This window comes from Theropithecus gelada, chromosome 20 (genome assembly GCF_003255815.1).
Source record: "Theropithecus gelada isolate Dixy chromosome 20, Tgel_1.0, whole genome shotgun sequence".
NCBI classification, from domain to species: Eukaryota; Metazoa; Chordata; class Mammalia; order Primates; family Cercopithecidae; genus Theropithecus; species Theropithecus gelada.
In genome coordinates, this window is record NC_037688.1 from 53,703,185 (window position 1) to 53,830,421 (window position 127,237).

The window sequence follows — 127,237 nt, forward strand, 5'->3', positions numbered from 1 at the left end:
CCTCTCTCCCTTGACCTGTAGCCTAAATACTTTTGGTGTCTCCACGATGCAAAGGCAAAGAGTTCAAACTCAGCCTTTTCTTTTAAGGGTTTGAGGAGGGAGAGTAGAGCCAAGTCTTGGAGAGGCTGGACTTGCCGTGACACAGTAAAATGAGATGTACGGGGTAAAGGGTGAGGATGAGGAGGAAAGGGGCCACTTGGATCTTTCTTAAGGTAGGAGAGTAGCCACAGGGAAATAGAATAAGAGTGCGGATGGAGTAAAGCAGAACGGGCGTAGGCTTCTCTGCACAGTGCCCTATTTAAGGGCACGGGAAAAGTTACAGGATGACAGAAGAGATGAGCAAGGAGGTCAGCAGGATGGCTATTTTGAATCCACCACTGGTCTAATCTGGAGGTAGTGCAGTCACTCAGATGTGGGGTGTGACAATCACACCAATCACGTGGGTTGTGACAATCACTCCAGCAACCTTTATGGTACCAGAACTCTCAAATGGGCGAATGTTCCCCACACTCATTCCCGTAACAATACCTGATTTGTTTCTGATAGAAAAGGCAGGACTGGGATGGCCAAACGACTGATGAGAAATTTTACCTCTTGTGATAAAAAAAAAAAAATCAGCATTAAGGACCCTGAAGAAGTCCTTGCCCAGAGGTCTTGGGCAGTATCGATGACCTGACATATGAAACTTTGACAAACACTAAACAGGACAATAGACACCAAACAGGACGATAAACATAAAACAAACAATAGACAGAAATCAGGTAATGGACCCTAGGGTATATAAACAATTATGGCAGTTTTTATAGACAAGGGGAGGGGGTCCCGTGATGGGATCAGTCAGATGCCCGCCTGGCCGCTCCCCCTGAGGGGACTTAGGCTCCTCTTAGCATAGGCAGGCCGTTATAAACCCCCGGCTTGGATCGAGCTATGCCTGATGCTGCCTTTAAGCCTTAGGAGGTCGTCAGGGAACCGCAGGTGTGGGCCCACTCAAACTACGTAGCTTTCGCCATGGAGCTACAAACTGGAGATTCAAGGGCATGCCCTTGAATTCCTCATTCATGTGCACTTTCACACAGAGTTTATCACAAATTTTTTATTCCCGTTCTGAACAGAAGTCTCTGGGGGACCTGAACAAGAGAAGCAGAGAGAGAGAAAGGGGGAGGAGGGGAAAGAGAGAGAGAGAGAGAAAGAAAGAGAGGGAGGGAGTGAGAGACTAGTCTTAATGGAGAGGCTGGTCTGCCAGAAACCAAGCCTCTGTCCTCCAGCGTCCTGGCCTATGGACAGAGTCAGAGAGAGACGTCCTCATCAGGAACAGTTCCCTCTCAACAAACCAGAATCAAAGTCGCCTAACGGAAAACTAAGGCTCTGTCCTCCAGCGTCCTGGACTGCGGGCAGAGTCAAAGAAAGAGGCACCCTCATCAGGGCCGCTTCTCTGTCATCAAACCAAAGCCAGATCTGACTTACCTCCTCAGGGCCAGAAGCTGAGGACTCCGAAGTTGAATTTTGTGGGCACACACCAGTAGTCGATCCGCGCTCCTCCAGAAGACTGTCGCCTTTTGGGGACCTGGAACTTTTTCAGGTGTTGCCTCCCCTGTAAGCTGGCTGTCTATCCGGGGGAGCCCGGAGCAAGCCCGGCCCTCACCCAGTGGCAAGTTATCTCGCTGGGGCCTCCAAATGTTGTACTCCAAGTGAGTTAGGGCGAAACGCCACACTTTGAGGCAAATTCAGGAGTCCTGTATTAGCCTGCGATCGAGAGATGGCTAGCGCTCGAAGTTCTTTCGACCCCGAAGAAGGGGCTAGATTTTCTTTTATACTTTGGTTTGGAGTGAGGAGGGGGATTTTAGCTGCAGCAACTTTAAAGAAGAGAAACAGAAAAAAAAAAAAAAAGTTAAAAAGACAAATGGTTACAGGAAAACAGACAGTTCCAGGTGCAGGGGCTTTAAATTCATCACAAGGTGATAGGTGAGGGGGCTCTGAGCATTATCTACCAGACAAATGCAGGGGCTTTATGGTACCATCTCTGAGTACATTGCTGGGAACTGTGGACACCAGTTTGCCTCAGCACCTTATCAGTTAATTGGACTCTTTGATAGGCTGAGACTCGGCTTACACAAGTTAGCTCCTTGAGGAAGGGGGTGGGTAAGGAGTCCTTGATGTCTTGCAAATGAAGGAGCCAAATGGAGCCTGTCAGGTTTTCTCATCTAAGGGAGAGTTTATTCATATTAAAACAAGGTTAGGTAGCTAAGGGAGAGTCTATCCATGTTCAAACAAAGTTAGATATTACAGTAGGTTAAAGCCCTCTGTTTAATACTTTTGAGAAGAATAAGATAATTTAGTCAGCTACATCTTATACATTATCACAGGCATGAATGAACTGTAGAAATGCTTCCACTTATCCTGGAAATCTCTGACTCTTGTGGAAATGATAGAACAACTAGCAGATGAATTTTCAAATTATTCTAGTAAACTTTTAAAAAATGCATTATTCCCATTTAACAGGTAAGGAGATCTTAGACAAGAAAGATCAACATAAACAGATTTTTGGGGCCAGACACTGGCTCAGGCCTGTAATCCCCAAACTACGGGAGGCCGAGGCTGGTGGATCACCTGAGATCAGGACTTTGAGACAATCTTGGCCAACATGGTGAAACCCCATCTCCATTAAAAAAAAAAAAAATTAGCCAGGCATGGTGGCAGGCACCTGTAATCCCAGCTATTCAGGAGGCTGAGGCAGAAGAATCGCTTGAACTCGGGAGGCAGAGGTTGCAGTAAGCTGAGATTGCCATTTGACTCCAGCCTGGGTAACAGTGCAAAACTCCATCTCAAACTAAAAAAGAAAAATAAAATGAAAAACATTTAAAAACAGATTTGCATCAAAAACCAACAATGACAAGCACGAGGATTTTGTTAAGTTAAATGAGCCGCACATAGTTGGGGACTGGCTCATGTTCTTAGAACTTTGCTCCCTCTTCACAATTTAGCTCATGACCCGGCAATTATTCCCTTCCCCACACGGCCTTGGCACTGGTCAGTTTCTGGCCCAGTGGAGTCCCCTTTCCACACTAGAGCATTTCCCCCACCTCCTGACACACTTCCTCCCCTGGCAGGCACTCTCTCATAGATCAACATGTAACACACCCACCAGGTGCCTCCCTGCTGTGGGGCTGTGGAACTCAGTGACTGTCAGGAAGGCCAGTGAGGGTGTGGAGGGAGGCGGCCAGGTCAGAGATATGGTCTTGGGATCCTGTGACCTCACCTCCCCACAGAACTGCAATTGTATGTTACCTGTGGCAATAATGACAGTATACACTTGGGGAACTGAAAATATTTCTGAAAAACTTTGTCCCAGTTACAATTACCTGTTTTTGGTAATTGACAACTTCCCTGCAGCACCTCCAGAGAGATGACAGTGCCTGGAGAGGCTCTGCTTTTCCATGATCCTTTGAGGCAGACAGGGGCTGTCCTGGAGGGAGCAGAAAATGCGGAGTCTGAGACAGAAGGGGATGACAATGAAGCACGGTGGGTGCTGGATTCTGTGCCTCCTGGGATGTGTTTTTGCTGAAACTCTAATTTTCTGTTACTCCCCAAATTCTTTAAATGAGCAATCATTGAATTATAAATAGAGAAATGGGATCACACAAGTAACCTGAGAAGGATTTGTCAACAGATTACAGTGCCAGGAAGAATGTGAGGTTCAACATTGACAAAATAGAGACATCTGTGTAATTCAACACAAGTTGATACGCACATGTAGATTGCATATATACGTGTGTGTGTGTGTGTGTGTGTGTGTGTGTGTTTGGAATATATGTTTTATCAAAATGTAACTCAATAGAGATAGACTCCAAACTGAGCAATATTCATAGAAGAAACAAATACATTTAATAAGGAATTTCCTCTCACACAAGCACCAAGTTTATGTAGTTGAGAGGGAAATTCTACCAATAAAGTAATCAATAAACCAATGCTACTTAAACTACTTGAGAGTTATAGAGAGGGCAGTCTTTCCTGAGATCGTTTTTAGGAAGGGTATATAAAGGTGACACCAGAACCTTGCCTAGATTTAGCCATATAGAATACTATAGACAAGGCCCAGCGCGGTGGCTCACACCTGTACTCTCAGCACTTTAGGAGTCCGAGGTGGGCGGATCACGAGGTCAGGAAATCGAGACCGTCCTGGCTAACACGGTGAAACCCCTTATCTACTAAAAATATAAAAAATTATCCAGTTGTGGTGGTGGGTGCCTGTAGTCCCAGCTATTCAGGAGGCTGAGGCAGGAGAATGGCTTAAACCTGGGAGTAGGAACTTACAGTGAGCTGAGATTGCACCACTGCACGCCAGCCTGGGTGACAGAGCGAGACACCGTCTCAAAGAAAAAAAAAAAGGAATACTCTAGACAAACAGAACATATGCATTTAAGAGTAAAAATATTAAATATTAGAGACCATTGCATCAGTATATTAATGCATATTCAATCTCCATTTATGTTTTAAAGGGAAGTATGACTCAATATTAAGAAATTCATTGATGAAATTAATTGCATTAATAGAATGAATGAGAATGTCATGTGACTATGTTCATCAATGCAAAAAAATTGGCAGAAAATTATGTTTAATAAATTTAGTAAGAAATTGGTGTAAAAGATTTCTGAAAAACATGAAAATAGATACATACAAATGAAAAATAACGACACCAAATGTTTGGGTAAGAAAATTCAATAACATTGAGAAGTCAATAATCTTTGAAAAAATGTGTATGTTGAGTTTGACCCAAATACAATACCATGGGCTTGTGTTCTGAAGATCTTAAAAATGTATTGCTATGAAAAATAAACAAAAAACTCCAGGGACAATTTGAAATTTAAAAAAAAAAAAAAAGGCCAGGCACGGTGGCTCATGCCTGTAATCCCAACCCTTTGGGAGGCTGAGGTGGACAGATCACCTGAGGTCAGGAGTTCAAGACCAGCCTGTCCAACATGGTGAAACCCCATCTCTACTAAAAATAAAAAATTAGCCAGGTATAGTGGCACATGCCTGTAGTCCCAGCTACTTGGGAGGCTGAGGCAGCAGAATCGCTTGAACCCCGGAGGCGGAGGTTGCAGTGAGCCAAGATCATACTACTGCACTCCAGCCTGGGCGACAGAGAGAAACTCTGTCTCAAAAAAAAGAAAAAAAGGAAAAAAAAGAGTGAATTCCCTCTGTTATAAATTATTAAAATAGTGTACTGACGATTCATGAATAGAAATAGAAGTGAGTGGAATAGAAAATTAAAGACAGAATGAAATATATGAAAATGTCACTGATAATAAGACAGCAGTGACAAAAGTAGAAATGTGGACTTGGGGTGTTTGAGCCTTTGTCTCCTCATGTGTTTTGTTGCACAAACAGAGATGGTGTTTCCACAAGTGGAGGGAGGATATTCAACCTTTGAATAGAGTAGCTTTGGCTATTGTCTGATGAATAACATTTTTACTGGCTCAGTACACATTGTAACCTGTCCTAAGAGCCCACAGTATGTTTGCTGGTGAGCTGAGATGTGGCCGCCTTCAGTAACACTTTATCGCCTACATCTGACCCACTTTCTCTGGGTCCCTTAAAAACAGTCACATACTGTGTTAGTAATTCCTTCAGCTGGTGATGTGTGTGGCCCGAGACTATCTGAGGACCCTTCCTATCCAGGCCCACAGGGGATAACAGTCTGTGAACAGTCCAGGGAAAGACCCAATGCTTGGAGATGCTGGAACAGGCTACCCCAACGTGTGTTACTCTTCACCTATACTCCAAATTGGCACAAGCAGAAGTTGCCACAGTCCATTAGAAGGGGGAAAAAAACAGATTTGGAAAGAATAAACGTCCTTGGTTATGAGACACAAAGATCATCTTCAGAAAATATGCTAAAATGAAATGAATAGATGTTCTATGCCTTGAGTGAAACTTTATTTGTGAGAAATTTTCTCCAAATAATGAAGACATTTATGGTACACAGCAAAAGGCAGAACCAGAAGAAAGGCTGAGGATGACCAGAAGTACCAGCATCCTTGGAATGTGCTGCCAGTTGTCAGCTAGGTAGTTAATATATGTAATTAAAACTGCTAGATATAAGAAAAACAATTCTGTATATAGAGTGTATAAAAAGCAATGTTTTGGGTGAATATAGTTGTAAAGGCATGAAATGTGTGTTTTTAGAGAAAAAGCAGTTTTGTCTAGTTTAAATGTTACTTAAAGATTGTTTCAAATTGAAGAAATAAAAAAAGATAAAACAGTGAATATGAAAAGTTGTAAAGAAAAAGAGAATACCCGGGCACGGTAGTTCATTCCTGTAACCCCAGCACTTTGGGAGGCCAAGGCGGGCGGATCACCTGAGGTCAAGAGTTGGAGACCCGCCTGACCAACATGGTGAAACCCCATATCTACTAAAAATACAAAATTAGCCAGGGGTGGTGGTGCATGCCTGTAATCCCAGCTGCTTGGGAGGCTGAGACAGGAGAATTGCTTGAACCCGGGAGGCAGAGCTTGCAGTGAGCCAAGATCTTGCCATTGCACTCCAGCCTAAGCGACAAGAGCAAAACTCCATCTCAAAAAAGAAAAAGAATAGAAAAATTGTGAGAGATTGTAAAAGGTTATGAAAAACTGTGGTCAAAAGCTGACTGAGATTGGATGAATTTGTTTATATGGCTTTATTAAAGTTAGCTTTGTATTGGTAATGCACTAATATAAAAGTAAAAGTTTTTTCTTTTGAACAAGACTTTCATGTAGCATTAGTAAGAGACAATAAACTGTTTTTGCATAGTCTTCTAATAATCTGCAAAAATAAAAAAAGGAAGAAAGAGGAGAGACAGATTCTGTCTCATGCTGTCTTGATTAGGTCTTTTGATTGTTCAGAAAACTGAGTCTCCTCTCTATTAAAAACAGGTTTCTGCTTCTTAAAACATTTTAATTACCACTTTGTCTAAATGAATGACTATTATTTTACAGTGACCTGTGATTCTATTTTGATCTAGTGTTTTAAAACTTTAATATATGTCACATCCTTCCCAAAAATCACATTTTAAATTTAAAATTAAGTCTTTTGGACCCCAAATTAACTCTGGGATGTTACAGAAGTTCCTTGAAGCATCCTTGAAGGATCCAAAAGCATCCAGACTTATCTGCTATTTTAAATTATGTGGGAAGCATTATCTAATAAGATATAATATTTAACCTTATTCTAGTTATATCTTGTGGATATGTTATTAATATAGGTCTCAAATTTGTGTGAGATTTCTAAAATTCTGATTCCTAACATATGTCTTGGTAGCTTATAAGTCATAATTGTGGTTACTATGTAAAATAATTGTAGGCCACAGAAATAATCAAATTTTCTTATCTATCGTGTTTTTATGACTATTTTAAGTCATTTCGACAGCTAATTGCTTAAGTCTTATGAACTTTCTGCAAAGTCTTCACAAGCCAGTAAAATCTTAGAACATTGTGTCTTCAAGGAGGTTCGTGGGAGGATAGAAAGGACCCTGATAAGCACTTTTGAATACAAGTTTCTGATAATTTTAGAGTCATTTCATTTGGGCCAGGCAAGAAGTCCCAGAACTCTAATGAAGAGATTTGACTATCTTATAAAACTGCTAACCCAAGCAGGACAAGAATTAATTGAATATCAAGGGAATACTCTGCCCGATTTTCATACTAAATCAGCCAGTATTGAAATCATTTACATATGCAATTTGAATGAACTTCATGATCTAAGTCAAATGGGAACCCATTTAATAAACAATGCAATATACCTGATTTGAGGAAACAAAACTGGAATTTAAGAAAATACCAATTCAGTGTTAAGTGTGGACTCATGGAGAGCGTGGACAGCTGCCTAGTCCTTCCTGAATCCTTAAAGCTTCCCTTATTATAGCTCTACACTCCAGGACTCTTCCTGGAAGAAATAAAATAATCCAAAACAAATATATATGTCCAATGTTTGGTATGTCAAACCCATAATCCTGAGAAGACAATCAAAACTTTAGATACATTTCTTCCAACTTTTGGGCCATTTGAACATTTATAGAGGAATGTCATTCAATTGTCATTTTCAGTGCATGTTTTCTGGCTGTATAAAGGGTTTTCCATGCAAGAAGGCTGATGCTACAACAGTAGCAAAAAGGTCCTTAGGAAATGTGTTTCCCTCGTGAGACATTTCTGGAGAAATCTCCAGTGATAGAAGTACTCGTTTCACTGGACAAGTTATAGAACAGATAAGCTATTACGGAGACAATAGCACTAGTCAGAGCTAACTAAATTAATTGGATTGCCTTGGTCAAAGGTATTGCAGATTAATGACAATCAGTTCCACTTCCAATGGAAAACATAAGTTGACCCCTTATGAAATAGTCACTGCAAGGCCTGTGCCCCTAATAATAGAACCCCATGTATCTTTCATTCCTAAACTCTCCTATGACTAAATGCTGCAAAACTGTAATGTATTATGCCAGAGTGTTTTCACCAGGCAAAGGAAGCTTTCATGAGCCACCAACTGAGGACAATCAAGCCCTTCACAATCTAAAACCTAGACCTTGGGTCTTCTGAAAACAACATCAGAGAAAGGCTGTCTTTGCCACCACTCTGTAACAAAACTTGGGACCTTGAATCTTGGGTCCATAATCTCACAACTCAGGAGAACACTTCCAGACTCTTGGAACTGCACACCCAGTAGAGAACTAAGGTAAAGCTAACCAGGGAAGTTTCTCTCCAAAAGCAGATGATATTGTAGATGTGGACAGCTTTCTCAAGATCACAGATCAAGACTTCTCTGCTATCAGAAGACTCTTGCCTCTCTTAATTTTTTCCTTCTTTATGCTTCTCTGAACATTAGGACTGGAAAAGGGGCTTTGTGTAAACTCATATGGCATACTATTATTTGTGGGATATTTTGCTTTTGGTTTTGCTTTCTGTTTTTTTTTTTTTTCTTAGATAGAGTCCCACTCTGTCGCCCAGGCTGGAGTACAGCAGCACGATCTCAGCTCACTGCAACCTCCACTTCCCAGTTTCAAGCGATTCTCCTGCCTCAGCCTTCCGAGTAGCTGGGATTAGAGGGGCACACCACCACACCCAGCTAATTTTTGTATTTTTAGTAGAGACGGGGTTTCACCATGTCGGTCAGGCTGGTCTCAAACTCCTGACCTTGTGATCCAACAGCCTGGGCCTCCCAAAGTGCTGGGATTACAGGTGTGAGCCACTGTGCCTGGCTTTGTTTTGTTTCTGAGACAGAGTCTCGCTCTGTCTCCCAGGCTGGAGTTGCAGTGGTGTGATCTCGGCTCACTGCAACCTCCGCCACCTGGGTTCAAGCAATTCTCCTGCCTCAACCTCCCAAGTACCTGGGATTACAGGCACCGGCCACCACACCCAGCTAATTTTTTGTATTTTTAGTAGAAACAGAGTTTCACCATGTTGGCCAGGCTGGTCTCGAACTCCTGACCTCTGGTGATCCACCCACCTCAGCCTCCCAAAGTGCTGGGATTACAGGCCTGAGCCACCGCACCCGGCCTATTTGTGGGGTATTTTGAAGCCAGTCTTCTACATGGCCAACTTTATGCCTTAAGGGATAAAAGATGAAGAGCCAATGTGGATGAGGAATTTTAATGGTAGCTTTGTTGCTCCATAACAGTCAGAGACAGAACGTTGGTTCACTCCTGTTAACCTACAGCATAGGGTGAAGAAAATATTGCCAGGAGGCCTTCACCCTTGCAGATGAGCCTCATTTCTTAGGTCTCTTTTTCTGTCGTTTAGAGTAAATATAAATGAGGCAATGATTAGACATTTGTCCCTCGTAGTGGGCTCTATAGCAGCTTCTACTGCAAAGGCTTTGGTTGTACAGCAGTCTTCAAGTTTCCTTGCTATAGTTGTGCTAGATAGAATAACTCTAGATGACCTAATGGCTGAACGGGGAAGAATCTGCACATGGTTGAATATATAGGTATTAGAGAGACTTAGTTGTAGGGAATTAACAAACAGCCTGCTGGGTTAAAACAAGTACTCTATCCAGCTCACTCCTTGATCTATTTTATTTTAGTTGGTTTGGTTTGGACTCTGGCTAAGGAGCATACTCCAAACTCTTGGTATTATCCTCCAGATATTCACAACAGTAGTCTCCCAAGTACATTGTATTCTCTCAAAACTATTAAATGTTTGTATGCAGTCATCTATGAAATGGCAAATGATCTCTTTGACTGGAATGAAAAAAAAACTCGAAGAAATGTTTGATCATTGTTTGAAATGCTTGTTCCCTGGTGCTGTAAAGAAATAGCACTTGAACATAAATTTAATTTACTCAGCAAGGCCATTTTTACTTCCTGCAGAAAGGGTACACTTGCCAGCAGTTTTGCCATGAGAGTACACCAAACAAAGGAGACAGTGTCATTTATAACCTGACGTGTCCACCCTACTGCTGTGTCCAGTTTCCATTGGCTGGAATGGGACCTCACATTCTGTATTTGTTCTGATTGGCTAGCAACTTAGAACTTTTTAAAAGAGGCAAAGGCAGAGGAGAACAAAGGAAGGAGGAAGTAACTTGTGGAATACTGAAAAAGGTAAAAACACCTTCAAATAAGGAAGAGGAATAGGCTATGACCTAATGCTTGCTTGAACCAGTATGAGCACGCCAGGGCAAATATTTAGGCTAAACTGTGGGAGTTAAGAACATAAAGTACATTGATTTCTTTATCATGGCTAGCAGATATTTAAGAATGTTAACACAGGTCTTTGAATCAATTTTGCTTCTAAGAGAAGTTACTATTTATTCCTAACTAAATGGGGAGGAAAGTCTTTGAAGAGGAACCTCTACTTTACTTTTTACAATCATGAAAGCACCACAATCTATGAATGATTTGCTGAGACCAGAAGCCCAACATGATAGTGACTCAGAGTAGCACTAAAGCCCTACGTTTTGGTCACACACAAAATTGAGAGGTTGACCAAAAGAGGAGATGGTTAAATTAAGTTTAGCCTAAAGCTGTCTCCTTATATATTTTAAGTTTGGCCTAAAAGGTTCTCTCTACCTAGTTAACTGTAACTTACCTGGATGTATAGATAGACTATGGCCTGCTCTTGTACCAATCATTGAGCTTTGGCTGATCAAAGATGGCCAATTGTTCATATCATGTTCAAATAAGATAAATGCCAAGCTATACCCAGTGCAACTTTTTCTGCACCTCACTTCTGTACTTTTTTCTGTATGTCACTTTCTTGATTCTGTCCATAAATCCTCTCCAACCACACAGCAGCATGGAGTTTTTCTGAACCATTCTGGTTAAGGGAGCTGCCTGGTTTGCAAGTCATTCTTTGCTCAATTAAATCCTGTTCAACTTAATTTGCCTAAAGGTTTTTTTAAAAACATGACCAAGATGAACAACAACTTGGAATACCTTACATGGGAGGAACATGGTAGGTGATGTTGGGAGGATGAGGTGAGGCCAGAATGGGGTTTGAGGGTCAGAGAGGGACCCGTCTGTGAGGCTGATGAGATTGCTATTAGTAACTATGCCTGTTATATGGAGACAGGGTTATTACCCCTGCCAAACATAAGAGAAGAGGAAAAGCAGGAGGTATTTCCCTCTCATTTTTTACATTTCTACAAGAGCCAAGAGCCAAGTACATGGCTTCTATCCTTCATTCTCACAGTGTCCAGAATAATCAGCAATGTCCAGTGAAGAAGGGGCTCAAGTGCACACAGCAGTCTTCTAAATACTGACCAAAACAAATTCGGTTTAAAAATCATCTACATCTTTCTCCGTCACAAAATTTTTATCAAGTTAATTTTTAAATTGTTTGATTTTTTAAAAACTTTTTAAATATATAAACATTGCTTTCAAAATTCTGGTTGGTTAAATGCCAAGACCAGCTCGGTTGGGGAGACCCTAACCCAGCGGTGTTAGAAGAATTAAAGACACACACACAGAAATATAGCGTGTGGAGTGGGAAATCAGGGGACTCACAGCCTTCAGAGCTGAGAGCCCTGAACAGAGATTTACCCATATTGTCAACATTTGTCAATATTGTCAATATTTACTGACAGCAAGCTAGTGATAAACATTGTTTCTACAGATAATAGATTAACTAAAAGTATTCCATATGGGAAACAAAGGGATGGGCTGAAACAAAGGGATGGGCTCTGGGTAGTTATCTACAGCAGGAACATGTCCTTAAGGCACAGATCGCTCATGCCATTGTTTGTGGTTTAGGAATGCCTTTAAGTAGTTTTCCGCCCTGGGCAGGCCAGGTTTTCCTTCTCCTCATTGCGGTGAACCCACAACCTTCAGCATGGGCATCATGGCCATCATAAACAAATCATAGTGCTCCAGATTTTGTTTATGGCCACTTTTGGGGCCAGTTTAGGGTGATAAATGGCCAGATTTGGGGCCTATCCCCAGCATGTCCCCCTTCTTGTTTTTGCAGGGCAATAAAAGCAAAGGTGGCTTTATCACGGTGAGCTACTTCTCACAGGAGTCAGGATCCGCATCTGCAGACTGCACAAAGACAAACAGTACAGATTAAAAGCACAATTATCTTTGAAATTACAGAGCCTCCAAGTGTCTTTATCTATTTTAACGGGTTAATAGCTGCTAATCCGTCTGCAGCTCCTTCAAGCACTCCAGTTCCTGGTATTAAGGTCAGGTGTGCCTGGAATGCTTTAAATATTTGTTCTTTTAATTTTGCAATATCCAAAGACAAGTTTGTAGAGTGTCCTTCTAGATGCTTTTTTATTCTTTTGCAAATTTTGTTCTTATTAAGAACCATTAATTGTTTCCACAAATCCTTATGTTTAACTCCTATAGCAGGCCATATCATTTGAGGTTGAGGTGCCACTATACTGCCATGTTTCCAGATAATAGGAACTCTTGCCATACTTGTTACCATTTCTACCATCTGACTGTTTTGTTTAGACCAGTTGAACATAGTGTGGCTGTGGCACACTATGCTCAACACTATGCTCCAATCCAGTGATCATAACATTGGAGTAATATTTCTAGAGTGGGGGCAACACAAAGTATATCATCCATATAATGAATAATGTAACACTGTGAAAACTTTTTACAAGTAAGTTCAATTGCTTGCCCTACATCAGTCTGGCAAATTGTTGGACTATTTAACATGCCTCGTGGCAACACTTTCCAGTGAAAACGCTTAGCAGGCTGCAGGTTGTTTACTGCAGGAACTGTAAATGCAAACGGTTCACAGTCTTGCTCAGCTAAGGGAATAGTAAAGAAACAGCCTTTTAAATCTATGACTATTAAAGGTCAATTTATTGGAATCGTAGCAGGAAAAGGCAATCCTGGCTGTAATGCTCCTATAGGCTGTATAACTGAATTAATGGCTCTTAAGTCAGTTAACATTCTCCATCTACCTGATTTTTCCTTAATTACAAAAGCTGGAGAATTCCAAGGGGAAAATGTTGGAGCTATGTGTCCTTTTTCTAATTGTTCAGCAACTAAGTCCTCTAAAGCCTCCAGTTTCTCTTTACTTAGCGGCCATTGTTCTATCCAAATTGGCTTATCTGTTAACCATTTTAAATGTATAGGCTCTGGAAGCTTAACAATGGCCACCATCAAAAATGATATCCTAAACCTTTGCGGGAACTTTGTCTTTCCACTTGAAGCGGTTCCTTTGAACCTTGCAAATTTTTTACTAGTCCTACACCAGGGACATACCCCATTTCATGCATCATATATTGACTTTGAGGGATGTATAATTGCTCTGGAATTAGAACTTGTGCTCTCAATTGTTGTAATAAATCTCTCCCTCATAAATTTATAGGATCAGAAGTTATAATTGGTTGAATAGTCCCAGGTTGTCCATCGGGCCCTTCACAATGCAAAATATAACTACTTCGATATACTTCAGGGGCTTTACCAAATCCAACTATGTTAAATTTAGTGAGTTAAATTGGCCACACGGATGGCCAGTGCTGCAGAGAAATGATTGAAGTGTCCGCTCCTGTATCTACCAAACCTTTACATTTCTTTCCCTGAATAGTTATTTCACAGGTAGGATGTTTATCAGTAATTTGATTCACCTAATAAGCTGCTTTGCCTTGTTTATTTGTGCTTCCAAATCCTCCTGTTCATTTAATTTCACTTTTCCCCATTTCTACATATGACACAATCAGGGGCTGTGCTATGAACTCTCCTGGCTCTGCTTTCCAGGGAACAGAAGTAGATGTAACAACTTGAATTTCCCCATTATAATCTGAATCAATGACTCCTATTTGTACTTGCACTCCTTTTAAATTTAAACTAGACCTGCCTAGAAGTAATCCAATTGTCCCTACTGGCAAGGGTCCACAGACCCCTGTTGCAACTTTTTTTGGGGGTTCCCCAGGCAGAAGGCTCACAGCTTTTGTGCAGCATAAATCTACTGCAGCACTCCCAGCTGTGGCAGGTGACAGACATTGTACAGGGGTTAGGGAATGGCCTGAGCCAGAAATGCCCCAGTTTGGAATGGGGCCCAGGACGGACCCCTCATGCCATTTCCTGAATTAAAAAGGAAAAGGCTCAAATGTAGCTATAATATTTCCCTGTTGATCTGGGGGGTGTATTCTAACAGGGAACTGCAAAGCCTCCAAATCACCCTCTCATCTAGCTTGCTGAATTCCTGCCTAAATAGAACTGAGAGCAGTCGCTCAAGATGCTGCTCTAACAGTCACTAGGGCAACTACTTTTCACCCAGTGTCCTCTGGAAAAGAAAGATCTGGAGGATCAGGCCACTCTTTCTCTTCAAAATAATGAGGGTGTTCAGAAGGGTAGGGATGAACCTGTCCCTCCTTTGCTGCTTTAGCTTTAGCTGGCAAACAAACCTGCTCTGTCATCTCTTCTGTTAATTTGTTACACTTTCCTTCCTCCTCATCATGAGTGTGAAAAGGTTCCAAGGTGGAACAAACCAGAGCCCACACTTGTTCCATTGTTACCCTGATGCTTCCAAGCTCCCCTTCTTACTCACCACGGGGATTGCTTAAGAGTACTCAGGTGTCCTACAGCTTAGTTCCACATTCTCCAGCCCTTGCTCCGGTGACCATTCAACCTGGGTTCAAGCCCCCACATTGGGTGCTGCTTGCCAAGACCAGCTCGGTCAGGAAGACCCTAACCCAGCAGCACTAGAGGAATTAAAGATACACACACAGAAATATAGCATGTGGAGTGGGAAATCAGGGGAGTCACAGCCTTCCGAGCTGAGAGCCCTGAACAGAGATTTACTCACATATTTATTGACAGCAAACCAGTGATAAATATTGTTTCTATAGATGATAGATTAACTAAAAATATTCCTTATGGGAAACAAAGGGATGGGCTGAAACAAAGGGATGGGCTCTGGCTAGTTATCTGCAGCAGGAGCATGTCCTTAAGGCACAGATGGCTCATGCCATTGTTTGTGGTTTAAGAACGCCTTTAAGCGGTTTTCTGCCCTGGGTGGGCCAGGTGTTCCTTCTTCTCATTCTGGTAAACCCACAACTTTCAGCATGGGCATCATGGCCATCATAAACATGTCACAGTGCTGCAGAGATTTTGTTTATGATCAGTTCTGGGGCCAGTTTATGGACAGATTTGGGGGCCTATCCCCAGCAGTTAGGCAATTATGTGAAGTTCACAAAGTATAGGAGAAGTTCCAAGAAAATGTCAGAGCTGTAACTACTCCTAGAGTGTGCTTTGAGGCTGCTGTCTCGTTCTCAGGGTGTCCCCAAATCCTCCAGCCTGGACGCTGCCTCCAGGGTCCACCCTTGTGGGAGGTCCCACTGAGACTTCCTTCACCAGAGCCCAGAAAGAGCCAAGTCAAGCTCAGCCCACAGTGGCTGCTCACCCCGGGGTGATCTGTCTGCTCTGCCGTCAGTTACACCACTGCTGTCTACTCTCAACCAAGTCCACCCTACAAAGAGACGTGGGCGGCCATGCCCTATCATGCCTTTGGTAACAATCCCCCTGCATCTCACCTGTCTCCAGCTCCCCACATTCCTTGAAGCTTGGTTTCCTTTATCAGGATTAGGGGTTTTCAGTGTGGCGGGGACTCTTGATAGTCGCAGAATGGCATCTATGAGGCCAAACCATGTCTGAATTGACACTCCATATACCTATGTACTGGCCATGTGGTTTGGCAACTTTGTGAGCCTCAATTTCCAAGTAAGTAATATTCCTCTAATTAAAAGTTTTCACAACTTCAAGTTCTTGTTAATTGTCCACGTCAAGATTACAGGCTAAAGTATGGTTCTATTCAGCTGACCATGAGACGAGGAGATCATCCTTGACTATCCTGGTAGGTGCAGCAAAATCACAAGGGTCCTTAGAAGTGAAAGGATGCAGGAGAGAGTCGGCCTGGTGTGATGTGAGAAAGACTGGACCTGGTGGTCACTGCTGGCTTTCAAGCTGGAAAGGGACCAGGAGTGAAAGAATGTGGGTTCTTCTGTAGACTAGAAGAGGAAAGAAAAAGAACTCTTTTCCAGAGACTCCAAGGGGAACACAGCCTAGAGGACAACTTAATTTTAGCCTGCTGAGTCTAATTTCAGATTTCTGACTTCTAAGTCCATAAGATCATAAATCTGTTTGTTCATTTATTTATTTTGAGACAAGATCTTGCTCTGTAGCCCAGGCTGGAGTGCATTGGTGTGATCTCGGCTAACTGCAACCTCCGCCTCCCAAGTTCAAGCAACTTTCCCACCTCTGCCTCCTGAGTAGCTGGGACTACAGGCACACACCACCACACCTAGCTAATTTTTGTATTTTTAGTAGAGATAGGGTTTCACTATGTTGGCCAGGCTGGTCTTGAACTCCTGGCCTCAGGTGATCTGCCTGCTGCGGCCTCCCAAAGTGCTGGGATTACAGGTGTGAGCCATCTGCCCAGACAGTAAGATAATAAATTGATGATGTTTTGAGCCACCAAGTTTGTGATCATTTGTAATGACAGTCATGTGAAACCACACCACAGATATGGAAAGATGTTCACCTTCACTTCCCATGAAAGTCATGGAAAAAAATAGATCATCTTTTTTTTTCTTTTTTGCCTACTAGGTTAGCATTAATTAAAGAATTTTTTAAACGAATAAAAAAAAAAAGAAAGAAAAACCTTAATATCCTTGAGCCAGTCAGTAGAAAAAATGATACCATGGTTCCTTACTGGAGAAAGAAAAAAAAAAATTAGCTCAAACACTTAAGGTGGTAATTTGGAAATATACATAGCTATTTTACATGGACTTGTCCTCTGACCCAATATACTAATGGCTAGAAATGTACAGTCCTCTATTTCCCAAAGCCTGCTAAACAACATGTACAGAATTTTTTAAAGCAGCTTTATTGAGGTAAAATGGAATATCAATAACCGCATATATTCAACGTGTAAAATGTGTGAAGTTGAATACCTGTTGAAGCCATCACCACAGTCCACAGCGTGACCTTCCCATGACCCCCAGAGGTGTGCTCAGGCTCCGGAATCGGAATCTCCTTCTCAATTTGCATCGGTGTGCGGCCCTCCCGGGAAGCGCAGCCCCGGGCACCCAGGGAGGGAGGACGGCGCGCCGAGGTCCCTGCGGGGCGGCGGTGGAGGAGCGGTGTCTGGTCGGGTCCGAGCCAGCGCGAACCCTGGGCGCGTCACAATCTGTGCGGCGCCTGTGCGCCCGGCGGCTGCTGTCGGGAGGTCGCTGTAGCCAGTTCCTCCTGCGGGAACTTGGGGGCGGCTGGGGGAGGCGTGGCTCCGCGGGCGGCTGGTCCCAGCTGAGCTGCTGCCGGAGCTCTTGGGGCACCCGGGGCTGTCCGGTGACCTGGCCCAGGCCGTGGGGACCTCATGACCTCCGCGGGGACGCGCCGGGGGCGCGGCCTGGGCCCGGCTGCTCCTGGGCTCTGGCCAGGGAGTCGCAGAGTGGAAACTCCCCAGAGGGGCAGGGCCTGGTGACAGCGTCCTGGATGCAGGACTTTGGGGCGATGGGCTCTGGGGACGCCCTGGGGCGCGGCCCGGGACATGCTGGAGTTCCCACAGGTCAGTTAAAGGGCGGCCGGGAGGCATCGAGGTTGGTGAATTGTACAGACCATCCTAAATTGTCACATAACGTCACATCTTCGCTCCTTTGCTCTCAAAGTGATACCCCCCTCCCGCCACCCGCGCCGCCGCCCATACCCTTGTTTTTCTTATTCAGGGGTGTGCTCCTGAGGTGGATGAGTTTGCAGCTTTGCTTTGGCAAACCTTTTGAACCCGACCTTCCTGGGGGGATTGGACTCACATCTAGGAACAGAAAAGGGAGCCTAGGGAGGTCGCGCTTCGATCCCAAAGCGACCCCGCAGCCCCCACCTTGCCTTGGGACAGCAGCCTTTGCGCAGCCTTAGAAGCCCGGAAAGGCCACAGCCCAAGGACAGGACCGCAGCCCAGGAATGCGCTTGTCCTGCTCTCAAATCCTGCGACTTCGCCTACCCATTGCAATCTTGACGTCGTTGTATTTTACCAACTAGATTTTTGAAACTCTTGTTTTTGGACTTCACAGGGTTTTGTTTTTTGTTTTTTGTTTTTTTTTTTAAATCAAACCAACAATTTTTAAATAGATTTGATAAAAATCTTGTGATGGAAAATGACGTGATAATTCTGAACTCTAATGGACTTTCTGGCGTGTTTAGAAGAGGATGTGGGCACCTGAGTCCCTCCCAGCCAGGCTCACTAACTGCTCAGGACCGCGGGCGACAAGGGAAGGAAGCCATACACTTGGCTCCCGGCTCCCTTTAGAAAAATGACACTGAGAAGCAAAGTCCTCCTCCCAGTAGACTTTGAGGCTCAGATACTATTATTATTATTATTGAGATGGAGCCTCACTCTGGGCTCACTGCAACCTCTGCCTCCCATGCTCAAGTGCTATTTTTGCCTCAGCCTGCTGAGTAACTGGGATTATAGACAGGAGCCACCATGCCCAGCTAATTTTTGTATTTTTAGTAGAGACAGGGTTTCACCATGTTGATCAGGCTGGTCTCAAACTCCTGACCTCAAATGATCCACATGCCTCGGCTTCCCAAAGTGCTGGGATTACAGGTGTGAGCTACCACGCCCGGCAAGGCTCAGATTTTAATAACAGAATTTCCATGGCTGGATGATGTCACACAGGACTTACTTTTAAGCTTTGTTGGGAAAAAAATTAATATGAGTCCTATAAGTAAAACAGAGCCCTAGAGAAGCAGGTCCACACTCTCAGTGTTTTGGCTCTGGAGTATGACAGTTCCTACCAATGACAGCTACACAGACATTTGAACGGTTCCTACCAATGATAGCTACACAGACATTGGAACGGTTCCTACCAATGATAGCTACACAGACATTGGAACGGTTCCTACCAATGATAGCTACACAGACATTTGAACGGTTCCTACCAATGATAGCTACACAGACATTTGAATGGTTCCTACCAATGATAGCTACACAGACATTTGGAGGTTTTGCCTTGTTTTAGGTAAATTCAAGGAACATGATCTGTAAACGATCAGTGTCACATTTCTACTTCTTTGGTGGAACTCAGGCAGATAGCGGTGGGAGCTCCAGGAGAGAATGTCACGTGATTATTTATACTCCTCTTGTCTAAATCACCCCACTACCTTCTGGAGGTACCACAGCAGCCTCTCTACTGGTTCCCTGATGCTATCTTCATCTACAATCTGTTTCCTTACTGCAGCCAGAGCGTTGTTTTTTTTTTTTAAACATGATACTTCCTTGTTTAGAACTGTTCAGCAGTTTTTGTTGATGAATAAATTCCAACATACCCTGGCATTAGAATAGCTTAACAGGAGTGGGGAGTGGAGGGCTCAGAAATCAGAGCATCTGAGCAGATCCCATGTTCACTGAGCTGTGTGAGAAGTCACATTACTTCTCATTGTTTGCCTCTTCAGTTTGTCTTAAAAAAAAAGAAAAAGAAAAAAAGACCCAGGAAAATCACAAATTTCCCATACATTTCTTTCTTTTTTCTTTTTCTTTTTCTTTCTTTCTTTTCTTTCTTTCTTTTTTTTTTTTTTTCTGAGACCCCTAAGCTGAGGTGGACTAATGCTTGCTCACCCAGGCTGCAGTGCAGTGGTGCAATCTCAGCTCACTTCTCCAACCTCCACCTCAGGGGTTCCAGCGATTCTCCTGCCTTGGTCTCCTGAGTAGCTGGGATTAAAAACGCCCACCAATACACCCAGCTAATTTTTGTATTTTTAGTAGAGATGGGGTTTCACCATGTTTGCCAGACTGGTCTTGAACTCCTGACCTCAGGTGATCTGCCCGTGTCATTCTCTCAAAGTGCTCGGATAACAGGCAGAGCAACCACACCCGGCTATTGATCCATTTCTTAATACAAGCTCCTTGTTCTGCTATTTTGATATATTAAATATCCAGCAATAAATTTCTAAGTTCACAAATCTACAGAAATAAAATTAAACCTATTGCTGAAGACAAATTTTGTATCGCAGTTTTATGAGCTTTCATTCCTTCTCCACTTGCAGGTAAATGCTATTTAGCAGCATGAAGACATTGCACTTCTGTAGAAGGTGTTAGAAACAATATAGCAGTAATAGAATTTGTAACTACAAAACTGTGCACCCTTAAGATTGAAAATTCAAGCACATCTGTCCCAAAACATTTGTGATGAATAATGTGTCAACAAAAAATATACAGTCATTATAGTCAACTCAATTTGTACACTAAAGTCTTTTTTGTTTGTTTTTGGGGATTTTTTTGAGATGGAGTTTCACTCTTGTTGCCCAGCCTGGAGTGCAATGACACAATCTCAGCTCACTGCAACCTCCACCTCCAAGGTTCAAGCGATTATCCTGCCTCAGCCTCCCAAGTAGCTGGGATTACAGGCACCTGCCACCATGCCCAGCTAATTTATTGTATTTTTTTTTTTAATAGAGACAGGGTTTCACCATGTTAGCCAGGCTGGTCTTGAACTCCTGACCTCAGATGATCCACCTGCCTCGGCCTCCCAAAGTGCTGGGATTAAGGCGTGAGCCACTGCGCCCAGTCTAATTTATACACTAAAGTCTTTTATATTTTAATTTGGGGCACTAACTCCATTATGTGACACTCCTTCTGTTTGATTTGTTTTGTTTATGGTATCAGCAAAAACTCTTAAGTTGTAAGAAGGAAGAAAGTGTAAAAAAACAATATTCATGAAAAATGTAATTATCATGAGTACACAAACTCTAGAGGTTACAATAGAAGTTTTAAATGGAAAATCCAATCGATACAGTAATTTGCAAGGTTGGGAGAGGGGATGCTCATGGACAAATGGGCCTCTGACATCTGTAGAATCTTTAATTTGGTTCATCTACCTTCAGAAAACCTTTCACAAAAACATGACATTTGCTATAGAAAGATCAAGTAGTTTATTCCCTCACACATACAAAAATAGGAAACTGAGGCTTACAGAAGCTAGATTACCTACCTTGAGATATGTATATATCTATATCTATCTCTATATATCTATGTATCTATATGTCTATGTATCATCTATATATCTATATATCATCTATATAACTATATATCTATGTCTCTATATATCTCTATATATCTATATATCTCTATATATCTATCTATCTACCTATATCTATCTATCTACCTATATCTATATAGATATAGGTAGATAGATAGATAGATTTTTTTTTTTTTTTTGAGCCAGAGTCTCGCTCTGTTTCCCAGGCTGGAGTGCAGTGGTGGGATCACTGCTCACCACAACCTCCACCTCCCAGGTTCAAGCAATTCTCCTGCCTCAGCCTCCAGAGTAGCTGGGACTACAGGTGCACGCCACCACACCCAGCTAATTTTTTTTCATATATATTTTTAACTAGAGACAGGGTTTCACTAAGTTGACCAGGATGATCTCGATCTCCTGAACTTGTGATCTGCCTGCCTAGGCCTCTCAAAGTGCTGGGATTACAGGTGTGAGCCACTGCACCCAGCCAATTTTTGTATTTTTTGTAGAGACGGGGTTTCCCTGTGTCGTCTAGGCTGGTATCTTAGAACTCCTGGACTAGTTAGCCCAGCATGGTGGTACACACCTGCAGTCCCAGCTACTTGGGAGGCTGAGGCAGGAGAATCACTTGAGCCTGGGAGGCAGAGGCTGCAGTGAACTGAGATTGCACCACTGCACTCCAGCCTGGGCAACAGAGCAAGACTCCATCAAAAAAAAAAAAAATACTCCTGGGTTCAAGTGATCCTCCCACCTCAGCCTCCCACGTTGCTGGGACCACAGGCACACACCACCACGCCTGGCTAATTTTTGTATTTTTTGTAGAGACAGGGTTTCCCTGTGTTGCCCAGGCTGGTCTTTTAGGACTTTTGGACTCAAGTGATCCTCCCGCCTTGGCCTCCCAGTGTACTGGAATTACAGGCATGAGCTGCTGCATTATTAATATATAAATGCATCAAATGTATCGGGGATTCCAGTGCATTCTAAGAGGACCTGGACGTGTTGGGATGTGCCCGGAACACTAGTGGGCATGGGCCACCCATCTGCATTTGCAGGAGGACTGAAAAATATCCAGAGGGCAAAACCCTTTAGAAGCAGCCAGAAGCAGGCCCTAGAGGCAAGTGGGGCATCCAGGGTACAACATTTAAGGAGGCCCCCCTCTCAGGAGCTGACCCTGCACTTTCACGAGCCTGAGAGAGAGGGCTTCCTTAAATTTCCCACTAACTCCTCCTTTGTCTCACCAAATTGCAGCCCTGGTAAGAAGCCAGAAGTGGCTGGGCTTGGTGGCTCACGCCTGTAATCCCAACACTTTGGGAGGCTGAGGCAGGCAGATCACCTAAGGTCAAGAGTTTGAGACCAGCCTGGCCAACATTGTGAAACTCTTTCTCTACTAAAAATACAAAAATTAGCCGGGTGTGGTGGCGGGTGCCTGTTAATCCTAGCTACTTGGGATGCTGAGGCAGGAGAATCGCTTGAACCTGGGAGGCAGAGGCTGCAGTGAGCCGAGATCACACCACTGCACTCCAGCCTAGATGACAGAGCAAGACTCCGTCTCAAAAAAAAAAAAAACAGAAGCCAGATGTGTCCAGCTTGTTCCAGTGGTCAGAACTGGGGCACAGAGTTTTATCATAAGACCACATTGCAGCTACTAACTGGAGTAAAAAGAAAGAATTTACTACAATGATGTAGCAGACATTTGTAATGCAATGTGAGTATTTTGTTGTACAGATGGGGGTTGGGTGTCTTGTTATGTTGCCCAGGCTGGTCTTGAACGCCTGGCCTCAAGTGATCCTCTCAACTCAGCCTTCCAAAGTGCTGGGACTACAGGTGTGAGCAAATTGCTGGGTCTTGATGAGGGTAAGGGTCATGTTCCAGGGTCAAAGTCCAGCTGAGAGTCATCATGAGGATCAGAGTGGGGGTCAGTGTCAGAGTGAGGATGAGGAGTGTGAGGCAAACATTCAAAGCCAGGGTCAGGGCGAGGGTCAGAGTCAGTTTCAGGGTCAGAGTTTATCACAGAGTGAGAAAGACTTAGTGCTGGGGTCAGGCTGAGTGTGTAGGTCAGGTTCAGCATAAGTTTCAGATTCACAGTAGGTTCAAGGACATGGTGAAGGTATGGATAAGGGTTCTTGTAGAGTCAGGGGGAGGTCAGGATCAGGGAGACCATAAGGGTCAAGTTAGGGTCAGTGGAAAGTAAGCAGCAGAGTCAGGGTCAGGCAAGGGTCAGATTTATGGTCATGATGAGGGTCATGGTGACATTAAGATTCCAGGCCAGGGGAGGGTCAAGTTGAGTGCCACTGTAGGGTTAGCTTCAATGTTCGGGTCGGGATTAAGGGTGAGGCTAAAATTGAAGGCAAAAATGAGGGTCAGGGTCAAGTACAGAATCAGGGTCAGGGTGAGAACGAGATAGGGTGTGTAAGTGACAGTAGGATCAGGGTCTGGTGTCATAGTCAGGTGCAAGGTGAGAGTGAGCACCAGGGTAAGGCTCAGGTGTGGAGGAAGGGGTGGTGTCAGAACGAGAGCAAGGTCAGAGTCAAGGTGAGAGTATATGCTTCAGGGTCAAGAGTCATGGTTTAAGGCCAGGTGCAGTGCCTCACATCTGTATTCCCAGTGCTTTGGGAGGCTAAGGTGGGAATCTTGCTTGAGGCCAGGGGTTCAAGACCAGCCTGGACAACATAGTGAGACCCCCATCTCTACAAAAAATACAAAAAAAGAAAATAGCCAGGCATGATGGCATGCACCTGTGGTCCCAGCTACTCGGGAAGCTGAGGTGGGAGGATCACTTGAGCTCTGGAGGTCAAAGCTGCTGTGAGCCATGCTGGCACCACTGCACTACAGCCTGGGTGACAGAGCAAGACCCTGCCTCTTAAAAAAAAAAAAAAAAAAAAAAGAGTCATAATTATTATCACTGTCTAGGTCAAGTTGAGGATCAAGGGTCAGGGTCATAGTGAGGGTCAGAGTCAACATCATGCTTAGGGAAGGGTCAGTGAAGGTCAAGTTCAGGGTAAGGGTCACGGTAGGATTCAGGTTGAGGGTCAGAGACAGGGTGAAAGTTAGGATCAGGTAAAGTTTAGGGTCCAATTCAGCATCAGGATCAATATAAGAATGAGAATGAGAGGCAATGTCAGTGTCAGAGTCAGGGTCATTGTGAAGGCAAGGTGTCCATTATGATCAGGAGCAAGGTGAGGCTACAGGTGAAGCCCAAGTTCAGGGTCAGCTCTAGGTCAGGTTCAATATCAGTGTCAGGATAAGGGCAGGGTTATGGCTATAATGCTTTACCATTTATTTACAATATTATTTCTAGTATTAATTCAGATACTGCTACCACAGCAAAGGAAGGTTATTCTTGCTAATTCTAATTTATTTTCCTTCAGGAACAGTAATGGATTTGGGGCACTCACTGCGTTAGTAATTTTATTTTTATTATTATGAACCATCAGGTTCAGATTACCATCTCTGAAAAATCAAAATATTCTCAGTTTTACTTCTTGTAGATTTACAACACTTCGTTGATAGTAATGTGAGAGCAGAAAGTGCAGGTAACAGATTTTTCTGTCTTAAAAATATTTTTTGCAGCTTCTCAATTGCACAAGCTTAGAATGTTGGAACTTCCCAGTGATAATCTTTTCTACCTTTTACCTGTAATTGGTCATTTTCCTTTGAGCACCTGAGAAGTGGTTAGCTCAGCAGCTCCCATAGCTGGATAGTTATAAAGGTATGGAAAGTTCATCTTCATGAATTGAGCCAAAGTGGCTTCTGACATTCTTTACAGCTAAGCTGAAAGACAAATACAGTGGTCGCTCCGTATCTGTGGGTTCCGCATCTGTAGATCCAACCAACCAAGGATGGTAAATATTTGGGGAGAAAAATGGATGGTTGCCTCTGTACCGAACAGGCTTTTTTTTATTGTCCTTACTCCCTAAATAATACAGTGTAACCACTATTTACATAGCATTGACGTTGTAGTCGGTATTATAAGGAATTCAGCCATGATGTGAAGTACACGAGAGGATGTGCATGGGTTACATGCAAACACTTCGCCATTCTGCATAAGGCACCGGAGCGTTGTGCTGTGTGCTCTCCTAGCGTCCCCCAGTCACCGTCTTCCACCCACGCACACCAGGCCAGGTTTCTCTTGCAAAGGTGAGGCTGCCGACTACTGCCGCCTCAGGCCCCGGTCCCCATTCACGGACTGAGATTTCCTGAGGGGTGCCGTGGAAGGCCCCAGCCTCTGCCTGGACCACCGACCCCACCCCAGAGGTGATCGCCGCCTGCTTCCCTGGGAGGCGCCACTCCCCCAAGCTGGGTCTACGGCCGACCACACCCTAGGGTTGGAAGCACCGCTGGGGACCCTGAGCTGGTTCCCTTTCCACCCTGATCCAGGCTGCAGAGACCCAAAAAACAACAGTCGGTTCACAAGTCCTAGAAGAAAACTTGCTGGAGGTTGACACTAGGAGCAATCCCTCTGGGACCCAAACTTTTCCCGCGTTAGAGAGAACACGGAAAACGTCCACGGCGGCGCCTTCCAGCTCCCCGCGCGCACCCTGAGCCGCCTCTGATTGGTGTGCGGCGCCTCCTAGCCGCGCCCCCGCCCCGCGCGCCCCCGCTCCCCGCCCCCGGTACCCCCAACCCCCATCCAGCCCCGCCCCGCCCCGGCACCCCTCCGCGCACCCCGGGCCCGGCTCCGCACCCCGGGAACCCCGTCCCCCCGCGCGCCCCCGCACCGCGCACCCTTCCTGAGCGCCCTCCCCTCTGCGCCTGGAGGCTTTTCCTGGAGACTGCCACGCGGGTCTAACAGCTTCATTTCGTTTTTAAAACGGTCTTGAGTCTGGCCGGGCCCTGGTTCCGCCCAGAGCCCTAAAATAGAGGCTTCGAGTCTGGAGGTCTGGGAGAAAGGGAGCCTAGACCGGGAATTGACCTGAGAAGCTTGGGGCGGGGGAAAGGCGGGCTCCTCTGCTTCCCAATCCTGGCATCTGCGCCCAGGGATGTTGGAGCCAAAGGGAAGGGGCTCCCCGGCTTGAAACCTAAGTGGCGCGCTGAAGGGTTCTCAAGATCCCTTACAACTCTAAATTCCTACGATGCTCGGGCCTCCGGGGAGGTATTCTGCGGTAGTCAGAGTCCGAAGATCCTAGAATGTTGTTTGAGCTGGAGCTAAGGACAGGGGATTGAAAAGTGGAGGCGGTGGACCTGGCGCAGGATGAACAAGACTGGGAGACTTCCAGCAGTTTCCTCCTCGACGAGCAGGTCACAGGACAACATCTGGAGGGCTTCTATCCCCCTTTCTTGTTTCTGCCACCCCCTCCCCCGCGCCTCCGCACTCTCTCTAGTCCCGCCTTCCTGGCCCTCATTCAGCCTGTTTTAGTTTAGAATCCCTGCCCAGTGTTCACTCAAGGCTGCTAACCTCTGCTCTAAGGAATTAAGCTTCCAAGAGCATATCTAAGAAGGAGGGCGGAAGGAGAGGGACCGACTGCCTCCACATGTCAGGTCAGACCATGAAAGAGAAGCCAGGAGGTCCAACAAAACCAGCACTGGTCTTTATTGAGGTGTCAGTGTAGAGTGGCGGGAGCACAGCCTAAGGACATGAAGGTCAGAGTTTCTCAGAGAGGAGGGGCTGGGTCCCTGGGCTAGGAGGAGGGCGGTGGGTGACTCCAGAGCTCATGAGACTTCAGGAAGTCCCTGTACTTGGCCAGGAAAGGGTTGGCCAGAGTGTTCAGCTCTTGCCGAAACTCCTGCAGAGCCCTGTCTCGTTCTTGGGGCTCCCCTGTCACCTGCTGCCTGTAATAGTTGATGTAGAAGTTCATCCAGTCCTCCACCACAGTCACCATGTCTTCTTCAGAGATGAGAGGATCATTGAAGACCTGGGGAGTTGCGGAGAGGCAGTTGGCGAGGGAGAATGTGGTCAGCAGTGGGATTCAGGAATACCCAGAATAGTGCCACGGCACCAGCTCTCACATCCTCCTTCCTCTGCATTGTATCCCGTGTCTCTCATTGTTTCCAACAATTCCACCATTACTTCATCAGCTCCAGTTATCCTCTGTTTTCTGCCCTCATCCTCCACTTCCCCAGCACCCCCCAGTCTCCAGGCCAGTCCTCTGAAACGAAAGCCTGAACTCACCTGCTGATTCAGCAGAACACTGAACTCCTGCCGTCCTGCAGAAATGAGATCCTTATTGGCCTTAAGAAGAGCCATCTGCCTGGGTAGAGAAAAGGGTAGAATTGACATATCCGTTTCCCTCCTCACTGGGTATTTCCCCCAATCTGCTCCCGCCCCTTAAAAATTCTTCCCGCCCTGCAGGGCCACCTCCTTTCCAAAACCTTTCACATCCTGCTCTGTTCTGAGGTCACGATTTTCCCAGGTTGGGCTCACCTTCAGGTCTAACAGGGTGTATATGTCTCACCCACACTCTTGAGGGTGCGTGAATCGCTCTGTGCCAAGCTATAGATGTAGGCAGTGAGTCAAATGTCAGCTTAAGATAGAAACGCCCTGCATCTAGGTCCTGAAGGAGGGTGATAGGTCATTCTGGGGAGGAGAAGAAGGGAGAGGCTTCCCTGAAGGTAGAAAGATAACAAGGCCAAAAAAAAAAAAAGATAAATGAGGAAACCCAGGAAACCAAGAATGCAAGAGTCAAACCAGGGACATGTCGTTGCCCTTGGCCCCATATTTAGTATCCAGGCTTGAAAAGCTATGGAAATTGACATTTACTGAGCCCTATTACATGACAGAGGCTTTTGTGTATTCACAACGATGTGATGGCAATTATTCTCCCAATTCAGAGATGATGTATTAATAGCAGCTTGCATTACATCTATTCATTTGCGCCAAGCACTGTTTCAAACGTATAAAATATTTATCCTATAAAATTTCTTTTTAGACACATTTTGCAGATAAGCCATCTGTAAGCATGCAGACCGAACTCCACCACGCTGCACTCCACAAGAATGGAGATGAATAGCCGGGCGTGGTGGTGGGTGCCTGTAGTTTCAGCTGCTTGGGAGTCTGAGGCACGAGAATCGCTTGAACCCAGGAGGCAAAGGTTGCAGTGAGCCAAGATCACGCCACAGCACTCCAACAAGACGAAGGAGATGCATTTGTCATCTTCACTACCCCGTCAACAGGTACCCAATAAAGCAGAAATACTCTTTTTCTTCTTTTTAAATATTTTTCCTGGCATTTTCCATTTTCAGTAGATGTTTCTCAAATTTCAAAATCACTATATGCTAATTTAAATAATTAAAACAATACAAAAACATCCACTGAAAAACGATCATTTTTGCCCCCTCCAAAGTAACCAGCATTAAACATGGTATATTTCCTGTCACTTTTTTTTTCCATTCAAAACCCAACATTCATAGGTACCTATACACTCATAAAGCTTTGTTGATTTGCCTTTTTGGTTGTAGCATTTTAAAATCAATATACAGCAAAACTGACTTCCTTTTGGTGTACAATTTATTAAATTTTTTTTTTTTTTTTTTTGAGAGGGAGTCTCCCTCTGTGGCCCAGGCTGGAGTGTAGTGACACGATCTCGGCTCACTGCAAACTTTACCTCCCAGGTTCAGGCGATTCTCCTGCCTCAGCCTCCCAAGTAGCTGGGATTACAGGCGTGCATTACCACGCCTAGCTAATTTTTGTATTTTAGTAGAGATGGGGTTTCACCATGTTGGCCAGGCTAGTCTCGAACTCCTGACCTCAAGTGATCCACCCACTTCCCAAAGTGCTGGGATTACAGGTGTGAGCCACTGCATCCGGCTTACAACCGCGGTTAAGATACAGAATGTTTCCATCACCCAAAAACCACTCCTTCATGTTACCCTTTTGTAGCCACCCCTCCCCTCACCCATAACTTCTGGCAACCACTTATCTGTTCATCACTACAGTTAAGTCTTTTTCAGGATGTCATATAAATGGAATCATACAGTCTGTAACCTTTGAGGCTGGCGTTTTTTGGTCAGCATGATGTTCTTGAACTCCATCCAAGTTATTGCAAGTGTCAGTGCACACAGTGCATTGTATGGACGCACTGTAGTTTGTTCATTCAGCCACGGAAGGACATCTAGATTGTTTGCACTTTGGGGCAAGTGTGAATAGAGTTGCTATAAACATTTGTGTACAGGTTTCCATGTGAACATGTTTTCATTTATATAGGGTGGAAAGTATGTGTTACCAGCCAGACACGGTGGCTCACATCTGTGATCCCAGCACTTTGGGAGGTCAAGGCAGGCGGATCACTTGAGGTCAGGAGTTCGAGACCATCCTAGCCAACATGGCGAAACCCCATCTCTACTAAAAATACAAAAATTAGCCAGACATGGTGGCATGCACCTGTAATCCCAGCTACTAGGGAGGCTGAGGCAGGAGAATCGCCTGAACCCAGGAGGCAGAGGCTTCAGTGAGCCAAGATCATGCCACTGAGCTCCAGCCTGGGCGACAGAGTGAGACCTTGCCTCTAAATAAATAAATAAATTTATTATCTTACAGACTTAGAGGTCAGAAATCTAAAATGAGACTCACTAGGCTAAAATTAAGTTGTCCTCTAGGTTGTGTTCCCCTTGGAGTCTCTGGAAAAGAGTTCTTTTTCTTTCCTCTTCTAGTCTATAGAAGAACCCACGTTCTTTCACTCCTGGTCCCTTTCCAGCTTGAAAGCCAGCAGTGACCATCAGGTCCAGTCTTTCTCACATCACACCAGGCCGACTCTCTCCTGCATCCTTTCACTTCTAAATAACGTTTCTTAAATATTTCTTTAAAAATAATTCGTTACCAGGTGGGAAAGATCAAGATTCCAATGCCCTTTCAAAACTCATTAAGGAAAAGTTTCATGAAGGCCTCTGGTACACTCCAGGAAACTCAGAGGAGATGGTGCTCCCTCAGATGCCTTAGAAGGCCGTGCTGCCATGAACACATCTAGCATTGAAGCCACGCACAGCGGCTCATGCCTGTAAGAGGCAGAGACGGGAAGATCGTTTGAGCCTGGGGGTTCAAGACCAGCCTGGACAACATAGTGAGACTCCATCTCTTAAAAAAAGAAAAGAAAAAACTTCTAATTTTGTTCATTCCTCAACATTTCCTGGCACAGTTGGAACTAAACAACTCCCTGGACTATAATGAATTTCAGGGTAACATTAGTGAGATATGAAGAATTGAAGTCTCTTCCCTCAACCCAGTGTCTTGAGAATAGCAGGGGAAACTGATTTCCTCCGAGCATGCTAGATGAGTCAATGAAGGAAGGGTTGAATGTGAGGTTACAAAAACACATTTGCTAAAGAATTGTAGAAAACCAGGATCACAAACTCATTCTGCAACAGAAAAATAAAGCACCGCTGATTTACAGAGGAATTCACAGCTGGTGAGGTCTCTTAAATTAAGAAACCTGATAGGAACTCCCTCATCGAGGCAGGCTCTGCTTCAGCTGAACAAGAAATTAGCCCACGGAGGAAAAGGGAACTGTTTGGACTTCCAGGAAGGCCTCTCCTTCCACTGAGAGGACTGCAATGAAGACCTCAACCATCAGGGAAAGAAGAGCCTCCTCCAGAAATCTGATTGGAATTGATGACACAAATTCCACTCTCAGTCAACACAAAAGCCTCACTTGCTCGTGGCGGTACCAGGTTAGAGTCAGGGCCAAAAGGTTGTAGATTTCGTGTTACGTCGTTTCCGCTGTGAACGTTTTGGGAGGGAGGTGAGAGCTGAACTGGTTAGGTGGAACCTTGGTCTTATTTCCTGGAGATGTGACGTTTTGGGGACCTGTTCCTGCTGTGACTGGCACAGCAATCAGGACCTGCAGCCACCAGAGTGTCCCAGGGCTGGGGAGGAGACAGGGGCCTTGCACATCTGAAGGTCAGCATCTGGGCAGTGTGGCTACTAGCAAGAGGGAGGAGCTTGCTCTGGATCCATTTGGGAGAGACTTGTCCCTTTCCCCTCTTTTGCCCCACCCCCGGGACACTTTCCTGTCCCTGACTCCCACTTGACTTTGTTTTCACTGATTGGAGCTTAGCTCAGAAAGTGGAGGGGGCTGAAGGTATGAGTTATGGGTAGGGGAATTGAAGTTTGGGAATTTAAGTTTGAGGCTCCCTTGGCACTACCAGCCACACCTGCAGCCACATGAGGGTCCCAGTGCTGGGGCAGGGGGCAGTGAGATTGGCCAGGAACCAGAGTCTCCTGGGGACTCGCAGATACCTGCCGCACGCATCCTGAGGGTGCTGAGGGAGACCCAGCCGAGATCAGCTGTACTCCTGGGTAGGCGAGAGCAGGCCCTGGGGGAACCCAGCCCACCCAGGAAGGATGCCCAGAGTGGCTTAGTGTGCACCTCCCACTTCTGCCTCTCCTTTGCCACTGCAAGCAAGACTAGGGGTCAAGAGTTACAGCTGCCAGAGTCCAGAACGGGCCCCTCCTCCCCAGCAATGTGGGTGGGGTCAGGGGCCTCAGGTCAAATTCAAGGAAAATCTTCAAGCCACGTGGTATAGAGCCAAAGCTAAAGAGGCCACCCTAATAATAGACAGCGGCAGCCCCTTACAAACATGCTCAGACTCATAGGATCTCAAAATGCAATTCTCCACAGTAGAAAGGACATCTACCCTAACAGAAGACTGCACTCCTAGAAAAACTGGGGTCATCTGGCCCATTATTTAAAGGTAGACCTGTATGTTCAAAGTATGTTCATAGAACAAAATTCATGACATGAACATTTTCTTTGGAAAGAAACATCCCGGAAATGGCTCCTGGAGCCTAAAACATCCTGTGGCACTTCCTTGAGGGCATGTACGTCATGACTGCTACAATTATGATGAGAACCGAGTCTTATTTTCCTACTGGTAAATAGAACAAATGGAGACAAGGCCTGGGCAACCCCATTGTATGTTTCAGGAGGAAAAGTAATGTCAGCTAGGGATTAGACTTTCAGATAATCTTTCCTTTAATGGTCTTCAAATTCTTTCATCCCATCCCTCTAAAGAATCTTTGTGTACACTCCCACACAAGTTTTGTAGACATTTATTTTTGCCTCATACATTTAAATCATAGCAAAGGCTTTTAACTGTGACAGGATCCAAACACATTTAAACAAACCGCACATCACTCTTGTGAATGTGTCCAACACAATGTTAATGGAGTGGTGATTTGGCCCTGACCACTATATATTTTTTTCAAAACCAAACAAGTTCTTCCTTAGCAGCTGGGAGTTTCACAACACTCCTTTTACTTCTCGAACTTGTATTTCTATTCCACTACCCCCACTTAAGTTGATCCTAAGATAACTCACATGCTTTCATGCTTGTGAGTATTTTGTTCAGTCTCATTCTACTTACTTGCAACTTCTCTCATTCGTTGTGTCTTTCTGTTGGTCTCTCTGTCTCACTCTCTCTCTGTATAGATACATGGATGGATAGCTCTGACATACATATTCAAGAGGAAATTTATTTTTATATATATATATATATAAACATATATAGACACATATTTAGTAAAATGCAGTTTGCCAAAGTGAATGTTTCAAATTTTAATAAATAGTTATGAAACAGAAATTCCAATTGTATTGGAAATAAATCCTCTGATCAGCTGGAGGCATAGAATTGAGGGAATTGTTGAAGGGTCCCCATTCTGGTGGTCTGGGACGATGCCCCTTGTAAGTCAGGCAGGTGAGGTTGGCAAGCGGGAGAAGGAAGGAAGCGTGAGAAGGGTCTGGGAGCGGGGATTCCCCTGGACACAGTTTCTGGGTCTAGTTGATTTTGAGAATGAGTGAGTATGGACTTCAAAGATCTGGAATTTGATTCTCTAAAACTTCCCAGGACAGCACACCCACTGGAAGGGTTCTTCCTGCTCATCTCAGGACCATGGTGCGCTGACTGCAGGGGTCTCTGAAATACCTGGATTACTAGGAGACAGCGGAATTCTCACTACTGCTTCTGCTTTGGGGAACTCCACCCCACACTGCAGAGCAGAGGAGAGTGAAAAGGTTAGATAACGTGGAGTGTCAATTCAGACGTGGTTTGGCCTCATAGATGCCATTCTGCGGCTATCAGGAGCCCCTGCCACACTGAAAACCCTTATCCTAATCAAGGAAACCAAGCTTCAAGGGATGTGGGGAGCTGGAGACAGGTGAGATGCAGGGGGATTGTTACCAAAGGCATAATCGGGCATGTGCCACCAACGTCTCTTGTTGTGGACTTGGTTGAGAGTAGACAGCAGTGGTGTAACTGACGGCAGAGCAGACAGATCATCCGGGGTGAGCAGCCACTGTGGACTGAGCTTGACTTGGCTCTTTCTGGGCTCTGGTGAGGGGGATCTCAGTAGGATACCCCACAAGGGTGGATCCTGGAGACAGCATCCAGGCTGGAGTATTTGGGGGTATGGGGGGCAAACTAAGCTGGGGTTCCCACAGGAGCCAGTTAAGGTGTAGGCTGGGCTGGCAGCTGGATCTGTGAATTGTACAAGGGACCCTGTTTGGTCACTGAAAAGAAAGGCCTCACCCGCTTTGATTTCAAAGTGATTCCCCACCCCTCTTATTTGTAGTATTCAGGGGCATGCTCATGAGGTTGAAGAGTTTGTAAATGTGCTTTGCAAATCATTTGAAACTGACCTTCTTATAGCAACTGTATTTAACATCTAGTATGGAAAATAGGACCTATGAGACACCTTCTTTCCAACCAGAGAAGCGGAGTTGAAGGTCCCCTATTTCGCTTACAAAGTGACAACTGCATGTTTGGAAGGTCAGCCCCATGTGTGACCTATGTAGCTTAGAAAGACTGTAGCATCCTGAGGACAGGACAGCTCGCTCTGGGAGTAACTCTGGCTCTGACACTTCATTAGAACTTCCCCTATACTTTGTGAACTTAACACAGTTGTTTTGCCAACCAGAATTTTGAAACTGATGTTTATATACTTAAAAGGTTTGTGCTTGTTTGTTTTGAGACATAGTCTCGCTCTGTCACTCAGGCTGGAGCGCACTGATGCAATCTCAGCTCATGGCGACCTCCACCTCCCAGGTTCAAGCAATTCTCCTGCCTCAGCTTTCTAAGTATCTGGGATTACAGGCACCTGCCACCATGCCCAGCTAATTTTAGTATTTTTAGTAGAGATGGGGTTTCACCATGTTGGCCAGGCTGGTCTCCAGCTCCTGACCTCAAGAGATTCACCCACCTTGGCCTCCCAAAGTGCTGGGATTACAGGCATGAGCCACTGCACCAGGCCTTAAAAAGGTTTCTTTAATCAACCAAAACTTTTAAAATTGACTTGATAAAAATTTTGTGGTGGAAAAAGATGTAGACTAGTATTTAGAAGACCGTTCTGTGCACCTAAACCCTCCTCATTGGACGTGGCTGGCTACTATGAACACTGTGAGAATGAAGGACACTATCTCTGTGGCAACAAAAATGAACATTGTGAGAATGAAGGACACTATCTCTGTGGCAACAAAACATGTGCGGAGACAAAGGCTCAGCTACATATTTATGGGCTGTGGTCTCCAATGAGACACCCCAAATCGACATTTCTACTTTTGTCCCTGCCGTCTTATTGTAATTAAAATTGTAAAATAGTTTCACACATTTTATTCTATTTTAAAATGTGTATTCCACTCATTTCTATTTCTATTCATGAATCCACAGTACACTGTTTTAATTCCCATGTTTTCTTTATTTTGTTTTATTTATAAATATTTATAAAATGTTTATAAAAATAATTTTTTTTTCCTATGGAGTCTTGCTTTGTCACCCAGGCTGGATGGCAGTGGCGTGATCTCGGCTCACTGCAACCTCTGCCTCCCGGGTGCAAGCGATTCTCCTGCCTCAGCCTTCTGAGTAGCTGGGATTACAGGTGCCCGCCGCGACCCGGCTAGTTTTTGTATTTTTGGTAGAGACAGGGTTTCACCATGTTGGTCAGGGTGGTCTCAAACTCTTGACCTCAGGTGATCTGCTTGCCTTAGCCTCCCAAAGTGCTGGAATTACAGACGTGAGCCACCGTGCTGGGTCCCCATGTTTTAATAATATATGACAGGGGAAGTCACTCTTTTTTTTTTCATTTCAAATTGTTCATGGATTTTTTTGTTTACTTTTCATAGCAATATATTTTTTAAATCTTCAGAACTCAAGTACATGATATTATATTTGGGTCAAACTGAAGATATAGATTTATTTATAGATTATTGACTTCTCAATATTGTTGAACTTTCCTACCCAAACATTTGGTGTCATTTTTTTTCATTCGTATACGTCTATTTTCATGTTTTTCAGAAATCTTTTACACCAATTTCTTACTAAATTTATTAGACATAATTTTCTGTAGAATTCTGCCAATTTTTTTGCATTGATGACCATAGTCACATGACATTCTCATTTATTCTATTAATGTGATTAATTTCATTAATGAATTTCTTAATATTGAATCATACTTCCTTTTATAACATAAAGGGCGATTGATTATGCATTAATATACTGATGCAATAGTTTCTAATACTTAATATTTTACTCTTAAATGTATATGTTACTAGGCACGGTGGTTCATGCCTGTAATCCCAGCACTTTGGGAGGCTGAGGGGGCAGATCACCTGAGGTCGAGAGTTCAAGACCAACCTGACCAACATGGATAAACACCATCTGTAATAAAAGTATAAAATTAGCTGGGCGTGGTGGCACATGCCTGTAATCCCAGCTACTCGGGAGGCTGAGGCAGGAGAATCACTCGAACCCGGGAGGCAGAGGTTGCGGTGAGCCGGGATCGTGCCATTGTACTCCAGCCTGGGCAACAAGAGCAAAACTCCGCCTCAAAAAAAGGAAAAAGTGTATGTCCTATTTGTCTACAGTATTCTATATGGCTAAATCTAGGCAAGGTTCTGGTATCACCTTTATATACTCTTCCTAAAAGCTATTTTAGGAAATATTTACTTCTCTATAACTCTTGAGTAGTTTAACTAGAATTGATTTATTGATTACTTTATCGGTAGAATTTCCCTCTCAACTACATAAACTTGGTGCTTGTGTGTGGGGGGAAATTCCTTATTAAATATCTTTGTTTCTTCTATGAATATTGTTCAGTTTAGAGTCTATCTCTATTGAGTTACATTTTGATAAAACATATATTCCAAACACACACACACACACACACACACACACACTTACGTATATATGCAATCTACATGTGCGTATCAACTTGTATTGAATTACACAGATGTCTCTATTTTGTCAATGTTGAACCTCACATTCTTCCTGGCACTGTAATCTGTTGACAAATCCTTCTCAGGTTACTTGTGTGATCCCATTTCTCTATTTATAATTCAATGATTGCTCATTTAAAGAATTTAGGGAGTAACAGAAAATTAGAGTTTCAGCAAAAACACATCCCAGGAGGCACAGAATCCAGCACCCACCGTGCTTCATTGTCATCCCCTTCTGTCTCAGACTCTGCATTTTCTGCTCCCTCCAGGACAGCCCCTGTCTGCCTCTCCAGGCATGTCATCTCTCTGGAATGCTGCAAGGAAGTGGTCATTGTTTTTGGTCATTGTAACTGGGACAAAGTTCTTCAAAAATATTTTCAATTCCTCAGGTGTGTACTGTCATTGCTGCCCCAGGTGAAAGTATAATTACAGTTCTGTGGGGAGGTGAGGTCACAGGATCCCGAGACCATATCTCTGACCTGGCCGCCTCCCTCCACACCCTCACTGGCCTTCCTGACAGTCACTGAGTTCCACAGCCCCGCAGCAGGGAGGCGCCTGGTGGGTGTGTTACATTTTGATCTATGAGAAAGCGCCTGCAAGGGGAGGAAGTGTGTCAGGAGGTGGGGGAAATGCTCTAGTGTGGAAAGGGGACTTCACTGGGCCAGAAACTGACTAGTGCCAAGGCCATGTGGGGAAAGGAAATAATTGCTGGGTCATGGGCTAAGTTGTAGAGAGGGAACAAAGTTCTAAGAACATGAGCCAGTCCCCAACTGCGGCTCATTTGTGTCATTGTTGGTTTTTGAGGCAACAGGCCAAAAATCTGTTGGTTTTTTTTTGCTTTGTTTTGTTTTATTTGAGACAGGGTGTGGCCTTGTCACCCAGGGTGCAGAGGGACCATCTCAGCTTACTGCAACCTCCACCTACCAGGTTCAAGGGGTTCTTGTGCCTAACCCGCCTGAGTAGCTGGGATTACAGGCATGCACCAACATGCCTAGCTAATTTTTTTTTGTATTTTTCATAGGTTGGTCTCGAACTCCTGACCGCCTGCCTCGGCCTCCCAAAGTGCACCATGCCTGGCCCCCAAAATCTGTTTTTGTTTATCTTTCTTGTCTAAGATCTCCTTACCCGTAAAATGGGAATAATGGGTTTTTTAAAAAGTTTTGTAGTTTAAGTTGGAAATTAATCCACTAGTTGTTCTATCAATTCCACAAGAGTCAGAAACATTTCTAGGATAAGTGGAAGCATTTCTACCATTCCTTCATGCCTGTGATAATGTATAAGATGTAGCTGATTAAATTATCTTACTCTTTTTCAAAAGTATTAAATATAGGGCTTTAACCTACTCTGGACATACAAAGTACCTAATGGAGACTGTGATGGGTGGTGACAGGAAACATCTGGTCCCTGAGAATGATGAAAAGACCATATTCTTTCATGAAGCCAGGGGAGGAGCAGTCAAGGAAACGTATCTTGATGACCTTAGGTTTTCATATGAGAACAAAACTCATGGACTTCAGTAGTTTTTGTAAGTAAGTTATTTGGTAATATTTACTCTGTCTTTAGAAATGTTCTAAAGCCATTCTTTGGCTCAATACTCAGTAACACTTAATTCAGTGAATAATTTTTGCTACCTCGAGTTTTCCTTTACATAATAGACCTATGTTTTAATATAGATAACAATTCTGACATTGAAATACCTTTTTTTTTTTTTCTTTGAGATGGAGTCTTGCTCTGTCACCCAGGCTGGAGTGCAGTGGCGTGATCTCGGCTCACTGCAGCCTCTGCCTCCCAGGTCAAGTGATTCTCCTGCCTCAGCCTTCCAAGTAGCTGGGACCACAGGCGTGCGCACCACCACGCCTAGCTAATTTTTTCATTTTTAGTACAGACGGAGATTCACCATGTTGGGCAGGCTGGTCTCGAACTCCTAACCTCAGGGGATCCACCTGCCTCGACCACCCAGAGTGCTGGGATTACAGACATGAGCCACTGTACCCAGCCTGCCCATCTCTATTTTTTAAAAAATAAAAATTTATTCTTTCCACAAATAGGTATTTGGACCCTACTTCGTGCCAGGCACTGATACAAAGCCCTGGGAATAGATTAGTGCTCCTGGATTTTATGATCATTAGGGGAAGCGACAGGATGAGTGGCAGGGGTGAGGTTCGAGAAATGGGGCAGGGACAGATCTGCAGAGCTTTGTTTGCTCTGACAAAAAGTTCGGGTTTTATTTTCAAGTATGAAGAAAAGCCATGGAAGGGTTTGGAGGAGAATGTTGCAATCTCCTTCCATAAAAGTAATGAGAAGCCACTGTGAGGTGTTTTTTTTGTTGTTTTTGAGACAGAGTCTAGTTCTGTCGCCCAGGCTAGAGTGCAGTGGGACAATTTGGCTCACAGCAACCTCTGCCCCCCAGGTTCAAGCGATTCTCCTGCCTCAGCCTCCCAAGTAGCTGGGATGACAGGCTAGTGCCACCACGCCTGGCTAATTTTTCTATTTTCAGTAGAGATGGGGTTTCACCATGTTGGCCAGGCTGGACTCAAACTCCTGACCTCAAGTGATCCACTCACCTCGGCCTCTCAAAGTGCGGGGATTACAGGCATGAGCCACTGTGCCCAGCCCACTGAGAGGTTGTAAACCAGGAAGTTGGAAGCTGTGTGGAGAGTGACTGCAGGAGGCAGGAATGGAAGAGGGGAAATCAACTAGGGGAAAGTCGAGGGGCTGAGAGCTTGGAGTATTCTGCCCTGTGCTTGATATACTGGTGATCTTTGAAAACACAGGTTTGAACTGGGCAGGTCTACTTAAAATGTAGATTTCTTTCAACCAAATACAGATCAAAAATATAATAATGGCTGGAAGTGGTAGCATGCACCTGTAATTCCAGCTACTCAGGAGGTGAGATGGTAGGATCTCTTGAGCCCAGGAGGTCAAGGCTGCAGTGAGCCGTGATCACACCCCTGCACCCAGCCTGGGTGACAGAGTGAAACTCTATCTCCAGAAAGAGGAAAGGAGGAAGGGAGGAAGGGAAGAAGGAAGGGAGGGAGGAAGGAAAGGAAGAAGGAAGGGAAGGGGGAAAGGAAGGAAGGGAGGGAGGGAGGAAAGGAAAAGAAGGGAGGGAAGGAGGGGAGAACAGAGCAAGAAGAAAAGAAAGGATACCAACATTTTTTCTTATTCAGTTAAATAACAAAAGGAAAAGGAAAGAAAGAAAATACAGCAGGCCCGATGCAGTGGCTCACGCCTATAATCTCAGGACTTTGGGAGGCCAAGGCGAGTGGATCATGTGAGGTCAGGAGTTTGAGACCAGCCTAACCAACATGGTGAAACTCGGTCTGTACTAAAAATACAAAAATTAGCCAGGCTTGGTGGTACATGCCCGTAATCCCAGCTACTTGGGAGGCTGAGGTAGGAGAATCACTTGAACTCAGGAGGCGGAGGTTGCAGTGAGCCGAGATTTTGCCACTGCTCACCAGCCTGGGCAACAAGAGCGAAACTCTGTCTTAAAAATAAAAAAAAGCAAATACAGTAACGGAGGGATGCAAAAGCCACATATATGCAGAGCCAACTGCAAGATGAGTGTGTGCAGGTTTTGGTATACTCCAGGGTCTGGGAACCAATTCCCCAACTATAACAAGAGACAACTGCACTGTCAAATGACAGGATTTAGGTGCAGGCCCTCAAGAGACCTCATGAGGTAGAGAAATGTTACAGGCCGAAAGAATGAGGGTCATGATCAACTCAGTATACCACTGGAGGCTATATGAGTAAACAACAAACTGTTTCTTGTAAATGCAGAATGTTGGCAACCTGACAAACTGCATCTGCCACCCAGAAGGAATGCTGAGGGCAGTCATGCCCCAAGCACAGTGTTTCTTGCAAATTAGGTACATCTGAAGCCTGTTAATAATAATATAAACCTGTTATCAGTTAAGCAGCCAACTGATCATTACCTCCTCCCCCCTGCTCTTGCTACCCAATAAATATGAAGGGCTGTGGAAGCTCAAGGGCTGCTCACAAGAAGCAGGGAGCTCTCTTCTTCTTCCCCTGGACCCTTCCTTTAAAACCGTTTCTTTTTCTTTAAGTTTTCATTTTCTATCTTCATCCCTTCATTCAGTCTTGTAATGAGGGTCTCAAGGAGTAGTGGCAGTAACTGCTGTAATGACGGTCTCAAATAGTAACAATAGTAACTGTCATAGTGATGTTCTCAAGTAGTAACAGTAGTACAGTAGTAACTGTCGTAACTGTCATAGTGAAGGTCTCAAGTAGTAACAGTAGTAATATCGTAGTGAAGGTCTCAAGTAGTAACAGTACTAACTGTTGTAATGATGGTCTCAAGTAGTGATGGTGGCTTTCAGCCCCAGAGAAAGGGGAACTATCACTCATCTCTTTGTCAAGCCACCTATCTGCACACTCGGGTCACAGGGAAGTGTATGATGGGGTTCTTGCCCTCAGGCACTTACAGTCCACTTGGGAAGACAGGACATCGATACCTAACAAAAGCAAATGCAAACTGGCTCCAGACAGCATAGGCTAAGGGCTAAGTAAATGCTACAACAAACAGGGCTGTCATGGTCTCTGAGTAGGGAGAGGTCAAGGTGGACAACGGTGATCAGTAGAGCTGCGGTGGGTTCATAATTAATGTGACCGTATATTCCCGTTTGCCTGAAACAGCTCCACTGCAGACCTGTTTTCCCAACACAATTATTACTAGTGCTTCCTTTAATGACCCTCTCAAAAGTCCTGGTTTGCACAATAAATTATATAGTGACACTAGTCATGAAGGCCACCTGCCTCACATGGAGCCAAGCGCCTCACATTTGAACACTTGATATTATCTCCAAATAAGAACCAACACTTAAACAGTATGTACTATGTGCTAAATACTTTAAGAGTTTTGCACATACGATATTCCTTTTTTTTTTTTTTTTTTTTTTTTTGGCGACAGAGTCTTGTTCTGTCGCCCAGGCTGCAGTGCAGTGGTGCAATCTCGGCTCACTGCAACCTCCGCCTCCCAGGTTCAAGCAATTCTCCTGCCTCAGCCTCCCGAGTAGCTGGAACTACAGGCGCCCACCACCATGCCCGGCTAAATTTTTGTACTTTTAGTAGAGATGGGGTTTCACCATGTTGGCCAAGATGGTCTTGATCTCTTGACCTCGTGATCCGCCCACCTCGGCCTCCCAAGGTGCTGGGATTACAGGTATGAGCCACTGCACCCAGCCATGACATGACTCTTAATTCTCGTTCCAACTTTATGTGGTAGGTACTAGTATTATTTCCATTTTACCATTTCCATTTCGTCTTTCAGAAGAAGAAACTGAAAGACAGAGAGATATGTAACTTGCCCAAGATCTCACAGCTACAATCCTGGACAGAACCTACATTCACAGCAAGGCCCTCTGATGGAATTCATTCAAAGATGTTTGCCCCAGAGTCCTATCCACTCACAGAAGCTAACCTTTCAAATATAACACAATGCTTGTAGCCCTTCTATCTTTCACTGTACCAGGAAACTCAAAATTATTTTGAAAAGATAATTTACTGACAGCGTTATAAGCTAAATGGAAAATAAGAATTAAACATTAAATTTCTGCCAAGCACGGTGGCTCATGCCTATAAGCCCAGCACTTTGGGAAGCTGAGGTGGGCGGATCACTTGAGCCCAGGAGTCTGAGACCAGCCTAGGCAGCATAGAAAAACACTGCCTCTACAAAAATAAAATACAAAAATTAGCTAGCCATGGTGGCACATGCCTGTGGTGCCAACTACTCTGGAGGCTAAGGTGGATCACTTGAACCCTGGAAGTTGAGGCTGTAGTGAGACTGTAGTGTGATCGCACCACTGCACTCTCTGGGTGACAGAGAACCTGTCTTTTTTTAAAAAAATTAAATTTATTCAACTACTTCTCTATAATGCCCTCCAATATATACCAGTATATTCTTTAATCTCAAGAGCTTTGGGAGGCCAAGGTAGGAGGATCGCTTGAGGCCAGGAGTTCAAGACCAGCCTGGGTAACACAGTGAGATCCCATCTCTACAGAAAATTTTAAAAGTTAGCCAGGCATGGTGGTGCATGCCTGTAGTCCCAGCTACTTGGGAGGCTGAGGCAAGAGGATCACTTGAGCCCAGGAGTTTGAGGCTGTGGTGGAGCTATTATTGTACCACTGCACTCCAGCCTGGGTGACAGAGGAAGACCCTGTCTCATTCATTCATTCATTCATTCATTCATTCATAGATAGATAGATAGATAGATAGATAGATAGATAGATAGATGGAATAAAAAATAAATTTTAACCCTAAGGATGAAGAAGAGCTTGGCCTACAATGTCCTGCAGTTTGGCCCCTAACTCCCTAGCAGCCCTTTCCCCACGCCCCTCGTGCTCTAGACTTCTGCCGCACTGGCCTTTGTTGGATGTTAGGTACCATGCTCCCTCCCCACTCAGGATGGGCTGCTCCTTCTTTCCAGAAAATTATTTTCCCATCATAATCAAGTTAACTCTTACTCTGGATCTCAGCTAAATACACGCTTCCTCAAAAAAAAAGTTTCCCAACTGGCCTCAGTGGCTTATGCCTATAATCCTAGCATTTTGGGAAACCGAGATGGGAGGCCTGGGCAACACAGAGACCCCATCTTAAATTTTTCTTAAAAAGTTTCCCTTGGCCGGGCATAGTGGCTCATGCCTGTAATCCCAGCACTTTGGGAGGCAAGGTGGGCAGATGAGTTGAGGCTGGGAGTTCAAGACCAGCCTGGCCAACATGGCAAAACCCCGTCTCTACTAAAAATACAAAAATTAGCTGGGTGTGGTGGTGCAGGCTTGTAATCCCAGCTACTCGGGAGGGTGAGGCAGGTGAATCAGTTGAACCCGGGAGGCGGAGGTTGTAGTGAGCCAAGACTGCGCCACTGCACTCCAGCCTGGGTGACAGAGGGAGACTCTGTCTCAAAAAAAAAAAAAAAGTTTCCCTTGATTCCATTGATTAGTTCAAGTCTCCTTCTAAAAGCCCTCATATTAAATAGCATGTACCCCCTACAGCAATTGAAATAGTGCCAACTTTGCATTTATTTGTATGATTTGATCAATATCCTTCCCTAATATAAGTTCCAGAAGACCAAGACCCATGTTTGTTTTTGCTCACTATCCCAATGAGCACATAATAGGTAGCAACAGATATTTGTAGAAGAAACTGGCAAACCATTGGTAAAAAAAGATAACAAACACAGAGTCAATGACAAAAATCAAGCGATTTTCTTGCCTCGGCCTCCTAGGTAGCTGGGATTATGGGCACACCAGACCCACGCCCAGCTAATTTTTGTATTTATTTTTAGTAGAGATGGGGTTTCACCATGTTGGCCAGGCTGGTCTTGAACTCCTGACCTCAAGTGATCCACCTGCCTCGGCCTCCAAAAGTGCTGGAATTACAGGTGTGAACCACCATGCCCAGCCCGAGGATCACTTTTGAGGCCAGGAGTGTGACAGCAGCCTGGGGAAAATAGGGAGGCCCTATCTCTATTTAAATAAATATGTTTTTAAAGAGTACTTAGTCTTCAAACCTTGTTTGTACCTGAATTTAGACAACGTTACAGAAATGTTGTGACTAGGCCATTTGTATTTTGAAACCCGAAATTTAAAAAAAAGAAAAGAAGTGTTCATCTCAGTCTGAGAGAGACTGTGTTAGTGTGAGACAATGCGAAGTGGGGTAGAAGGGCCCTCCAGGGTTAAGTCCACGAGGAATGTGACAGTTTGGGAGAATCTGAAGTTTCAAGTAAGGAGTTGTCGTTGGGATCAAACTGTGCAGGTCCAAGAATGCCAGGCTAAGAAACCAGGATATTTTATTTTCTGATAAAAAGAGGATGCTTTGTTGGCAAATTTATGCTTTGAAATGAATATGCTGCGCTAGATGGGAAGGAGAAGAAGAGAAATGCAAAGAAGAAAAGGTGAGTTCAAGGACAGAAACACTCCCTCTTTGGACTCCCCCCAATTTCATGGACTCTCCCTCCCCAAAAACACACAGGAACTTCCCGCCTTGTTTCCGTGTTTTGTGACATCATTGCAATCCCTTGATTTTTTTCATCCCTCGAATTCCTTAGCATCCTTCAAAAGTAATGTTCCTGCAGTCTCACAGAAGGCCGAAGGATGGATAATTTCTAGTTCAGGCCAGGGACACTCAGAAGAGAGAGAGAAAAAAAAAAGAGAACAACAACAACAACAACAAAAACCCAAGCAGCTTCACAGGGCCTCATCTGGTCCAATTTCTTCTCATGATGCATTCATTCACTTATAAATATCTTTTAAGAACCTACTATGTGTTGGGTAGATCTAGGGATAAAATCAGGGTTAAAAATACAGTCGCCGGCCTCACAGCAAAAAAGGCACCTAAGGCCCAGAGAGGGCCACTGACTTGCCCAAAGTCAAACAGCTAAAACTTCTGTGGACGAACCGCGTCTCCAACACAACTAGCGGAGGCCCACGTCGCCTGCGGCCCAGCTGCAGAATGCTACAAAGCAACGGGGCCGGGCCGGTGCCGGGGTGTCGGAAGCGGCGCGTAGTCCAGTAAGAGCAACCGTCAGTTTCCTAACTAAGCTGGGGACTCCCGCGCGGCGCCTGTTCGTGAATGATGTCCCTCCGCAGCCGCCGTAGCCCAGCCGGAAGTGCCACCTGCCACGTCCACCGTGCGGCAGGGGAGGGACTGGGAGCCAGAAGCTCGGCATGGCTGACGACGTGGGCCTAGAGATCCAACTGTGTTCCGAGCAGTTCGGGTCCGGGGAGGCACGGGGCTGCCGCGCCGCCGCGGACGGGAGCCTGCAGTGGGAGGTCGGGGGCTGGCGCTGGTGGGGGCTCTCCAGGGCCTTCACGGTCAAACCCGAAGGACGAGATGCGGGCGAAGTGGGGGCTCCCAGGGCCGCCTCACCACCCCTCTCCGGGCTCCAGGCCGTGTTCCTGCCGCAGGGCTTCCCTGATAGCGTCAGCCCGGACTATTTGCCCTACCAACTGTGGGATTCTGTGCAGGTCAGCTCGGTCGTCTGGGGCAGGGGACAGTGCAGGCCACCCCTCCCTCCCCAGTTATGGACGGGTGACTGAGGCCCGGAGCCGAGCGGGCGGGATCCGACATGCCCCGTACAACAAGAACAAGAACAGATGACGGCACTTAGACCGCCACGCTCCTGCGCCCGCTTCTCACCCTACTTGTTTTCTTCTCCAGGCCTTTGCTTCCAGCCTCTCCGGCTCCCTGGCCACCCAGGCAGTCTTGCTGGGCATAGGGGTGGGGAACGCAAAAGCCACTGTTTCAGCTGCCACGGCCACCTGGCTCGTGAAAGGTGAGCTGCACCCCCGGAGCCTCACGTATTGCTGCTCTCAGCCCTGCCTTCGCTGGGCTCTTATGTGTATATATGTATGGACTCGTGCCCCATTAGGTAGAATTCAGGCAGGTCTCCCCATTGATTAGAGCGGTGCTTTGTAACCGAGTCTTACTGCCGACATCTGGAAGACCCTCATCCCACTCACCAGCTTGGCAGCCACACTCCATTCCCCACACAGACTTCTGAGTCTAAATCATCTGGATCCCAAATCCCGTCCCCTCCCCTTTATCCCTATTCTCTTTGTGGAAGATTGCATGAGAATGCGATTGATTGAATAAAACTGCCCGCTGCCCAGGATAGGGGAAATTGGTGAGCTCCAAAAAAAAAAAATATTTGATTGGTCCTGAGTAGAAGGGAGGAGAGCCTGGAAAGAATGGAAGGTATTGTGTATGCTCTGGGATACCAGATGATGCTGTAAATAATAGAGTGACTATCTGCTGAGTGTGTACAGCTTTTAAAAAATTGTTTAAGGAAAGAAAAAAAAGATACAGTTGGGTACCATGCCACCCAGAGAGGGAAATAGAACAGAAAAGGGAAATTGTTACATGTTCTACAGGAGGAGGCCCCATGGCTTTTGCCACTGTCCTTTGTCTTTCACTACTGCTCCCAGGGGATATTAGGCTGGTGTAAAAGTAATTGCGGGATTTCTTTGTTGTTGTTGCCATTAAAGGTAATGGAAAACCCGCAATTACGTTTGCACCAACCTGATACATCAGCTCTAAGGGAAAGCTCATTCCGTTAGTAGAATCAGTCTGGCCACATCCCTTGTGAGACTCTCTGGATTTTTTTTGAGAAACAGGAGCCTCTTGTTTACACCTTTACCATTAAGACTGAGAAAACTGGGCCGGGCGCGGTGGCTCACAACGGTTTTAATCCTAGCGCTTTGGGAGGCCGAGGCAGCCGGGGCAACATAGGGAGACCCCCATCTCTATTTTTTTTTTAGACTCGTAGTTTCACTGTCTGGAATGCAGAAGTGCAGTGGCACAATCTCAGCTCACTGCAGCCTCTGCCTCCCAGGTTCAAGCGATTCTCCTGCCTCAGCCTGGCAAGTAGCTGGAATTACAGGCATGTGGCACCCTGCCCCGCTAATTTTTTGTATTTTTAATACAGAGTTTCACCATGTTGGCCAGGCTGGTCTCGAACTCCTGACCTTGGGTGATCCATACACCTCAACTTCCCAAAGTGCTGGGATTATAGGCGTGAGCCACTGCACCCGGCTTATTGGCCGTATTTTTGGAATGCATTTGGAGCTTGGGTCAGTAGTTGCTGTTTTCATGTGATATTACCAGCGTGTTGCCTATACAGATTGAATATCCCTTATCCAAAATGCTTGCAACCAGAAGTGTTTTGGATTTCAGGATTTTTTTTGGATTTTGGAATATTTTCATGTATATAATGAGATTTGTTGGGGATGAGACTCAAGTCTAAACATGAAATTCGTTTATGTTTCATATATACTTTATACACATACCTTAAAGGCAGTTTTATACAATATTTTCAATAGTGTGATTGAAACAAAGTTTGTGTTCATTGATCCATCAGAAAGCAAAGATGTCACTGTCTCAGCCACACATGTGGACAATCTGGTTGGTTGACGTCCCCATCATTCCTGACTCTGAATGCATATGCTATCAAGAAGCAGTCATTTTCTTGGCCGGGCGCGGTGGCTCAAGCCTGTAATCCCAGCACTTTGGGAGGCCGAGACGGGCGGATCACGAGGTCGGGAGATCGAGACCATCCTGGCTAACACGGTGAAACCCCGTCTCTACTAAAAAAATACAAAAAACTAGCCAGGCGAGGTGGCGGGCGCCTGTAGTCCCAGCTACTCGGGAGGCTGAGGCAGGAGAATGGCGTGAACCCGGGAGGCGGAGCTTGCAGTGAGCTGAGATCCGGCCACTGCACTCCAGCCTGGGCGACAGAGCGAGACTCTGTCTCAACAAAAAAAAAAAAAAAAAAAAAGCAGTCATTTTCTTATACCTATTCACACATAAGTACTTAACAGTATAAAACATGATACACCACTAATACAGTGAGAAATTGTGTGTTCAGGGTAACTAAGCAGCACAGCAGGTCACCAGAACACCTGTGTCAGCTTCTGAACCACAGCAGCAGCAACAAAAATGGCAGGCTGTCAGTCTTCAGCTGTTTTGATGAAAAGGTTACTGGACACCATATTTTATTTTTTTAAGGTGAGAAGAAACAGAAGCGGTTGAAGGACAGGAAGCGGATCTTCTAGGGATGAGGAAGTGTTCTGCTGGGTGGCTTTTTAAAATGTTTCCTCCAGAGTCATTTGCCTCATTAACTGTGGTTTCTATCTTAGAAGTCTTTCTTGGATTCTATTATGAATGTATGCTGCTCTAGTGCCTCAATAATCCCCTCCCACATCCTCACCATACTGTCTATAGGCACTTTTTCTGCAGTGTTAACAACGTCCTCTTAATTGTCACTGTTACCACGATTGCCTTGATTCAGAACTGAAGGGGGCCAGCCCCTCCACACCTGTGGGTATTTCTTGTCAGGACGAGAGACAGAAAAGAAATAAGACTCAGAGACAAAGTATAGAGAAAGAACAGTGGGCCCAGGGGACCGGCACTTAGCATGCGGAGGACCCGCACTGGCACCGGTCTCTGAGTTCCCTCAGTATTTATTGATTACTATTTTCACTATCTCAGCAAGGGGAATGCGGCAGGAGAACAGGCTGATAGTGGGGACAAGGTCAGCAGGAAAACATGTGAGCAAAGGAATCTGTCACAAATAAGTTCAAGGGTACTGTGCCCAGATGTGCACGTAGGCCAGATTTACGCTTCTCTCCACCCAAACATCTCAGTGTAACAGAGTAGCAGAGCAGCATTGCCGCCAGCATATCTTGCCTCCAGCCACAGGGCAGTTTTCTCCTATCTCAGAATAGAACGAATGTACAATCGGGTTTTACACCGAGACATTCTGTCCCCAGGGACATGCAGGAGACGGAGGCCTTCCTCTTACCTCAGCAACAAGAGGCCTTCCTCTTTTACTAATCCTCCTCAGCACAGACCCTTTACAGGGTGTTGGACTCGGGGACAGTCAGGTCTTTCCCTTCCTATGAGGCCACATCTCAGACTGTCTCAGTAGGAGAAACCTTGGACAATATCCAGGCTTTCTTGGGCAGAGGTCCCTGCAGCTTTCCACAGTATATTGTGCCCCTGGTTAATCGAGACTGGAGAATGGTGATGACTTTTACCAAGCATACTGCCTGTAAACATATTGTTAACAAGGCACATCCTGCACAGCCCTAGATCCCTTAAACCTTGATTGCATACAGCACATTTCTGTGAGCACAGGATTGGGGCTAAAGTTACAGATTAAGAGCATCTCAAGGCAAAACAATTTTCTTAGTACAGATCAAAATGGAGTTTCTTATGTCTTCCTTTTCTACACAGACACAGTAACAGTCTGATCTCTCTTTTCCCTACAAGAACAGTTTGTGCTGTTTCACCATTGGCTGTTTCTACTGTTGGCATCGTGTCTGCACTCCCAAAAGCTGTGGATTTTGGAGCATTTCAGATTTTAGGTTTTTTTGATTAGGAATGCTTAACCTTGGCCAGGCATGGTGGCTCATCCCTGTAATCCCAGCACTTTGGGATTAGGGGGCCAAGGTGGGCAGATCAGTTGAGGTCAGGAGCTCAAGACCAACCTAACCAATATGGTAAAACCCCATCTGTACTAAAAATACAAAGATTAACCAGGCATGGTGGCACATGCCTGTAGTCCCAGCTACTCGGGAAGCAGAGGCAGGAAAATCACTTGAACCCAGGAGGTGGAGGTTGCACTGAAGCAAGATAGTGCCACTGCACTCCAGCCTGAGCAACAGAGCAGTATCCTGTCTGAAACAAAAAAGGAACGTTCAACCTTTAACTCAGACAAGTTATTAATAAAAATTAAAATCATTTTAAGATACGAAAAAAAAGGGGGGGCCAGGTGTGGTGGCTCACGCCTATAATCCCAGTACTTTAGGAGGCCAAGGCAGGTGGATCGCTTGAGGTCAGGAGTTGGACACCACCCTGGCCCACATGGTTTAACCCCATCTCTAACAAAAAACACAAAAATTGGCCTGGCGTGGTGGTAGGCACCTGTAGTCCAGCCTGGACGACAGACTGAGACTCTGTCTCAAAGAAAAAGGATGAAAAATCTACTTTAAAGGCTTCTTGTTATTGGCTGGGTGCGGTAGCTCATGCCTATGATCCCAGCACTTTGGGAGGCTGAGGCAGGCGGATCACCTGCGGTCGGGAGTTCGAGACCAGCCTGACCAACATGGAGAAACCCCGTCTCTACTAAAAATACAAAATTAGCTGGGCGTAGTGGTGCACGCCTGTAATCTCAGCTGCTCAGGAGGCTGAGGTGGGAGAATCGCTTGAACCTGGGAGGCGGAGGTTGTGGTGAGCCGAGATCGTGTCATTGCACTCCAGCCTGGGCAACAAGAGTGAAACTCCATCTAAAAAATAAATAAATAAATAAGGCTTGTTATCAATAGTAAAAGAAGTTATCAGGATATTACAAGCTCATTTTCATCAGACATGGGAAATTTCTGTGCAGAGCTTCATATGAGAAAATTACTTGGAATTTTTTGATGTGATCATTTTCAGTTACATGTCTCTCAGTGGAACGTGATGCTAAATTGTCATGAGTAGCAGTAGTAATAAAACTTGTTGCTAATATTTTGGCAACCTACCTTAAGCCACACATTTTGTATCATTATATGTATCTCTGCAGCAGCCATATTAGTTAGCTACCATTATTCATTTTTTAGATGGAAAAACAGACAAATTTTTTTGTGTGGTTATGTAACTTATCCAGGGTCACTCAGGGCCATGATTTTGACCCAGGCAGACTTATTCCTGTGTTCCACTCTTAACTACCACACTCTTTTGCCAGCTAAGATTTTCAAGTGGAGGGAAGTACAATTGTGGTCATTCCTTACTAGGACTCAGATGTTTCTAGATCTTACAACTTGGCTAATTGTAAATGAGGAGGGAAAAAAAGCAAGTGGGAGTTAAGTTTTCTATTCTAGTGGACAGTATTGACTCAGATGATAGGGAGTATATATATCATTTGTCCTGTGAATGCCTCTAATGATCTATGGAAAGGTAGCATAGGCTCCCTTTCTGTCAGGTGACCCAAGGAGGACATATACCTGAGTGGATACAAGTGTGTAGCCAAAGGGAAGAAAAATAGAGTCTGGGTTGGGCATAGTGGTTCATGCCTATAATCCAAACACTTTGGGAGGCCGAGGCAGGCAGATCACCTGAGGTCAGGAGTTTGAGACTGGCCTGGCCAACATGGTAAAACCTCGTCTCTACTAAAAATACAAAAATTAGCCAGGTGTGGTAGCGCATGCCTGTAATCCCAGCTACACAGGAGGCAGAGGGAGGAGAAGATCTTGAACCCAGGAGATGGAGGTTGCAGTGAGCCAAGATCACACTACTGCACTCCAGCCTGGGCGACAGAGCGAGACTCCATCTCAAAAAAAAAGAAAAATAGAGTCTGCCCCACTGGACTCCTTCTCAACAGGTAAAAGTAATCCTGCCATGTTCACAGTCACTAAGTTGATCCAGCACCAGAATCTTGAATGGCACAATGATGATTTTGCCAAGAATATAATGTACTTGAAGGGAAGAGGTTAAAGTGAGTGATGGGAGGCCTGTAAAACCACTTTGTTGCATATTACTTCCAGGGTCAGACAGGACAGAAATGGAGAAACAAAGCAGACCAGATGGCAGTAGCTTGGACCCATGCTCTCGTTCAGTGAGGTAGCACCAGCTGATGGTGGCCGTGAGAGAGGACAGCCCCAGTGTGGCCATGTCTTCAGGTTCTTCCAGAGAAGCTGGAAATCCATATTTTCTTGTAAAATGCCCCAATTTTATTCATCAATCTAATGGGAGTCTCAGTGAAAGGGAATGATCCCTCCCAAGGTCTCAGGATCGTTGTGAAGATGAAAAGGCACAGGTATTTCAGGTGCGCACGTGCGCACCGGAGCGCTTACTGATTTCCCTCAAGTCCAGGGTGGGCAAGCATGACTCAGTGCCCAAGAAGGCTCTGGAAAGGAGAGAATGCATCTGCTCTCAGTGGAGAATGGGAGGGCTGGCCCAGGTCATCGCATTTATGTTTTGTGGAAGCTCCCAGCCCTCGTTCCTATAACGTAGTGTCCTTTCTCCTACATCCCCACCTCAGGGTCAGTGCCCTCAAGCTCAGACAAGTCCAAATCCTCTCCCCATGGTATCTGTCCTCTCGCATGTCCACTGTATGAGTCTCTCCCAGGTGTCTCATTCTAAAATATTCCTGCCAGGCTTAATGGGTGCTACTCTCTGTATAATGGATGGTCCAAATTGACAAATTTTTTCTGTAAAGGGCCAGATCTTAAGGCTTTGCAGACTTTGTAATCTTAGTTGCAGTAACTCAGTTCTGCCATTGTCTTGCAAAACCAGCCATAGACAATCTATAAACAAATGGGCATGGCTGCATTCCAGTAATACTTTATTTCCAAAACCAGGGAGTAGTAACAGTTTACTGATCCCTGGTCTAAATCAGTGTTTTCTATATTGATTGCTGTCTGCTCTTTGGCTGGATTTTGATTGTGGAATCATCTCGGTCACTGTGGTCATGAAGTACTTGGCAGAGAGAGTTAGGTAGCCAGAAAGCATTGGTTGTGCAAACGAAGGTCCCACTGATTCCAGAGACTTCTCTTACTCTGCCCAGCCTACGGAGGCCTGTCCCTCTGCCGTGTAACCCCAGCTGCAGTTCAAATCTTTTTTTTTTTTTTCCCTGAGACTGGGTCTTGCTCTGTCACCCAGGCTGGAGTGCAGTGACATGATCATAGCTCACCGCAGCATTGATATCCTGAGTTCAAACCATCCTTCCACCTCGGCCTCCCAAGTAGCTGGGTCTACAGGCATGCCACCATGCCTGGCTAATTTCTTTCGCACTTTTTGTAGAGATGGGGTCTTGCTGTGTTGCCCAGGCTGGTCTTGAATTCCTGGCCTCAAGCGATCCCTGGGCCCAAACCCCCTGTAATCCCAAAGTGCTGGGATTATATGCCTGAGCCACCATACCCGGCCCAAATCCTTTTATTTATTTATCCTATAATAACCATCTGTGAGCCACCTGCCCAGCCTAACAGCTAGAATAGGTTAGCAATAACCTTTGAATTTCCACTTAAGATTTCCTGCTTTTTTGAATAGTTTTACCAAATAGGTAAATATTCCTAAGTGCTATGTTGTTTAGTTTTAAGTTTAGAGCTTTACGAACTGTGCTGTATGTGGTCTTCATGAGTTATTTTCATGCAAGAGTTTAATAGTAGTGTTCATCTATGAATGAATGCCTCTGGGTGAATATACTAGAATGTATGTATTCTGTCAGTCAACATTTGCATTATTCCCAGGTTTTTTGCTGTTGTGAACAATTCTGCAAAGAACGTTTCTTGTCCGTGTCTCCTAGGGGACATATTGAGGAACTGCTATGTGTAGGCACTTCTGACCCCGTCATGCAGCTATGACTGTCCGCAACTTCTAGTACCAGATTGAGTTCTCAAGGGCAGTGACTCAGGGTGAACTGGCCAATTCAGTGCCAGGGTCTGCCAGGCCCCACAGCTCCCACACCTCTTCCTTGCTCCTTACCCATGCCTTCTCTCCCCAGATTCAACCGGCATGCTGGGCCGCATCGTCTTTGCCTGGTGGAAAGGGTGAGTTTGTCTTCCCAGCCAGCAACTCTGGCAACTCTTCCTAGTGGGGGTAGTAATGATAGTAATAGTATTGCCATTAATTTTGATTGTAAGGGTTCCATGAGATGGTCTATGCAAAGTGCTTAATGCCCGTGGCATCGTACATAATAGGGCTCAGTTAACACTAGCCACCATTAACAGCTGTAACGGTGCCCCCTGAGCCTCTGTATGTTGTCTCTAATCCTTACAGCAACTCTGTAGGATGGGGTTGGATATGTACATTTCATAAATGTGAATGAGGGAAGTTACTTGCCCAGACCATACAGCTTATAACTAGCGAGATGGGATTTGAACCTGAAGCCTGTGCTTTCCATGGTATTGGGCAGTTCACTGGGCAGAACCCTCAACCAGGCCGTGTGTTCAGGATCTCTTTATGTGTGTCTGATACCCCTCCCAAGAATGTTCCCATTCCCTCCAGGAGATCTCACACTGAGACTTGGGCCTAATGCTGCAAATCCTGAGCTGGCCTGGGGCTGCAGTATCCTCCTGACCCTAGAGAAGTTGTTTCCAAGTGTTTGTGCACAGGGCAGGGAGTCACTGTCTGACGAAAAGGGCAGGTGAGGTAGTCATCCACGGTGTTATGTAACAGAAGTACCCTAGGCCTGGATGTCGGAGCCCGGCTCTCTTAGCCTTTTCCCCCACTGTTCATGTGATCCAGGGAAATCATATCCCCTATCAGGGCTAGTTGTCTGTAACATGCAGGGTTACACACTCAATGTGATGTTTACTAGTCCAAAATACACTCGCTGGGTACCCTCACTCTAAAGCAAGAAGAACGGGGAGAGGCAGAGGAACCCGGGAAGAGCCTCCCTCTAAGGACGGACAGAGGTTGGGGAGCAGCCACAAGACAATCAGGGTTTTCCTTGGTAAATCATGAGTTCATAAGCGGGAGACACTAGGCAATCAGTCAGTCACTGAAGATCCTCCCAGCTAATGGTGGCATTTTAGGTAGCAGTGACCGGGTGTGGGGACAGATGTCTGTCTGGGGGTGTGGATTTTCCTGAGCTCTTCAGACTTTACTGTGGTCCAGGACTCCCCCCACTGCCCATACGATGTGTTTCTTCTTAAATCCACATTACAACAACCTCTCCTCCCCAACAGGAGCAAACTGGACTGCAACGCCAAGCAGTGGAGGTGAGGAGGAGCGGGGATAAGGGAGGAGAGTCTTCCATTATGAAAGTCTCCTACCTCTGACCTCTAACCTCTGATCCCTCCCCAGGCTTTTTGCGGACATCCTCAATGATGTAGCCATGTTCCTTGAGATTATGGCTCCTGTATACCCAATCTGTTTCACTATGACCGTCTCCACCAGCAACCTGGCCAAGGTAGCCACCTGTGGGGCACCCATCTGCCCAAGACACCTGCCTTGGTAGTGTGTGAGTTTACCTGGGCTCTGTGTTCAAGCCACTTCGAGAAGAGTAAGAAAGTTCAGGTGTTTCTACTCAAACCCAACCATCCTTTCTGACCCTCCTCCAGCCAGACAGCGTCTAGTGCCCCAGAAAGTGTAAGGCAATGTGTAGAGCCACAGGATTGGGGAGGGAGCTCCGAGCTGAGAAGTGGAAGGGGGTTGTCCAACGTCAACATTTGGGACCAGCTTCCTTGACTTCCGTTTGGTTCTTTCAGTACAGTATTTATGGAGTGCCTGCTGCATGCTTGGCACAGAATGTGGCCCCCTGGCTTTGGAAAGAAACCACACATCATTGCTTCAGTATTTGTGGAATTATAAGTACAGGTATTCCAAATGAGAAATGTAGGGGCCTGCAAGAGAGTGAGGCGGGGATTCCAGCCTGGTCAGGGAGTGTAGGAAGAGCTCCCCTGAGCCTGGGTCCTGAAGATGGAGTTTAAGGTGCAGGGCGGGTGTTCCGGGCAAAAGAAACAGCACAGCTTCAGGTCCGGAAGCAAGATGGAGATGGAGCACAGACCGCACCGTGAGCTGGGGGACATGTGGGGTGCAGGTACACTCTTCCTCCACGCCAGGCTGTTGCCCACACAACCTTTACAGGTTGGTCTCATCCAAATGAGGACACTGAGGCCTGGCGTGGTTCAGCAAAGAGCATATCCTGTCAGAGTTAAGTACCTGGCCCAGAGGAGAAACTCAAAAAAATGGAAGACCCATTCCAAGGCCCGTCTATCAACTTAAAATCACATTAGGGCCATGCTTCTCCATAAGCACTGGCATTTGGGTTACAACGGTTCCTTGTGGTGGAGGACATTTAGCTTCCCTGGTGCAGGCCTAAATGCTGTGAGCACCCCTAAACAGGGTAGGAAAACCCAGAGAAAAGCACGGCTATAGCTGTGGACCGAGGGTTGTGCCCTCTGGCTTTTGCTTCAAACTCTGCCTTTGGGGCCTCAGTCTCTTCATCTGTCCAACAAGGGAATGGAACAGGGCCATGAGCTTCCCTCTGAAGACCCCTCCCTAGAGTTCCCCTCTCCACAACCTCCATGTCCAGCTGCACCAAGAGAAGCCAGTTTGGCTGTCATCCATGCTACCGCCACCACCACTGCCACCACCTCCTCCTCTTCCCCCTTCCCCTTACCTGTCACCTTCAGCTGAACCTTCAATTCTATTATTTTTCCCTCCTCAAAATCTCCAATCCATTCTCTCCTCCGTCTCCCTGTCACCACCTCTCACTGCTGAGAGAGCACTGTTGCTTCCCGGGTAGCCTCCCTGCCGCTCCCCTCTCAGAGCAGCCTAGTGATCCTTTCAAAGAGGAAAGTGATCAAGTCACTCTGCTGCCCCATTGCTCTTAGGGAAACACCTTCACCAGGCTTGCCAGGCTCTGCGTGGTCAGGTCCCTGTCAGCCACTCTGCCCTCACTGTGTCCCTCGTTCCTCTGGCCTTGGAACAGACTGTTTCCTCTGTCTGCATATTAACTTGTTTATTTATTATCTGTTGATCTATACGCTCCATGAGGGCAGGGCCTGGGTCTGACTTGTATCACAGCACCTAAGTCTATGTCTGGCCTCTAAAAGAGCCCTCAGCCAGGGGTGGTGACTCACGCCTGTAATCCCAGCACTTTGGGAGGCTGGCATGGGAAGATCTCTTGAGCCCAGGAGTTCCAGGCCCACCTGGGCAACCCAGGGAGACTCTGTATTCAAAAACTAAGGATAAATTAAAATAGTAATAAAAGAGCTTTGATGAACTCAGGATGATTGTGGGTGACTAGTGACCCTCCTTGATGAGCTTTATCCTGCAATCTCAGAGGGAGAGATCTGGGCGCCCTGGGAGGTCAGGGCCATCAGTGTAGGTTTCGACAGCTTTCACTGGGGCAGGAGGAGAGTAGAGGAGTTACAGGAGGCAGATGTAAGCATGAAGCTGGAAACCAACCTGAGCCTCCTGCCAGCAATGGGGAGGGTGTGGCCAAAGCAGGAGCTGGAGGGCTGGGAGTTCTGGGATGAGAATGGTCTTTGGGCCTCCACCTTGGAGAAGGAAATTAAGTTTCTGTGAGGCCAGTCCCCAAGGTGGTAGTGGCAGGTGGGACTCCAGTTTCCTAGAACAGGACAGGGAACTTGAGCCTAGGGGGCATCCAGGTGAGAAGTAGATACCAAGGACAGCATTCAGAGTTTGGTCCGGGCCAGGTTTTCTCCAGCTGGTCTGAGTGCCTGTGTTACCAGGACACGTGTCTCCACCAACCTTCTCTCTTCCCCTCCCCACCCAGTGTATCGTGAGTGTTGCTGGTGGGGCCACTCGGGCTGCCCTAACGGTGCACCAGGCTCGGAGGAACAACATGGCTGACGTGTCAGCCAAGGACAGCAGCCAGGTGAGCGCCAGAGCCGGAGGGAGGGCGTGGGGTGGGGAGGGGACGTGGGGAGAAGCCCCTGAGTGCCCTGGAGGGCCCAGGAATACACAGGAAGAAGTGTGGGTGCTCCCTGCTGACTCAAGATACCCAAGCAGGAGTAGGGTTTGGGCTCTGGTGGCAGCAAGTCTGAGCTGATCTTAGGCCCTGCCCACCACCTGGGTGGCTGAGAGCAAGCCCTCAGCCTTGCCCTCTCCAGACCCCACCTTGCAAGCTGGATGTTCTGATCACATGAGGCCCCACATGTCAAGGCAGTTGGCAAGTCAGAGGCACCCAGCACGTGGGTTTGCTGGGTCACTGGCTGGGGCCTCCACTCAGCAGTTTAGCAGGCCTGCTGGCCCAGCCCCCCTACCCGCCCCAGGGAGCCTAGAGTTGGAGTAGGGACACCCCTAAGGCTAAACTCTGCATGGATTAGACCTCCACAAACCCCGTGCTGAGGGCTTAACTCTCTCGCCTGTCATCCTAGCACTTTGGGAGGCCGAGGTGGGAGGATCACTTGAGGCCAGGAGTTTGAAACCAGCCTGGGCAACCCAGCGAGACCCCATCTCTACAAAATATATAAAAGAAACGCTAACCAGGTGTGGTAGTGCACACCTGTAGTCCCAGCCTCGAGCCCAGGAGGTGAGGCTGCAGTGAGCTATGATCACCCCAGTGTACTCCAGCCCGGGTGACAGAACAAGACCCTGTCTCAAAAACAAACTCTCACACCAACCTTGCGAGGTAGGTACTACTTAGCCCTGGTTTACAGACGAGGAAATTAAGGCCCAGGGAAGTCTCAGAAGTGTGAGATGGTTTTCTTTGACACTGAAGCAATTTAGAAACTGCTGTTCGATGCATTCCTACTTTCTGGCCTTCTCTTCCATTATTTGGCTCGATAGTCTTAACCCAAGCTAATATTTATTAAGCACTAACCATGTGCCAAGTATTTCATTTCTGGGAACTCTTTAAATTCTCACAGTGGGCATGTGCAGTAAATGCTCATGGTTGCCTTAGTACAGATGAGGAAATAAAGCATGAAGAGGTCCCATCTCCCTGGGGACCCCTGGGGAAGTCCCTTCTCTCAGGATGCTCAGGCTCATTCCACCCATTGTCTCTTCCGAACCTAAGTCCACAGGCTGTTAAGGAGCAAGAAGGAAGCACAGCACAGGCCCCTCACCGCACGACTCCCGGCTCCATGCCTGCTGTCCCTCGCCTGTTCTCTCGCTGGCCCTCAGCCCTCACCCTAAGCCCAAGCCATTTTTCCCAAGGCCCCAGGGCTTCCTTGGTCCACAGAGTCGGGAACGTATCCAGGACCAACCTGGGAATGTGTCAGTCCCGCAGCAGACCCCAGCTTTCTGCCGATGCAGCTTTGCTGTCACTGGATGTGGCCACTGGAAATGACTCTTCCCACCTGGGAGAGAGGAGGTCCCTCTGCTCCTTAGCTTCCAAGGTTCCTGATCCCCAGTTTCCTGCCACACCCACAGCCTTTATTCCCACAGCATACGCCCTTCCTGGGTGGGGAGCTGGGTGAGAAGAGCTCTCCAGTCTCAGGTCCTCTCTATGCCAGGACCAGCTCTACCTGGGAGCCCAGCTGTCAGGGGCACTAATCCAGACTCCACTCTCAAGATGAGTTGGGGGCAGGTAGCCTGGGGTCCCCTAGGGTGATCTCAATCTAGCCATCAGAGTGTTCTTATAACATTGATACACAAGGGAAGAGGTGTGGGTCTTGTTCCTTTTCTTCCAGGGTGGTTCCTTGACCCCTTTGCAAATTTATCTGCCAGTTACTGCATACCAAAGGAGCTTGGTGGGAGGGGAGCAGTCAACTTAAAATCAGTAGATAAAAGTTATTCCAGCTCATGCCTGTTACCCCAGCACTTTGGGAAGCTGAGGTGGGGATCGCTTGAGCCCAGGAGTTTGAGATCAGCCTGGGCAATATAGCAAGACTCATCTTCACCAAAAAATACAGTAATAATCAGTGGAGGCGTGGTGGTAGGATCACTTGAGCTTAGGAGTTTGAGGTGGCCATGAGTTATGATTGTACCACTGCACTCCAGCCTGGGTGACAGAGCGAGACCCTATTTCTTTAAAAAAAAAAAGTACACATTAGTAAGTGCCTGAGTGTGGGTCTATTCTGGTGACTTGCAAGACAAAGATGACGCGTTCATGGGTATTCCAAGGGCACCTACCTGGGCAGAGAAGCAACTGATACACATATATGTATTTAGACAGGGTATCACTGTGTCTCCCAGGCTGGAGTACAGTGGTGCAATCATGGCTTAATTGTTTTTTTCTTTTTTGGAGACAGAGTCTTGCTCTGTTGCCCAGGCTGGAGTGAAGTGGCGTGATCTCAGCTCACTGCAACCTCCACCTGCCAGGCTCAAACAGTTCAGCCTCCTGAGTAGCTGGGACTACAGGCACACACCCCCATACCCGGATAATTTTTTGTACTTTTAGTAGAGACATGGTCTCACCATGTTGCCCAGGCTGGTCTTAAACTCCTGAGCTCAGGGAATCTGCCCACCTCGGCCTCCCAAATTGCTTGGATTACAGGCATAAGCCACTATGCCCCACCAAATTTTTAATTTTTTTGTAGAGATAGGGTCCCACTATGTTGCCCAGGCTGGTCTCAAGCTCCTGGACTCAAGTGATCTGCCCACCTCAACCTCCCAAAGTGCTGGTACTACAGGTGTGAGCCACCTCGAGCTGGCATCTTTTAAATGATAGTTTACCCACCAAAAACTAAAAATTTACTCCCACTGCAGTAGGGAGTCCTGGGAGGTTGTGGAGCAGAGAGGATGGGGTGAAAGGCACTCAAGGGTACTCAGTGGCCTGGAGGGGCACCCTCCAACTCCTACTCCCTCTGCTGTTTTCCAGGAGACGCTGGTGAACCTGGCAGGGCTCTTGGTCAGCCTCCTGATGCTCCCTCTGGTGTCAGGTTGCCCTGGGTAAGCTGCCAGCAGGGTGGGCAGGAGAGCCCCAGCTGGGCCTCTGCCCGTCTCGGCTACCTCACTCTCTCACCCCAGCTTCAGCCTTGGATGTTTCCTCTTCCTCACTGCCCTCCACATCTATGCCAACTACCGCGCCGTCCGATCCCTGGTCATGGAGACCTTGAACGAAGGCCGGCTCCGGCTGGTCCTGAAGCACTACCTTCAGAGGGGAGAGGTACTCGACCCCACTGCAGCCAATCGCATGGAGCCGCTGTGGACAGGTGACTCTGCCCCTTGTCTCGGGTCCTGTGTCTCAGCCTCTCCCACTGCCTAGGCGTCCTGACCCCAGCTTCCTACAGGTTTCTGGCCAGCTCCGTCTCTATCCCTGGGAGTCCCCCTACACCGCTTGGTCTCCAGGTGAGTGGCCTGGCATCTCCCACTCATCACCGCTGCCACCCACACTCCCCGCACACACCCCTCACTCCAGTTACATACACACTGGCCTCCCTGGCAAGGCCCCACCTCTCTGTCCTGGGTTCTTCATTGCTGCTGAACAGACATGGGGGCAGTGTGGGTGTGTGAGGGAGGAAAGGGTGTATAACATGAAGCAGATGGAAGGGATGTGTTTGAAAGGTGAAGGAAGAATGGGCAGATGGGGAGTTTGGATGACTGGATATAGGAAGAAAGGATAGATTTGGGGGTGTGGGTAATGGCTGAGGGAGAGAGGAAGCGAGGGGCCCTGAGTGAAGCCTGGATCATTTCGGTTCACCGTGGGTGGCTGTTCAGTGGCTGGTTGGGCATGCCTGCCTTTGCTGTCCTCCACCCCCACTGCACTCTCCTCTCCCCCACAGTGTCTTTGAGCTGCAACAGCTGGTTGAGGGGCACCAAGAACCCTACCTCCTCTGCTGGAACCAGTCACGAAGTGAGTGTGCCTAGTTCTCCCAGCCTACGATGCACCCTCCCGGGTCAGCCTCTCATTCCTCCAATCCAGGGCCCCCAGCTCTGGGCAGTTTGGAGGCTGCCTGTTCTGGGGGTTGCTCTAGACCATTCAAATTACAGCTGCAATGCCCCAGTGAAGTTCACTTCACCCCTGTGTAAAACGGAGCTAACGGTACCGCCTTACTCCCTGCGGTGTTTTTATGAGGATCAGATAATGTGACTGCAAAGCGTCTTATATATTGCAGCACTCTTAGTAAGGCTGTGATCTTTGCTGTCGCTGGGAAAACCACCCTTCTCTCCCGTCCTGGGTTGCCTCTTGGGTAAACAAGTCCTTGAGTGTGCTGGTCTGCTGGTGAGTGTGAAAAGGCGCTTATTCTCACCAGCCATTAAAGAAATGCAAAATAGACCCAGCCCAGTGAGCTGCTGTGAAGTTGTATTTGGAAACTGGTCAGTTTGGCCCAAACATTGGGGAGCAACAGATGAATTGGAAAGGAAAGGGTGAGGTGCTGGCCTTCCATGCCAGGCCAAGGTCTCGGGGCAGACAGGGGAAGCAGGGTGATGGGATCGAGGGGGGTTGGGAGGTTTCCATTCCCTGATACCAGTCTGTCTCTTGGTCCCTCCAGACCAGGTACAGGTAGTTCTGAACCAGAAGGCAGGCCCCAAGACCGTCCTAAGGGCCGCCACACATGGGCTGATGCTTGGGGCCCTGCAGGGAGATGGACCCCTTCCAGCAGAGCTGGAGGAGCTGAGGAAACAGGTGCGGGCAGGTAAGTGCCTCACAATCTAGACTGCTGATGCCTCAGGGCGGGGAGGAGAGGGGACAGACTCTGTCCTGCTGGAGGATACAGAGCTTCTGGTTCTGCACCCCCGCACCCAGGTCCTAAGAAAGAGAGCTGGGTCATCGTCAAGGAGACACACCAAGTGTTGGACATGCTGTTCCCAAAGTTCTTGAAAGGTAACATACCTCAGCTCATGGCTGCTTAGTCCCTGAAGCCTTGTCCCTGGGGGCCCCGCCTTCCCCCACTCCCACCCTTCCATCTGAAAGGTGAAAGACTTGGGTTCTTGGTCTTGATGCAGAGGCTCACACCTATAATTCTAGCGCCGTGGGAGGCCTAGATGGGCAGATTGCTTGACACCCTGCCTGGGCAACATGGTGAAAACTTGTCTCCACAAAAAAATACAAAAATTAGGTGTGATTCTGCACTTGTGGTTGCAGCTACTCAGGAGGCTGAGGTGGGAGGATCACCTGACCTGGGAGAGGTCGAGGCTACAGTGAGCCATGATTGTACCAGCCTGGGTGACACAGCAAGACCTTCTCTCTCTCAAAAAAAAAAAAAAAAGACTGCCGGGCACAGTGGCTCACACCTGTAATTCCAGCACTTTGGGAGGCCAAAGCAGGCAGATACTTGAGCTCAGGAGTTCAAGGCCAGCCTGGGCAACATGGTGAAACCCTGTCTCTACCAAAATTTTTTAAAAAATTAGCTGTGCGTGGTAATGCACGCCTGTGGGACTGTCAGGAGGCTGAAATGGGAGGATCACTTGAGCCTAGGAGGCAGAGGTTGCAGTGAGCCCAGATTGTGCCACTGTACTCCAGCCTGGGTGACAGAGACCCCCATCCCCCCCCAAAAAAAAGATGGGTTCTCCCTGTAATCCTAAGTTTAGCACTCAGTTTCCCTGTCTATAGGACGGAGAGCTTAGAATGGTCTCTGAGGTGGTATCAGCGTGGACAGTCTGTGTAATCCCCGTTGGCATGTAGGAAATGGGAGGATGGAGTGGGGAGGCCCTCACATTGACTGATGAGGACATTTTGTCTGGCGCCTGTTCCATCCCAGCGCTCTTCTGCGTGCCATTTCAATGAATTCTTCCTGCAGCCAGGTGTGGTTTCAGCCTCATTTATGCCAGACTCACCTAGCAGAGGCAGTGGGAGCCCCAGTAGTGCACAAAGCCCGCACCCAGCCTGTGCCTCTCCTTACCCTTGTCCCCAGCATTCCCGGCAGCACCCATGATCTCTCCCCAGGACTGCAGGATGCTGGCTGGAAGACCGAGAAGCACCAGCTGGAGGTGGACGAGTGGAGGGCTACATGGCTTCTGTCTCCCGAAAAGAAGGTCTTGTGAGCGGCCCAGACAGAGGCCCAAGCCCAGGACAGGAACCTGGAGCAAGGACACTTTGGCCACAGCAGGACAGGGGAAAGGCAGCTTTATTTCTCCTTAGGGCAACTGCAGCGGGTGGGCCAGGCCCTCATGGGAAGTGACTGCCAATCAGATGCAGTGGGCCCCAGGCAGAGGAAGGCTGGGAGAAGGAGAGCCAGGACCTTCTCACCCCACTGCCCCTTCCCCTTTTCTGGGGAGCACCGCAGGCTCCTCCCGACCACTTCCTGTGAGGCTGTGGCTTATAGTGTCCAACACAGTTGGTCTTAGGCATAGAAGCCCCAGAGGAACACAGCCACCGCCATCATGAGCAGGGCATTGAGGTTGACCACACGGGCCCAGCTCGGGTCCTCACTGATGTCCTCCAGCCGCCTGGTTGCTGCCACTGCCTCCTCCTGGGTAAGGGGCGGAGGACTGCCCACCCCACCCCTGCTCATTCCACAAAACCAGAGCAGGCACTGACGTAAGAAGCTTGGTGCCGGGGCTTGGGGCTCTGGGGGAAATTGAGGCCCTGCAGTTAGTTTGCGGGAACTCAGCTCCCCCAGCCCCACCTGCCGGCATGGTGCCCTACCATCCATCTCCATGGCACGCTCTGGGCACCCATTCTGTGCAGGGAGTGAGGAGCCTTCCTGCTCATCAGCATCCAGGTCCTCCCGTTCTTCCTTGCTGTGCCGGAGACTGAAGACCAGGCGGTGGAGCTGGGGAGGGTGGGAGCACGGACTAGGTGGGAGTTCTGTCCCCCCATGCCCGACCCTGAAGTCTCTTGCACACCAGCTCGTCACTGCCTGCCCTACCCACCTCTGTTGAGACCACACAGCCAGCCCAGGCTCAACTCATGCCAACTCCATCCTACATGGCTGCCCTGTGCTCTTGGGGTAAACCCCGAGCCCCTGAGCTTGTGTTGACAGCCGTTGGCCCTGCTCCCCCAGCTTCATCAGCTCAGGTCCCCTGTCTACACCCAGATGGTAGCGCTTGCGACCCTGGCCTGGCAGTCCTGCTCACAGTGTTCTGTGCCTGTGTGCTCCCACCCTTCCCTCCTGCTGCTGCGGAATCCCTGTCATCCTTCCACACCCGGATCTCTTGTCCTGTCCTCACCCCACCCTGCCACCATCAGCCCTGCCTGGAGCCACCTGCCCTTCAGCAACAAAACCACACCTTTTTGTGGGCGTTCAAGATGGTATTGTGCCCCACCAGTCAGATCCTGTGTTTTGAGTCCCAAAGGCCATGCCAAGGATTGGCTCTGGGAGGCTTTAATCACCAACCCATCAACATCAAGCCTCCCCCAGGCCGGTTCAAATAAATGTATTTAAATAAAAATGCTTGCTCTGCAACTGCAACTGCGGCTGGACCCCCAGCCCGCTCCCAACCCTCAGTCTAGAAATTCAGGTCCTCCCCACTGTGCACTCCAGGAAGCAGAGGGCAGGTGTAAGTGGTTGCTGTGTCGCACAGTGCTTGTTTGAGGCACCCGGCCACTCACGTGCTTGCGGGGGATGGGCGCGGTGCACAGCGAGACCAGGAGGGTGAGGAGGCCGGAGCAGAGGAACAGCACGATGGCGAAGTAAAGGTAGTGCACGCCGCAGAGGAAAGCCGGGCACGCTGAGGGCTGCACACAGCTGCCCGAGCCGAAGGAGAACTCGGGAATCAGGCGTGCCAGGCCCATCAGGAGGCCCCCGATGAGTCCCCAGAAGGCGCCCTGCGAAGGAAACAGGTCAGCCTGCTCAGGATGTGCAAACCCAGCCCGCCGTTGCCATGCGCGCATGCCGCTCACCTGCTCATTAACGCGCGGCACGAAGAGTGCCAGCACGAAGACGGCGGACACGGGCGGTGCCAGGTAGCTGGAGACGGCCTGGATGTAATCGAAGAGCTGCCCGCCCTGCGCCGCCTGCACCACGGGAAGCCAGGCCACCGACACTACCACGATGAACACCACCCAGAGCCTGCGGCGGAGGCCGTCGGATCGAACCCCGGACCCTGGACTCCCCTGCGCGTGCGCAAGCCCCCGACCCGGGCTGATCCGTTAGGGAGGAGGGGAGCCCAGGCCGCACCGTCCCACCAGCAGCAGCTCGCGGTCGCCGGCGCTGGGCCGCAGGCGCGTGTAGATGTCCATGGTGAAGAGTGTGCTGCTGCTGTTGAAGATGGAAGCCAGCGAGGACATGAGCGCGGCCAGCATGACCGCCAGCATGAGTCCGCGCAGACCTGCGGGCCGAGGGCAGCCGTGAGGCTGGGGCCACTGGGGGTCCAGGGCGGCTGCAGCTGCGCGAAGGACGACCCCTCCCAGCAGCGGGCTCCGCAGCGAGCTTGCGCCTGTGGCCCGGGACCGCCCTCACCGTTGGGCATGAGCTTCACGACGAGCCGCGGGTAGGCAATGTTGGAGCAGCCCACCTCCGTGCCGCACACGCGCCTGCACACCTCAGGCACCACGCACGCCACCTCGTCTGCCAGAGAAAGGCCACCGCGCGGCTAGGACGGGGCCTGGTCTGGGAATCCCAGGAGGTGGGGACTGGGAATCCTAGCACAGGAGGCGTGCGATCCCCGGAGGGAGGCGGGACTCCGCGCCCAAACTCCCGAGTCTTAGGAGGGTGGCTAAACTGGGAGACGGGTGCCCGGTCGCTGGCACAGGAAAGGGGCGGGGCGGGGACGCGGACGTTACCCGGGTACAGAATGCGGCTGATCATTCCTGGCATGACCATGAGGAACATGGGCGTCAGCTTCAGGTACCCGCACAGGATGCAGCCCGCCTTGATGTGGGTCAGGCTCTTCCCGGCCAGGCAGCGCTGCACAATGACCTACGGGAGGGGCGTTCAGCTGCCCACGTGCGGGCCTCTCCTTGGCCCCGCCCCGCGCCCCGGCTCTAATATGTGCCCCGCCTCTGGCTGGTGAGTGCCCCAAGTTCAGCTGCACGCTCGGAGCAGATGGAGCCTTCTGTCTGGCTTAGCACCACCCTGGAGGGGTTCCCGCCTCTCAGACTGCGCCTTAGACAGTTGTGGGAAAGGCAGGGAGGGACTCAGGCTCCACCCGTCTCGGCTCCGCCCCGGCCTCACTGCAGGCGCAGCCCTGTCTCCGCACCTGGTCGCTGCACCAGTACCATCCCGAGACGATCGTGAGTCCCAGGAGCAGCGCGGGCCACGGCAGATCCCCGGTCACGGGGTGCCGGAGCAGGTGGTAGGAGTCGGGCCGGGGTCGATAGCAGGAGCTGGAGATGTTTCCCACGGCTGGATCCTCGGACACCGTCAGCGAAGTTGCTGCTCTCAGGTATTTGTCGAAGAGACCCGAATACCCGCCCACCTCGTGGAAGGCTGCCGGGTAAGGCCGTCAGAGGACCCTTCTTAGAATCCTCAGACCGGAGAGGCGCGACTGCCCCGCGCGCAGGCCGAGAGCTCCGCGACCACGCCCTTCGCGCCCCTCCCTGGTAGGCGAGCTCCTACCGTAACCCATGAGGATGCAGGAGCCCCCCAGGATGACGAAGGTCTGTACCGTGTCCGTGTACATCAGCGCGGCCAGCCCTCCTGCAACAGGCCGGGGTCAGGGGACAGCCCAGCTGTTTATGTCACAGACAGGCTGGTCTTATCAATAAGGCGTCTTTGCGGGAATTTAAGAGAGTTCCCCTTCCTGGAGAATAAATTTCAAAACGATGGCCCATTCTCGGGGCTCATGCACGCAAGGCACCAACAAGCAGGGCTTGGCGGGCAGAGTGTGGCTGAGTTTTAGGGCCAGGCCACACTTGCAGGACCCCCACTAGCAACGCCCTCTAGGCCCCAGTTTTGTTTGTTTTTGTTTTTGAGATGGAGTCTTGCCCTGTCGCCCAGGCTGGAGAGCAATGGTGAATTTCAGCTCACTGCAACCTCCACCTCCCCAGCTCAAGCAATTCTCCTGCCTCAGCCTCCGGAGTAGCTGGGATTACAGGCGCGTGCCACCACCTCCAGCTAATTTTTTGTATCTTTAGTAGAGATGGGGGTGTCACCATGTTGACCAGGCTGGTCTCGAACTCTTGACCTTGTGATCTGCCCGCCTCGGCTTCCCAAAGTACTGGGATTACAGGCGTGAGCCACTGCTCCCAGCCACCCCCAGTTTTTTCTGTCATCATAGGAGAGGGTGATTCTCTAAGATCCAATACTCAGTTCTGTTCCTTCTCAAGGTGGGGCCCCTCAAGTGGGCCTTGGCACCAAGCCCTGCCTACTCTGGTCCACATCTGACCTCAGACCCCACCCCAGGTCCCTCTGAACCATACTGGGTTTGTCTAGAGGTCTTGGAGACTCGTCAGGTGCACTCTCCCAGGTGTTCAAGGCAGGCAAGAGCTGCTAAATCTTCCTTTTCTCGCAGTCCTCACTCAAGCCCAGCATGGTTTTCTCTCTCTGAACTTCCGGTCAAAATCCAAGAGACAGTGGAAAGAGAGGAAGCCTTTGCTCTCCAAATATTTAGTCCCTTCTCCTGCTTGGACCACACCACACTTCCAAACCTCTCCAGCTTGCTTTCCTCTGGCAACTCCCCAAACCCTGGCCACAGCTGGCAGCAGTGTCCCAGGCCCACTCTTTTTCCTAAGCCCCTGCTGGCACCTGTCACCGTGTAAATCATGGTGATGCCCAGAAGCGCGATGACGGAGGCATAGATGTTCCAGCCCAGAGCCTGCTGGATGAATACAGCTCCGGAGAACATGTCCACCTTTGGGGAGGAGCAAGTGCCAGGTCAGGACCCAGGGCAGTGTCCCTGGCCCACCTTCAGCCCAGACCATGCCCTACTAGCTTCAAAGCTTCCCTCCATTTTTCCAGGTCCCAGCACTGTGGCTAGTGCCCTGGAGACACTCCTTGCAGGTTCTGCCTCCATCATCATAACCCTCACAGTGGTTTCTCCTAGGTGCCACGCCCTCCAGAGTTCTCTAGAGAGCCCACTCATGACTCCGCCCTTCTAGGGCCCCATCGCGTCCGTCACACGCACTCACCGAGATCTTGGTGAAGATATACAGGAAAAGGGAGAGCACAGACAGGTAGAGGCGGATGCGGCGGCCGCCGAAGCGCTTGCGCAGGTACTGTGGCATCGTGATGACCCCTGCCGTCAGGTACACGGGTGCAAAGAGCCAGCCCAGTAGCAGCACCACGAAGAGCGCCTGCCGGGGGCAGTACTGCTGCTGAGGGTGGCTTTGCCCTCATCCCTAAGGATCTGACCTCTTTGTGAAGGTGCTACTCCAAGCAAGTGACCCTGGAAAGGGCCACATCTGGGGCCCAGAGGACAACTGCAGGCGATGGCCCCGGGGCCCGGGGCACCAAGGAACAGAGCTGACACCCTCCTGGGTTCTTAACTGGAGCCCTCCTTGTCTTCCCAGGTTATCACTCCTGGCCCGTTTCTCCCAATGTTGTCCCTATGTTCATCTAGATATGAACCCCATAATAGACTCCTCAGACTGACCCGAGCCAAAGCCACCCAAACCTTGTGTCCCTCAAGGCTCAGCTCAGTGGCCTCCTCCTCCAGGAAGCCCTGAGCTCAAAGCCTGATCTCCCCTCCAACGGGAGCCTCAGTCCCAGAGCTTTGTATCTGCTCCTCACTTCTACAAAAGACTTTAACTTGGCCCCAAGTTCCTCACAGACCACAGCTTCAGAGCACATCTGAGCAGGTGCTTCCCTGGCTTTGAGGCTGCTCACCCCACTCAGAGAGGAATAAATGGAAGCTCCTAGAGGCAGTGGCTGGTGCAGGCTGGCTCACATGGCAAGTCAGGAGCAGGACCGACAGTGGTCACCCCTGCACCCCTCTGCTTCCTGGCTGGATGTGTGACCTCCACTCCCAGCCCAACCTCACCCCGCAGTTGGAAAGTCCCACTGCCAGTCTCATTCCCCATTTCCCGGAGTTTGCCCAAGGTGTGACCCTTCCAGATGTTCTCACTGGGGGTGGGGTTATTGGAAAAAAAGGGCCTCACATTCCATTCGAATCCAGCCACAGCCAAGCCACTTGCAGCGCCAGTCCCTGCCAGGCCCACAAAGTGGCCACTGCCAATGTTGCTGGCGAAGAGAGAGGCCCCAACCTGGGTGGCCAGAGGAGGGAGTGAGCAGGGCTGCTTCTCCAGGCCCCCTCCCGTTCCCAGTCCAGCCCGTCTCACCGGCCACCACATCATGCTGCGTCCTGCCAGGAAGTAGCCGCCCACAGTGCCTCTGTTGGTTCTGCACATGGACTGGGAGACAGAGGTGGGGGAGACCTGGGTTTGGGGCACAGCCTTGGACTTCATTAGCGTCCTCAACACATTCCTCAGCCTTGTTTCTGGCTGAAGATTAACGACCCTAGTTTCCCTGATCATTTGCACTGCCACCCCCAACTCCTCCCACTCAGGGCAACCCAGGCTCTAATCCCAGTGTCCAATTCCCCAAGTCTTTTCACATATTTTTTCTTTTTCTTCCTTTTCTTTTCCTTCATTTTTTGAGACAGAATCTTGCTCTTGTTGCCCAGGCTGGAGTGCAGGGGCATGATTTCGGCTCACTGCAATCTCTACCTCCCAAGTTCAAGCAATTCTCATGCCTCAGCCTCCGAAGTAGCTGGGATTATAGACACGTGCCACTACACCCAGCTATTTGTATTTATTTATTTATTTTTATATATTTTAGTGGAGACAGGGTTTCACCAAGTTGGCCAGGCTGGTCTTGAACTCCTGGCTTCAAGCAATTCACCTGCCTTGGCCTCCCAAAGTACTGAGATTACAGGCATGAACCATCGTGCCCAGCCCCACATCTGTTTTTAGAGAAAAGGTCTTGCTCTGTCTCCTAGGCTGGAGTGCAGTGACATGATCATAGCTCACTGCAGCCTTGAACTCGTGGGCTCAAGCAATCTTCCCACCTTGGCCTCCGAGTAGTTGTGACTACAGGCACACACATCAGCATGCCTGGCTAATTTTCCCTTTCTTCTTTTTTTTTTTTTCCTTTTATTTTAAGAAACAAGGTCTCATCCAGGCACAGTGGCTCACACCTGTAATCCCAGCACTTTGGGAGGCAGAGGCAGGAGGATTGCTTGAGCCTAAGAGTTCGAGACCAGCCTGGGCAACACAGTGAGACCCCTCTCTATTTAAAAATAAATAATTTTTAAATAAATTTTTATAATAAAACAGAGATGTGGTTTCACCATGTTGGCCAGTGTGGTCTCAAACTCCTGGCCTCAGTGATCCCCCTGCCTTGGCCTCCCAAAGTGCTGGGATTACAGGTGTGAGCCACTAGTCCCGTCCCAGCTCCCCAGGATTTATCGTGCGTGGATTTGGCTTGACCTTCCTGGGGCCTTGGATATTTTCTGCTGGTCAGCCATAATGTGGCCAGGGGAATGAGACCCCATTTAGAATGTCGACCCTGATGAAAATCCATGGACCCCTTCAGCTAGCACAGTCCCAAGGTGGGAAGACAAGGAAGGAATATTGGCTGGGCCTTCCTGAGGACCTCCAAAGACCTGTTTGCCCCCAGGCCTAGGTTTCTCCTTCAAAGATCCAAGCATCATTCTCCCACCCTTGGCCCCCTGAGACTTTTCTCCCAGGCCCCAAAGCCAGCAGCCCCCAGCAGCACCCCACCCCCAACTTCTTACCCACAAGCCAACACCAATGACCAGCAGGAAATATGCAGCAATGACTAGAATGTCAGCAGGATTGTCGATCAGGGCCCTCTGGGCCCCCAGCTCTGGTGCCGAGCCTGCCTCTGTGTGCTCCTCCATTCTCCCCAGGATCTGCCCCATCCAGGGACCAGCCCCTGGATTCCCCCAGGGAAGGATTAATGGTTACCTCAGGGGCACTGAGCCGACAAGTCCCCCAGGTCTCGTTCCCGCTCCCCAGCTTTGTTTAGCTGAATCAGGTCGTATCAAGGCTGAAGGCTGGTCCTGGGGAGCTGGGCCCTTCCAAGTTCAAGAGCACTCCTTCCTGGGCCTTAGCCTCTGCCCTCTCCCCGGTGCCCCAGGCTCAAAATCACCTCTTTTACTCCCTAAAAATGCATTTCTTCCTTCTTAGCTAAGCAAGCACCCCTGGATTTAACTAATCCAGAGGAATCATTTTCAAACCCAAGTCTGACAGGGCCACTCACCCTCCTCAGGAACCCTCCATAGCTCTTAGTACAAGCTCTTCAGCCTGATTTCCAACCCCAGCCGTGCCCCAGTTCCCGCTTATCCTTCCCCCTGCTTCTGCAAACCAAATCTAGAGGAAATCAGAAATCCTTTCCCACTCCCTTAACCTACCCAGCCCAGATTTTTGCTTTTTGCTTTTTTTGCCCAGATATTTTTATCCCCACCAAATCCTTGCACAAACTGTGTCTTCTGTTTAGAGCGGTTCCCTGTCTCCCAAATGGCCAACTCCTATTCAGCTTTCAGTACCCAGCCTATGTCGCCTCTTGAAGAAAGACTTCTCTGACATTTCTAATGCAGTTCTGAGCACACTGTGTGGCCCTTGCCTGGGTCCAGGTCTGTCTTCCCAACAAACTAGAGCCTCCTCAAGAGCAGGATCGGTTGGGTGTGGGGACTCATGCCTGTAATGCTAGCATTTTGGGAGCCTGCAGCGGGAGGATCACTTGAGCTCAGGAGTTTGAAACCAGCCTGGGCAGCAGAGTGAGACCTCATCCCTTAAAAAATAAATAAATAGGCCGGGCATGGAGGCTCACGCCTGTAATCCCAGCACTTTGGGAGGCCGAGGCAGGTGGATCACAAGGTCAGGCGATTGAGACCATCCTGGCTAACAGGGTGAAACCCTGTCTCTACTAAAAATACAAAAAAAAAATTAGCCTGATGTAGTGGTGGGCGCCTGCAGTCCCAGCTACTCGGGAGGCTGAGACAGGACAATGGCGTGAACCTGGGAGGCGGGGTTCACAGTGAGCCGAGATCGTACCACTGCACTCCAGCCTGGTCGACTGAGCAAGACTCGGTCTCAGAAAATAAATAAATAAATAAATAAATAAATAAATAAATAAATAAATAAAAAATAAATAAAAATTTAAAAGAGCAGGACTGATCTGATTTATCCCTGGAGTCTCATTGCTCAGCACAGGACTGGATTCAAGAAGGGCTAGGCTGGTTAATATCTGTATGTCTACCTTTCTAGAAGAATGGTCCAGACTTGAATGTTAGGAGACAGTTGAAGGGAAGTCCTGCCTGATTATGGCAGTGATGGTCATCCCAGAGATGGGAAAAAGAGAAAAATGCTTTCAGTGTAATATGACAGAGTTTGGATAGAGGAGTACCTTAGTTTGGGTTCCTCCAAAAGGAGACCCTGAGATGAGAATTTGTGTGCAATGACTTTCCTGAGGAGGTGGTTCCAGTATGGACTGTGAAGGAGTAGGGAAGAGACATGAAACAAGGAGAAAAGCCAATAAAGCATGTAGTTCTTTGTTTTGAGACAGGGTCTCACTCTGTCACCAAGGCTGGAGTACAGTGGTGTGATCACAGCTCACTGCAGCCTCGACCTCCTGGGCTCAAGGGATCCTCCCACCTGTTTCCCGAATAGCTGGAACTACAGGCACGCCACAACACTCGGCTAATTTTTGTATTTTTTTATACAGATGGGGTTTTACTGTGTTGCCCAGGCTGGTCTCAAAATCCTGAGCCAAACTGCCTCAGCCTCCCAAAGTGCTGGGATGACAGACGGGTGTGAGCCACCGCATCTGGCGCAAGGCTGTGTCATTTATCAGGTTACCACCAAGAGCAGTTGGAGCCTGATCCCAAAAAGGACACTCTGAGACACGGTGAAGAACGCACCATAGCAATGATCCTTGAGGGTCAGCTGCTTGGGGTATTTATTTCCTGATTTGTGTCTGTCACTGGCTAAAAGCTGCAGAAATGCCCACACACGCTTCAGGCCTGCTGAGAACACGGAACACACTCCCTCCTCCCAAGAGCAGCCTCAGACAAGAAACTCCGGGAGGAGCTGCAAGTCAGGGTGTCTGGAAACTGTCTGTATGTGACTTCCAAGGTGGGCCATGCAGGTAAATGGGTGGGGCACCCACAGTGTCTGCTTCAGGGGTTGATGAGTTTAAAGTGTCTGAGAGAAATCCAGTGCCAAGTGTCAGAGGACACGTGTGTGTTACAGACACTTCAGATAAGGTCCCTTCACCACAGCCGTCAAAGGCCTTCATGATGTGACATCTCCTTCCTCTTTGGCCTCGCCCCCTCTTGCTTTCCCCATTGCTGGCTCCAATTCAGCCACGGTGGCCTTCTTTTCTTTCTTCCAAGGCGTCAGACTCTCTCCTCCTCCCTGGCCTTTGCACCTGCTTCCTGTCTGCTGGGAATGCTCTGCTTGGCGACTTGCATGGCTGGCTCCTTCATGTTCAGCTGAGACCTTACATTTCACTACCTGGTGAAAGGAATCTCTTCCCCACCTCCCCTAACTTAGTTCTCTATTTTGTCCTTTGTACTCTCTCTCTCCTTCCTTCCTGGCTCCTTCCTTCATTAACAAACACATATGGAGACTGGCTACATACTGGACCTGTTGTAGACACCAGGGAGAAAATGGTCAGCAAAACAAATGCACTGCCTGCTCTCCAGAGCTTCTGTTCCGGTTGCAGAATCAGATAGAAGCCAAAAACAATAAGGGCCAGGCACGGTGGCTCATGCCTGTAATCCCAGCAATTTGGGAGGCTGAGGTAGGGAAACCACCTGAGGTCAGGAGTTCGAGACCAGCCTGGCCAACATGGTGAAACCCCGTCTCTACTAAAAATACAAAATTAGCTGGGTGTAGTGGTGCATGCCTGTAATCCCAGCGGAGGCTGAAGCAGGAGAATCACTTGAATCCGGGAGGCGGAGGTTGCAGTGAGCTGAGATCATGCCATTGCACTCCAGCCTGGGCAACAAGAGTGAAACTCTGTCTCAAAAAAAAAAAAAAAAAAAAGCCAGGCGTGGTGGCACATGCCTGTAATCTCAGCTACTCAGGAGGCTGAGGCAAGAGAATCACTTGAACCTGGAGGTTCAACCTCAGGAGGCAGAAGTTGCAGTGAGCCCAGATGGCACCACTGCACCCCAGCCTGGGTGACAGAGCGAGACTCTGTCTCAAAAAAACAAAAACAAAAACTCCTACTTGCAAGAGCACTGCATGCTCGGGAGGAACTAGGGAGGGGCTGTGGCATGGACACCAGGGAAGCGCTGGCTTTAGCTAGGCGATCGGGAAGGTACCGCTCCTTCATTACTCATGTCACCTTTGTACTTGGCTGTCATCTGTCTCCCCTACTAGACTTCGGCTCCCTGAAAGCAAGAGTCATAGCTGCTTGGTTCCCCATTGTCTCCCCAGAGCCTGGCACAGGAGTGCTCAATAAATATTTGGTGAATGAATGAATGCCAATTTGGGCATCCTCAAGATAGGAAGGTGGTTACAGGCTGGGGTGGGGGTGGACATTCTTCGGGGAGAATATATGGAAGGGAAAGAGCAGGAGACCTGGGAAGACCATGGGAGAGGAGCCTTAGAAAGGAAGAGATCTGGGGACCTGGGAGAGGCTGGGGCCAAGGATGCCTCACCTTTTCCTCGTGCCCATACATGCTCCCTGCAGCTTCTAGCTCTTCCTGATGAGCTGGAAAGGACTCTGAGGACCTATCGCTTCCAACACCAGAGGTCCCTAGAGTCTGGACCCAGAGGGCCACCCTGGGACATAGGGACTCAGATGGAACCTGAACTTCTTCACACCTGAAACCCGTGACCCCATCCTCCATACCTGAAAACCCCTGGCCCCATCCTTCTCTGCTGGGACTTGGCTCAGGTCCTGGGTGTCAGTCACTCCAGGAAGCATACCTTGACTCCCAGTCTGGGTTAAGAAGCCACCTTCTGGCTTCTATACCCCCAGTGCTTCCTTCAGTCACACCCTGGCCACACCAAGTGTCATCATCCTCTGTCCAAGTATCTGCCTCCTCAGCCTGGGGCTCTCCAGGACAGTGAGCCTCACTCATCTCTAGACCCAGCACCACCCAGCACAGGGCTAGGCTGGGAGAAGCCTCAGGTGGTGGCAGATGGGCCAGCAGGGACAGTAAGTAATGGCTCTGAATGCACTGATTGTTCTGCCTTGACTGGGACACCTGGGGGTGGGAGTGAGAAAGGGTTAAGCTGAGGCTTAACCCTTTCTACATGAAGCATTCAGCTGATCCGAGATGTTGTGGGTCAATAGTAAGACAGAAGCTGTACCTTAGTGCCCAGAACCAAAAGGTGGGCACAGCTGGCACTCTGGGTAGAGCTCCATCCCTCAAGGCCCTTTAATAGGGGAAACAATCTAGGAACCAAAGGCAGTGCAGGAGGGGAGCAGATTAAGCTTGTTCCTTTCCTTCCTTCCTTTCCTTCCCTCCCTCCCTCCTTCCTTTTCTCTTTCTTTCTTTTCTCTTTTTTCTTTCTCCTTCCTTCCTTTCTTCCTTCTCTTTCTTTCTTCCTTTCTTTTCTTTCTTCCTTTCTTTTCTTTCTTTTTTTTTTTTTTTTGAGATGGAGTCTCATTTTGTTGCCCAGGCTGGAGTGCAGTGGCACCATCTCTGCTCACTGCAACCTCTGCCTTCCGAGTTCAATCGATTCTCCTGCCTCAGCCTCCCCAGAAGCTGGGATTACAGGCGTGTGCCATGCCCAGCTAATTTTTGTATTTTTAGTAGAGACGGGGTTTCACCATGTTGGCCAGGCTGGTCTCGAACTCCTGGCCTTAAGTGATTCACCCGTCTTAGCCTCCCAAAGTGACATGAACCACCGTAAGAGCTTATTTCAAGAATAAAGGGAAGGGTGGGCACAGTGGCTCACACCTTTGGGAAGCCAAGGCGGGAGGATCCCTGGATCCCAGGAGTTCGAGGTTGCGGTGAGCTATGGCACCACTGTACTCCAACCTGGGTGACAAAGTGTGACCTCATCTCTTAGGACAAAAGAAAACAAAGCAAACATAGAACTGAAGGAGTAATGAGGGCGGGAAGATTCGGTGGGGCCTCAGTTGGAGCTCTTGTCCTGGCTCTGCCACTATCTGTACAGTCCTGCGCGGGTCGCCACCCTTTCCAGCCTCGGGCTCATCTGATACTTGAAGCAGGAAGTGCAGGAGTGGCTATCTGCAAGGGCTGAGGCTGCAGGTCCCGCTGCGGCCACAGGGCAGTGGCCTAGAGACGGCCGGGGACAGAGCCAATGCGGGGGCGGGGCGTCAGGGCCAGGCTCCCGCGCGCATTCAGAGACAGCACGAGGGAGACGTGGAATGCGTGTGTTTATGTAGGTAGAAAAAGTGCACAGAACAGTGAGGGTGCAGGGAGCAAGGACGTCCTGGCCTGGCCTCCGATTCGCTGGAATTGCAAGGACCCTCCCCCAGTCAGGGGGCCCCCTCAAGGGTGGGAATAGAGAGTGGAGGCTCGCACAGGAGCTCTCGTCTGTGTGCGATTCACTTTGTGGGCGTGTGGGTTTAGGTCTGGCTGGGCCTTTTCTGAACTTGACCCCTAAGGACTCAGAGTACCTTAGGGGCGGGGCTCTCCAGTGGGTGGGGCCTCACACTCTGAAAGCGAGGCCTCTGGGTCTGCAGGACCCGCTTTACCGGGAGGGCGTGGCCTCCGGGGGAGAGGGCGAGCCGAGCGGGCTGTCAGCCGAAGAGCTTCAGGAAGCAGGGCTGGCAGTAGGGCTTGCCGGCACGCTCCTGGAAGGAGCCTTTGGTGAGCGGGCGCAGGCAGAAGGTGCATGTGAAGTGATCCGGGTGGAAGCGGCGGCCCAGGGCCGACACGCAGCGGCCGGTAACTGGGAGGCCACACGTGGCGCACAGCGAGCCGCGCCGTGCGTGGAAGTGGTTCTCGCACAACGGGCGGCCCTCGTGCTCGAAAAAGCTGCCTCCCGAGAAGGGCGCGAAGCATTCCTGGGGAAGGGAGGCCGCGAAAGAGGACAGAAAGGTCAGCGGCCCCCGCCAGACAACGCGCGTTACTAGCGGATAACGCCATGGGACCTCGCCGCCCTTCCTAGACGCGAAGCCTCCCGTCCAGTGGGACCCTGCCAGGAAAACTCGCCCAACCCCAGGCTCCTAGCAGCACCTCCAGTGACCCGCCCCTCCAAGGCCCCGCCCCACAGCCCTGCACCCTTGACCCGCCCCTCCAACGCCCCGCCCCGCAGCGCGCACCCTGCAGACGAAACAGTCCGGGTGCCAGAGCGCGCTAAGCGCCGAGATGTAGTTATCCAGGATGGGGCCCTGGCAGCCCTGGCAGCGCGGGGCGAACAGCTGCAGGAAGTCCCGGCGGCAGTAGGGGCGGCCCTCGCGCTCATGAAAACCTAGGAGAGGGAACCGAGTGGGCTGAAGGCAAAGGGTGCGGGCGGGACGGGGGACCCACAAGACCTGAGATCTGGGGCGGGAGGAGGGGCAGTCCGAAGGAGGCTTGGGGAAGGAGGAGCCGGGTCTGGGGCGGGACGGAGCGGGAGGGCTTGGGTCCGGAGTCTGTGTGGGAGAGGGCAGGGCTAGAAGAGAGCAGAAGGAAAACCATGGCCCTGAGGACTCCGGAGATCGGAGGGGCTGGGGCGAGACGTCGAGGGGACCCGCAGCTTTTAAGGTGGGAGTCAAGTTCACTCTCACCCTCATCTCCGAAGGGCTCCCCGCAACTGACGCAGCAGAAATGCTCTGGGTGCCAGTGAGTGCCCAAGGCGGTCACCATTTTCTGCAGGGAGGGAGAGGACACTCAGCGCGGCCTCCGTGCCTTCGCGCCTTCCTCTCCCGCGCGGAACCCGGGTGACTGGGCTAAGGCATGCGTGGGGGGAGGGGGAGAAGATCTAACTAGGAACGTGGGAGTCAGAAAGGAAGAGTGGAGTCCAAGGGGCCGTGGACATTGCCAAGGGGTAAGGGTAGGGTAGCGCGGGTGGGGCGGGACCCATGCGGTGGAGGCCCGTCCCACAGCTCTCCGGGTGAGACAGGGCGGGCTCAGTGCGGCCGGGCAGAGCTCACGTGTCGGATGGGCTGGTTGCAGAAGCCACATCTTGGCGAGAAGCGCTCAAAGTAGCACTCGGGGCAGAAGGGGGCTCCATCCTTCTCGAAGAAGCTGCTGCCTCCCAGGGCGGTGGAACAGCCTCCGCAAACGAAGTGCTCGGGATGCCAGGCGCGGCCCAGAGCCGTCACCACCTGCGAGTGGGAGGTGAGGCGTGGTCAGAGCGGCTCTGACGGCCACATGCCCAGCGAGGCAAGGTTTACGCGGCGTTTTTCGAGTCCTCTCTGAGCTATCAGAATAAAGAATCCAGTGTTCCAGATCACGCAGCCTGTAAGCGATGGAGATCCAGCTCCCATCTTCCACCTGCGCTCCAGGATTGACCTATGCATGAGGCACAGCAGGCACAGAGCCTGGAGCCCACAATACATTTAGGGGCCCATAAAAACGTTTTACTTATTTTTAAATCAGAGTTAAGACCAGGCTGGGTGGCTCGTGCCTCTAATCCTAGCATTTGGGAGGCTGAGGTGGGAGGATTACTTGAGCCCAAGAGTTTGAGACCAACCTGTGCATCATGGCGAAACCCCATCTCTACAATAAATAAATAAAGTTAGCCGGGCGTGGTGGCGGGCGCCTATAGTCCCAGCTACTCGGGAGGCTGAGGTGGGAGGATTGCTTGAGCCCAGGAGGTCGAGGCTGCAGTAAGCCACGATCGCACCACTGCACTCCAGCCTGGGTCACAGAGTGAGACTTCGTCTCAAAATAAATAAGAGGGAGGAAGTGAAAAATCAGTTTTTAAAAATTCAGAATAAAAAAATGAACTAGAAGAAAATGCTTTAATATATAATAATAACATACCCATCTTTATACCAACACAGGCATAAAAAACTATGTATTTTAATGGACAAAGGGATTCATGAAGATGAAAGTGCCTATGATTTACAAAAGTCACAATGCCACCCTCCTTTGCTGAGATGGGCAATTCTGGGCTAGGAGTCAGGTACTTGATCTAGCAGGGGGCACTAGGTTAAACCCTAGGCACAGCTGTTGTCAATCACATCTGCTCAGTCAATAAGCCAAGGACCAGTGAACCCAGTCCAGACTCTGATGGAGGAAGAGAGAGCCTTTGTAGATGCATAAGAGATGGTGAATGGAGTCACTGAGTGTTTTGTGAAGATTGGATGAGATGAGGGTTTGTAAAGGAGCTGGCACAGTGCCTGGCACACAGTAGGACCATAATAAATGGTAACATGGTTGGAATTTTCACCCTACCACTAATCTGCTGTGTGGTTCAGAGCTTCAGTTTCCTCATCCATAAAATATAAGTAACAATGATACCCACTTCCCAGATTAACTTATTAAAAGGCAACAGCATAAAGCCCAGCTCCCACTAAAGATGGGTCTGTGATAGGTCTCTGCCTCCCTTCTCACAAGGCTCCACTTACTTGCCCAGCAATAGGTTTATTGCAGGAGCCACAGAGGCCCTTGGCCTGAGTGGGAACACCCCGGCGGCTGAGGTCAGACTGCAGCAGCCCCAGCATGGTGTCTAGGCTGCCCTTGCCAGTCGGCTCTGGTGGGGACGGGGAGCCCTCGTTTGTGGAGCTTGCCACTGGTGGCTGGGTTGGCCCAGAGGCTGGAAGCTGCAGCAGGGAGGACATGAGAATTGAGTCAGGAAGGCAGCAGATGTGGAATTATCTAGAAGGGGTTGGGGAGCCACAAATGGACACTGGCCCACTGCCCAACTCACATGGTTTTGAACACGGAAGTCAGAGAGTGAGGCCATCAGTCTATCCAGCTCCAGAGTGGCCGAGGTGGCAGAAGGCTTTGGGAGGCCAGGAGATGGGCTGGAAGGGCTGTGAAGAACATGCTTGTGTCATCTCAGAGCCTCCCAGAGCAATGCTCCCTCTAGTGACTCAGACATCTAGGACTAATCTCCTCTCAGCCCTGACAACAATGCCAAACTCACAGGCTGGGTCTTTTCCTGTCTTCAGACTGGTCCTCCTTCTGCTCTCCTGAAGCCACCTTGCTAGATGGGAACTGAGACATGATTTCATCTGGAGAGAGGGGAGGAGGAAGCTGCATATAGGGCTGTGCTCAACGCACCCTCCCACTTGAGGCTTTAGGTCCCTTTAACTGCTACTCTGGGAAGTGTATTCTTCTTAGTCTCTGCCCTGCCCTTCCCTCCCCTGCCCCCATCCCATCAAGGTCTCTCTCAGTCACCCTGGTACCTGTGATGTTGAACTGGGTGGCATTAAGTTCCTGAAGCAACCGATCTAGCTCACAGAGCCCAGTACCCAAGACACCGCTGGAAGAGGAAAATGGAGGGGCCGCCGGGGCTGCAGGCTTTGGGGACCGAGGCTTGCATACCGTGCTGGGAAGCAGAGTGGGAGCCTGGGTTCAGGGGTGGGGGATCCAAGCCTTCTCACCTGTACGGATGAGCCTCAGTTGGCCCCCTATGCCCTGGTTGCCAGACCCCTCACCTGTACAGATGGTCCTTGTCCCCCGAGGCTCCTGAAGACTCCCCAGACCCTGTCTACAGAGCGGAGACGCACAGGTGGGATGACAGACCTGCACTCTGCCCCACTCAGGCTGAGATCCCCCATACACTAGGCCGAGTCTGGCCCTAGTGGCTGCCCCAGGCCCCAACATCCGATCTCACCTGTGGCTGGTGGCCATAGGATGGGGGAGGGGTGAGAGGCTCTGCAGGGCGCTCTTTGGGAGCCCCTGACCTTGGCATGTGCGAGGTGGTAGTCTCCAGGTCAGAGAGCAGGGCGTCTGCAGGAAGAGGACATCAGGGAGAGAGACAGGGGTCACGGTTAGATCGGAAGATAAGGTTCCCAGTGGGTAGTACTGGAGAAGGACAGAAGCCATGATTAAGAGCAGAGGTCAAAGGGCCAGAGCCAGGCAGAGCACTGCTCAAAGGGTAGCAAGGAATATTTATGACCGGAATATCCCAGTTGCTCACGCTGGGAGCCAAGCACAAACCCAGCCTCCTGATTATTTTATTCTCCCCATCTTCTCTGATGCAGTCAAAATGGGCTCTTCAACCAAGCCAAATTTGGCTCCCCTCCAAACTGCTCCATTGGCCCAGTGCCTGGCCCCCAGCTTTCTCATTGGACGCTCTCTCTTCCGTGCTCCTTAACTCCTCCCACTACCTACACAGGTCCCGCCCAGCCTAGCCACTACCAGGCCCCTGAGTCCCGCCCTGCGCTCCTCACTGGTGCTTCGCTGGGACCTGTCTTCTGATTGGCTGCTTCTCTGCGGTACCGCAGTTACCCCTACCGAGCAGCGCCCTCTACCGCCGGGGGCCGGAATCCCCTCTCTCCGGTGGAGCGCACAGCCTTCCAGCCCCAGGCTCCGCAGGGAGGACGAGATACCTGGGTCCTCCTTTCCGGACAAGACACCACTCTCCATCCCTGCATACCGAGATCCGGGTCCTTTGAGCCCCTTCACTTCCAGAACCCAGAAGTCCTGCCCTCAGTCTTCGTCTCTGAGCACCCGCGTGAAACCCTGAAGCCTTCGCGGGCGCCTGGGCACTCCTGAGCTACTATTCTCTTCCTTCCTCCAAGGACCCGACCCTCACCGTGCTCAGGAGCCCTTAACTCCTCCTCTCCCAAAACCCTGGCGCAGGCAGGCCCTCTTTTTTTCTCCAAAACTTGGTGCCAGACTTTCCCGTGCCCTCTACTTTCCCGGTCCCCGGGCCGAGGCCCCTTTAACCCCTCCCTCCCCAGAGCCCCGTGCCCGAGCGCCCGCGGGCGCCGCACCTCCCGTTCCACCCGCCGCAGCCTGGGATGGAGGAGCGGAGCGAGGGAAGAAGGGAGGGAGCGGCCGGCCCGGGAAAGGCAGGAAGGGAGAGGCAGGAAGGGGGACGTGGAGTTGGAAAGGAGGCGCGGGCAGAGGCGAAAAGCAGAAGCAAGAAGACAGGGATGGGGAGATGCGGGAGAGCGACGGCGGGGAGGCAGATCTGGGTAGCGGTGAGGGGCCACGGACCCGGGGATCCGGCCCCACTCACCCAGGTCCTCCATGGCGGGGCGCGGGCGGGTGGCGCGGGGCGAACAGGGCGGGGGCCGTGTCCGGTGGGGGCGGGGGGCGGGGGACGTCCGGGAGCTGGAAGCCCGGCCGTGACCATGTAAGGAAGCCGGGACCCGCTGGGATGGGGATGGGGGGGCGATGAACGGGGGAACCCGAGGTAGGGGCGTGGAAAGGAGGGAGCGCCCCGGCCCACCCGAGCCCAGCCCGCCGGCCTGCCGGGGAGGCGGCCACACCCCAGCCTTGGCCTCAGCTGCAGGGAGCCCCAGGAGGCCAGTGCCAGAAAGAAGTGGCTTCTCCAGACCAAGCCCCGTAGCCGCTCCCTAGGGAGACTTACAGACATGGACTGCAGCCCCCAAGCAGACACCCCGCACAGCCAGAGTCTGAGTCCTAGACAAGAGCCTCCCTCCCACCCATGCCATTCCTGGGAGACTTGTCCCAGACGGAATTTTTGGATTGGTAGCGGGAGAGATGTTCTAAGACTCAGACCTCAGGTTCAGAGACCTTCCCATCGGAGACCCTGACAGATTAAATAGAGGCCCCAAGAGGCATACATACTAGACACAAAGAAATCTCAAGGACAGGGACAGACACAGTGAACCCACCCACAGACTCTACACTGGGACCTTCCCTCCAAGACTTGGTCATAGACACAGGTAAACTCGAACCCGGGCGCAAGCCCTTTGCAAATTCGGGGAAAACACTCGCAGGCAACCAACCCCCAGCCACAGCCACAAAGTAGCAAGGCTTCCCTAGACTGAGACCCTGAGAAAGGAGGTGGAAACAAGAGGCCCTAGAGGTAGCTGTGGACAGACAACTGTGCGGCAGCCACTCTCTTGGACAGATCTGGGCACTGGACTGTGGGTCTCAACCCAGGAGCAAATCAGAACAACCTGGGGAGCTTTTTAAAATGCCAGACGGGAATAGTGGCTCACACCTAGAATCCCAGCACTTTGGGAGGCCAAGGCGAGCAGGTCACTTGAGGTCAGGAGTTCGAGACCAGCCTGGCCAACGTGATGAAACCTCGTCTCTACTAAAAATACAAAATTAGGCATGCGTGGTGGCAGGTGCCTATAATCCCAGCTACTTGGGAGACTGAGACAGGAGAGAATGGCTTGAAGCCGGGAGGCGGAGGCTGCAATGAGCTGAGACTGTGCCACTGAACTCCTGGGCGACAGAGGAGACCCTGTCTCAAGAATAAAAAAGAAAAAGAAAAAAAAAATGGGCAAATGACCTGAATAGACAGTTCAATACGTTATATAAATAGCCAAAAATTACATGAAAATATCCTCAACATCATTAGTCCCCAGAGAAATGCAAATCAAAACTACAATGAGACGCTACATCATACCTATTAGGATGGCAATAATAAAAAAGACAGGTAATTAGGCCAGGAGTGGTGGCTCATGCCTGTAATCCCAACACTTTGGAAGGCCGAGGTGGGTGGATCACCTCAGGTCAGGAGTTCAAGACCAGCCTGGCTAACATGGTGCAAACAGTCTCTACTAAAAACACACAAAAACTTAGCTGGGCATGGCGGCAGGCGCCTGTAGTCCCAGCTACTTGGGAGGCTGAGGCAGGAGAATCCCTTGAACCTGGCAGGTGGAGGCTGCAGTGAGCTGAGATTGCACCACTGCACTCCAGCCTGGGCAACAGAGCAAGACTCCATCTCAAATAATAATAATATTTTAAAGGCCAGGCTTGGTGGTTCATGCCTGTAATCCCAGCACTTTGGGAGGCCGAGGCAGGCGGATCACCTGAGGTCGGGAGTTTGAGACCAGCATGGTTAACCTGGTGAAACCCCGTCCTACTAAAAATACAAAAATTAGCTGGATATGGTGGCAGGCACCTATAATCCCAGCTACTCAGGAGGCTGAGGCAGGAGAATCACTTGAACTCGGGAGGCAGAGGTTGCAGTGAGCAGAGATCGTGTTAGCCTGGCTAACATGGTAAAACCCAGTCTCTACTAAAAACACACACAAAAAATTAGACGGGCAAGGTGGTGGGCGCCTGTATTTCCAGCTACTTGGGAGGCTGAGGCAGAAGAATACTTTGAATCTGGCAGGCAGAGGCTGCAGTGAGCTGAGATCGTGCCCCGGCACTCCAGCCTGGGCAACAGAGTGAGACTCCATCTCAAATAGTAATAATAATACTATTTTAAAGACCAGTCTCGGTGGTTCACGCCTACAGGCCGAGGCAGGCGGATCATCTGAGGTCGGGAGTTTGAGACCAGCCTGGCTAACTTGGCAAAACCCTGTCTCTACTAAAAATACACAAATTAGCTGGGCGTGGTGGCAGGCAGCTGTAATCCCAGCTACTCGGAAGGCTGAGGCAGGAGAATCACTTGAGTTAGGGAAGCAGAGGTTGCAGTGAGCAGAGATCGTGCCACTGGACTCCAGCCTGGGTGACAGAGTGAGACTCCGACTCAAAAAAAAAAAAAGAAAGAAAGAAAAAAACCTGAAAAAAAGAGGCATTTAACAAGTTTTTGTGAGGATGTGAAGACATTGGAACCCTCACACATAGCTGGTTGGAATGTAAAATCATTCACTAACTTTGGAAAATAGTCTGGCAGTTCCTCAGATGTTTAAACATAGAGTTATATGATCCAGCAATTTCCCTTCTAGATATGTAACCAAGAGAAATAAAAGCATATTCCACAAAAAAAAACTTGTACGAGTATTCATAGCAGCATTATTCATAGTAGCCCCAGAGTGGAAACAACCCAAATGTCCGTCAACTGATGATTGAAGAAACAAAAGTGGCATGTCCATGTCTTAGTCTGTTTTGTGCTGCATCATAGAATACCTAAGGCTGGATAATTTATAAAGAACAGAGATTTCTTTCTTTGTGTTCTAGATGCTGGGAAGTCCAAGGTCAAGGGCTCTGCATCTGGTGAGGGCCTTCTTTCTGCCTCATCCCACAGCAGAAAGTGGAAGGGTAAGACAGTGCAAGAGAGGGGGTGGGGTGGGGGCAGAACCCATCCATTTATCAACTGTCCACTCCCTTGATAACGAACCTACTCATGCAATAATGCCATTAATCCATTCATGAGGGAAGAGCCCACATAACCTAATCACTTCTTGAAGTTCCCACCTCTCAACAGTTGCACTGGGGGTTAAGTTTCCAACACATGAACTCTGCGGGGACATGTTCAAACCACAGCAATGCATAAAGTGAAACTGTATTATTCCTAATAAGAAGAAATGAGATGATACGGTGTGGATGAACCTTGAAAACATTATGCTATGTGAAAGAAGCCAGACACGAAAAATCACGCACTGTATGATTCCATTTATATGACATGTCCAGAATAGGTCATCTGTAGAGGTAAGATGTAGATTAGTGGTTGCCTAGGATTGGGGGAAAGGGAGTGTTATGGACTGAATGTTTGTGCCTCTCCCACTTTTATGCATCAAATTTTAACTCCCAGAGTGACTATATTTGAAGATAGGGCGTGGCTGGGCGTGGTGGCTCACGCCTGTAATCCCAGCACTTTGGGAGGTCAAGGCAGGCAGATCGCCTGAGATCAGGAGTTCGAGACCAGCCTGGCCAACATGGTGAAACCCTGTATCTACTAAAAATACAAAGTTAGCCGGGCATAGTGGCACCTGTAATCCCAGCTACTTGGGAGGCTGAGGCACGAGAATTGCTTGAACCAGAAAGGCGGAGGCTGCAATGAGCCAAGATTGCACCACCACACTCCAGCCTGGGTGACAGAGCAAGATTCCAAAAATAAAAACAAAATAAAATACTGATGCCCAGTCCAATGTGAGTAAAAAGGTCCCAGGCATCGATAGTTTTTCAAAGCTCTCTGCTTGGTTCTAATGCATAGCCTGAAAACCAGAGACCTGAACCAACACTCACAGAGGCTCAGAGACAGCAAGTGTCAACCTCAGCTGCCCAGAAGCAGACCTTGGCAGGCACAGTGCAGCTCTCCCCAAAATCAGCCTGCCACTGAGGAGTCAAAAATCTGCAAGCCAATTATTAAAAAGTAAAAAAGCAACAGATGTTGGCATGAATGTGGAGAAAGGGGAATACTTATACACTGTTGGTGGGAATGTAAATTAGCTCGACCTCTATGGAAAACAGTATGGAGATTTCTCAAAGACCTACAACTCTATCATTTGACCCAGAAATCCCACTACCGAGTACCTACCCACAGGAAAAGAAATCATGTAAAAGACAGCTGAACTCGTTGTGTTCATTGCAGCACTATTCACAATAGTAAAGTCATGGACCCAACCTAAGTATCCATCAATAGTTGACTGAATAAAGAAAATGTTGGCTGGCACAGTGGCTCGTGCCTGTAAATCCCAGCACTTTGGGAGGCTGAGGCAGGAGGACTGCTTGAACCTAGGATTTTGAGACCAACTGGGCAACATAGCAAGACCCTGTCTCTTTAAAAAAAATGAAAATGTGATACATATACACCATGGAATAGTACACAGCCTTTAAAAAAGAAATAATGTCCTTTGCAGCAAAGTGGATGGAGCTGGAGGCCATTATCCTAAGTAAACTAACCCAGGCACAGAAAACCAAATACTGCATGTTCTCTGTTATAAGTGGGAGCTAAGCAATGGGTACACAGGGGCATGAAGATGGAAATAGACACTGGAGACTCCAAAAAGGGGGCGGGTGGGTGTGGGGCAAGGGCTGGAAAATTACCTATTAGGTATAGTGTTCACTCTTAGGGTAATGGGTTTACTAGAAACCCAATCCCCCCAGTACACAATACACCCGTGTAACAAACATGCACATGTCCCTGAATCTAAAGCAAAATAATAGTTAAAAAAAAAAAAAAAAGATCTGGAAGCCAGGTGATGGAGACCCTGCCTTGGAGACCAAAGCAATGTGAGCCCTTCCCTCTCCTCAATGCCAGCACAGGTCTTTGTCTGTCTCTGAGCATGAGATTCCCTCCACAGCAGGTCTTCCCTCAGACAGACAGCAGTAGGGCACATGGCCCAGGAGATGAAAAGGGAGCCAGAGAATGGGGACCCAAGATGGGCAACAGTCAGTAATGCAAAGGCCTTCAACACATCATCAGACTAACAGCATTCCCTCAGCACAACCCTTTCAGCCCCGAGCAAGGTCTGCGTGTCCAGTTGGGTTGCTGTGTCAGAGCAGTGAGGCCCTGACAGCAGGAAGCAGGCTTCCCCTGGGGCCCAAAACCACATCCTAAGCAGCAGCCTGGGAACTCAACCCTGTCCCAATACTTATTAAACTGTCACATGCAAGGGTGGTCTGTGTCCAGACACAAAGACCTGAAACAGACCCTGCTTGGTGGGTGAAGAAACAGAAGCAGACACACCACACGACACGGGTATCCAACTCCAAAGTGTTTAATCTCAACTCCAGAGGTCTGGGCCAGGCCAGGCACCTGGGGCCCTGGGCTGTTCTGCTTCTCTGGGCCCCACGCCCAGACCCTGGACTTGGCTTCTCACTCCCGGGTCTTCAGATCGTCGTCATCCTGGGGTCCGGCTCCATGTTCTCACCGCTCCTCTATGACGACTCCTTCTGCTCAGCCTCCTCCCTTGCCAGTCTCAGGGAGGCTCCTTCACAGCCAATTCATCCTTGGGTCCCCTTCCCAGGGGACTTCAACAGTCTAGGCAGGGACCCTTGCCCCCAACTCGATCCCCATCACCACGGCCAGTAAAGCCTCTGTCAGGGGCCCTGCCTCTTCACCTGCTGCCTCCACAAGCCCCACCAGGGCCAGACCCCGCTTCCTCGGGCACTGCTCTGGCCCCAGTGTCCAGCGGGCACAGTGGGCAGCCAGCCGGGGCCGGCCCAGGCGAAACACCTCACCCACTGACTCTGGGCCACCCTGGGGTCCTAGGTGGATGCGGCCCACGGCCTCTTCCAGCTCCTCCTCCAGCCCAGGCAGTAGGAAACGGCCAGCAGCCTCCAGTGCCTCCTCGGCCTCTGAGCCCAGCAGAGGCTGGCCTGGAGGGGGCACGGGCCCCAGGGCAGCCCCACAGCCCCGACAACCATGCAAATGATGCAGGATAGGCCAGGCTGCGCCAGGTGACAGGCCTCGCAGGGGCACCAGGTCCATCTGGGCTTCTGCAAAGCTGCCTGACAGCAGGGCCCGGAAGAAAGGGGAGGCGGTGGCTGAGGCTGCTCGCTGGGCAGGGAGCTGGAGGCCTGAGTCCAGCAGGAAGTGCAGGTCGGGAGCTGGGACAGGGGCTGGGCCCAGCAGAGGTTCATAGAGGCAAGGGGACGGTGAGTCTAGGTCCATGGGGACTGCCTGTGGGACGGCTGGGCTCATGGTGGGAGACACCAGGTCTTGGAGGCAGGAAAGGGAGTCCGCGGCAAAGAAGAGGAAGAGCGGGTGTGGGGCCGGCCGGGTCAGCGCCGCGAGGAGGAGCCGGAGGCCACCCTGCTCCAGGAGCAGCCGGCGCCACAGAGACGGCTTCCTACAGGGAAGAGAGGGCCTTTCAGAAGGTGAGAAACGGGCCTGGGAAACACAGCACTCCTCCCCAGCCCCGCAAGGCACCCACTTCCCACTCACCGGCAGATGAAGGGCAGGGTCAGCGCGCAGGCCACGCGGTCCTCAGGGCTCCCGGAGAGTAAGAGGTGTGTGAGGGCGCCGACCCCGAAGGGCGACTCAGCCTGAACCGTCAGGTTCTGCAGTAGCCTCTCCCCTGCAAGTGGAAAGCTTGTCAGGCTGGGAGCTGGGGTCTGAGACAGGACTCTGGGCCCATGAGATGAAGGAGGGTAAAACCTCTGGGTGAGAAATCAGGGCACTGAAGAGGCAGTGCTGGGCTTGGGACACTGGGAACCTGAGGTCCAGGACCAGGACAGAAGGTGGGACGGTCAGGGTGTAAGTCTGGGCCCCTGAAGCAGCCTGTGGTCAGGGCACAGCAGACACGGCAGTTCCTGGCAGTGCTGGGGGTGGTGGTGAGGGCGGGGTTCACACCGGTGGGGTTCACAGGTCAGGGTGCCGGTGGGGAGCAGTCAGGACAGCGCTGAACCAATGGCAGAGCCAAGAAAGAACCACAGACCGGCCTGGATCCTGGGCGTGGGGCTGCATCTGGACTTAGGGTATCTAGGCCCCAGGGCTTGGGCAGACGACACAGCAGAATTCTGCCTGTAGGCCCATGGAGGGACCAGAACGTCCTGCTCCCCACCCCACTCTGGTGACAGGCTGTCTGGAGGATGGGCTGGGGAGGACGGGTGAGTGGAAAGGTGAAGTTCTGAGCCCCTGGAAGCCATGGGGGAGGACGGAGACTCGCACGGGGGCAAGGAGACGGGTGGGTGTGGGAACTTACCCAGCTCTCGGTGGCGGCTGTGGAGAGTGGGCCGGGCACGTGGTGCCGGCCAATCGTCGGGCGCCACCCCCAGCACCAGCCAGGCCCGCAGCAGCGCTGCGCCATAGCTGCGCACAAAGGCCTCGAGGCAGGCAGGGTTGCAGGTGAGGCGCGACAGGATGCGCAGTGCACGTGGGCTGGGCGGGCCCGGTGCGCCGGTCACATAGGTCAGCAGGCCGTACAGGGCCGGGCCGGTCACAAGTGCCCCGCTTGGGTCAGGGGCCTGGGAAAAGCGTGAAAGCAGCAGCAGGGCTGGCCCTTCGCGTCCCCAAGGCTCCTCGATGGCGGCGGCGGGGCTGCGGCTTGGAGTGCGCTGGGTGCGCGGTGCCCGCAGCGAGGTCGGGGTGAGGACCGGGCTGGCCGGCTCCACAGGCTCCGGTGGAGGACACTGCTCAGGAGACCAGTCGGGGGAGATGTCATCAGGGCCCGCGGCATAGCCCTCGGAGATCAGCCACGACCTGTGGAGGGAAGAAAGGAAGGAGACTGAACCCAGTGCCAAGGTGAAGGGGCAGAGTCCAAGAGACCTAAGCGGTCTTTTTTTTTTTTTTTTTAAAGAAACGTGGTCTCCCTCTGTAGCCCAGGCTGGAATGAAGTTGTGGGATCCTGGCTCACTGCAGCCTTGAACTCTTGAGCTCAAGCGATCCTCCCACCTCAGCCTCCCAAGTAGCTGGCACTACATGTGTGTGCCCCCACACTCAGCTAATTTTTTAAATGTTTTGTAGAGATGGGTCTTGCTATATTGCCCAGGCTGGTCTCAAACTCCTGTGCTCAAGCGATCCTCCTGCCTTGGCCTCCCAAGGCGCTGGGATCACAGGTGTGAGCCACTGCATGAGCTAAAAGCTGTCTTGGAGGGAGGAAAAGCCAGGGGAGAGGAGGGTGGAGAAAGGGGATAAATGGAAGTGAGAGGGGATAGGACTAAAACCTCATTCAGCAATTACTGATGCCTGTCATGTGCCAAACTGTTCTTTAGATGCTGGGTAGAAGCACTGAACAAAGTGCCTGTCCTCCTGGAGTTTATGTTCCAGTGAGAAGAAGCAGACAAGAAGTGAGAGTACCATAAGTTATGTTAGTGTGGGACCAGTGTAGAGTACAGGGGTCATGGAGAAAATAAAAAGGAAATAGGAAGCGCTGGGGGCTGGGCATGGTGACTCACACCTGTAATCCCTACACTTTGGGAGGCTGAGCTGGGAGGATCACTGTAAGCCAAGAGTTCAAGACCAGCCTGGGCAACAAAGCGAGATCCCCAACTCTAATGTTTCAAAAAAATAAAAAGAGTTCCTCTGCTTTCCTGTGACGCTTCAGCTCATGAGTGACAGTAAGAGAGTAAGAACTTGGACTCCAGAGTCCATCATCTTAATCTGCGTATATCCCACCTCCCAGTGAACCTGTCTGGGGCCCAAAGTTCAAAGGTGCTGGGGTGGAACCAAGGTTAAAAGGTAGATCCAGCCAGTGCAAAGGATCACACCCATAATCCCAGCACTGTGGGAGGCCGAGGCGGGTGGATCACCTGAGGTCAGGAGTTCGAGACCAGCCTGACCAACACGGTGAAACCCTGTCTCTATTAAAAATACAAAAATTAGCTGGGCATAGTGGCCAGCACCTGTAATCCCAGCTATTCGTGAGGCTGAAGCAGGAGAACTGCTTGAACCCAGGAGGCGGAAGTTGCAGTGAGTGGAGATGGCACCACTGCATTCCAGCCTGGATGACAGTGAGACCCTGTCTCAAAAAAAAAAAAGGTAGACCCAGGGGAGTAGAGTGTGTTAGACAGGAACTGGCAGGTGGCTGTGTGGGAATCAGGAGTCTGGGTAATAAAAGTCTTATTCAGACAGAATGGGGGTGGAGGTAGTGAAGAGGACCAAGACAGACACAAACCCCACGCCACCACACTGCTCACCCTCCCAAGCCCTGAGGCAGGGACTCACCTGAGGCTCCGGAAGCTTCCAGCCTGTGCCCGCTCAGGGGTCCTCTCCTCAGGGAAGTCCCAGGAAGCAGCTTCTCTTCCCTCTTCTTCCTCCTCGCCAGCCTCACCACACAGCTGCCCAGCCAGGAGAGGCACAAGTCCCAGAGCTTGGAGCCGGCCCAGGGCCCCAGTGTCATACAGAAAGCCCACAAGGGCAGCCACAATACGAGGGTGCCATGCGCTGGCACGAGGGTCCCGCAGCAGGCCTATCAGTAGATCCAAGCCACCAGCATCCCGCAGCCGGGCCCGGTTGATGGCCTCACGACACAGGAGGCACACAGCCCGCACCAGGGGCTGCTGGGAGGCTGGACTAGCTCCATTAGGACCCCGGCGCTGCCGAAGCTCATCTACCAGCACCTCCACCCCACCAGCATTGCCCAGTGCAGGCCGAATCAGGCCCTGGGCACACAGGTTGGCGAGGATCAGAATGGTTCCCTCGCGTACTACCCGCTTGGGGTGGGATGCCAGGCTGACGAGTGGGCCCAGTCCCCCACCCAGACTTAGCTGCTCAGCACAGGCCCGGGAGCAGCCTCGGCTGAGTTCCAGGAGGGCACGGACGAGGGCTGAGGTCAGTGCAGCATCTGGGGCAGTGGCTAGGAGCTCGGCCAGAGGGCGCACTGCTCCCTGCTGTGCCAGGGCCAGGCGGTGCTGGGGTGAGTCTGCCAGGTTGCGGAGGGCACGCACCACGCTCTGCAGGCACTGAGAGTCCTGGCAGGCTGTCAGGCTCTCCACAAGCAGGGGAACAGCACCTGAGGGCAGGAAAGAGGAGCACAGAGGGTGAACAAGGACAGACACTCAAGCCTTTCTTCCACTCCAAGCCCTAGCAGATCCCACCCTCACAGCCTCTCACCAGCACAGTGGATGTCCCCACAGCTCTCAGGTTCCATGGCTAAGTTCCCCAGGGCACGGGCCGTTCGGTTCTGGATGCTGTCTGTCTTCATGCACTGAAGAATGGTCACTGCAAGGAGAGTTTGGGCTTGTGAGGGTTCTACCCCTTACTGTCTCTCTCATCAGTCACCTCGAGAATGTGGCCTGAGAGGGCTGGGAAGGCTTTCAAAAGAGGCTAATGCTCAGCAGGGCACAGTGGCTCAAGCTTATAATCCTAGCACTTTGGGGGACCAAGGTGGGTGGGTCACTTGAGGTCAGGAGTTCGAGAACAGCCTGGCCAACGGGGCCAAATCCCATCTCTACTAAAAATACAAAAATTATCTAGGTGTGGTGGTGCGCGTCTGTAATCCCAGCTACCTGGGAGGCTGTAGCAGGAGAACTGCTTGAACCCAGGAGGCAGAGGTTGCAGTAAGCTGAGATCGTGTCACTGCACTCCAGCCCAGACGACAGAGCAAGACTCCATCTCAAAAAAAATTAATAAATAAAAGGAAGAGGCTAACACTCGAGCTGGGTCTGGAGGGGTACACAGGAAGGTATTTGCCAGAAGCACAGTGGATGGGGGAGTGAGAAGGCATTTCAGGTTTGGAAGTAGCCTTTCCAAAGGCCCAGAGGTAAGATGCAGTGTCTGTGAAAGGCTTCAAATGTCAGGCCGAGGGATCAGGACTTGAATGTGAAGGCACTGGGGGCCACACAAGGGTTTTATGAAGGGGAGTGACATGATACAATCTGGCATCCATAGGGAGAATGCATTATGGGGGAAAGAATAGGAAGGGAGGAGTCAAAAGGCTATCATAATAGCCCAAGCATGAAAAGACAATAGCTTGAACCAACCCAGCTACCAGCATCACACAGCACAGAGGTAACAGTCTCTGGGCACACAACGGAAGTAGGGAGAGAGAGAAGCAGATAGATTCAGAAGACATTTAAAATGAAAAATAGTAGCTGAGTGATGGGGGTTATTTAATAAGCAAGGCTCTTATCAAACATAGATGGTCCAGATGCATTTTATGTAAATTTTAAATACATTAATGCTTCCCTTTATCCAAAAAGTAAAGATGTCATCAAAACTAGCTTAATTTTGTGGAAGGCAGGTAGTGACATGTAAACTGCTTTCACACACTGCCACTAGGAGGCACCAATTTAGCTGGTAAACAGAAAAGCTTATGTTTTGCTAGGATTTGTTCTTACTGTGCTGGTTTTAATTATTTTTATTTATTTTTTCCTGCTTCCTAAGTGACTACTGGTTTGTTTAGTTTTCTAAGATATGAGGTCTTGTTATGTTGCCCAGGCTGGAATGCAGTTCCTATTCACAGGCACAGTCATTGTTCGCTGCAGCCTCTACTTCCCAGGCTCAAGGGATCCTTCCCCCTCAGCCTCTCAAGTAGCTGGAACTACAGGCGTGTACCACTGCACCCAGCTTATGCTAGTTTTTAATAACCTGAAGTCCCCATGCTTAGAATATTTGTATATTCGTACTATATTTGTACTTCGTTTTCTCCCCACTTTGATTTTCTGAGGTAGCTATCACTGTCCCATTTTACAAGGAATCCTAGCCTCAGAGGGGTTAGGTGACTTTTGCAGAACTCCCTTTCTGAACCACTACACCTTCCAGCTCAACAGTGGGACTTCAGAACCTTGCACAGGGCCGGACACACAGTGGGCACTGAATATCTGCTATGAACATCATAACTGGAGAATAAGAATCATCTGGAAAAGTCACCAAATAACCCTTTGGCCTCCGCTAGTCTAGCTTCGAAAGAAGTCCTCAACAACCAATTCCTAGATAATGGCTGTAATTATCTGGTCTGGGAGGGCTCTCTCTCATCTAAAGAGACAGCAGTGACGTCACGGGGCACAACAGCTTGAGAAACAGGAGCGGTGCGCCATCACAAAGCACGTTATTCCGGGATATGACACAAAGAACTCCAAACTCCCGGCCCAGACAGCGAGCGAATTGCAAACCCAATCTTTCTAGGAAACGGAGGCGGAGCACTTACCCAAAGGGAGTATGCCTCCGAGTCTGCGCACTTCGGCCCGGCACGCCCCTTCCGTACAGCAATCAGCTAGGATGCTAAGCGCCAAGTCCAGCGTCTTGCGCAGGCGCACTGGCGGTGAAGGCGTAGACGACGGCACAGAGGGGGCGGGGCCCGATGCGGGGGCGGGGCTAGAAGCTGCTGACGCGGCCGAGGGGGCGGAGCCGGGGCCTGCCTGGGACGGGGCGGAACCCGCTGCAGCCGCTCGCCGTAGCAGCGCGAGTAGGAGGCGGAGCCCGCCGCGTGCCCGGAAGCGCTCGATTCCCCCCGCTGCCTTGATGTGGCGCGTGCGGAGGGCTAGGAGCGCGCGGCCCAGGGGTGTCTCGTTGGTAGCTGGGTCCTTTTCCCCACCCAGACCCTCCCCGGCCGCCGCCGCGAGCTGCGCGAGGCAAAACGAGAGCGAGTCCGTGAGGGTTGGCTTCGCAGCCGCCATCTTGGCTCGGGCCTCAGACTCCGCCCCGCTTCTCGCCGCTGATCCCAGGGAGCGGAACTGGAAGACAGGGGAGTCGCCGGGCACCGCCTCGCTGACGCTGTTTAAATAGCGCCGTCGCAGCGATGCAAGTCGGAAGTTGTAGTTCTCGACCCCGGAAGTCTGTCCTTGCAAGAAGGTGCGGCGGTACCCTTATCGCTGCGCAACCTGGGACGCGCCGGTAGTGCATGCGGGAGGTGTGGTCCGCGCCGAGCTTCGCACGCCTACCTCGGGATGCGCGGGAAACTCTTCCAAGGCCCTCCAGGTGGGCCGGGGCCTCCGGACAGCCCAGACGTCCGACCACGGAGCCTTCGTGCCGTGCTCCGCCCCCGGCGTGCACTCGGCGGGGACCGCCTTTCCTCCTCTAGGCTCGCTTCGCTGCCCCCCAGCGGTGGTGCGGCCCGGCCCCGGGACCGACTCCGAGAACCCCAAGCCGGGCCGAAAGTGCGAGGTCCTGACCGCGCCGCAGACGCGGGTTAAAGAAGAGGGTTAAACCTACCGAGAACGTTCGCTGCCTCTTCCTAGGGTGACGGGCTTTTGGAATTTTCCGTTTCCGGAGCTGGACCCCGGTATCCCGAGTGTCCTCCGCTCTGGACGTGGTCCTGAGCTCAGGAGCTGGCGTCTAGGAAACAGGGAGTTCTTCACCCGCAGTGCAGTCGGCTGTGCCAGAAGAGACAAGGGAGAATCCGGACGGGGCGGGGCGGCGGGGGAGCGGAACGTTAGCATCGCGGGGAGCCCCCAGGTCACCCCTGGATTGCGAGGTGGCTCCGCCTGAGGGCCCTTCCTGGTGTGGCAGGGGCAGCTGCCCGCCTGGAAAATCGTCAGGCTCTGGCCCTGGGGAGGAAGAAGCCTTTGCCAAGAGCAACCGTCTACAAGCCCCAAAACCTGCGAGTGCCGGAAGTGTGGGCTGACCACAGCCTACCTCCCCGGCTTCATTCACCGCCAAGGCAGCCACGCTGGTGACAAGCCTTACCGTTGTCCGGGGTATGGCAGAAGCTTCCGATGTGGCTCTGATCTGGTTAAGCACCACTGGGTACACACAGGTCAAAAGCCATACTCCTGCCCAGAGTGTGACCATCGCTTCAGCCCTACACCTGTGCCTTGTGTGGTAAGACTTTCAGCGTCACCTCAAACTTGATCCAGCACCAGCGCCTACACACCGCTAAAAGCCTTACCGCTGAAGGGACTGCGGAAAGAGCCTCAGGCTTAACTCCAACCTGTTGAAGCACCTGCGATCCGCATGGGTGAGAAGGCCTCTAAATGCCTTGTTTGTAGTAAGAGTTTTGTGCACAGTTGGAATCTGCTGCGGCACCAGCACAGTCACAAAGTCCGGAAACCTGATGCTTGGTGATGAGTGTGGCCAGAGCTTCCGCCAGAGCTCCCACCTGCCTCGTCCAGTACGCAGCCCACAGCGGCGAGAAGCCCTGCATCTGCCTGCAGTGTGGCAAGGCCTTAGCCGGAAGCTTCAACCTGGGCCAGCACGGGCGGACGCACCAGGGCGGCAGCCTCTGCCTGTAGCCCTGGCTTCAGTTTTAGCTGAAACTTCAGCTCTGACTCTGGTTCGGACCTCAAGGAAATGGAAGGAACCAGGTCTCTAAGCAGACCCCCTTCTGCTCCCCTAGGGCTGTTGATTTTAGAGCTAATGATGGGATTTGGTTGGGGCGGAGTGGGGGGGTCTCCACATCTTTTTGCCCAACCTTTGCCGAGTCAAGGAACCCCAGTCTGGGCTGGGCGTGGTGGCTCATGCCTATAATCCCAGCACTTTGGGAGGCCAAGGCTGGCGGATCACTGGAGGCCAGGGGTTCGAGACTAGCCTGGCCAACATATTGAAACCCTGTCTCTACTAAATAAAAAAAACAAGCCAGGCGTGTTGGCTCTCGCGTGTAATCCCAGCTACTCGGGAGGGTGAGGCAGGAGACTCACTTGAACCCTGGGAAGTGGAGGCTGCAGTGAGCGAAGATCGTGCCACTGCACTCCAGCCTGGGCAACAGAGACTCTCAAAAAAATAATAAATTTTTTTTTTTAAAGAAAGGAGCCCGAGTCTGGAAGAATCTGAACACTAGAGCTGTCTGTGATCACTGCCTTCAAAGAGCCCACCCAGCTAAGAAGGCTTAGGTTTGTTCTTTGAAGTTACAAAGGCAGAACGTCGACCAGCTGAAGGGAGACTTTTGGGATGGCAGGAGAGAGTTTTGGACCCAGCGTGGGTCCATCATGGACCCAGCTGCCTGCAGATATGGCAGTAGCTGATGCAGTTGCTTCACAGCCTAGGGAGTGATGGGGTTAATCACACCTAGAACAACAGGTACCTCTTCCCAGAGGAGTGGGACCAGAAATCAGGCAAGCCCCGTGAGGAGTGCCGGGGCAGGGCATTCCTAACCTCCAGAGGGAACCATGAGGGAGCTTGTGTTCTGGCAGACGGGCCAGAGAATTTGAACTTGGGACCATTGTGTGAGCCCTGGGTGTGTGAGCCCTTCAAAAGTCCTCTCAGCACGTGACAACTATCGTTATGGGTGATACTATGGTGGTGGGACCCCCAGAACAGACCTGTATGTTGAGTTCAGGAGATGCTTTGTTGCATTTCTGGGCAGGGGCAAGAGGCCCCTTCCCCTTCCTTGTCCCCTTCCCTTCCAAGTTCCCCGGGCTCCTTTCCTGCCACTCTGTCAAGAGAGGGAAGAGTGGTGAAGAGTCACTTGTGCTTGGACACTGGGGACTGAATGTGGCCCTTTTGCCTGGGCATTGCCCAAACATACATTTCTACTGGTAAAACGTTGTGTATGTGTGGGCGGCAAGCCACCCAGGTGCCAAGGCAAGAGACCGAGGGCACAAGCTGTTCAGTATAATAAAGAAAATATATAAAATAGGAATAGTTATATTAGATATAAATCATAGATGTGATTATATGTGAATATCAATCATTAGTTGTAGCAATTACTCTTTATTCCAATATTATAATAATGCTTGCTCTACAATCATAACCTAGGGAAAGCCAGGCATACAGAGCTAGGAGCTGAAGGGCATGATGAGAAGTGACCAGAAGACAGGAGTGCGAGCCCTCTGTCGTGCCCGGACAGGGCCACTAGAGGGCTCCTTGGTCTAGCGGTAACGCCAGCGTCTGGGAGGACGCCCGTTGTCAAGCAGACCGTGGTCTAGCCCTAGCGTCAGTGTCAAGGAAAAGCACCTGCTACCTAGCAGACCGGGAAAGGGAGTCTCCCTTTCCCTGGGGAGTTTAGAAAAGACTCGACTCCACCACCTCTCGTGGAGGGCCTGACATTAGGCCCCCCTGCAGTTACTTGGAGGCGTAACCATCTCCCTGTGATGCTTTGCTTCAATGGTCATGCTCCTGGTCCACTTTCATGTTCCATCCTGTACAGCTGGCTCTGCCCTCTAGATAGCAGTAGCAAAATTAGTGAAAGTACTAAAATTCTCTGATACGCAGAAATAATGGCATAAGCTGTCTTTCTTTCTCTGTCTCTCTCTCTCTCTCCCCCACCCTCTCTTCCCGCCTTGGCTGCTGAACAGGGAAAGGCCTCCTGTCCAGTGGGCATGTGACCCACGTGACCTTACCTATCATTGGAGATGGCTCACACTCCTTACCCTGCCGCCTTGTCTTGTATCCAGTAAGTAACAGTGCAGCCTGGCATTCGGGACCACTACCACCAAGACTACTGGTCTCCGCGTCTTGGTGGTAGTGGGGTCCCCTGGGCCCAGCTGTCTTGTCTTTTATCTCTTTGTCTTGTGTCTTTATTTCTATGATCTCTTGTTCTCCGCACACGGGGAGAAAAACCCACCAACCCTGTGGGGCTGGTCCTTACTGTATGTGGGAGCCGGGGGGAGGCTTCCCAGGCACCTACCTGTGCTCAGAGCAGAGACCAAGCTGTAAGGCCCTTCCCTTCCCTGCTAGGGGAGGGAGTTGTCTGTTTCAAGGACCTAATGCCCACCCCTGTAGGACAGTCCTACCATCAATCCAGGCATCTGGTCTGCTGCCCCCAAATTTTACCATCTTTTTTTTTTTTTTTGAGACAGAGTCTCACTCTGTTGCCTGGGCTGGAATGGCATGATCTCAGTTCACTGCAACCTCCGCCTCCTGGGTTAAAGCAATTCTCCTACCTCAGCTTCTCGAGTAGCTGGGACTACAGGCATGCGCCACAACGCCAGCCAGTGTTTGTATTTTTAGTGGAGGGTTTCACCATGTTGGCCAGGCTGGTCTCAAACTCCTGACCTCAAGTGATCCACCCGCCTCAGCCCCCAAAAGTGCTAGGATAACAGGCATCAGCCACCACGCCTGGCAATTTTGCCATCTTTTATCAGGCCTTCTGTGTCTAGGATGCTACCCACATAGAGTAGAAGCTAAAGGGAAGGGATGTGAAGTGACCTCGCCCTCAGCTTCTAGCTCATGGTGTCAAGGCTTGTGTGACCTTAGACACGTCTTCCTCTTCTGAGCCTGTTTCTTCATCCGTAAAACAGGGATGGAGGTTGTGGTAAAGATGCCATGGGAACACCGCACATGCACAAAGCAGCTGGGCCAGGGATGACTCAGCAGACCTCAGTTTCCCTCTCCCTCCTGCCTAGAGCTCTGTTAGCAAGCATCATGCAGCTCACATGAGAGCTCCCCACTGAGGTTACAGAAATGAAGGTAGCAGCCTTAGTCCTTGGGTAGCTTGTTGCCCCTTGAAGGAAACATGCTCAGGATCAGCAACAGCACAGAGTGAATGACGCCGGGGTGGCGAAGGGGCCTTTCCTGGGGCAAATGCGGGAGGCTTCATGGAGATGACATGTAATGAACAGCACTCAGCTCAGGCTGGGAGCAGCACATGCCCCTGGCAGAGGGTCAGTGATGAGATACAGGGTTCTTGACATCTTCCTCACCCAGGGCCCTTCAGGGAGTACAAGCCAGGGTTTGAGTGAAGGGCCTGAGCCCAGCACACGCATAGTAGGCACTCAATGAATAATTGTCATGATCAGGTCCTTTTTACACTGCTTACTAGTGGCCTTTAAGCCTCAGTTTCCTCAGAGTCGCCTTGAGTAAGTGTGAAGTGTTGTAGACCTCTGCAAAATTCGTAACTGCTTAGGTATGGGTAGAGTAGCGATGGAAGGAGGATTCAGAGACCTGTAAACTAATTTCTCACATTAGAGCAGGTATTCCTGGAACCCCTCTCCTCTCCAATTGCATACAACAGGTTCTGACCAGAACAGGGAGGCAGGCCAGACTTCAGAAGCAGAGGGACGGGCTTAATCTAACAGGAGTATATCCCATGTCCTGCATGCACTGTACCCTGTGCTGGGTTTAGAAGCAGCTTCACTGTCCAAGCTTGTGACCCAGTGTCCAAACCCGAGATGCGAAACACATTAGTTTTGGCTGTGTGTGTGTGTGTGTGTGTGTGTGTGTGTGTGTTTTCAAACAAGCCAAGATTTTTACTTTTTGAGGTTCCATTGTGTTGCCCAAGCTGGTCTGAAACTTCTAGGCTCAAGTGATCCCCCTGCCTCAGCCTCCCAAAGTGCTGGAATTACAGGTGTGAGCTACCACGCCCGTTTATTTATTTATTTTTATTTTTGAGACAGAATCTCACTCTGTCATCCAGGCTGGAGTGCAGTGGTGCAATCGTGGCTCACTGTAGCCTCAATCTCCTGGGCTCAAGTGATCCTCCCACCTTAACCTCCTGAGGAGCCGGGACTACAGGCATACACCACCACATCTGGCTAACTTTTTTGATTCTTAAAAAATGTTTTGTAGAGACGGGGTCTCACAAGATTGCCCAGGCTGATCTTGAACTCCTGAGTTCAAGTGTTCCTCTAGTCTTGGCCTCCCAAAATTCTGGGATTACAGGTGTGAGTCACCTAACCTGGTCTTTTTATTTTTTTAAAGAGCCAACGTTTAAATAAGGAGATTTCACATCACAGTCGATTTCTGGGGTTTGGTTTGTTGTTTACTCATTTTTTTTTATTTGAGACAGGATCTCGCCACGTTGCAGGCTGGTCTTGAACTCCTGGGCTCAAATGATCCCCTGCCGGCCGGGCGCGGTGGCTCACGCCTGTAATCCCAGCACTTTGGGAGGCCAAGGTGGGCAGATCACGAGGTCAGGAGATTGAGAGCATCCTGGCTAACACGGTGAAATCCTGTCTCTACTAAAAATAGAAAAAATTAGCTGGGCGTGGTGGTGGGTGCCTGTAGTCCCAGCTACTCAGGAGGCTGAGGCAGGAGAATGGTGTAAACCCAGGAGGCAGAGCTTGCAGTGAGCGGAGATCCTGCCACTGCACTCCAGCCTGGGTGACAGAGCAGGACTTCATCTCAGAAAAAAAAAAAAAAAAAAAAAAAAAGATCCCCTGCCCTGGCCCTTCCCTCCCCAACCCGCCACAGCTTCCCAAAGTGGTAGTATTACAAGCGTCAGTCAGCACGCCCAGCCTGCTTTATTATTTGTATCAAAAGATGCTGGAACAGGCCGGGCGCGGTGGCTCGAGCCTGTAATCCCAGCACTTTGGGAGGCCGAGACGGGCGGATCACGAGGTCAGGAGATCGAGACCATCCTGGTTAATATGGTGAAACCCCGTCTCTACTAAAAAGTACAAAAAAAAAAAAAAAAAAAAAACTAGCCGGGCAAGGTGGCGGGCGCCTGTATTCCCAGCTACTTGGGAGGCTGAGGCAGGAGAATGGCGTGAACCCGGGAGGCAGAGCTTGTAGTGAGCTGAGATCTGGCCACTGCACTCCAGCCTGGGCGATAGAGCAAAACTCCGTCTCAAAAAAAAAAAAGATGCTGGAACATTGGATCTTTATGGGAGCAATTTGTCGAGTAGTGGCTGTCCTGGACATGGGGACAGGGACACTCCCTCTTGCATCCCTGACTCAGTACATTTCATATGTGTTACTTGCCTGTCCCCTGCAGAAAAGCACTTGAGGTTACGGTCTCCATCCCACCCCACTGTGGGTGAGAAGGACTTTTCCATGCAGTGAAGCCACTTTTCCCCTTTCCTTCACCTCTCCCTGTTCCCTACTCTGCCATTTTCCTTCTTCTCCCCCAGAATTCCTCTATGAAATACCTGACCTCCTTCCCTGAGCCCCTGCCACCCCACCTCCACTCCCTGCTATGACATCACTCCCTCCTTTGAAGCTCCTTTCCCTATCTGAAGGGAGGCAGAGACAGAGTGCACAGGCTCAGCTAGGCAAGGCAGACCCTTGCATACATGGGTCAGAGGTCAGGGTCCCTGGCAGACATTCCTCCCGGAGCGACTGTAGGAAGCAAGCCAGTATAGAGGTACTCTAAACGCCAGACAGGAGGAGGTAGCATCGTCTCCTCTGGGCTGGCCCTGCTCCTGCTTAGCTCTGGGCATAAGACTGACTCCAGTACAGTCACAGTTACGTCTCTGAGCTCACCCAGTCCCGGGTCCCAGGTTCCTGGCTCTGAGCCTGGTGAGACACACAGAGGCTGGTGCTGTGGGGTGGACGTGGCCACTGGAGCCCACCCACCCGGAAGCTCAGCTGTGGTGAGGCAGGCAGTTTTGGAGGGGTACTTGGGATGCTGGAGGAGTGTCCCCCGTCCTAGGCCAGATTCCCTCCCTCCGTCCCTTCCCTGGACATCCCCATAGGCATTCTCCAGGAGGACAGAGACTGTTGTCTGCACTGTCCCTCCTAAGTCCCCCACATCCCACAAGGGGCAAGCATAGAGAGCCACGAGAAAGGGCCCCGCACTGCCGAGGTGATTGGCAGCTTCTCTTTCCTGGGATCTGGGTCCCTTTCCCAAAGGAGTAGAGGAAGAGGGGGAAGCTGTCCCAGGAAGGGCTGAGGAGGGGAGGCTGGCTCAGGGCAGCCCTGCCTACCTTCTACCCCAGCACAGCTGCAGGGCTGAAGGCCCCAGGGCTATTCAGCCATGGGCGCAGGTGAATCCCTAGCCAGGGACAGAGACCAGGGTCCATTTCGGAAGGGGATGGCTGGCAGATCCAAGACCTGCAAAAAGGAGGTCAAGGATTCAGTTCTGAGAAAGAGTCATGTAAAGTGACTCCAAATGCTGATGGAGTCAAGAAACCAAAGAAGGAGGCAGACAATCCAGTTTGCCGGTATTGGGTGATTTATTAGGGAAACTTACAGGCAGAAGCGTGGTCTACCTGCGAAATGGAGGTCTCTGCACTGCAGAGGACTTATATCCTCTGGGATATGGACTTATATAAGTCCTGCCCCAGACCCAGGACTTATATCGTGGGGAAAAAATATGCATGCCCTGGAAGGAATGTCTAGGTAGTTGTGAGTGTCACAGCATCTGATTTCTGGAATAGCACAAGGGTTGTTTTGGAGGAAACTTACAGTGAAGAGGTCTTTCTACATAAAGCGTAACCCATGAGGGCTGGGCGTGGTGGCTCACGCCTGGAATCCTAGCACTTTGGGAGGCGGAGGTGGGCAGATCACCTGACGTCAGGAGTTCGAGACCAGCCTGCCCAACGTGGAGAAACCCTGTCTCTACCAAAAATATAAAAATTAGCCAGGCATGGTGGCACGTGCCTGTAATCCCAGCTACTTGGGAGGTTGAGGCAGGAGAATTGCTTGAATCCAGGAGGCGGAGGTTTCAGTGAGCCAAGATCGTGCCACTGCACCCCAGTCTGAAAGAAAGAGTGAAACTCTGTTTCAAAAAACAAACAAACAAACAACAACCAAAAAAAACCATCAGCTTGACATTTTGGAGGCATTCCCAGACTCAGGGTTAGTCAGCAGATTAGCGTTTAAAAGAAAGTCTTGTCCCCACAGATTCCCTGACCTCAGCTACCATGAAGGGTGGGAAGAGGAGTCCTTAGCAAGAAGTCCAGGAAGTTGACAACCTCCTCGGACCTGATAGGACACTCCCCTCTCCACCCTACCTCCTAGCTGATTTAATCTCAGGGGTGTGAGGACCTCTGAGATAGGTCTCTGCTGCCTGGGAATGGCTCTCTCTGATTCTTGGGAATGGGTCTCTGGTGCCTGGGAAGTGCCCATGGGGTCTCCCTTCCTCTCTCCTTCCACTGCTTCCCCACACACGCTATCCCAGATCATGGACATGCTGCCTCTCACCTCCCTCCACCCCAGGCGTGCTTGGGCTCTTGTGCTGTAGCCACTCAGAGTTGGAAGGGGGTGGAGAGGAGACAGCAGCTCCATCTGGGGCCATGCCCTCATGAATAACTTGAGAATGGAGAACTTTCATTCATCATGAAGGAGAAGCAACCCCAACCCCACTCCGGTCATCATCTGGGCAAAAATTCGGACCCAGAGGCTCCCAGGCTCCCTGTGTTTCCTGCTAGGATTGGCTGGAAGGAGCCAGGATTGGGATTCCAGGAATCCTGTCAGCAGAGAATCCCAGACTCCTCCTCTCCTGGACCCCAGGAGTCTCAACCGCACCACTCATGTCTCAGGGTTAACCAGAGACTCCCTGAGACAGATCCTAGAGGATTCCCAAGTGATAGGATAAAAAGAGAGGTACTGAGACCTCCTGGCGTGGGTGACCTCTCCCAGGCTGGCCAACCTCCCTGATTCAGAACCTTGCTGAGCTCCGGGAGTGAATGAAGTAAAGGGAGCCCCTAGGAGTTCAGGAAGCAGAGATTTCCAAGTCCATGCACCAAAGCTCATGCCCTCAATTCTCAAGAAAGACCTCACTCAGTTAAAAAATTTTGTATCATGAAAGGGTAAATGAATGAATTAGTCAATCTGGTTTCTAAGCCAATGGTTTACTAGAAATATTATAGTAAATTAGAAAAAAAAAAGGTGGTGGCTCACACCTATAATCCCAGCACTTTGAGATGCTGAAGTGGGAGGACGGTTTGAGCCCAGGAGTTCGAGACTAGCCTGAGCAACATAGCAAATCCCATCTCTAGAAAAAATTAAAAAACTAGCCAGGTGTGGTGATGTTCACTGTAGTTCCAGCTATTCAGGAGGCTGAGGCAGGAGGACAGCTTGAGCCCAGGAGTTTGAGACTGCAGTGAGCTAGGATTGTGCCACTGCACCCCAGCCTGGGCAACAGAGTGAGACCCTGTCTCTAATATATATTTTATTTTTATTATATTTTTATATATATATATATTTTTTAAAGAGAATTCTTCAAAGGAGATCTGCTCTTCCTTTCCTACACCCATTCCCTTTCCTCCTTTTCCTGAACAATGCTGTCTTACAGCCTCTAGAGGCAGGCAGAGCCAAAGAGGCATCTGCTGGATGTGGGGAGTGAGACGCAGGAGGCCAGAGCGCGCATCAGAGCTCCAGCAGGCGGGGGGAGGGTGTCCACACGAGAGGGTGGCCTGGCTCCCCGTGGCAGAACCTGATAGGATTAGGAGGGCATCAGCCATGGGAAGGAGATGGCAAGAGAGATAAGAAACTGCTTCCACCAGCTATTGGTCAAATAAGTACACATATGAAAGATAACGACAGTCAGGCTTCTCAGTGTCAAAGAAAACCGAGACACAGATTAGGAAAGGGAGAGAATGTGGGTGGCGCTTGTGTGTCGAATTGGAACTGGAGGTATAGGAGTAGACTCAGGATTTTCAGAAAGTGTTTAGATAGACATAGAAATTAGTATGGGTGTGTATATGTGTATGTGCACGCAGATGTGTGTAAATGTCCATATGTTCCCTAGCTCTGGAAGGCCTTGGAGCAGTGCCATCTCAATAACAAAAAGGTTTTTATGGTTTTTTGAGATAGGGTCTCACTCTCTCACCCAGACTAGGGTGCAGTGGTGCGACCACAGCCCACTGCAGCCTCGACCTCCTGGGCTCAGGTGATCCTCCTGTGTCAGCCTCCCAAGTAGCTGGGACTACAGGCACATGCCACCACACCCAGCTAATTTTTAAATTTTTTTGTTGAGACAGGGGTTTTGCTACGTTGTCCAGGATCGCCCCGAACTCCTGGGCTCAAGCAGTCCTCCCACTTCAGTTTCCCAAAGTGCTGGTACTACAGGTGTGTAACAAACAGTTTTAAGGTAATCAGAATCAAGAAATGGTTGAGGTGATGCTCTGGAATAACGGAGACTAGAGAGTTGTGACAACTAAATGCAATGTGTGGTGTGGCAGCATTTTTCTGGGCTGTAGTCCCTAGATGGGTAGAGAAGAAAGCCCCGGGGAGGGTGAAGAGGTGGGGGTGTGGAAGACATCAGAGAGAGCACAGGGCAGAGCGCAGAGAACTGTGTCCATCACACGCTTCGCCGCACCCTCAGCATGGCTGCTCCACACCAGCAGATGCCCTCGCTTCCCAGCAGTGGACACACGTCACTGGATCCTCACAAATGAGCAGCTGGGAGAATGTTTGCAGCCTGGAGATTTGGGGCTTTGTCAGCACCCTGGGAAGGTTTTGTTCTTGGGTTTCGGGTTTTTGGTTTTTAGATTTTTTTTTTAGTAACAATATAGCTGTATTTATTCTCTACGGTACACTTTTAAATTGCTTCAACATTTTCCCCTCAAAATAAAAAAGAACAACAAAAAAGAAATTCCAAAGCTTAGAACTGAATTATTTGGCCCTTTTTCTCTCTCTCTCTTTTTTTTTTTTGAGATGGAGTCTCACTGTGTCGCCTAGGCTGGAGAGCAGTGGCACGATCTCGGCTCACTGCAACTTCCACCTCCCAGGTTCAAGTGATTCTCCTGCCTCAGTCTCCTGAGTAGCTGGGACCACAGGCACATGCCACCACACCCAGCTAGTTTTTTGTTTGTTTGTATTTTTAGTAGAGACAGAGTTTCACCGTGTTAGCCAGGATGGTCTCGATCTCCTGACCTTGTGATCCGCCCCCGTTGGCCTCCCAAAGTGCTGGGATTACAGGTGTGAGCCACTGCACCCAGCCTTGGCCCTTTCTTTTTTTTTTTTTTTTTTTTTAATCTCCTTGCAGTTCTCTCCCTTTTTTTTTTTTTAATTGAATTTACAAGTAGAGGCGAGGTCTTGTTATGTTGCCCAGGCTGGTCTCGAACTCCTAGGCTCAAGGGATCCTCCCACTTTGGCCTCTCAAAGTGTTGGATTACAGGTGTAAGCCACCGCACCTGGCCCCAGCTCTCTTAATCGCCAGCACTCCTCTTGGAAGTCCCTCGTCTTGATGACCTTATTTAAGGTCAGCTTCTCACAGGCCCTATCTTTTTTTTTTTTTTTGAGAGGGAGTTTCATTCCTTTTGCCCAGGCTGCAGTGCAATGGCGCGGTCTCGGCTCACTGCAACCTCCGTCTCCTGGGTTCGAGCCATTCTCCTGCCTCAGCCTCCCAAGTAGCTGGGATTACAGACGTCTGCCACCACACCCGGCTAATTTTTTGGAATTTTTAGTAGAGACGGTATTTCACCATGTTGCCCAGGCTGGTCTTGAACTCCTGACCTCAGGTGATCTACTTGCCTCGGCCTCCCAAAGTGCTGGGATTACAGGCGTGAGGCACCATGCCCAGCCAGGCCCTGTCTTCAAATACAGTCACACTGGGGGTTAAACTTCAATGTATAAATTTGGGAGCGATACAAACATGCAGTCCATAACACCCCCTATCCCCCAACCCTAGGCAACCACTACTCTACATCTTATCTTTACAGATGACCTATTCTGGACAAGTCATATAAATGGAATCATACAGTGCATGATCTTTTGTGTCTGGCTGCTTTCACATAGCATAACGTTATCAAGGTTCATCCACAGCGTAGCATCTCATTTCTTTTTATTAGGAATAATACGGTTTCACTTTATGAATTACTGTGGTTTGAACATGTCCCCCCAGAGTTCATGTGTTGAAAACTTAACCCCCAATGCAACTGTTGAGAGGTGGGAACTTTAAGAAGCGATTAGGTTATGTGGGCCCTTCCCTAATGAATGGATTAATGGCATTACTGCATGAGTAGGTTAGTTATCAAGGATAAGTTCTGCCCCCACCCCACCCCCTCTCTTGCACTGTCTTGCCCTTCTGCTTTCTGCTGTGGGATGAGGCAGAAAGAAGGCCCTCACCAGATGCAGGGCCCTTGACCTTGGACTTCCCAACCTCTAGAACGGAAAGAAAGATATTTCTATTCTTTATAATTTATCCAGCCTTAGGTATTCCATGATGCAGCACAAAACAGACTAAGACATGGATATGCCACTTTTGTTTTTTCAATCATCAGTTGACAGACATTTGGGTTGTTTCCACTCTGGGGCTACTATGAATAATGCTGCTATGAATACTCATGTACAAGTATTTTGTGGAATATGCTTTTATTTCTCTTGGTTACATATCTAGAAGGGAAATTGCTGGATCATATAACTCTATGTTTAAACATCTGAGGAACTGCCAGACTATTTTCCAAAGTTAGTGTACGATTTTACATTCCAACCAGCCATGTGTGAGGGTTCCAATCTCTCCACATTCTCATAAAAACTTGTTAATTACCTGTCTTTTTTTTTTTTTTTTTTTGAGTCGGAGTCTCACTCTGTCACCCAGGCTGGAGTGCAGTGGCGTGATCTCAGCTCACTGCAACCTATGCCTCCCAGGTTCAAGTGATTCTCCTGCCTCAGCCTCCCAAGTAACTGGGATTGTAGGCGTGAGCTGTCACCACACCCAGCAAATGTTTATATTTTTAGTAGAGATAGAGTTTCACCAAGTTGACCAGGCTGGTCTCAAACTCCTGACCTCAGCTGATCCACCCACCTCGGCCTCCCAAAGTGCTGGGATTACAGGCGTGAGCCACCACCTGTAAATATTATCATTTTAAAAATATTATTTTTAAATATTATTATTATTATTATTATTATTTGAGATGGAGTCTCCATCTGTTGCCCAGGCTGGAGTGCAGTGGTGTGATCTCAGCTCACTTCAGCCTTCACCTGCCAGGTCCAAGCGATTCTCCTGCCTCAGCCTCCTGAGTAGCTGGGACTACAGGCACCCGCCACCATGCACGGCTAATGTTTTGTGTTTTTAGTAGAGACTAGGTTTCACCATGTTGGCCAGGCTGGTCTCAAACTCCTGAGCTTAGGTGATTTGCCCACCTCGGTCTCTCAAAGTGACGGGATTACAGGCATGAGCCATCGCTACTGGCCTGATTACCTGTCTTTTTTATTATCACCATCCTAATATGTATGATGTGGCACCTCACTGTAGTTTTGATTTGCATTTATCTGGGGACTAATGATGTTGAGGATCTTTTCATGTAATTATTGGCCATTTATATAACTTCTTTGAACTATCTATTCAAGTCGTTTGCCCATTTAATTTTTTTCCTTTTTCTTTCTTTTTCTTGAGACAGGGACTCCTCTGTTGCCCAGGAGTGCAGTGGCACAATTTCAGCTCACTGCAGCCTCCACCTCCACGGTTCAAGTGATTCTCAGCCTTCTGAGTAGCTGGGACTAGAGGCCAGGTCACCACATCTGACTAATTAATTTCTTTCTCTCTTTCTTTTTTTTTTTTTTTTCTGAGACTGAGTCTTGCTCTCTCGCCTAGGCTGGAGTGCAGTGGCGAGATCTTGGCTCACTGCAACCTCCGCCTCCCGGGTTCAAGTGATTCTCCTGTCTCAGCCTCCTGAGTAGCTGGGATTACAGGCACATGCCACCATGCCCAGCCAATTTTTGTATTTTTAGTAGAGACGGGGTTTCATCATGTTGTCCAGGCTGGTCTAAAACTCCTGACCTCAGGTGATCCGCCCACCTCAGCCTCCCAAAGTGCTGGGATTACAGGGTTGAGCCACCACGCCCAGCCTAATTCCATTTTTAAATTGGATTATTTGTCTTTTTTGTCATTGAGTTGCAATAGCTCTTTATATAGTCTAGGTACAAATCCCTTACCAGATATATGATTAGTAAAGATTTTCAGCTGCTCCGTGGGTTATCTTCTCCTTTTCTTTTCTGTTTTTTTAATCTTCTCCTTTTCTTAATAATGTCCTGTGACTCTCCTTGAAATCTGGGTATTTGGAAAGAAAAAGAAAAAAAAATTAAAGAATAATGTCATATGAAGCACAAGAGGTTTTAATTTTGATGGTGTTCAGTTTCTGTATTTTTTTCTTTTGTTGCTTGTGCTTTTGGTGTCATGTCTAAGAAAGCATTGCTTAATTCAAAGTTATAAAGATTCTAAGAGTTCTAACATTTAGGTCTATGATCCAATTTGTGTTAACTTTTATATATGTTATGATATAGGGATCGTCTGTTGCTGAGGCTGGAGTGCAGAGGCACGATTGCAGCTCACTGCAACCTCTGCCTCCTGGGTTCAAGGGATTCTCGTGCCTCAGCCTCTCGAGTAGCTGGGATTAGAGGTGTGTGCCACCATGCCCAGCTAATTTTTGTATTTTTAGTAGAGACAGTGTTCTGCCATGTTGGCCGGGCTGGTCTCGAACTCCTTGCCTCAGGTGATCTGCCTACCTGGGCTTCCCAAAGTGCTGGGATTATAGGAGTGAGCTACCTCGCCCTGCCTATTGTATAATTTTTATTGAGAGTGCTATGGTTTGAACGTCACCTCCAACTCATGTTGAAATTTAATTGCCATTGTAACAATATTAAGAGATGGGGACTTTATGAGGTGATTAGGTCATGAAAGGTCTGTCCTCATAAGTGGATTAATGCCATTATCATGGGAATGAGTTAGTTATCACAGGGGTGGGCTCCTGATACAAGGATAAATTCAGCGCCATTTCTCTCTGTCTCACATCTCACATGATTGCATGCCTGATGTGATTTGGTTGTATGTCCCCACCCAAATCTTGCCTCTAATTGTAATCCCCACATGTTGGGGGAATGGCCTGGTGGGAGGTGACTGAATCATGGGAATGGACTTCCCCCTTGCTATTCTCGTGATGGAATTCTCAGGAGATCTGGTGTGGCTCTTCCTCTTTGCTCTCTCTCTTCTGCTGCCATGTAAGACGTGCCTTGCTTCCCTTTTGCCTTCTGCCATGATTGTAAGTTTCCTGAGGCCTCCCCAGTCATGTGAGTCAATTAAACCTCTTTTTTTTCCTTTTTTTTGAAACCGAGTTTCAATCTGTCACCCAGGCTGGAGTGCAGTGGCACTGTCTCAGCTCACTGCAACCTCTGCCTCCCAGGTTCAAACTATCATCCTGCCTCAGCCTCCTGAGTAGCTGGGATTACAGGTGCCTGCCACCACGGTCAGCTAAATTTTTTGTATTTCTAGTAGAGACAGGGTTTTACCATGTTGATGGGCTGGTCTCGAACTCTTTACCTCAAGTGATCTGCCCACCTTGGCTCCAAAAGTGCTGGGACTACAGGCGTGAGCCACCGCACCTGTCTTCTTCTTCTCCTTCTCCTTCTCCTTCTCCTTCTGCTTCTCCTTCTCCTTCTCCTTCCTCGTCCTCTTCCTCTTCCTCTTCTTCCTCTTCCTCTTCCTCTTCTTCTTCTTCCTTCCTTTCTTCTTCCTTCTTCTTCCTTCTTCTTCCTTCTTCTTCTTCTTCTCCTTCTCCTTCTCCTCCTTCTCCTTCTCCTCCTCCTCCTCCTCCTCCTCCTCCTCCTCCTTCTTCTTCTTCTTCTTCTTCCTCTTCCTCCTCTTCCTCCTCTTCTTCCTCCTCTTCTTCCTCCTCTTCTTCTTCTTTCTTCTTCTTCTTCTTTTCTTTTTTTAATAAATTACCCGGTCTCAGGTAGTTTCTTACAGCAGTGTGAAAACAGACTAATACAATGCCCTTCCACCTTCTGCCATGGATAACCCTTGATGCTGGTGCCATGCTGTCGGACCTCTAAGCCTGCAGAACTGTGAGTCAAATAAATCTCCTTTCTTTATAAATTACCAAATCTGTGGTGTGGTTATAGCAGCAGAAAATAGACTACACCAGAATATAGAATATATCAAGAGTGTAGAAACACAACTGACTTCGGTGTATTGATTTTGTTGCTACAACTTTGCAGAATTTGTTTATTAGCTCTACCAAGATTTTTTTTTTCATGGATTCTTCAGGATTTTCTATAAAATTACCTCATCTGTAAATGGAGATGGTTTTACTTCTTCTTTTCTGATTTACTTACTTTTTATTTTTCCTTGCCTGATGGCAAGAGCTTCAAGGCAAGAACTGGTGAGAGCTTCCAGTACAAGGCTGAATAGATGTGGCAAAAGTGGGCATCTCTTTTTTGTTCCTGATCTTAGAGGAAAAGCTTTTATTCTCTCACCGTTAGTATGATGTTGGCAGTGGGATTTTTCATACATGACCTTTATCACATTAATTGAGTTTCCTTCTATTCCTAGTTTTCTATTTTTATGATGAAGGGTGCTGAATTTTGTCAAATGATTTTTACACCTATTGAAATAATAATGTTTTCCCTTTATTATATTGATGTAGTGTATTAATTGATTTTCATAGGTTAAGCTAATTGTGCATTCCTGGGATAAATCCCACCTGGTTATCCTTTTTATATATTTCTGAATTTTATTTTCTGGTATTTTGTTGAAGACTTTTATGTCTATATTCATAAGAGATATTATTCTCTAGTTTTCTTGTGATGTCTTTGTCTGATTTTGACAGTAGGGTAATACTGAACTCAGAATAAGTTGGGAAGTTTTCACTGTCATGACTTTTATAACCTAATTATAAGTAATTCTGGTCAGGTACCGTGGCTCATGCCCACAATCCCAGCACTTTGGGAGGCTGAGGTGGGTGGATCACCTAAGGTCAGGAGTTCGAGACCAGCCTGGCCAACATAGCAAAACCCCATCTCTACTAAAATTACAAAAATTAGCCAGGTGTGGTGGCTGTGTGTGTAATCCCAACTACTTGGGAGGCTGAGGCACAAGAATTGCTTGAACCCAGGAGATGGAGGTTGCAGTGAGCTGAGATCACACCACTGTACTACAGCCTGTGTGATAGAGCTCTGTCAAAAACAAAAAAAAACCCAAAAAACAAAAAAACCAAAAAACAAAAAAAGAAAGAGAGAGAGAGAAAAAAAAGAAAGAGAAGAGAAAGAAAGAAACTCCTTCTGTAGTATTCCACAGGTCACAAAGACCAACCCTGGTGCACTGTGGGAAGGTACTAACAAGGGTGTGAACACCAGGAGTAGGATCACTGGGAACTATCTCAGCAGATGGCTGCCATAGCTACCAACTGACTAACATTCACTGAACACTTACCATGAACCAGACATTGTGCTAAGCTCTTCGCATGGCTTATCTCCTTGAATCTTCCCAGCAACCTTATGAGGTAGGTAGGTGCTGTTATTATTGCCATGTTACAGATGAAGAAATTGAGATACAGAGATTAGACTCACCAAACTGCCCAAACTCCCACAGCTATTAACTGGTGGAACAGGAATCAAACTCAGTAGGGTGTGTGTATAATATACTTTGGGGTTGTTTTGTTTTGTTTTATTGTTGTTGTTGTTGTTTGAGACAGGGTTTCACTCTTTAACCCAGGCTGGAGTGCAGTGGCATGATCTTGGCTCAATGCAACCTTCACCTCCTGGGTTCAAGCGATTCTCCTGCCTCAGTCTCCTAAGTAACTGGGATTACAGGTGTGCGCCACTACACCCGGCGAACTTTTGTATTTTTAGTAGAGTAATTTTTGTTTTTTTAGTTTCACCATGTTGGCCAGGCTGGTCTCGAATTCTTGACCTCAAGTGATCCACTACCCTTGCCCTCCCAAAATGCTGGGATTACAGGCGTGAATCACCGCGTCTGGCGTTTTTTTTTTTTTTTTTTTTTTTTTTTTTTTTTTTTTAGAGACATGGTCTTGCTCTGTTGCCCAGGCTGGAGTGCAGAGGTGCCATCATAGCTCACTGTAGCTTCAACCTCCTGGGCTCAAGTGATCCTCCAACTTAAGCATCCTGAGTAGCTGGGACCACAGGCGCCCACCACCAACCCCGGCTAAATTTTAAATTTGTTTGTAGAGATGGGAGTCTCGCTTTGTTCCCCAGGCTGATCTCTAACTCCTGGCCTCAAGCAATCCTCCCGCCTTGGCTTCCCAAAGTGTTGAGATTACAGGCGTGAGCCACCGCGCCCAGTCTGTTTATCTTGATTACTAAATTTTGGGATGCCTCCTTAAATTCTGTGCCAGAGGCCAGTGCCTCACTCGCCCTACCCTAATCCCAGCCCAGTGACCCAATGTCCCCCTTCAACCTGCACCATGGAGCTCCCCAGCCTGGCTCCTCGAGCCTCTTCCCGCCCCTAGGGGTCGCCGTCGCGCCGTCATTCGCTTCCCTGCGTTCCCCGGCAAGACGCGCGTCAAGGCGCGGAAGGTGGGAGGCGGTGAGGCCGGGGCGTGCGCATGCGCGTGGCGCCGACTCCCTTAGCCTGGTCAGGGAGTGGAGAGGTTGGGTCTCAGGCGGCTGTTTGCGGCGTCCTCACTTCCTGGGTCGTTTCTCCCTGTCTTGGTGGGGGCCAGGGGACAGGTCGGGGCAGTATTTGGGGGAAGCGAGAGGCAAGCAGGGCGGGCTGGATACGGAGCGCCCTATGGCTTGAAGCTAGGGAGGACGCCCGAGACTCCCGGCATCCTGGTCCTGGGGCGTGGGCCCTGGACGCCGGGCCTGGATGCCTCCAGCTCCCAGGGTCCCTTGCGGGGACCACGTTTCCCCGCAGGCCCCGCGGCGGTCGGGTCCTCGCTGCGTCCCCTTCCCGGAGCTGCGTGCCTGGCTGCGTTCCAATACGCCGTGTCCCTCGGGGGCGGCTCGCGGGGCAGGGGCACTCCTGGCTCGGCCGCACGCCCAAGTGCCATGCGGGAGGTACGCGGGCACGGGACCTCACCGGGTAAGAGCGAGCTAAGGGACCGGGCGCGGTGGCTCACGCCCGTAATCCCAGCACTTTGGGAGGCCGACGCGGGCGGATCACGAAGTCGGGAGTTCGAGACCAGCCTGGCCAATATGATGAAACCCCGTCTCTACTAAAAATACAAGAATTAGCTGGGCGCGGTGGCGTACGCCTGTGGTCCAAGCTACTCGGGAGGCTGAGGCAGAAGAATCGCTTGAACCCGGGAGGCAGGGGTTGCAGTGAGCCGAGATCTCACCGCTGCACCCCAGCCTGGGGAACAGAGCGAGACTCCATCTCAAAAAAAAAAAAAAAAAAAAAGCGAAGGGCCGCAGCCGGGGCCCACTGCCTCCGCCTCTGAACACGCGCCACCGCCGAGCCCCTCGACCCCGCGCCACGCGAGGCTTGGTGGGCGTTCCGTGGACACCACACGCACGTCGGTCTTATCAGGGAAGGGGCGGCCAGCACCTCCGCCGCCTTTGCGGCCGTCCACCCTCTATTCTCCTGCGGGAGCCGTTTCCCAGAGATTCTCCGGCAGTGTTGACTGTAGCACACCTGCCCGCCTTAAAATCCCGGCCTCCTTCCCCGAGTTCTGCCCTTAACCACATCACCGCCCCCCCCAACACGTACACATAGGCATGAACACCCATCTTTTCACACGCCCCGTTTTCTTTCTCAGAACTGAGCAAATACTCTTAAGCTGAGAGGGTTTGGTGAGGTTAAAATTTATCTTGTGACATTGAGTCCAGCAGTTCAGAGCCTTGAACACCTCAGTACATGGCCTTGACCTTAGTTTTTTACTTCTGTATTCTGCTGGGCGTTGTGGCTCACGTCTGTAATCCCAGCACTTTGGGAAGCCAAGGCGGGAGGATCAATTGAGCCCAAGAGTTTGAGAGTAGCGTAGGCAACATAACGAGATCCTGTTTCCACTAATTATTAAAAAAAAAAAAAAAAAAAAATTAGCCAGGTGTGGTGGTGCACACCTGTGATCCCAGCTACTCAGGAGATTGACAGAGGATCGCTTGAGCCCAGGAGGTCGAGGCCGCAGTGAGCCATGATGGTGCCACTGCACTCCAGCCTGGGTAACAGAGGGAGAGTCTGTCTCTAATAATAATAATAATAATACTGTACGGTGTGCCCATTCCTCAGGAGGCACTGTAGTAGAAGGATAAGCTGTGGAGGTAACTGAGGATAAACAGATAACCATTTAGCTAAAAAGGTTCTTAACCTTTGCTGTATGTTGTTATTCCTGGGTACAGCACAGGCAAAATAATTTTGAAAGCTCCCAGGTAATCCTAATGCACAGCTAGTGCTGAGAACCACTGCTTTAACCCCTGAGGCGGATAGGTAGGGCCTAGGGTGGCCGGAAGCGCTAGGCCGGGCACCGCCAGTAGGGAGCAGTCTCAACCCTTTATCCCTATGAGTTGCTCAAATTGTAACATTTTCTGTGGGTTCCATGCTGTGAAAACAGGAAGCACTGCCCTACAGTAACAAACATGCTGGACAGCCCTTGTGTCAGATCATTCATTGGAAGAGAGGGGAATCAAATCACAAAAGGCCAACTGGAAAACACACACTCATCTAGGGATGAGATCAGGAAAGCCTGGGCAAGGCTGGTGACAGGGAATGTAGGAGAGGAGTTATAGTCACAGGAAGAATGTTGGGTGATAGTGGAAAACTAGATGGAAATTTCTGGCAGCCTGTGGTACTTTCAATTGGCACAAGGACTGATTTCGGTAACACGTCCCCGTTGACTCCCAGAGGAGAGTTGCGGGAATTGCTTTGGTCTTCCTAGGGCCCTCAAGACCATGAATGGCTGGAGTCTGGACCAGTCTTAGGCACTAGCAAATTGAACAGTAGCTCATTCATAGTAGTATAAAAGCTGCTGCTTTATTGAGGCCAGAGGCCCTTTCTTATACGGGGCAGCAGCTGCGCTCCTGGGAATGATTCCTACATAAAATATTCCACAGGAAGGCCGGGCGCGGTGGCTCACGCCTGTAATCCCACCACTTTGGGAGGCCGAGGAGGGCGGATCAAGAGGTCAGGAGATCAAGACCATCCTGGCTAACACGGTGAAACCCCGTCTCTACTAAAAATACAAAAAAATTAGCCGGGTGTGGTGGCGGGCGCCTGTAGTCCCAGCTACTGGGGAGGCTGAGGCAGGAGAATGGCTGGAACCCGGGAGGCGGAGCTTGCAGTGAGCCAAGATTGGGCCACTGCACTCCAGCCTGGGCGACAGACCGAGACTCCGTCTCAAAAAATAAAAATAAAAAAGATTCCACAGGGGAAAAAACTAAGCTCTGTGCATTCCATGAAGATGCTCATTACAGCATTATCTCTACTAATGATCTATTCCAATAATAAAGGAAATTAATACAATATACATGGTATTTCAAACAAAAAAAAGCCATTAAAATAGATCATTATGAAAGTATGAATGAATGAGAAATGTTCATAAGTTTAAAAAATGTATTATCTTTCAGAGAGCAAAATTAGACTCGTCTGTTGCTTGGAATGGCTTCCTCTTGCTCTGTCTCTAAACTATGATTATGGAGTAGTTAAAATGCGTATGCATGTTGGCAAAGCCTGAATAAAATATGCAAATGTGAAAATATTTTTTGTAGAGATGAAATTATGGAGGAAGGGGTGTGTCTATTTCAAAATTGTCCTAATGAGAAGTATTGTGGCGTAGTAGTAAAGAGGAAGCTCCCCGGAGCCAAAAATGTTTTTACCATATGTATGGCGTTTTAAAATTATTTAACCTTTCTATGCCTCAGTTTCTTCATCTGTAAAATGGGGTAATCGTTAGTGCCCTGGAGAGTTGTAGTGAGGTCTAACCAGTATGTGGAAACTCTTAGAATGGTACCTGTCACATAGTAAGTACACGGTAAATCCTGGCTATTTCAATTCCATTTTATTTATAGCTTAATAAAATCTTGTAAAGATAGTTGGCCAGTCAGCACTGATACTCCTGTCTACCTGTGTTACATCTCTGAAAAAGCTTAGCCTATCTGTGTCGACACTTTACTGAAGTATAAGTTATATATAAAGCACACCCATTTTAAGTGTCCAGGTTGCTGGGTTTTGGTGAATGTATACATGGGCATAACCATCACCACATTCAGGATGTGAATGAACTTTGCCATCACCCTCTCATGCCCCGTGCAGTCAGCTGCTCTCTCCCTGACCCAGCCGCAGAGAACCACTGGTCTACTTTCTGCCCCTATTAATAAGTTTTGCTTTTTGTAGAAATAGAATTTCACAGAAATTGAATCATATATTATGCATTCTCTTGTGTCTGGCTTCTCTGGTTTAACATAATTTTGAGATTCATCCATTGCTTGCAGATAACAGCAGCTCCTCTTTGTTGCTAGTATTCTGTTACATGGGTAAACTACACTTTGTTTATTCTTCCACCCATTGATGGACATTTGGATGTTTCTAGCTTATGCCTATTATGAATAAAGCTGATATGCACATTTGTGAAAAAGTCTTTGTGTGGACATACGTTTTTATTTTCCTTGGGTAAATCCTAAGAGTAGAATTATTGAGTCATGTGGTAAGTGTACATTTAATTTACTGTTAACCGAAACTGGTTTCCAAAGTGCCCAGGCCATTTTACATTTCCCCAGCAAACGTGTGAGACTCCATATCCTCAGCAACAATTAGCATCATCGGTCTGCTTGATTTTAGTGGGTGCATAAGGGCACTCACTGTGGTTTTAATTTGCATTTCCCGGGTGACTGATGGTAGCTCACTTCTAGGGAAGGAAGGAGAGGGATGATTCAAAAGAAGTTCCACCGTTTTTAAGCTTAGGTGTCCAAGAGAATGAAACTGGTGCCACCGACAAAAGTGAAATTAGGAGTTAGTGATTTTTTGGCATGGGGTGTTACATCTGAAGTGATGGCAGGATGTTAAGGGGGAAATACCTGGGTGGCAGCATGCTTTGCAGGCTTGGAGCTCAGTGGGAGGTCAGGTCCTGAGATAAGAGCCAGGTATCCACTGTGAGGTGACGCACAAACAGGGAGAGAGAGAGAGATGAGTCCCAAGGATCAAGCCAGGGCTCAGAGTGGCCAGAAGCATCTGTTCCCCAGCCCCCATTTCCAAGTAATGGAAAATCCAGACTGATAGACCTAGTAGGCCTAAAAATAGATAAAATTAACCCACTTATATATGAGCCACTGGAGTATTTTCTAATCCTATTGCAAACTCTACTCTTGGCTAATTTGATTGTTAAAATTGTAAATTACAAAGTTATCTATACCCTTTTTAAAAAAGAGTTTCGATATGGTTAGTGACAAATCAGTTAATTATCTTTGTGACCCGAGGGGCCCCCTTCTTTTAATCACCGTAACCAATAAAGCAATAATGGCTTTCTGAAGTTGATTCTTTTTGATGGTTTGTGCTTGGATGTTCAAGGTTAATGAGGAAATGATCCTTACCACACTTTTGTAATTTTAATACAGACAGGGTCTTGCTTTGTTGCCCAGGCTGGTCTCCTGGGCTCAAGGGATCCTCTGGCCTCAGCCTCCCAAAGTGCTGGGATTATAGGCGTGAGCCACTGTGCCCAGCCTCTTGCTACACTTTCATTCAGGATAAAGATGGTAATATCCAGGACTACTAAAAGTCTTATAACCACAATCCAAATTTTAAAATAAATCTTACTATTAAGAAGGATTGATTGGCCATGTGCAGTGTCTCACGCCTGTAATCCCAGCACTTTGGGAGGCCAAGGTGGGCAGATCACGAGGTCAGGAGTTTGAGACCAACCTGACCAACATGGTGAAATCCCGTCTCTACTAAAAAAAAAAAAACAAAAAAAATTAGCCAGGCATGGTGGCAGGTACCTATAATCCCAGCTACTGGGGAGGCTGAGGCAGGAGAATCGCTTGAACCCAGAAGGTGGAGGTTGCAGCGAGCCAAGATAGATAGCACCACTTCACTCCAGCCTGGGTGACAGAGCAAGACTCCCTCTCGGGGGAAAAAAAAAAAAGCATTGATTATAGGAGGCCGGGCATGGTAGCTCACGCTTGTAATCCCAGCATTTTGGGTGGCCTGGGCGGGCCAATCTCTTGAGCCCAGGAGTTGGAGAACAGCTTGGGCAACATTATAAAAACTGGCTTCTACCAAAAAACAAACAAACAAACAAACAAAAAAACCTGGGCCTAGTGCTGTGCACCTATAGTCTCAGCTACTTGGGAGGCTGAGGTGGGAGGATCACTTGAGCTGGGGAGGCAGAGGTTGCAGTGAGCAGAGATCGTACCACTGCATTCCATACTGGGCAACAAAGACAGACCCTGTCTTTAAAAAAAAAAAAAAAAAACTAGCCGGGCGCAGTAGCGGGCGCCTGTAGTCCCAGCTACTTGGGAGGCTGAGGCGGGAGAATGGCGTGAACCCGGGGGGCGGAGCTTGCAGTGAGCCGAGATCGCGCCACTGCACTCCAGCCTGGGAGACACAGTGAGACTCCGTCTCAAAAAAAAAAAAAAAAAAAAAAGGAAAATAATAATAAAGAAGCATTGATTATAGGATTCGGAAAGCAGTTTCCTTAGTCTCCTTTGCAGTTTGTAGTAAAATTCTGTGGTTTTCTCTCCCTGTGGAGAGAATGATGGTTCCAGGATCTGAAATCTTTCCTTCCGCAGGAACTGGGCACAACAGTGAGGACCAGCTTATCCAAGAGGACGGACTTAGTGATGGGTGACACCCAGGGACATGCCTGAGAGCCTCAGGAAACACCTTCAGATGACATTGCCCAGAGTCTTACATTAGAGAACTCTCCAGACAGCCCTTGAGGCCTGGGGCTGGGTGCTGCTCCCAGACTGTGAGCTACTGGCCACCGGAAGCCTGAGTCCGGCAGAGGCCCCACAGCTGCGCCGAGTGCGGCAAGAGCCTCCCGCGCAGTTACTCCCTGAGCGGTCATCTCCGAAGCGGTGCTCGCGAGAAGCCTTCCCCCTGCCCTGACTGTGGAAAGCGTCTCAGCCAGAGCTCCGACCTGCTGCAGCACCGTCAGATTCACCTGGGCCTTCAGCCCTGCAAGTGCGGGGCCTGCGGGAGGGGTTTTACTCAGAGTGCATCCCTCCTCCAGCACCGGTGGGTCCGCAGCGACTGGCGAGAGGCCTTGTCGCTGTCCCCAGTGCGGCAAGACCTGCTGTGTCCGCTCCAACTTCATCAAGCACCAGCGAGTCCACTCAGGAGAAGCCATTCGTCTGCGGGGAGTGTGGCAAGGGCTTAGCGGCCAGCTCTGCTGCTGGCTCGGCCAAAGCCCTGCGTCTGTCCCCAGGGCCAGCAAATTTTTGGGGACCGGGGGAAGCTGATCCGCCACCAGTGAATTCACACAGGAGAGCGTCTCTTCTGCTGCTGCAGTTGCGGTGACAGCGTCAGTGAGAAGACCTCCCTCTCCCAGCGTGTCCTCCCGCACCCAGGGGAGAAGCCCTGCAGGCGTGGAATCGTGGAGAGCGTCAGCCTCGCACCCAGCTCAGTCGCCCCGGGCAGCACCTCCGGGCTCCGGCCTTGTGGGAGCCCCGGGTCCTTCCTTCAACATCTGCCCCCATCCACACTCCTGCCTCGACTTCCCTTCCTTTATCCTGTCCCCCCACTCAGTCTCCAGCCTCTGGTTCCACCCAGCCTTCCCCAGATTCCTCCTCGCGCCCCATCTGGTCTCCTTCACTCATCGCCCACGTTCCCCAGCATGGAGCAGCCCGCCCTCAGCCCTCCTCCACTCACCCCTTCCAGATCCCCTGCAAAGCCCAGATGCGAATCCGCCGTCGATGGGGAACTGGGGGCAGCCGTGTCCGCCAGTTTTTTCCTGCTCCGGGTGCGGGACCCGCACCCGCACACCCACGTCGGGGAGCAGCCTTGCCTCTGTTGCACCCAGAGTTCCTCCTCGGTCCAGCGCAGGGAGACCCACTCCGCCGAAAAGCCACACCTGTGTGCGGAGGGCGGCCGCGGCTGCCCAGCACGTGCACCTGGCCAAGCCCCAGCGCGTGCACCCCGGTAGCCGCCGTTCCCTGCCCGCAGTGCCTGCAGTGCCTCCGGGAGGCCTGGAAGTTGCCCAGGTTCCGCCAACCGCCCAGCCGGCAGCTCAGCAGGAGGGGGTGAAGAGGCCCAGAAGCTGTGTGAGTGCGGGACGGGACTCGCGGGAGACGGTTCAGGCCCCAGGCTACCCTGAGCCAGCCCGGGAGGCCTCGCAGCACAGAGCGGCCTGACCGCTCTGCCAGGCTTCGGCGACAGTGCCAAGCTCTTCCGCCGCCCTCAAACCCACACTGGAGAGGAGCCCTACCAGTGTTTCCGGTGTGGAAGGCCTCCAGCCGGAGGTCCAACCTGGCCCAACACTGTAGAACTAGCGTGCTGCAGCCCCGGGTGGACTGTGGATCTGAGATGCAGTCCCCTCCCTCCACACAGACCCGCTCAGGACGGCTTTTCTGTACCGCAGATCTTTCTCAGAAGTGCTGGGGGCTATTTTGTATGTTCGTTTTTTTGTATTCCCCTGAATTCTCGCTCCTTTCCCTTGTGCATTAAGAGATTTAGGCAGGTGAGGCTGCGGGCGGTGACTCACGCCTGTAATCCCAGCACTTTAGGAGACCGAGGTGGGAGGATCACGTGAGCCCAAAGAATTTGAGACCAGCCTGGGCAGCATAGCGAGACTGTGTCTCTGTGAAATAAAAATAAAACGAGCTGGTGTGGTGGCACTGGCCTGTAGCCCCCGCTACTCAGGAGGGTGAGGCTGAAGGATTGCTTGAGTCAGAGAATTCAAGGCTGCAGTGAGCTATGATCAGGCCACTGCACCCCAGCATAGACGACAGAGTGAGACCCTGTCTCTCTAAAATAACTAAAATAACAAAAGGATTTAGGTAGGTAGTAGGCAAAGGTATACTAGCGAAGTAATAATAATATACAAGGTATATTCTTGGTGTGGACAAGAATAATATTGTGTTATCTTAATATTAGTGATTAATATTTATTTTTATTTTTTTATTATACTTTTAAGTTCTAGGGTACATGTGCACAACGTGCAGGTTTGTTACATATGTATACATGTGCAATGTTGGTGTGCTGCACCCATTAACTTGTCATTTACATTAGGTATATCCCCTAATGCTATCCTTCCCCCATCCCCCACCCCACAACAGGCCCCGGTGTGTGATGTTCTCCTTCCTGTGTCCAAGTGTTCTCATTGTTCAATTCCCACCTATGAGTGAGAACATGCAGTGTTTGGTTTTCTGTTCTTGTGATAGTTTGCTGAGAATGATGGTTTCCAGCTTCATCCATGTCCCCACAAAGGACATGAACTCATCTTTTTTTATGGCTGCATAGTATTCCATGGTGTATACGTGCCACATTTTCTTAATCCAGTCTATCATTGATGGACATTTGGGTTGGTTCCAAGTCTTTGCTATTGTGAATAGCACTGCAATAAACATACATGTGCATGTGTCTTTATAGCAGCATGATTTATAATCCTTTGGGTATATACCCAGTAATGGGATGGCTGGGTGAAATGGTAATTCTAGTTCTAGATCCTTGAGGAATCGCCACACTGTCTTCCACAATAGTTGAACTAGTTCATGGTCCCATCAACAGTGTAAAAGTGTTCCTATTTCTCCACATCCTCTCCAGCACCTGTTGTTTCCTGACTTTTTAATGATTGCCATTCTAACTGGTGTGAGATGGTATCTCATTGTGGTTTTGATTTGCATTTCTCTCATGGCGAGTAGTGATGAGCTTTTTTTCATGTGTCTGTTGGCTGCATAAATGTCTTCTTTTGAGAAATGTCTGTTCATATCCTTCACCCACTTTTTGATGGGGTTGGTTTTTTCTTGTAAATTTGTTTGAGTTCTTTGTAGGTTCTGGATATTAGCCCTTTGTCAGATGAGTAGATTGCAAAAATTTTCTCCCATTCTGTAGGTTGCCTGTTCACTCCGATCGTAGTTTCTTTTGCTGTGCAGAAACTCTTTTTTTTTTTTTTTTTTTTTTGAGATGGAGTCTCGCTCTGTAGCCCAGGCCGGAGTGCAGTGGCCGGATCTCAGCTCACTGCAAGCTCCGCCTCCCGGGTTCACGCCATTCTCCGGCCTCAGCCTCCCGAGTAGCTGGGACTACAGGTGCCCACCACCTCGCCCGGCTAGTTTTTTGTATTTCTTAGTAGAGACGGGGTTTCACCGTGTTAGCCAGGATGGTCTCGATCTCCTGACCTCGTGATCCGCCCGTCTCGGCCTCCCAAAGTGCTGGGATTACAGGCTTGAGCCACCGCACCCGGCCTAGAAACTCTTTAGTTTAATTAGATCCCATTTGTCAATTTTGGCTTTTATTGCCATTTCTTTTGGTGTTTTAGACATGAAGTCCTTGCCCATGCCTATGTCCTGAATGGTATTGCCTAGGTTTTCTTCTAGGGTTTTTATGGTTTTAGGTCTAATATTTAAGTCTCTAATCCATCTTGAATTAATTTTTATATAAGGTGTAAGGAAGGGATCCAGTTTCAGCTTTCTACATATGGCTAGCCAGCTTTCCCAGCACCATTTATTAAATAGGGAATCCTTTCCCCATTTCTTGTTTTTGTCAGGTTTGTCAAAGATCAGATGGTTGTAGATACGTGGTATTATTTCTGAAGGCTCTGTTCTGTTCCATTGGTCTATATCTCTGTTTTGGTACCAGTACCATGCTGTTTTGGTTACTGTCGCCTTGTAGTATAGTTTGAAGTCAGGTAGCATGATGCCTTCAGTTTTGTTCTTTTGGCTTAGAATTGTCTTGGCAATGTGGGCTCTTTTTTCGGGTGGCTCATGCCTGTAGTCCTAGCACTTTGGGAGGCCGAGGCAGGCAGATCACTTGAGGTCAGAAGTTCAAGACCAGCCTGGCCAACATGGTGAAACCCCATCTCTACTAAAAATAGAAAAAAGTAGCCAAGCGTGGTGGTGTGCACCTGTAATCCCAGCAACTCAGGAAGCTGGCTGAGGCAGAATAATCACTTGAACATGGGCAGCAGGGGTTGCAGTGAGCTGAGACTGCACCACTGCACTCCAGCTTGGCAGACAGAGTGAGACTCTGTCTCAAAAAAAAAAAAAAAAAAATCACTGTGGCCTGGAGAATAGCATGCTCTGATTGGGTAGGCCTGGATCATGTGGCCCTTCTGGGAGCTAGAGGAGGGAGTCCACCCCACTTGAACTGTGAACTGAGAATAAGGTGGGCAGGAGGGTGTGTGTCAGTATCAGAAACAAAGGCATAGATATATTGGTCATATGACACAAAACAGTAGACATCCACTATTACATAGTTGCTGGCCCCTCCCAAGTGCAGAGGGAGCTCAGAGCCCTGTTTATTTAGCGTCTATGCCCCTGTTGCCACTGGACCCCACCCCAATGCTGTCTGAGCTCCAACTCTCTCTACCTGTTCATTCTAGCTAACCCATGTCCTGTATCACCATACAGTTGTTTTTCCAGGACAATTCCAATTTCAAATACGCTGTCCCTAGGGCCCCCATAAACATTTATACTTAGTAGATCACATGTTGTAATCAATCTTTGCTTTAGAAAATGTGGTCACAGTATGCAGCATTCCAGGAAGAGGTCACAAGAGAAACTGACCCTGAGTCATGCCTTCACCTCCTTCACCACCAACAGCTGAGATATGTCTGAAAAGAGGCTGAGATGCTGCCCTCCGGGGTTTTTTTTAGCACCTGGTGAGTTTGTTCTTCCCTCTGCCTAAAGTGGAGGAAAAATTAAACCTCTAGAAACTGAAAGTGTTGGCAGCAGCCAGGTTAATGAACTGTGTGAGTGAGAACTTACAAAAACAATGGTGAGTGCACAGCCTGGAAGAGACAGCTCTGCACACCTTCTAGAGAGGCAGGTAAGATGGTGACAGGCCCAGAAAAGCACAGACTACCTGAGCAGCCCAGGACAGGAGTGGCCCTCCTCAGGGCATTCTCAATGTCTCAGCAAGAAAACCTCTCCACAGGAGCTCCCAAGCTGAGAACAAAGGGATGGGAATTCCCAGGGAATTGTTTGGCAACAACCACCAAAACTCTGAGGGGCCAGAACCTTTTCTTCCTTCCTTCCTTCCTTTTTTTTTTTTTTTGAGACAGTCTTACTCTGTCACCCAGATTGAAGTGCAGTGGCACAATCTTGGCTCACTGCAACCTCCACCTCCTGGGATCATGCAATTCTCCTGCTCAGCCTCCCGAGTAGCTGGGACTACAGGCACACGTCACCACACCCAGCTAATTTTTGTATTTTTAGTAGAGACAGGGTTTCACCATGTTGGCCAGGCAGGTCTTGAAGTCTTGGCCTGAAGTGATCCGCCCGCCTCGGCCTCCCAAAGTGCTGGGATTACAAGCGTGGGCCATCATGCCCGGCCTCTAGAACTTTTTCAAGTAAAAATACCTGTCTTCATATCTGTTTTCTCCAGGAGCCATTATCTTATATATGTAGGGAGGGCGCTATGTGTAGAGGGAGATGCCAGGTATCTTTAACTGGAATAGGGCCCCATCTTCTCTGCAACAATGCCAAAGTCCAGTTGGGAAAACAACTGTAGGAAGAATTCTGTTATAGCTCAGTGAGAGCTCAGGAATAATTTTTGTAACATTGTATAACATTTGACTGCTCAAGGAAGTCATTTTTCAAAAAAGTAGCAGCAGCAGCTAAAGTTGGGTGGAACCTACTCTTCGGTTTATTACCAACAAGAAACTGGTATAGAGCCCCTTCTTGAAAGTGTACCTTCCTCCTTTTTCTTTTGTATATTAAATTCAGATTATATGTCTATATAATTCATTTTTCTTTTATATATTAAGTTCATATTAGTACATCAGCCCTTGATGAAAGCTGGAAGCTTGGATTGTAATTCTGAAAAGGCATTGCTGTAGGGTTAACCAAAGTAACAAGGTTCAAGCATTCATTACATACATATTTTTAGAACACCTACTTCATGCCAAGGCCCATGCCGGGTGCTGAGGACAGAACAGGCAGATATCATCCCTGCCTGGTCTTGTGGCTTTCTCGTGACCTGCTTTGATAAAGGGTTCACACCGGCCCTGTGTAGGCTTTCTTTCTCCAAGCAGTCGTATTTTTCAGATTGAAATAATGCACTTTGCAGTAGACACCTGTCAGGCTTGTGGCTGCCTGGAACCTTTTGAATACTCATCCTAGACCTGGAGATTTTCCCTACAATTCCTGCCTCCCTAAGGCAGAATCCAGGGCTCAGTTTCCCAACCCCTCCTGCAGCTGGGGCACCTAGGGGTTGCCAGTTGGTGCAATCACATAATTCTTTTTCAGAAAAGAGCGACCCAGGATACAGGTTACATGAATAATCCGTTTTCAAGAGGGGATGAGACTGGAAGATTCTGGCTTTCCAGGGCAGCCTTAATGAAGCTTTTGGCATCCAGGCTCCAGCAGTGTGAGCTGTGGGGGTGTCACTGCAGCTGGCCAATGGAATGACTTATTTCTGACTGTGGAGACTGTAGGCCTCTCTGGCTATACCAGACATAGTGAGCTACCTCAGATTCTCAATTACCTATCTTTTAAAACTAGTGAGAGTGAGTTCTGTTCTTTGCAAAGAACTGTGACTAATACATACACTGAACTACTGTTACCTGACAAAATCCAGGTTGACACATTCCTACCTTACATAAACTTCATAAAAATCATGTAAGGGCCAGGTGCGGTGGCTCATGCCTGTAATCCCAGCACTGCGGGAGGATCACCTGAGCTCA

At 49.4% G+C, this 127,237-nt stretch overlaps 6 protein-coding genes and 1 long non-coding RNA gene across 14 annotated transcripts; 3 read left to right on the plus strand and 4 right to left on the minus strand.

Annotated features, from left to right (window-relative positions):
* Window positions 1–26,944: 26,944 nt before the first annotated feature.
* Window positions 26,945–28,097, minus strand: AHSP (alpha hemoglobin stabilizing protein). 3 transcript variants are annotated; one of them, XM_025370724.1, is made up of 3 exons: window positions 27,801–28,097; window positions 27,549–27,627; window positions 26,945–27,291 (listed from the first exon to the last, which is right to left on the minus strand). In XM_025370724.1, the coding sequence occupies exons 2-3, from the start codon at window positions 27,621–27,623 to the stop codon at window positions 27,058–27,060; spliced, it is 309 nt and encodes a 102-aa protein (XP_025226509.1). In that variant the 5' UTR covers window positions 27,624–27,627; window positions 27,801–28,097; the 3' UTR covers window positions 26,945–27,057. The 3 variants fall into 3 exon arrangements, with proteins under 3 accessions (XP_025226509.1, XP_025226510.1, XP_025226511.1); XM_025370725.1 differs by having other exon boundaries at window positions 27,549–27,623; window positions 27,801–27,911; XM_025370726.1 differs by lacking the exon at window positions 27,801–28,097 and adding an exon at window positions 27,749–27,786.
* A 17,130-nt stretch (window positions 28,098–45,227) lies between these two features.
* Window positions 45,228–64,791, plus strand: C20H16orf58 (chromosome 20 C16orf58 homolog). The gene is made up of 13 exons (XM_025369720.1): window positions 45,228–45,567; window positions 45,761–45,875; window positions 53,586–53,631; window positions 54,772–54,804; window positions 54,890–54,995; window positions 57,330–57,431; window positions 60,321–60,391; window positions 60,470–60,654; window positions 60,733–60,790; window positions 61,225–61,295; window positions 61,936–62,079; window positions 62,190–62,267; window positions 63,330–64,791. Exons 1-13 carry the CDS (start codon window positions 45,268–45,270, stop codon window positions 63,425–63,427), a joined length of 1,407 nt encoding a protein of 468 aa, XP_025225505.1. The 5' UTR covers window positions 45,228–45,267; the 3' UTR covers window positions 63,428–64,791.
* Window positions 63,496–71,141, minus strand: SLC5A2 (solute carrier family 5 member 2). 2 transcript variants are annotated; one of them, XM_025369719.1, is made up of 14 exons: window positions 71,003–71,141; window positions 69,546–69,617; window positions 69,366–69,470; window positions 68,397–68,561; window positions 68,014–68,119; window positions 66,886–66,966; window positions 66,527–66,756; window positions 66,111–66,246; window positions 65,788–65,895; window positions 65,506–65,656; window positions 65,229–65,397; window positions 64,938–65,153; window positions 64,032–64,158; window positions 63,496–63,953 (listed from the first exon to the last, which is right to left on the minus strand). In XM_025369719.1, exons 1-14 carry the CDS (start codon window positions 71,126–71,128, stop codon window positions 63,727–63,729), a joined length of 2,019 nt encoding a protein of 672 aa, XP_025225504.1. In that variant the 5' UTR covers window positions 71,129–71,141; the 3' UTR covers window positions 63,496–63,726. The 2 variants fall into 2 exon arrangements, with proteins under 2 accessions (XP_025225504.1, XP_025225502.1); XM_025369717.1 differs by having other exon boundaries at window positions 63,496–64,158; window positions 71,003–71,128.
* LOC112613834 lies at window positions 65,589–67,093 on the plus strand. Its single transcript, XR_003117014.1, has 2 exons — window positions 65,589–65,953; window positions 66,507–67,093. It is a non-coding gene; the product is annotated as an uncharacterized LOC112613834 (long non-coding RNA).
* A 5,434-nt stretch (window positions 71,142–76,575) lies between the features above and the next one.
* Window positions 76,576–83,019, minus strand: TGFB1I1 (transforming growth factor beta 1 induced transcript 1). 4 transcript variants are annotated; one of them, XM_025371453.1, is made up of 11 exons: window positions 81,240–81,285; window positions 80,934–81,049; window positions 80,755–80,807; window positions 80,503–80,645; window positions 80,241–80,328; window positions 80,022–80,127; window positions 79,720–79,914; window positions 78,298–78,471; window positions 77,932–78,013; window positions 77,485–77,633; window positions 76,576–77,226 (listed from the first exon to the last, which is right to left on the minus strand). In XM_025371453.1, exons 2-11 carry the CDS (start codon window positions 81,009–81,011, stop codon window positions 76,960–76,962), a joined length of 1,335 nt encoding a protein of 444 aa, XP_025227238.1. In that variant the 5' UTR covers window positions 81,012–81,049; window positions 81,240–81,285; the 3' UTR covers window positions 76,576–76,959. The 4 variants fall into 4 exon arrangements, with proteins under 4 accessions (XP_025227238.1, XP_025227237.1, XP_025227239.1 ...); XM_025371452.1 differs by lacking the exon at window positions 81,240–81,285 and adding an exon at window positions 82,287–83,019 and having other exon boundaries at window positions 76,577–77,226; XM_025371454.1 differs by lacking the exon at window positions 81,240–81,285 and adding an exon at window positions 82,265–82,274 and having other exon boundaries at window positions 76,577–77,226.
* Window positions 83,020–87,624: 4,605 nt separating this feature from the next.
* On the minus strand, window positions 87,625–96,800 carry ARMC5 (armadillo repeat containing 5). Of its 2 annotated transcripts, XM_025371217.1 has the most exons (8): window positions 95,934–96,800; window positions 95,460–95,582; window positions 94,456–94,981; window positions 92,421–92,528; window positions 91,533–92,319; window positions 89,572–90,068; window positions 88,812–88,944; window positions 87,625–88,716 (listed from the first exon to the last, which is right to left on the minus strand). In XM_025371217.1, exons 1-8 carry the CDS (start codon window positions 96,036–96,038, stop codon window positions 87,906–87,908), a joined length of 3,090 nt encoding a protein of 1,029 aa, XP_025227002.1. In that variant the 5' UTR covers window positions 96,039–96,800; the 3' UTR covers window positions 87,625–87,905. The 2 variants fall into 2 exon arrangements, with proteins under 2 accessions (XP_025227002.1, XP_025227003.1); XM_025371218.1 differs by having other exon boundaries at window positions 95,112–96,800.
* Window positions 96,801–113,907: 17,107 nt separating this feature from the next.
* Window positions 113,908–122,061, plus strand: ZNF843 (zinc finger protein 843). Its single transcript, XM_025369755.1, is given in 9 exon segments — window positions 113,908–114,041; window positions 114,188–114,549; window positions 120,472–120,558; window positions 120,561–120,754; window positions 120,756–120,796; window positions 120,798–120,890; window positions 120,892–121,161; window positions 121,544–121,753; window positions 121,755–122,061. Coding segments are annotated over 9 exon segments (1,698 nt in total).
* Window positions 122,062–127,237: the final 5,176 nt, after the last annotated feature.

Excerpts from the sequence above, each read along its gene's own strand:
- AHSP (XM_025370724.1), bottom strand. The coding sequence starts at position 27,623 with ATGGCTCTTCTTAAGGCCAATAAGGATCTCATTTCTGCAGGACGGCAG. Across the intron at positions 27,292-27,548 it reads GTGTTCTGCTGAATCAGCAG|GTCTTCAATGATCCTCTCAT; the intron begins GTGAGTTCAGGC and ends GCAACTCCCCAG.
- C20H16orf58 (XM_025369720.1), top strand. The coding sequence starts at position 45,268 with ATGGCTGACGACGTGGGCCTAGAGATCCAACTGTGTTCCGAGCAGTTC. Across the intron at positions 54,805-54,889 it reads TGCAACGCCAAGCAGTGGAG|GCTTTTTGCGGACATCCTCA; the intron begins GTGAGGAGGAGC and ends ATCCCTCCCCAG. Across the intron at positions 54,996-57,329 it reads CCACCAGCAACCTGGCCAAG|TGTATCGTGAGTGTTGCTGG; the intron begins GTAGCCACCTGT and ends CTCCCCACCCAG.
- SLC5A2 (XM_025369717.1), bottom strand. The coding sequence starts at position 71,128 with ATGGAGGAGCACACAGAGGCAGGCTCGGCACCAGAGCTGGGGGCCCAG. Across the intron at positions 65,657-65,787 it reads CGTGAAGCTCATGCCCAACG|GTCTGCGCGGACTCATGCTG; the intron begins GTGAGGGCGGTC and ends CTCGGCCCGCAG. Across the intron at positions 65,398-65,505 it reads GAGCTGCTGCTGGTGGGACG|GCTCTGGGTGGTGTTCATCG; the intron begins GTGCGGCCTGGG and ends CCTCCGCCGCAG.
- TGFB1I1 (XM_025371451.1), bottom strand. The coding sequence starts at position 81,688 with ATGGAGAGTGGTGTCTTGTCCGGAAAGGAGGACCCAG. Across the intron at positions 81,050-81,651 it reads GTCCGGAAAGGAGGACCCAG|ACGCCCTGCTCTCTGACCTG; the intron begins GTATCTCGTCCT and ends CTCTTCCTGCAG. Across the intron at positions 80,808-80,933 it reads CCTATGGCCACCAGCCACAG|ACAGGGTCTGGGGAGTCTTC; the intron begins GTGAGATCGGAT and ends TCCGCTCTGTAG.
- ARMC5 (XM_025371217.1), bottom strand. The coding sequence starts at position 96,038 with ATGGTCACACTCTGGGCAGGAGTATGGCTTTTGACCTGTGTGTACCCA. Across the intron at positions 95,583-95,933 it reads CTGCCATACCCCGGACAACG|ACGCCAGCTCCTGAGCTCAG; the intron begins GTAAGGCTTGTC and ends CCTGTTTCCTAG. Across the intron at positions 88,945-89,571 it reads CAGCCGCCACCGAGAGCTGG|GGGAGAGGCTACTGCAGAAC; the intron begins GTAAGTTCCCAC and ends TTCCACTTGCAG.